Source organism: Engystomops pustulosus, chromosome 1, assembly GCF_040894005.1.
Source record: "Engystomops pustulosus chromosome 1, aEngPut4.maternal, whole genome shotgun sequence".
NCBI classification, from domain to species: domain Eukaryota; kingdom Metazoa; phylum Chordata; class Amphibia; order Anura; family Leptodactylidae; genus Engystomops; species Engystomops pustulosus.
In genome coordinates, this window is record NC_092411.1 from 96,669,592 (window position 1) to 96,813,770 (window position 144,179).

The 144,179-nt window shown below is 41.3% G+C and overlaps 1 protein-coding gene across 1 annotated transcript; it reads right to left on the reverse strand.

The window, feature by feature from the left end:
- Positions 1-17,289: 17,289 nt before the first annotated feature.
- Positions 17,290-84,170, reverse strand: ARHGEF40 (Rho guanine nucleotide exchange factor 40). The gene is made up of 22 exons (XM_072149247.1): positions 83,965-84,170; positions 68,431-68,628; positions 66,632-68,333; positions 57,612-57,791; positions 54,092-54,206; positions 50,760-50,856; positions 50,572-50,664; positions 49,924-50,031; positions 48,320-48,406; positions 47,511-47,638; positions 45,384-45,522; positions 44,086-44,145; positions 43,494-43,693; positions 34,324-34,537; positions 34,053-34,139; positions 30,070-30,294; positions 26,485-26,655; positions 25,377-25,554; positions 20,659-20,775; positions 20,406-20,579; positions 19,513-19,568; positions 17,290-19,419 (listed from the first exon to the last, which is right to left on the reverse strand). Exons 1-22 carry the CDS (start codon positions 83,965-83,967, stop codon positions 19,378-19,380), a joined length of 4,374 nt encoding a protein of 1,457 aa, XP_072005348.1. The 5' UTR covers positions 83,968-84,170; the 3' UTR covers positions 17,290-19,377.
- Positions 84,171-144,179: the final 60,009 nt, after the last annotated feature.

The following is a 144,179-nucleotide window of genomic DNA, read 5'->3' on the forward strand; positions in this document are numbered from 1 at the left end:
TCCATGCACCAGTGTATGATGAAGGCCCCGCCATGCTGGTGCTTCCTCATGTATCTCACGGGTGGCTTGCAATGGTGTACAACTCTAGCCCTGCATGGAGTAGAATTGTGCGGTAACTCCCGAACATTCAGGTCTGAACGTTCACAGGCTATGGCAAGTGTGCTGATGGCTGTGTCCCCCATTAATGTAATTCCCCTCAAAATTACTAGCACCAGTGCTGCACCTTCAAATTTCCCCCAGCCTTTATTTTGCTACAGCCTATAAGTCGACTACTGCACGCAAACCTCCCCCCGCCATGTGGGCGAAAGAAGAGCCAGCGGATACATCATAAGGTTTCACCCCATAAGCCTGGGGTGGGCGGGTTGGGCTCGGCTTTAACATACGCCGGCACACAAGCACTGGTTTTCAAAAAATCTCCCCCATAGTTCACATATATTACACATACAGGTCTCTTGAACTAAGCTTGGAATGGTGTTTGGGGACCATCAAACCATCAAAGACAAGCATGATAAATTAGGGATACTTCCTAATCATTGCACAAGTGCTGAGGGAGAAGGGGGAGGCCGTGGAGTTCACCGAAAGTGCATTGTCCAACGATAATGCACTCTGCCACGATTCAGTAAGATCGTGCACCCGATATCCTGCATGTGTCACTTTCCCTGCTCAGGTCCAACGGAGTTAACCTTCTTCTTGCCGGTGTATTGTCTTGCGACACAATTTGCAAGTTAAATCCTACGCTCAGTCTGAATCAGTCGCATCATCTAGCGCAGAGGTCCCCAACCTTTTTTGCACCAGGGCCCGGCTTTAAGCTAGGCCAGTTTTCCATGGTCCGGTGGGGGTGGGGGCGTGGCTTTGGTCATATGGGGTGGGGTTATGGAGGGGTGGAGCTTAGTGCATACTTATGAGAATGTGATTCAACTTACCATAGGTTCAGAATGAGTGGGAGCACCAGGCTTGTTTCCCTGAATCAGTGGGAGCACTGGGCTTGTTTTACTGCAACAAGACGGTCCCATCTAGGGGTGATGGGAGACAGTGAAACCCGAAGTGTGTTCCTTATGTCCAGTCTACTCCGTAATCTCGTTTTTGCTGTTGTCATGGCAGAAAACCCAGTTTCAGTGTACAGCACCGCTACTAGCACTGCTATATGCACCAGACAGCACTGTATGGGGAGGATACTGGCGAGACCTCTGTGTACAGCGCTGCTAAGTAGCAGCATTGTACATAGAGCGTCAGTGTATACAGCGCTGCTGCTTAGCAGCGCTACACACTGAACACCGGTACCGGGAGCCGCATCACTGAAGCCAGTCTGCTGCCCCAGCATGCCCCACATAACAGCAGTGAAAGTGGGCGTAGACTTACCTCTTCCTGTATCTACCTAAAAGCTAAATCAAATTGAGGTAGCCCTCAGTTCCCATAAAGTTCTCAAATTCAGTAATTTTACAGAAAATCCAGTGAGATTCCTACAAATATATCTACTGAACACTGCATAGTGGACATAGAGGATGTACACTGGAGATAAAAAATTAAAGAACAATAAATGATCACTTGATTCTTTTACATAAATAATGTAATCTCCATTGATCAACAGTCGATGGATTTTTTTGTAAACATGCCACTAGTGTTTAACAAAATTACCAAAGTATTAACATAAAACTTTTGTTTTACATCAAAACATGATGATCATAATTAGAGAACAGCAATGACTGTAGCACAGAGAAATATTATAATTACATTTTTTGGAGGTTACAACAGTCACCAATCAGTAGAAAGTGTTTGCTTTGAATGACTTCAGCACATGTGGCCACAGGACATCACTAGACCCTCACACTTCTCTGGTGGCATTTTGGTCCATTCTTCTTCCAGTCTCTTGCACAGTTCTGTGACAGTGGAAGTTGTGGGTTTCTTGGCCATAACTTTGTCACCAATAATTTTCTGGAGGTTTTTTTTTGGATTTAGATAAGGACCCCGGGCTGGTAATTTCATTATTTCAGTGTTTTCTGTTTCAAAGAACTGCTTTACCCGTTTTGCTGTGTGACAGGAGGCATTGTCCTGAATGAAAATTGCTGACTGAGTGAAGAAAGCAAGGAAGTAATCCATTCCCATTGCAGCCTATTTCAGTGTAATAGATGCCGAGCAAATGCTCCATATACTGCAATACTGTAATATATACTGTAGATAGGAATGATCAGACCCCCAAGAGTTAAAGTACCCTTGGAGTCTAAAAAGTAGGAAAAAAATTATAAAAAATAAAAAATTACCCCCCTTTCCCTAGAACTGTTATAAAAGAAATAAACAAATCAAATTATAAACAGGTATTGTCGCATCCCACAATTCCCGATCTATCAACATATAAAAACGGTTATCCCTGACACTGAATCTTGTAATGGAAAATGGCAGCCAGAGGATTATCTGAAACTACAAGAGGTGTAGATACAGCCCTCACATCCCAGAATAGAGCATCTTCTACTAATTTCTCAAAAATGTGGGTCCTCCAAAGTGTTGCACTTGTATGCAAACATTTTCTTCTCCAGCAAAATGATTTATATTTTTGTTTACTTACACTTTATTTTATTGGTGGTGAGATTATAGATTTGCCGTAAAAGACCTTATTTAAAAATCTCTGCTTGCTGTCAAGTAATAAATACTATAAACATTTTCTACTAAATATCTTAAAGTGGACTTCACATTTCAGAGGGGTAACATGTTACTCCTGAGCCTCAATGTAAAATCTGTTCTAATGTGTATAATGGTTTCTTCTTGCTAGAAGTACAACTGCTCCCCTGTTGTATTTTCTAAATGGAGCAGAACAGTGGATCCTACAACACTGTATGATATATCTACTGATTTCAATGGTAGGGAATAACACAATTGAAATATATTAGAGTTACCGTCAGTGCGAATAAGTGAGAGTATATATTTTAAGAACACAAACCGGATATCTGGCATACATATGGATTTTGTAGAACGGCAATACTTCCTCCTTAAATGATAACAAATGACTCAAAGTCATGAAAATCAAGTGAAGTTAAAGGAGTGACAGAATATAAAAAGCAGTTCTTTTACTTTTTAAAAGATAGAAGACCACACACACACACACACACAGATATATATATAGATCAAGAGAGTAGAAAGTGGGATATTTTTGGCATTCTATTGCCATGTTAGTATCTTTCATCATTATTTGAGCCTATTTTATCACAGTGGCTAATGCTATTAAATCTGTTGCATCTTTGACCTGTCTAGTTGATGGTGTTTATGCCACCTATTAATTGGCTTACTTTTTAGTTTGAAGAAGTTTGGTTTAATTTAGTTTTGATATAGGCCCCACCCTTTCACCTGCTAAGCCACGCCCTCTTAACCTCTTTGGGACATGTCACATAAAGAAAGACAATTATGGAAGTGCATTGTGGAAAATGAAGAGATACTTTATGGTTTGGCTCTAGTACAGTATCATTGTATAACTAACCAGAATAGGCAATTGAAATGATGAATCATTTTACACCCTGCAGAGCCATATCAGACCACAGAAATGTGTGACTATCATACACTTATACAATTCATTGCTAGCCAGGCAACTAATTTAGTTGGATGCCAGATTTACTGATTGGTGTTGTTTTTACACAGTTAGTCACGGTTTTAGACATAAAAATATGACCGTGAGTAAGCATTGAATTCCTAATACAGGCAGTCCCTGGGTTACATACAAGATAGGTTCCATAGGTTTGTTCTTAAGTTGAATTTGTATGTCGAAACTGTATATTTTAGAATTGTAGTTTCAGACAAATTACCGCATATACCCGAGTATAAGCCGAGTTTTTCAGCAAAAAAAATGTGCAGAAAAACCTAACTCGGCTTATACTCGAGTCAAGGAGAAAAAAGTGAACTCACCTTCCGACGCTCCCCGGCATCTAGCGTGGTCCGACATCAGGTCCCGGTTCGTTGCAGCTTGCGGCTGACATCATGGTGCCTGTGAAGGACCGGGAGTCGATGTCGGAGCTGCAATGGATGCCGATTTCCTACAGGCAGGGGCTGGCAGGCTATATACTCAAGGGTGCAGGCAGGCTATATACTTGTGGGGCAGTCAGGCAGGCTATATACTTGATTGGGCAGGCAGGCAGGCTATATACTTGAGAGTGCTGGCAGGCTATATACTCGAGGGGGCTGGCAGGCTATATACTTGAGGGGGCTGGCTATATACTACAGGAGATGGCTGGCTATATACTCCAGGGAGCTGGCAGGCTATATACTGGGGAGGCTGTGACCAATGCATTTCCCACCCTCTGCATATACTTGAGTCAATAGGTGTTTCCAGTTTTTTGTGTCAAAATTAGGGGTTTCGGGTTATACTCAGGTCGTCTTATACTCGAGTATATACAGTAATTTTTTTTTATTAATGAAGGATTATTAATGAAACCTCATTACAGACAACTTACAGCTGAGAACAATCTGAAACTATAGTAAAGCTTCCAGGGAGCTTCACCAGAGGTCACAGGGGGCAGAGTCTGTCTGTAACTAGGGGTCGCCTGTAAGTCGGGTGTCCTTAAGTAAGGGACCGCCTGTACATACATTACAATTTAGGGCACTTTGTTATAAATCCACTATATAGGCTCCGATTGATAATATTTGAGGTCCATTTTCGATTTTGTATGGACTATGTATGGACATTGCTAATTACTATTATGCCTGTGGATGTATTACCAAGAATTGTTGAATTACTAGTAGTTCCCAAATCTTCATATACTGCACATATTTGTCTATTTTATTTTTCATATGCAGATTCAATATCATCTGATCTGAAATAAGCTTCTATTTATCACTTTATGCAAGGGCTCTGTATTAGTTCATTGTTTTTGTATTTTCTGCATTTTTAGATTGATATTAATAAATATACGTGATATTGCCATCTATTGCAGTGCCAGTTTACATTTTTTATTTTATCTTAGTAAATACAGGTGCAAACTCCGCCAGTTCGGACCTAGGACCAGGGTTTTTTTCTAATGTCTCTGCTGGTTTTTCGGAAAAGACTATAGTAAATTTGGCAGATGAGCATTCGTGGCCCTGCCAGACCCCCGGCCAATGTATTGAGTGAGATAGAGAAGCCAATATACTGGCAGAGAGTGGGATAATCTGAACAGTAAACTGTTGGAGAAGGCTTAGTGAATCTCCCCATTATACTTTATAGAAGAACTGTTACTGGAATTGTATCCCTTGCCCCAATAATACTTGCTTGAGAAGGGTTAAAAGTCCTCCCCATATCATTTAAAATTATCTGTTGAGGCACTATACCTTAATTACGTCAGTTTTTGATATGCAAATGAGTACACCTGAATCAACATCTCAAGAGAAGAGTCATGTTTTCTCTAGGCTGCCAGTGAACCATGCCTATTTCTTTTGACTGACAGCTCTGTGTCTCTTCAAATCTTGGACTGAACAGACCACACCCTAGGATGGGCGGGGCAATGAAGCGGTGGGTAAAGCCACTTAAAGCAGTGGGTGGAACCAATGTAGAAAGGTAGAAAAGGTTTAGGGAATGATTTTACTGGTGGCAGGAGGCAGAACAAAGGCACAGTGGAGGAGTGAGCAAGTTTTATTGTGCCTGTTCTTGATGACAGATTTCCCTTAAAGGAAACCTTACCACCTTGAATCTACTTACAGAAGTAGATCCAGGGGCAGATTCCCCAGTGCAGTATGATGCAGATGTTGTGTTTTAAATAGTTGGGTATGGCCGTCTTCATCCCAAAAAACGTTCTTTACTAATATACAAATTTTCTGCAGAGGATGGCTTCACCATAGCCATTGCAAGCTAGCTCCATTGCCTATGGCTATTACCTCCCCAGTAGCCCGTGCAGATACAACCCCTTGTGCGTCTGGGTACAAAGTAGACCATCCCCAGCTATATAAGACACACATTTTGCATCAGCAGAAAGTGTATCAGCCTCCTGAAATATTTACAGACCTGACATTGGTGTGTAGGGAGCAATTGATCTATGGTACGGGTTAGGGCTAGAACAAGGCAAGGCAGTCGAGCTGCAAACCGCATGTAGCTGTGGCTGGATGGTCAAAATTTGGCAGATAATTTTTCAGCCACACAGATTTTTCCCCGTTATGCCCCACACCCTTTTCCAAGGCCATGGTCGCCTTGCTCTGCTACTTGGTAAAGTGGCTAAAAACTATCTAAACCCCTTAATAAAGTGGAAAAAGGCATTTTAGACATTTTTGGTACAAATGACAACAAAAAGTATGTCGAGACAATTTAATTAATCTCCCAGCGTGTGGAGTGAGCCCTAACGCGTTGTGAATGACAGCTGTCACATCCTACCTTGTCTGAATACAGTCTCATCAAAATAAAATGAAGATGTTCAAAGAGAAGACTGCCCTTTCCTCCACACTGTGCAGCCTGATCTAAACAAACAGAAAGCCATTAACATTCTGTTGCTTAACATAACCCCCTCCCCAAATAGGTTTTACATAACACACTGAATAATAACTCAATAATTTAGAAATCAATCTGCTTGGGTGGAGGAGCACAAATTATCCAGCCAGGCTTGTGCCTATTGAAAGGCTGTATGTTATTAACATAGCTAAAATGTGTGACATTGATAACAGAATTCTTTTCTTCTTTATTACTTGTATGGAAGCTCAGTCTATTCCCATGTTACTCTGCCACCACACATTGCAGTTGTTCTGCTCACTTGGTGTATGGGTTACCATAGTTACTGTTTTTGGCACCGATCTTTTTGGCCTTTGCCAAGACATTAAGTATTCATTTTGATATCTATGTATGGGTATCTTAATAGTGTTCCATTTATAGAATTGGTACAGATTATCAGACCTATGCATGTAGGCACTTGGATGCGCTTGTTCTGCTTGATTAGTCATCTGCAAACCATGATTGACTAGCAAAGCATATTCTTACAAAAGATCTACAGCCACATTTGACATAAAGCCTAGATGTTAAGTGCTCCTCTAAGCATCTTCTGTCGTATTTTAGAAAAAGAAGATGTAGGGGGCTGTAGGACCCTTACAATTTGCTAGAAAAAAGTGGCTATGGTAATTTAGCCACTTCTTCTTCGGGACTGAAGTAGATGGGTCACTATGGTCCAGCACATGACTGTGTTGTGAGGTCTATATGTTGTTTTTATGAAACACGTTCAAAGATGTCATGTGTGGTCATTGAAATCCACCAATCACAAAAACAAAGAGACAGCAAAGGAAATCCAATGGGCGATGTCAGAATCCATTGTTATAGATCCCATCAAAATTTCCAGAAAGAAGTTGATGGGATTTGTAGCAAAAGTAAGAGGCTCTTCGATCCCCACCACAATCAATTTTTGACAAGTCTCAATGGCCCCCAACATGTCAGAGGTTTAAAAGCATGCAGGTCCTTGAAGACTCCAGATAACTAATACCTTTAAACATATTATGGTTCCCTTGTGGGTAGACTAGGGCCAATAGTACAAAAAATTATATAGCAGCACAACCCATTAAAACTTTTTATTGACTTAACTTATTGCAGACAATCATCTGACTTATATCCTTACAGAAGGGAAGTGAAATATTATCCAGGTGTACTTTTCTCATTGGTTTTTATTTTCTGATTTTTTAGGAGCTGCCAACTTGCCTGAGCTCTAGTAACTAAATGTAGTTGTATAGTTTACATCAGTCTCAAAGAAATAGTCAAAACTCCCTGAAGTCTATGGAGAATTTCAGGGATGCTCTTGCCAGGTAGGAAGTGTAAATAATATGTCAGTCTGAGATGTAATGTTGGTTTTTTCAACTGGTGTTATCTTCTATTGTATTCCTGTGAAGTTAATTAGGTAACTGCTGCATAGAAGAATGAAACCTGGTGGACAGAGTGGGAATTGCAGGATATAGTACTATTTACTAAAAATAGATTAAGAAATCAAATTTTAAGAAAACCAAAATAGAATTAATTTCAACTACAAATAGGTAATTTTCTAGTGATACCTTCCCTTTAGGAATGGTACTCAGATATAGGGACTCATTTACGGTTCGTATTGCTCACTTTCGCTCACTTATTTTTCAGGATTACATGGCTTGCGCAAGTATTTATGAAGTGTGTGCGCTGAGATTCACTGAGATCCTTTTTTGGCGCAGCTGCGCAGGCTTACATGTTACACAATTTAGGGGGTGTGCCGTCAGACGATCCGACTGATTCAGACTGAGCGCGGGATTTAACATTCAAATTGTGTCGCAAGCCCAAGCACATACATGTAGAACAAAAAAGATGGTGATCTCTGTCGGACCTGAGTGGGGAAGCGACATATGCAGGATATCGGGCTCATCATCTTAGTGAATCGCGGCACAGTGCATTATCGTCGGACAATGCACTTTCGGTGAACTCCTGAGGCCAGGTAAGTAAATGTGCCCCATAATGGTTAATGCAGGGGATATGACAGAGAAGCATATTTCTTTAATAAATATATATTACAAAGTGATGGAATTTGTAATGGAAACCGGGCAGATCCCATAATAGTCAAAAGGGTCAGTCAGGAGTTTCGTAACGTCATTGATGGTTATCCAGTATGACCACCTTTAGAAAAGCAGCCATTTTTGCAGCTTGCTTACCTGAAGCATGTAGGAAAGCAGTTGTTCCTGCCCATCAATATGGGTGAAAGGTCATATACAAACAAATCTGCCAAACAGCGAGAAAGGAGAACATATAAGAGGTTTGACGGTCTTCCCAAGATTATTCACCAATGATCTGCAATGTAATAGCTGGAAGAAAATAATTGTTTTAATGCCCAGTCAATATCCAAACCTCGAAACAATTGATTTATTTATTAAATGAAGGCCGCCACTTGCTGTCGCTGGCTGCCCACAGCAGTGAAGAAGAGTACAGGCCATTGTGTTTTCCTTTTTGTACTCTTCATTTCTTAAATCCATAATTTTTTTAAATTTTTATGTCTACATCATTGTGTGTAAGCTTGTTTTCAGCATAATAAATTGTACTTCCTAGTGCAGTGATGGGCAACCTTTTGAGCTTGGTGTGTCAAAATTCGCCAAAAAAACCAAGCAGAACTCGGGTGGTGTGTCACCTTGACAAAAAAACATAATTTTGTGATATTTATAGTTTAAATAACAAATATGTATACTATTTAACTTCTAGGGTACTTTAACCGTAGGTTGCCTGATTGACCCTACCATGTACTGCCATACTACAGTATGGCAGTATATGGGGATTTTCCCAATCATCTATTACTATGTGCAAATCGCACATTGTAATAGATAGGTTACAATCAGACAGGTGTGGAAATGCTTAGTAACCTGTGAACTTTCTGTCATGAAAGTTCACAGGTTATAGCGAGGGCGCAGGCGCCGCTGTCCACATCTCCTTCATGCCCTCTTGGCATGGAGAAGGTGTGAGGAGCAAAAGAATCGCAATGTCTGGGCTTGTACATCACAAAACTGACACACAAGCCCTGATGACTGCCTTCTATCATACAGTGCACTGACCTTACTTACTATATGATGGGAGTGGTTGTCCTCCCTGGTCCCTGCTGTGGAGATGGTCAGTGTAGAGGTGGCAGCTGCTGGGACATCACACAAGGCAGCAGCAATGTGGCCTCTGACTGTGTTGCCATCTTCCCCCTACCACAACTATCAGGAGCTGCAGAGGAGCCTCCTGGGTGTATGGCCGGGTCACCTCTCCTGCTGTGCCCCATGCTGATACCTGTGCTGACTGGAGACACTAGGCATAGCTCACACATGGGGAGGGGCCGGCCTGGGGGAGGAGGAGGAGGGGGGAGTGCCGGAAGCTCAGTGCAATCTCTCAGCCTCCCGGCTACTGCACCTGGTCATGTAGGATGAAACTTAACTCTCAGGCAGCTGTGTGTCAGTGAAAATGGCTACGTGTGTCAGCACTGACACGCGTGTCATAGGTTAGCCATCACTGTCCTAGTGACATCATTTCACATTCAATGTTGTGTACTGGGAACCTGGAAAAAAAAATTCCAAATGCAATGAAATTGTAGAAAAAAACCACATTTGCCTCATTTTCTGTTTTTACGGCTTTCACTGTGTCGTCCAATTCCTTGGGTCGGTGTGATCACAGGGATACCAAATGTATGTAAGTTTTATAATGTTTTAACAAAATTAAAACCTTTTTGTATGAAAATTAATTTTTCCCTATTGTGATGCCAATAACTTTTTCATACTGCGGCATAATAAGATGCCATTTTTTGCAAAGTGTCAAAAAAGTGGCATTTTGGACATTTGGGCTATATTTTCCATTACGGGGATCACCACAAGGAATAACCATTTATTTTTTATTTTAATTTGTTTATTTTTACGTAGTAGAGAATTTAAACATGTACGTGCACCAAGTGTAGCTTATTCACCTAATAACTCCAATATAGGCTTACTATTTAACAATCTCGATGTTTTATAGGATGAAATAAAATATTGATAAACAATCAATCAAATATTAAAAATGGTTGAGTGCAGGACCCGTTCACTACTACAGGTAAACCTATAACATCTGTCTAAAAGATAAAAGTTATACATATATTATCGGCTAAATGCCACTAATGATAATTAAAAAGTTTATATAGTGAATTTTACCAACTCACAGTTCTCTTTGACACCAATTGGTCGGTGGCAAATACCATATGGGACTTGTAAAAACAGTCACAATCCTTAATCTTATGATTTTACCGTTTATGTAGCTGAGTTGAATAGCGCACCACAAGTACAAATAAGGAGATGAAGTGTACGTCCGAGGCTGTAAGTAAGAGAATATACAATAGAACTCCATTTATCGCTCACAAGTGACTTGAGACAAAATGTAGACCTGAATCCTTTTGTAATAATTGATGGGTTGATGGATTTCAGGTTATAAATATATGAAAATTTTTATCCAATGGTCTGAACTTTACATCGGCTGATCCACACTGTTGGCTAGACGTGTTTCAGAGGCTCCACCTCCTTCCTCAGTAGAAAAATATTTCAGTTATTGTTCTCATTTCTTATATATAGTCTGTTAGGAAATTTGGAAATAGTTATATAAACAGAGGCAATTCACTTCTTTGTACTTGTGGTGCGCGAACATTTGACAATATGCATGAGCTACATAAAGTCATACTAACTACATATGTGGTGAGCTAGGAACGCTCCTGAAACATTCCCCAAGACGTCCGGGGGCCCTGCACTCAACCATTGTTAGTATATGATTGTTTATCAGTAGCTTAGTGGTTAGCATTACAGCCTTGGGGACCTGGGTTTAAGTCTCAGGGTCAACATCTGCAAAGAGTTTGTATGTTCTTCCCGTGTTTGCGGGGGTTTCCCCCGGGTCCTCCGGTTTCCTCCTACACTCCAAAACATACCGGTAGGTTGATTAGATTGGGGACAGGGACTGATTTGGCAGGCTCTATGCAGTGCTGCGTAACCCATTTTTCTATTGTTTATTTGTATATATCGGTTCTATGGAAACGGAGGATGATTTTTCAACTTCTAATTTTTCTTTTTTTTTACTATTCTTTACGCCCCGTGTGGTACTTTAACCCTAGGGGCTCTGATACCATATACTGCAATACTACAGTATTTCGGTACAGGCAGTCCCCTGGTTACATACAGGATAGGTACCATAGGTTTGTTCTTAAGTTGAATTTTTATGTAAGTCGAAACTGTATATTTTATAATTGTAGATCCAGACCAAAAAAAAAATTTGGCCCAGTGACAATTGGAGTTTCAAAATTTTTATCTTTAATTGGACCAAGGATTATCAATAAAACTTCATTATAGACACCTTACAGCTGATGATTGCAGTGTGGGACAATAGTAAAGCATCCAGAGAGCTTCATCAGTGGTCACATTGGGTGGAGGAGTCCGTCTTTAACTCTGGCCGTATCGATGGCTGTGCGGCTACTATTTTCTATGGAGAAGGGCAGGATGAGCAATGCTCCTCCACTCCCCCGCACGGAGGTATGCTTGCTTCGGTATATGTTCGTTTGCATGAGGCCTTATGATGTATATGTATGCCATAATGCATTAAGAGGTTAGACATTCATAGGATCTGATCATTTTCAGTATGTCTTGATACAAAAGCATAGCATTCTATAAGGTGTACATTCTTTTTCTCATGACTGTATATTGTTAGTGTGTTAGTCAACATTAAGTTTTTATATATACAAAAACAGAGTATGTGTAGATGAACTCATATACAGTATACATCCCAATCTCATGTTGCTGAATTATGATGCTTATTGTCGCTGGCCAAAAGTGTCAAATGTATTCAGTCGTACAGTACATTGTTTTGGTATTCATAATGCTGAACTATATTTTCCCTCATGTCTTTGGTTGTGTATTAAAGTAACTCAGCAGTGAAACAGAGATAATTTGGGGAATCAGAAATATTATTGTATTCCAGGCGCAATGATGTAATGCAACCAACTTAAGGTGCAATAAAGCAGGGACTATGGAGTATCAAAAATGTGAAATAACCTTCACACAGTAGACACACATTTAGATAACAGCAGCTTGATATAATAGACACCATGTGAGATGATCACACAGGCTGAGAGCTGGCACTGTGCCAACCAACAGCTGTTAACATATAAAGCCAGCACAAAACGTGCCCATAAGTCTATTTTAACACTATATGGAGTCATTTCTGTCCTAAAATAGCTTATAGTGCTCATCTTGGTGAACACATAAAAATACATGTTTACAACCTTTTGTATTCAATTTTGGTGGCCAAAATGAAAAATATATTGGTCTTTGCAAAATAAGGCTCATGATTTGATTTCCAGCATTGTATCTGCAACTGCATACATCATATAGAACAGCAATGTTGCCCACAAGGTGGCAGTGTGGAGCTAGCCATAGACATTGCATAGTATCATATTGCTATAGTAGCTAAAGAGGACCTGTCACCCATAAAAAGGCACAATGAGCTACTTACACAACAGATATAGCAGTGTTACACTCTAGCTTTATAGGAGCCCTCCTCTAAAGCTAACAGAAACTACCGCACTGTACAATAGGAACGCAGGACTGCGCTGGCGTATTCATGAGGTGACGTCACCGCCAGCCTATGGAATGGGAAGGGCGGTCCAGGGGAGAAGCAGTGCCTCGGACTACCTCCTCATGAATACTTCGGCTGTGAGCTTGGTATCCAATGGTCTGAATTTTATTTAATAAATTAAAAGTCCCCAATCACCACAGTTTCATATAAAATCCAAATAAAGTATATATGAAACACAAAATATTTGGTTACACCATGTCCAAATTAATCTGTACAATAAATCATGCGTGTTCAGATGAACTTTGTAAAAAAAAACTTCCCGTAATATATAATTTTTATCAAATACCCTGAGAAATAATGTTCTAAAAAGTGATCGAAAAAGTTACGAACCCCAATATGACATGTCTCTTTTCGCAAAAAATAAGACCTCAACCAGATCTGTCAGATCTGTCAAAGTTATGCCTCTGAAAAGTTGGCAATATTAAAAAAAAAAAAAAATTAAAGATTTTCTCCATTATTGGTTTTGCTCAGTAAAATTGAGCAAAGATAAGACAAACTATATAAATGATGTATAACTGTAATCATAGTGAACCAGAGAATAAAGATTAAATATTATTTGTATGTTATGAGTAGCAGGCAAAAAAATAAAAGATTTTGTTTGTGGCTACCTTGAAATAGTTAAAGGGAAACTACCACCACGATTCTACCTATAAAGGTAGAATGGGTGGTAGGTGGATGAATGGGCTGTGAGGATAGCCCTTTTTTGGGGTAATCCTCACGTCCCGGCTTTCTTTTAGTAAACTTTAATCCGCGGATATGTAAATTTTTTTAAGCGGCTACTGGGGCGTGGAGTAGCCGGACATGAGGCTACAAGTCGCGGCTACTCCACGCCCCAGTAGCCTCTTTACTCCGCCTACCATTTCATCTTCGTCGCGCAACTCCTCGTAGCTGCGCACCCTCGTCCAAGTAATTTATGGAGTCTTACTATTATTTAGGCCTCTCAAAGTCACTTGAAAGTGGAGTTGTCGCTCACAAAAGTAAGTTCTGGAAATTTTCATGAAAATGAGAAAAATCGCACCTAAAGTTCTAAGCCTCATGACATCGTAGAAAAATGACAGGAGACTTAAAAACAGTGTTATCATAAAGCAGACATCCCAGAATTATTAGTTATCCAGCTTTTTGTGTAGTTTGACTATCTGCCTGGAAAGCAGAACATTTCAAACTTTTAAAATGAAGAATGTTTCCGAACTTTTGCCAAATTTTCCTTTTTTTTCCAGATCGAAATGCAAAACTTATAACTTAAATTTTACAACCAACATGAAGTACAATGTGTCACAAGAAAGCATTGTGAAAAAACACCTGGATATGTTAAAGTAATTTGTTAAAAGTTAATTTGCCTGACAGGTTCTCTTTAAGTGCCACCTGGCAAAACTACGCCAGGTCCAACCTGGCATAGTTTTGCGCAGAAACATTTCTTAAAGCAGGTTTTTAAAAAGTATGCACCGGGCAGGATGTAGTCGCATAATAATCTTAAATTCTTGCAGTGGACAAGAATCTGCGATTATTTCATTGCTTCTATGCCAGAAAACATAGTGTTAATGCAGAGCAAGGCATAAAAAAAGAAGCCTTCTATAGAGCTTATATACACAGGCACTTTTCACGTCCGAATGGTATCAGGGATTTTCACTGCTGACATACTAAGCCATTATTTTCTATGGCCCTTTTCATGGCAAAGGTGCATACATTTAAAAGAAATGCTCAACAACATCTCATATGGTGTTTTGAGTAATCATATTGATTTGGGAAGCTCTGTGCAGCGCTGCGTAAGCTGTGTGCCCTATATAAATAAAGAATTATTATTATTTATTACATAAAATATGCTATGCTAAAGGCATATCTTTATTTTTCCATTGACATAGCTGTATGCGTACTAGACATCTTTTCACAGCTAGCCTGAGCCACAAAAGGTAGAACAGTTCCTATCCCTGCCTATATTACAGTCCACTCGGTCTTTTATAATTGCAATTGGCATGTGCGTGTGGCACTCACCCACTGATGACACACAGGACGTAAACAACCGTACAAAGGACCATTGTGTATGTCCCATATAACGGCACAGTGCATGTAGCACAATTTATAAACTTTTTTTTTTTTATCAGAAGCGTTGTCCGCTTACTGTTCTAAATAATATTTAATAGGGCGTTCCCATTTCAGAAAATAAATCTTATTGTTATCTTATTGTACAATGAATAGTTATCCAATTTCCCACTATACATTAAGCGTCAATTCTTCATGGTTTTGTTCCCACGTGGCATCTACATTGCTTTTTGGAATGCAATACAACAGCTGAGGTGAGGAGATGTGCCATATTGTCATAAAATTTGTGTTTTGTAAAAGCAATGTTATAATGTGCTGTTGTAATGTGCTTCAAAATGCAATGTAAACGCCACATGTGAACACAGCCTTCCAGGGGACAGAAAACTTATCTATGGTCATGTGATGTCACACAGGTGCACGGCTCGTTATATCACACAGCTCTGATGCACCTGTGTGACATCACATGACCAGGGACAGTTTCCTGTCCACTGGAAGGAAACATAAGAGTTTTCTATGTAATAATAGCAAGCAGAGATCTAGATATCCATGAGTAATTGATACAGGAATATAATAAATGTGATGAGGAACATGATAAATAGCACGTACATTTTGTGGGTCAGTACCATTACTGCTAACAGTGCAGGTTTTTTAGGGAGTTAATGTTTTTGTTGGTACCTTGTACATTTTTAGCATCAGTTATTTGTAAAGCATCTTCATGATCATTTACGTTAATTAATGGTAAATTAATGTAATAATAAATCGTTTAGTTAGTTCCTTTTTTTTCTTTTAAAAAATATTTTTAAACATTTTATCATTTATATTACATTCTTTTGCAGTTCAGGGGTACTTTATCATGTGTATAATTCACTAATACAAATGTATTGTAGCATATAATGCCTAAAAGGAGCAGCAATATGAAAACCATTGTTAGGCACCATCAAGTTCCCAAGATTGCCTTGTGGGGGTGTGACTGCTGATGTCAGTATCTCTGCTAAACTGTGAGATACCTGGGTCATTACTGACCATGTCATCTAAGGGGTTACATATGGTTATGTTACAGATATGTTGTAGACGTATATAGGTGAAAAAGGGTTTAAGGACATTTAGATATGAGTGGAGCAGTCCCCCATTTTGAACCCACACTTTGTTCACAGCACTCCCATGCTGGTGGTCTCCAGGCATTCTTGTATTACTTAGACATCTATTCCTCAAATGACTCCCATGTAATAGTACATTTCCATGGCCTGATCAGTTATATACATGAAAATATATATATATATATATATATATATATATATATATATATATATATATATAATGTACCATATATAAAGATGCAATTGTTTTGTGATACAGTAACCTTAATTGTCTGTCACGATTCCTGACCACTTAGTTACATTGGATTGTGGTTGTATGGTGCTCACAAGTAATGCCCATGTAATGTGAAAAATGGGAATTCAATGACAGGCATTCATTTTGAAATTCCTTAAAGTTCATGGGAATAAACTAAAGATAATATGGATTATTTTGATTACCATCATAAGTCGGTCTTTGTCTGGTTTTTTTGGTCTTTTCTGCTGATCAGAAGCATCTTAGCGGTTTTCCCTTATTGATACATGTGGCATTGAGTCTATAGTGAATTTGCTACTTTTGTTTTAAAACAAAAGTCGCAAAAAATCTCCAAAAGTAGAGAACTGCTCTAAGCTAGTTTCTACAGCTGGTGACAGGCAGCTGTACCTTTGCAGCAAAATTTGCCACTTTTTTGCAACTTTTGTTTCAAAGAGTCTCAACTTTCACCTCTGGATTCAGGTGATAACCCAGGGAACACTGCAAAAACTAGACCAACTATCTTAAATCACAAGAGAGAGCCCTTTTAGGACTGCCTTGTAGGACTGCCGAGGTGATAGAATTTGATATGTAACTGGTGGTTGTGCACGGTCCATTTTTTGAATGTGATAAATAATTTGTTATAATTTTATGGATTAAATAAAAGTTATGTTTTAGGCCTGACCGATAAGGCTCTATTCTGTCTTAGGACACTTCTGTAAATAGATGACCAACTATCTTAGGCGCAAAAATGCCATGAAAAGACAGATAAAGGAAAAAGCAAGCAAAACGTTTGACACTTGTGCCCCATTGATTACTTGTAAACGAAATATAAAGCCAATAATACCAAGAACAAAGCCAATAATACTAAGAACAATATGCACAAATAGACATGAATGTTTAATGATAAAAAATGTGCCAAAGACAAAACACAGACAACACACAAAGTAAAAATAAATCTGAAAATGAGCTACACAAAATTAATATTGGTATTATTATAATGATAATATTGGTATTATTCTCTGGATAGCGTGAAATAAATGCATGAAGTGAACAGTTTGAGCTGCATTGTCATCATCTGCAAAAAGTTTCATTGTACCTGTATATATAAAAGAGCAGAAATGATTGCACAATATCATAGCCATGGCAGAAGGACAATTGCTACCACTCCTTTCCAGACACACAAATGTCAGAGACTGCGCCAATCTGATGCGCACAGGCTGTACCATTCTAAGGCATTGTCCGGTAGGGACTGCACCGTCATGTAAAGAATAAAACAGATGAGGGTTAGGAATGTACCATAATAGCATCAAAGAACCAAGAACAATATCTAGTTACAAATAGGTGTACCATGTCAGGCATAACCCAGCAGAGATGAATACATCCCAAGCCCCCCTTAAGTACTGCAGCAAAACTAAAGAGCAATGACTCTACCCTTCCTTTTCTCCAAATCTCATTGTTTCCTGTAGAGAGGATACAATCAATACATCTCTTTATATACGCTTCTGCTGCCGGCTGCCAGGCAGAGTTTATTGATCTCTGCATATCAGGTTAGACCCTTTCTATTGAGCTCAGACACAAAATGTAGGAGGGCAGACAAAAGGCATCCAGAGAGACACAAATACACACACATAAAATACATAGGCATTTATAGGTTTAGGATCCCTCTATATCACATATATGCATGCATATTTGCTATTGCATGATTATTAGAAGAAAACTAACATTGTTGTTTTGTTTTTTTAAAAAGTGCAAGCTCTACGAGAAAGAACATTGATTTCTACCAAAGGCACAATAATGGAGATAAGAAAAGTGCCATTTTTATTAATCACCTTCCATAGAAGCGGAGATAAATCATACAATTCAGGTCTATAAACCTGCTCACCATAAAATGTTAACCCATACGGCATTGATTTTCTTGCTCTAAAAAATGTATTGTCCAGTCTGAAATATTCGAGCCACTCCTAGGTTCCAGCTGTATGGCAGCCATTGTCCAGTTTTCAGTCCAGGTAACTAAAGCAAGTGCATAGATATCTGACTTGTGATTTCTTATATATTTCTTAGTTATAAATGGCTAACATATATTAACCTGGAGATACAATATCATATGTGTCTATGGCTTTTCCTAGCAAGTACCATTTGGGTATAAAACCCATGACTTAAATATGCTATTGCTGTATTTATTCTGTCAAAAATACTCATCCTAAGTATTTGGAGCAGGGAGCAGCTACAGATAAGAGGAATGTAATAATAGCCATGAAGTAAAGCTACCATCCATAGCAGGTTATATTTATAGGACGCTGGCAGTTGTCATGCTATATTAGGTTCATTAGTAATAATTAGCAATAAACATTGGGATTACAGATGTATAAATATATCTGTGGCTGATTAATGTAATAATACTGATATTTATAGATTACATACAGCGGCTTTTTTTTTTTTTTAAAAGGATTATTTTTTGAGGGGCGGAGGGGAGTATTTTTTAATATAAAATACTCAGAATGGCTTTAAAAATAAAAAGTATAACTTATCACACAGATCCCCTAACATTTTTTACCGAGTCCCTGCTAGTTTCTACTGCTTGGTTATATTGACATGACCACTGAGCCAATAAATTCACCGAAAGCCTGAACACATATCCCACTGAAACACCCCTTTGCTTAAGTTATCTTGCTCTATGAATCTCATTACACTGGGCCAGTACTGGGTATCATCCTAATCATTACCCATTCTTTGTATACAGCACTGTATTCTTCCACATGTAGAATGTACAAGCTCCAAAGTAATCATAGCTGGCATATGTGGAAACCAACCAGGATCATTTCACTAATCAGCCTATCAGAATCAGAATTGACTTGTTTGTGATTCAAACATTTTTGGCTTCTTGTGAAAGCAAATGACTATAAAAAGCACCATCATCTGCTGAAGAAGTAAAATACAGTTCCGTGAGGTTACAAAGTATCATGCCTTTACACTGAAGTGGAAGGGAAGACTATTTCAATGGATGCATCCTAAAAAGAAAGGTAAAAAGAGAACAGTAAATCACAGGCACTGAACTCAAACTAAAAAATAAGTATAAATGTAAGTTTTATATGGAATTTTACCTTTGGCTTTTCTCCCTCTGTAATCGGTGAGACTGATTTCAGACACACTGGGCCACCTTAGGGAAACAGAAAAATCCAGCTAAAATCTTGGATCATAATGCATGTTTGCTACCAACACACACAAAAATATGTTTACACAGAACTCTACCTAACACAGTCTGTAGCTTTGTAAGGTCAGAAACTGCTGACAGATTCTCTTCAATGTGTGGAAATTTCTTATTTAACAAATAATTGTCTTTTGATCTGAAGATACTTATGATAAAATTACTATACCTGTCACTAAAGTATACAATAATGTGCTCCCCTTTTGCTTCTAGCTATAACCCACTAAGTCATGGGCTCATTTCTGGCATCAGAATGTTAGCAGTAGATCTTTTAAGTTGTGACATATGGGACATGTTTCACAACACATTCTACAGAATCGTAATGGACAGAAAAAAAGAAGCCACCGCCTCCAAGAAATACAACATTATTTACTGGCTTGATTATTTCCATGATGATCTCCATCCCATGAAAGTTGCACAGACATACACACCTACTGTGGAATCAAACCAGATGGACTAGCCTTGGTTGTCCATGGGCACTAATGGACGTCAGGTTCCATGACCCAGTCACTGCTTCACCTATGGTACTCGGTAGGATTAAATGTTAAAAGTACTAACAAATACATCCCAGGGACACCACTGGAATACTTACCTTCATATTGCAATAACTTGAGTCAGTCATCACAATTTGTTGCTTGTTAAACTCCTTCAGATTCTTAGAAATGTAGATTTTATCTGCTATCAGTATATTATTAATTGATTATTTGCAGCCTAATTTTCACATCTCAACCGGTGGCATTGTCACATGACCTGCATATGTAATTTTTTGTTATTGTTTTGTTATGTTACCTGTGAATCCGTCACCTATTTCTTCACTGATTCTCTCTGGAAGAGAGACACCTCCAGGAGATCGCAGCCTCCGAGGGCTTGGTCCTGAAGTTAGTGCAAGGCTGAGAGATGATGGAGGGGAAGGAGAACTATGTTCACACGAAGAGAAAGGCACAGAAGCACGGGTACGAGAACCTAAGAAAGATTCAATATTTAATATCTTTACAATCTTTATCCTTTGTACTTCTTTTTATGATGTCTTTTCTAGACCTACCTCTTGCTGTCAGGAGAGCGCTCACTGTCCGTTCACTTATTGCATTGAATCCAGCCTTAATATCCAGGAAAGAACGGTGACTTGAACCAATAGTAGATGTGTCTTGGACTCGATGCTCTTGATGAAAAATGAATGGTTTGTCAAACGTTATTCACATAACACTTACAATCCCCTACAACAGTGATGACGAACCTTTTGGAGACTGAGTGCCCAAACTACAACCAAAATCCACTTATTTAACGTGAAGTGTCAACATTGCATTTTAAGCAGTAGCTTATTGCTACCTGTTCTTCAACATCTATCAATCGTATCGGCCCCTGAGGCCACCAATACAGTTGAAAGAAATAGGGCAAATTCAGACTCTTGTTGAAGATTCTCTCCAGGGTCTCTCTGTAGAGGATATTGCACTTCTGCCTGGGTGCCCACAGAAATGACTCCAAGTGCCCCCTTGGTTCGCCACCACTGCCCTACAATAAGCTTAAACAACATACAGCAAAGCTACTTGAAACTAAAAACTACATTAAAAGGACATCTACCACCAGGATGCCCACTCTGGCAGGATCCTCTCTTTTTTTAGCTTCTTCCCTGATTTTTACAAAAAAATGCAAATTAAAACTATGCAAATAAGCCTGACGGGCTCTGGCCTCCATAGGTTTTAATGGAGCCTGGAGCCTCTCGGACTCAATTTGCATGATTTTAAAGTCTTTTTTTCTTAAAAACCAGGGCAGAAGAAGCTTAAAGAAAATCAGATCCTGCCAGAGGGGGCACACACCAGTATGTCAATGTGCCTGGTTTACAATCCTTCATCCTGGTGGTAGATTTCCTTGTAATATACAAATGTTTTTTGTATTTTAAACAGTTAACCTTTTGTTGTAGCTTTCTAGGTAATTAATGCAGATTGCTCTGTATTTCAGAGTTGTTGCAATGTAGTCTAATAAATGAGTTAGCAACTAACAATTTTTCATCTGGAGTTTATTCTTGTGAGAATTTCCGGACGATTAATCACACAGTAATTTATTGTACTGGCAAACAAGCCTTGATAAATTTCCTCCATTATGCCAACTCCACACCAAGTGGGCATGGAGGTCCTTTCCCCTCACAGGTTATAGCACAATTCTATACCAGGAAGGACTGCTCTGCCATTCACCAGATATACTAAGAGGCTGGTATTTTTTGATATATCGAGCACTAGTAAAGGGGTGAGGGGAACATGATAAATTCCCCATATTGCTTCCTGTGGCTTGGCCTATACCCAACCCATTTCAGAAGGTTTTTGCTACAGGATCCACAAAAACTACCTGTGTATTCTCAGGCTAATATAACACTTTTTGGTGCATTTTGCTTTTTTCTATATGAAATTTTTGACTACATTAAATATTGTCTTAATGAATTATACATATACAGGCAGTTGAATTTGTATGTAAGTCGGAACTGTATACTGTATACACTCGAGTATAAGCCGACCCGAGTATAAGCCGAGACCCCCAATTTTACCACCAAAAACTGGGAAATCCTATTGACTGGAGTATAAGCCGAGGGTGGGAAATGCATTGGTCACCGACCCCCCCCCCCCAGTATACAGCCAGCCTGCCCCAAGTAGTATACAGCCAGACCAGCCTACCCCCAGTAGTATACACCCATCCCAGCCTGCCCCGTGTAGTATACACCCATCCCAGCCTGCCCCGTGTAGTATACACCCATCCCAGCCTGCCCCGTGTAGTATACAGCCAGCCCAGCCTGCCCCGTGTAGTATACTGCCAGCCCAGCCATGTCCCCAGTAGTATACAGCCAGCCCAGCCTGCCCCCAGTAGTATACAGGGAACCCAGCATTAAAAAAAAAATAAAAAACCTATATGCTCACCCTCCAGCGGCTCGATGCGCAGCGCTGCTCCCCCGATGTCAGCGCTGGTCCTCTTCTGTCTTCAGACTTCTTCTGTAACATCCTGCAGGGCGCGGTCAACCTCTTCCCGGCTGGCAGGCGTATAGTATGACGCAGCCGCTGCTGATGTCATACTATGCGCATGGCTGCGCCCTGCAGGATGTTATGGAAGACAGAAGAAGTCGGGAGACAGAAGAGGACCCGCGCGGACATCGGGGGAGCAGCACTGTGCATCGGGCCACCGGAGGGTGAGTATATAAGTTTTTTTTATTTTTAAGTGCTGAGCTGGCTGTATTGACTCGTGTATAAGCCGAGTTGAGGATTTTCAGCACATTTTTTGTATTATATTTATAATTGTAACTCCTGACAAATTTTTTGTGGTCTCTGTGACAATTGGATTTTAAAAATGTTGAATTGTTATAACCAGGATTAACAATAAAGCTTAATCACAAACACCTTTGATAATTGTTAAAGCTGTTTATTGTAGCCTAAGGTTAAAGTACAGTAAATTACCAAAATCCAGAGGTCCGTTTGTAACTAGGGGTCGTCTGTAAGTCGGGTGTTCTTAAGTAGGGGACCACCTGTATTATAACTAGATTATTACCCCATTATTAGATTATTGTTAGATCTATTACCTAACTTAACCTTAGTTAACTAAATCTATATTTATGGCAGATTAAATGATGATGATTCCTCACTTTAAAAAGCAGGTAATATGTTCTCTTATTTAGGGGCAGCAACTCATCCATGGTAGTGCCCCACTGTAAGCAATAGAATATAGACACCTTTCATTGTGCCTGTATTGTGAGAAGGGGTAAAAAGGAACAATACAGGCACGATACACAGGCACATATAACATGTCACAATACATTTAGCTTTTAAAGCTTTGGCTTCTGAGAACAATATACAAAATTGAGAAAATCCATGCGCTATCCGCCAGCAGAGGGCGGTGTAACAGCATGCTTCTGAATACACGAAGAGCTATTAGAAATAGGCTGCCATTACAGTTGTTAGTAAATGAATCTAGGGATATGCACAACAATATGTCCTACATTACCATTTATCATAAATCAGGTGCATAACATAGCATATAATGTGAAGGAAAACACGGATTCCTTCATCTAGTTTTAGTTGTTGAGAAAACTATTACATATGAAGAATAAGAATCTCATAGAATTTACTGAAAGTGACCAGCATCTGATAGACCCAATGAGGGTTATATATCATTGGTTTTCCTGGGATTTTTTTAGCTTAAAAAAAAAATCTCAAAGTAGTCACTGAGGTTTTTTGAGACGTTACAGTGCTAAAAAGTCTTACAGGACTATATACACCTCTTCAATAATCTGGCCTAAATAACACTGTGCAAAGTCAGATTCATGATTTAAGACTTTTGCAAAAAGTCTCATAAAAAGTCTCAAACTTACTCCACTTTTTATTCATTTTGAGACTTTTTTGGAACTTATATTAAAGGGACAAAGCCACTTTAAAGAATCTAATGGGCAGCAGAGCTCCAAAAAAGACATAAAACTGTCCCAAGGACCCGCCTAATGATAAATAACCCCCTATGGGTATGTTCAGATGTCATTTCAGTGGAAAATGCTCTGTTTTCACTTATGCATTATAGGGCATGTTTTTGGAGCCAACCTTATTATAACATTTGTTGCTGATCATGTGTCATTCTATCATTCTGTCCAGAATTTGTGTGTGGGCTTCTGATTGAGCCACCAAATTAGGTGTATACATAGCAGCAGCGCGTCGGGTGCGGGTGCATGGAGAGGGCTCATGGGCCTGAAGTTGAAAATGGCAGTTGTACAGGAGGTTTTCATTTTTGTAAATGTATGAAAATATTATAAAAACCTATACAAATTTGGTATCCCCGTGATCGCACCGACCCAAACAGTAAAGTAAACATGTCATTTGGGGCGCACATGGAAAACCGTAAAATCCAAGCCCACCATTTTCACTGCATTTGGATTTTTTCCCCCGCTTCCCAGTGCATATTAAATACTGTCGCTATGAAGTGCAATTTGTTACGCTGAAAACAAGCCCTCACACAGCTCTTTACATGTAAAAATAGAGTTATAGATTTATGAAGGTGAGGAGTGAAAAATGAAAATATAAAAACAAAAAAGGGGCCAGTCGTTAAGGGGCTGAATTGGTGTGAACAGAGCCTAAAGCTAAAATTGGTTGAATCACGAACCAAACAGACACGCTGAGTTCAATTTGGTTCAATCCATGAAATCCTGCATGAACTCAGAAAAAACTTGTTAGTGGGCATTTAATTCAGGCAGTGAATTAGTACCTGCCTTAGTACCTGTTTTCATTAACTTATGGCACTGTTTTGTGCCATCCTTAAGCCAATTCTTCTAGAAATACCAGCTGGATCATACCATTTGGTGGTGGGTGTCCCTTTACAGTTTGTGTAATCATTGCTGCCTCTTCCAGACTGTGCAGGCATACACCCAAGACAACACCAGACATAAGGAAACTTGTGTGTGTCGCATCAGGTAGCAGGCTGCAGAATCTCTATGGGGGCTGAACTGCAGATAAGAACCCCTTTACTTTTAAAAACAGCTGAAGAAGTGCTGCTTTCTTAAAGGGGTTGTCTTGATCATGGTGGTCTTGTCCCCCTAATAAATAGAGCAACAGGTCAAGTATCCACCCTATTGCCTTATTTATTGTCTATGGGGCTACAAGAGATAGTGGAGGACAGCAGAACATGAACACGGAATGTGTTATTCTGATTGTTAAGGTACTGGTAGAGATCTATTAGGTTATTTTTTGCTAACAGGTTGTCTCTCTTTAATGTTACCTTTAATTTAACAATGGATTCAGTTACCTTTATATAGTCCTCCTTGATCCCATAACAGTTTTGTGATCTCATTGGTCCAAGTCTCTTTTACATTTGAAGTCTCTGCTTGAAGAAGTAAGGTCTCACGAGACTTCTGGCGACGGAACCAAAGCTCAATTCGGGTGTCTCCCTCTGTAGCATTCTCTGTGAGACCCATGTCAGCTGTCTGCATTACAAGGCAATAAACCATTTTATAACCGTTATTTTCTATCTTTCCATTTATATATAGCCCATTACAATATTGTAAAATAAGTATTAAGTAGTTAGGATGTAATATTCAATCATTTGTTAAATTGTGTTTCATAACTTTGATAAAAAAAATTTTTAATTAAAAATTGTGTTTGGAAAACATTGTTAGACTCCATAGCATTATTTTGTACCTCATAAACTGATTGACAAACTAGTTTAGTGCAAACTCTGACAGAATTCAGTCGCGGACAGATTAAATCTCCCCCATTGTTTTTGTGATTCTCAGTGCTGTGCCAGACCACTGTGGCTGCAAACACACTGGCCCACATTTATTAACACATTTTCTGTCTGACTTTGCACTGAAAAGAACATGCAAACTGCTTGCACATGTAATTAGAAAGTGTCTGCGCCAGTTCTGCGCCAGCACAATGTCTGAAAAATGTGCACCTAAAGGGTCGTGTTACTTCTTAGTGAAAGTTTATGCCACATTTATTACTGACGTGTGCCATAATTATGCAGCATAAACAAACTGCACCAAAAAAGATGGTGCATACTTCCAGAGCAGTGCATTAATAAAGACCGTGCACCAGTTTTGATGAATATGGCGCACTCTGCACACTCCACATACAAATTGCACATAGTGCAGTTTGCTTTAGACTTGCATTAGACTTGATTATTTCGTTCAGAGACATTGCCAATTTTTTTGAGACATGAAGCAATAATGGGCTCATTATGCGGAACAAGAACTGGTTGGCTCTATTAACATCAAGAGCATGATAACTGACTCATTACAAAGTACAGGTACATCACAGACATATAATTTGTTGGCAGTCCTTAAGGTGTTAATATTGTCAAATACCTAAGCTGTTCAGCTGTTTATTTTTTCCTTTATCCTCCGATACCCTACCTTAAAAGCTTGTTTGAATCCATATGTCTCCAGACCTCCCTCTGCAGTCTTCAATTTACTGAGAAGCAGAAGTTTCTGGAATAGGAATACATGTCTAAAAGACTTCTTTCTTCCAGATAACACAGTAAATACATCCTTGAGAAGCAGGCGACCATGTTCCTTCTCATCCACCTACGAATAAACATAACAAACCTAAATATAAAATCACGATTCCCTATTTGGCACAAATCTTCCACTAGACCAGCGTTAGCACAAAAACTAAATATATGTGACCCCCAAGAAGATTGGTTAAGTAGTGCATTAAATAAGGATAGGTCAAAGACAGTATTGACGACATGGTATGTAACATCAGGCTTTATAACGGATAGAAGAACACACGACATCAAAGGCCATAAATAATCTTTCTGTCTTTTGTTAAAACTAGTGGTTGTGGTTTTCCCGATGGAAGTTTAAGTCACGTTTTAATCTTAGAAAATGTACAGTTAATTGAAGTGGGTTTTTAATACCCAAGCTGTTTTTGATACTGATCAGATATCACCATGGTAAATAATCAGGCTTAGATTGTTGGGGGTTCCACACTTGGACCTTGTACCAATATGCTTTTCCAGGCGGACTCAGGTATAAAAACCTTAACACTATGCAGAGGATTCAGCTGAAAGCAGTATATCAGTGATGCTGAACACTAGTGCCATTCAGGTCTGCAGTACCCAAAATTGCACTAGGATTTTAAAAATAACTTTATTATTTCTCTTCATGATGTGGTCTCAGAGAAATTCGCATTTTAATCCATATGCTAAGGAAGACCAAGGTTGTGTCAGACACATGGAGCACTGCTATGATTGTACATATTAGCTGATTACCCTCTCCATATATATACAAATATACAGGAGAATTTTTTGTGAGATGGGGCAACACTATAAGAAGAGGGAAGCCATCTGCATGGGAAGAGAAGCGCTCTGGGTGTTGAGGACATGATTAAAATACAGATTAAAATGGAAATGCCATAATGGATAGAAGTGTTATGTATCTATAGTAGAAATCACAGTGCATTTCTCTACATGCAGATTAGAACATTTAAAGACTCCCTTAAAATTATCTAAATGGTTTTCCCGCTAAAATATATGAAAAATGTGACTTATTCTACTCCTGCAAAAATACATCCAGTTTGGGTAAAGGTAAAAAAAAAGTTAAAATAGAGGGACACAAAAGTATTTGGAAGTGCCATTTTTATTTACCCTGTTATTTTTCCCTTGACCTTGATAATTATTAGCATCCTGCTGAAAATTGTCTGATCACAGGGGTCTGACGACCACCAGTCTCCCTTAAAGGCGTATTCCAGGAAACAGCATAATTCACATACAAATGAGTCAGTAAAATTTAAGCTAATATGTAATAAGTTGTTATCTAAAATGGTGCTCCTCTTAGCAGAAAAATGCTGTGGACATACAATATAATGAAAAATTTAAATGCTACCAGCCCTTTAATAAGTCTGTTAATTTCCTTCACGCAGAGAAGACACAGGACAGAAGGTGGCCGTTGGTCACATGTCCACAGCACATGTCCTGCACCTGCCTGGGCAGGTCATGTGATCTTCACCCTTTTTGGCTGTAGTCGGTTGGTTGCAGTGCATCCAGTAAGACTAGTGTTTTGGTTATGTGCAGTGATGGCAGTTACACACATCATTACTATGGTAACTGAGCAGGACAGTCTGTTACATCATCACTGGGAGCAGAGCATAAGAGGGAGGAGGAATTACTGAGGACTAAAGGATCAAAGGAGTTTCCAGTGGCGGCCATCTTGGTTATAACTTCACCTACTTTAGAGAGGCCATAACATTTTGTGAATCATAAAATCAAACTATTTAAGCTTTATTTTATAAATAATGACATTGAGTTTTGTTATATCCATTTACTTATAGCATCATGGGTTTTTGTATCAGACGTTCATATTCCCGGAATACCCCTTTAACCCCTTATATTTTTGCTGTTATCTGCAAAATTACTTTAGTTAGAATTTTGAAACTCCAGGTATTCCTCAAGTATGTCATTGTTGATAATATCCAGTTGTTCATATAATTTTTTTTCATAGGCATTATGGTGTAACAATGCTTGTTTGGTGAAAACTACATCTACATGAATTGGGGGCCTTTTAGGCCCCCGCTGTTTTTATCATGTTATCAGAAGTGTTTGTGTCTCAAGTTACTTTATTTGTACTCAGTAATGCTGGTGGAGGGGCCGGGTGTGGATAATAACGTGAGGATGTCATGTAATTTTTGGAGGGAGTAATAAGGCCATGACATGACCTCAGGTCCTCTGAACACAGTAATGAGCTGTGTATAGAGTATGCACTGAATTTACAGTATACACTGACAGTGTACACTGAATACACAGTATACACAGAAGGATCTGGGGTCTGAAATAGTCAAAACTCTTGATGTTCTAATATTCAATTCAGGTAGAAACATCACCATGGACAATTATTTCACCAATGTTGAACTAGGCAATTCTTTGCTTGCAAAAGCTATTACACTTGTTGGTACTGTAATGCCTCACATGATAGAGTGAAGCGACTTAAAATGCTTGCCAAAGCAAACTAAAGAAGCAATGAAACAGTGTGGCGGACAGTTTCAGATTATTCCAGAGCCAGGAGAAAGAAAACAAAAGCGTTGTTTCATATGTCCAAGAAACATAGAGAGGAAAACTGAGCGATATTGTTCCACTTGTAAGGAAACTGTTTGCAAAGAACACTCTTCTGAAAAAATAACATGTCAGAATTGTTTTGAAGACTAATATAATAGAAAAGAAAGTTAGAATAAAAATGTAGCTGCAGTGGGTTGCTATACATTTCTATGCATTTTTGTGTATTTTCATGTCTTTGCGTGAAATTTGGGATAAAAAAAGATTTTTTGGTATTTTCTGTGAAAAATTATAATTAAAATGTTGTCCATTATTCATATTTTAATGAGCAATTTTGAAATAAACTTGTGAAAGTTATTTAAGTGTGTTTTTCTACATTATGTGCATAGGGGCCTAAAAAGCCCCCATTACGTTAATATGTATATTTTTAACGTCATGCATTCTAGGGTTAACTGAACTCTTGAATACAGGGAAGCTATTGGTTCTTCATGGAAGCAATACTGGAAGTTTCATATCAATCAATGGAGTGCCAGAACTATGCAATACAGGAGAGCAAAGAGGGACTTGCTGTTCCTTAATCTTGCTTTTATTGCAACTTAACAATATTATATAAAAGAGTAACTAGTAGTTAATCTGAAAATCTTATTAGTCAAAAGATAAAAAACAAGCACTATAGTCAATTGCAATTATTAAAGCTACATCAAAACCAAGCCTTTGTAAATAAATACACAAATTAAGAAATTAGGTTTATGTTATTGAAGCAACATCAATACCTAGTTATTCTGTTATTCACCAAGTAGGAAACATCAATACCTAGTTAGTAACAACCTCAAGGTATATTACAGCCTTGGTGCTGAGCATCGGCCACCTTTTCTAGGAGGGCTGTTGACTAAAATGGAATATCCAACATGTTCAAATGCACTGTACATCAGATTTACAAGGTTGGTACCTCAAATCCACGAATGGCTTCAGCAGCTAGCAGATTTTTTCCATGGAGTACCAGGGAGCCAATCAGTTCCCGAGCAGCATGTAAAGACTGTCGTTCTTGTTCTGCATCCTGATCACACTCCTGCATCATATCTCCAAGAAATCGCTGATACTGGTCTAATTGCTCTAGTGGTCTCTGCAGAATACCCCATGACTCCTCCTCTTCCTTCTGGTCCCTCTTCTTTCCCTAATAAAAAAATATTTCCAACTAAACTTAGGGTATCTAACAAAATATATTGGGCAATCACTGATTTAAACCATGTCAATACAGACACTATAAATGCTTAAGAATACCAAACAATAAACTGAATACAGTTTAGCAATTTCTTCCTTGTGCAACTACTTATAACTCGTCTTCAAGGTTGAACCAATGTTTGTGTTTACCTGTGATAAATGCTCGATATTGCAATAAAATTGTAATTGTAGTTAAAATGGTAGTGGCAGTGTTCCAAAGTTTCATGTGGATTTCATGCTGTAAACATTTAGATTGGTAATCACATTTTTCACTGCTGAAAGTGAATGTACCCGTATTTGAGATGGAAATAAGTTGAATTGAGACAAGATATATATATATACCATTTGGCCAGACAGGGAAGTAGGCAGTTACCTAGCCTTCACCACTATAGTTGGCTAGCTAGTGTTTGTGATTCTTTTATCAATTTGATTGTGGTCAGATGGGGTGACAAAGCTAATAAACAAGGTTGGTGAACCAGTAGCTGACACACAGACCGCCGAATCATTCCAATGTGTTACGCAACCTACATTATTTATTTTGGTGTTATAAACCATACCTCTACCCTGGGGCAAACACTGGTAGCCTGAACAATCCCGAAATTTTGGCTAAATCATAAAGAGTGATTTTTAATGCTCTCTTTCAGGCTACAAGTAAGTTTTGGGTAGTCGTTGGATGTTATTCCATTTGACAGAAACATTAGGTAGATTTTTAAAAAAGTTTTGAACTTGTATAGGTAAAACTCATTCTTCTTTTTTAAGCAAAAATTGTAAACATGCCACTTTGTCCACTTTTGTCGTGGAAACCTGCATTATGCGTTATTCATACTATACAATTATGTCACCACAATTTTCACATATACAGCTTAGTGGCAGGATCCCATGGAGCCCTAGTAACTACCTGACAGCCGTCTTTGAGCAAATAATTGTTCCCGTCAGATTCCCATATATTGAACATATAATTTTACCTGGTCTCCAAGGATCTCTATAGCGAGTCGGGGTGGGTGTGGCCTCGCTGGTCTGAATCCAGCAGCTCCTCCCCATGCTTTCTCTGCATGCAGGAGTAATGTCACGTGACCAGGTTGATATCATCACAGGACCTTTAGCATGCTTAACATTAGCAAGTTGTACACCAAGCATATATCTCATGAAATCACAGCATAATATATCACATGAAATCACAGCAGCATGGAGAGGAGTAGAAGAAGTCCATGCAGGAATGCTGTGATTTTTATGTGGTCAGATATGCGCAGTTTGCTAATGTTAAGAGGCTAAAGGACATGTGATGATTTCTCCCTGGTCACATGACATTAGGCCACTGAACTCGCTTTATAGATTCCTAGATACCAGGCAAATTTATATCTCTTATTTTAGGGGGATCTGAGGGAAACTATTTTTAGGAACCTGCCAATAGCTGTATTTGTGAAAAATGTGGTGACAGGTTCCCTTTAAGTAATAGAAAACTTCTTTAAATAATAGTAAGAGGTGTGGATGATATTTTGGGGCGTTTATCTTTATTTTTTGCTGAAATACAGCAGAGCACACCATATCTGAGATCAGAGTAGTTGAGGAGAGTTTAACCAAATCAGACTACCAATGTTTTTACTACATATTCTGCCGGTCCCTATTCCCCTCATCCTCTGAGAGGTCTTTCTGTCCCAGGATGGAGGCCAAGATTTTAAACATTGGTTCCCTTTCTGAATCTTAGTAATGAAGAAAAAGTTTAAGAAGTTTTTCAATAATAGTGAGGAGCTGGACAGAGCCTTTTAATAGTCGTGCACAAAAGCAGATTTTCTGCCTTTAACAAGCACACGACTAATGATGTATGAAGCTCATAATTGTGATGTTAACATTATTGTTGGGTCCGGTTCTACTCCATTTCTGGCTGGAGGTTAGGTCCCTCATTGGGGATGTATTTAATGTGCAAGTCCCTTTGGACCCAGAAATGTATCTTTTAAATCTATATCCTAGCTCCTTTTGGGCTCCGAGTGCCAGGTTGTTCCTACACATAATAACAGTGGAGAAATGTTTAATATCTCTACATTGGAGGCGCTCTGTCCCGCCATCATTATTAGATTTATATGCGCGTCTCAGAGATCTTAGGTCCATGGAACCACCGTGCTTTGTTATACTACAGATAGATTTGAAAAGACCTGGACTCAATGGGATGCCTATAATGCTAGATTTTTCCTGAAACATCACTATTAAACCAGGCTAATTCTGGTGGTATCTAGGCCTCCGTGTCAAAAGTATTCATTGTATGTGACTTTTTTTACTTTTTCAATTTTTTTGTCTTTTCTGGTTTAATATGTAATAATTATGAATCTTGATGTTTATCATCCGCTTGTATCTCGAAATCTGTGTTTTGAAAAATTTAAAACAGAGTGGAATTAAACAAACATTCTTGTTGGCTGCACAGACCTTTTTTACATAGAAATATGTGTTGCTGCCAACCAATACATCACAAATATCCACAAAAAATATGTGATAAACCCTCAAACAAGTGTTTGCTAGTGTGGTGCCATTTTTGGACAATTACACATGGGGTGCAATTTAACATAGGACAATTTAACTACCAGCAAAGTTAAAGGGAACCTGTCCCCAGGGACCTCATTTTCACTAAAGACAGGTTACAAAAGCCCATTACAGCTGCAATCTGTCTTTCTGGCGTCTCTAAGTATTTGCATTACAATATAATTGTGTTATAATTTACCTTGCATCCTGACAAAATCCTCTGTGTAGTCCTAGGGGTTTGGCTTTGGCTCCGATGCATTTCAAAAAACAAAATGTGACTTGTCTGTGCTGCAGACAGCTCAGCTCTTGGCCCCCACCTTTGTGCTCCTGTACAGCTCTTCCCTCCCCCACTGATGTCCGACTCTGTGTAGGAGAAGAATGGAGGAGCTGTACAGGAGCACAAAGGTGGGGAGAGCTGAGGAGTGAGTAACGAAGACAAGTCACATGTTGTTTTTTAAAATGCATCCAAACCAAAGCCAAACTACTGGGAATACACAGAGGATTTTGTCGGGGTGAAAGGTAAAGTTATAACACAGAATTATATTGTAATGCAAATGCTTAGAAAATGCAGATAGGCATTTTTGCACTACAGGTGTGATGGGCTTCTGCTACCTGTCTTTAGTGAAAATGCGGTCTCTGGTGACAGGTTCCCTTTAAGCTAAATTTCAAAATCAATACCAAGTTATTGTAATATACTGAAATATAGCTCTCCGCATTTCAGAATCTGTGCTCCATCTGTAAATGGGGTCTGCTGGGGAGTCCCATGACACTCTCGTCCAGCGCTGTCCGCGTTCATGATTCCCCGTGTAGATGTTATATTATACTTCACGGCAGCTCAGGGATAGTAAGTGCTTCTGACCCTGTAGTGAGTAACCCACCCGTGTCTGGAGAGGAGCACATGCCGGCATCTGCAGCCATATGTAGTGAATGTGCAGGATTCATGAGTCAGTGTAAATGCCAGTATGTCCATCTTTGCAACACAATCTGAATATGCGCTGCCGTGAAGTATAATATAGCGTCTACAGGGGGAATCATGAACGTGCACAGCGCCAGACAAGTGAGTGTCATCTGACTCCCCAGCATGCGCCATTTACAGATGGAGCACTGATTCTGAAATGCAAAGAGCTATATTTCAGTGGGATACAGAACCTATAATGGTAAGAATAAAATTAAGAAAAAGTAAATTTCCTTGCCACTTACCTTTAGACTCCCACTTGGAGATGGAAGGAACAGCTCTACTTTTTGTTTGTTTTTCACATACAAAGAATATAAACGTAACTGATCTGCCTAAAGCGTAACAGAATAGAAGAAATAACAGGTATAAGAGACATCTTGATAATGGTGAATTTATGTATTCTTTTCACATTGAATAGATAAATGATAGCAGGAATGTATCAAACACAGACAAATTGTGTAACTCAGAGCAGCTGCCAGGATGAAACAGACAAGGGTCAGCAGGGCTTGGACTCACATGCTGCAGGAAGCTGTCAGCGACAGTCAGCGGATGAGACACACAATTTTGGAGGTCTCTCAGGAAATGAGTGTGGAAATTAAGAAGTTGCTCCAAGCTCCCTCTCAGTGCCAGGCCAGCCGGACACGACCCTCTAACTTCCAGGGATCGCCGCAAAGACTGCACGTAACTTCGCTCATTGCACAGGAGATCTAATAGTAAACGCTGAGGAGACCTATAATCAACAACAAATATGAAATCCCTAACATGGATCTGTGTGCAGAAGTGTAATGACAACAACTAGGACTTACAATATCGCAATTCATGGTAAAATGTTTAATGTGAAGAACAAAAATACATGAGAACTCCAACCTCTGAAAAAATGTTAATCCTTACATAACATAAAATAATATAATATCATGCCATTCTTTTTAGCACAGTTGTGGCATAATTGTTCTGATGCATCCCATATACCACACATTTCTGAACAACAGATTTGTAGATATAGAGGTTCTCATAGAATATGTATAATGCATCTGCTACCACCTTTTACACCACTAAACTACCAGCATTCTTAGGTTGGGTATGAAATATTCTTTCTAGAATTCCTTTTTATGTGAAATCTCAGCCATTTACCTATTTATAAATAGCCTCCGAAATTATATGCAAATGTGCTGAGAATAGTCACTTTTGCCTGAGATGAGTCGCTTTTAGCAGCTGGAGGCAGAAACACAATCCTGATGCTATTTAAAAGATGAGATTCTTGATATGATATCAAATCTAGGTGCTATACAGCCCAAGGTATTCCTGCCTCATCTCTGACAATAAGTGACTATTCTCAGCTTATTTGAATAGGACTTTGGAGAAGATTTCTTTTAGGTAAACAGAGGAGTTTAAACATAAAAGAGGGAATTCTAGAAATATTTATTTAGTTGTGGAAAAGCTTTTAACAGAGTGGGAACTAGAAAATCTCAATGACTCAATGCGTTTGAAAGAATTGGAATTGAGGACATCCTACAGAACAGCCTGCAGTTTTATTTGTCATGGATTTCTTCTAGATTTTGTGATCTGAAAGGTGAAATCCACAATAAGGTCTATAGTAAAATACAAACATGAATTTCCCCCATTTAAGCACAAACATAGCTCTTACTGATAGAAGCAGACATATGTATTTATATATAAAGCAACTCATTTCCAATGTGGAAACACAATGCCTGATTTTATCTTTACGGAACAAAGACATATTCGTCTTTGAGCAATGGCTGACTGCCAAGACACAGTTTATAGTGATAGCTGGAAATTTCTGTATATTTTCTCAATGTGTGATAGAAGGATGTGGCTGAAAATTATATAATCTGACTCATATCTTTAACTATGCAGTGTACATGGACCAGACATGAAGAAAAAGAGCATTTGAGAACTATTGAAAGCTGGTTTATAGGACATATGGGCTGTAGTTTCTAATCAAACATTAGATAGAAATGTGCTACATTAATGACAGAATTTGAGGATAATATCAAGTTGAAGATATTTTTTGGAATAGGATAGATCTTTTATAGTTGATTGGTGGGAATGCAACATATAGAAGCAATGGGGATCAACTAAGTCTAAGAGTGCGGTATAGTTGGAGCTGGAAGCACACAACTCCAACCACAACAGCTGATTGTTAGGGGTGCAAGGTCGTAAGTTCACACCCCCACCAATCCCTTTTTACTGACCTATTCTAGTGATGGGTCATTACTAGGTTTCAGCCTTATAGACATCTATAAGCGCTTGTCGACATGCACCGTTTTATTATGGTAGGAATATGGCCCTGGCTGATGAGCGGAGCTGACGCTTTAAACAGTGGGTACCACTACTAGAGATAACTCTGATCAAGGTTCTTACTCCTTTTACATTGCAGTCAAAGATGGATATATTCTTCAGCCCCTTGTAAATTTGCACATTTAAGAGGTAAATAATTTTTTTTCACCATTGGGCCCAGGTTGTGTAAAAATAAAGAAGTTATATTTACTGTATATACTCGAGTATAAGCCGACCCGAGTATAAGCCGAGACCCCTAATTTTACCACCGAAAACTGGGAAAACCTATTGACTCGAGTATAAGCCGAGGGTGTAGTATACAGCCAGCCCCCATGTAGTATACAGCCAACCAGCCCCCATGTAGTATACAGCCTGCCCCCAGTAGTATACAGCTTGCCCCCCAGTACTATACAGCCTGCCCCCCTGTAGTATACAGCCTGCCCCCAATAGTATACAGCTTGTCCCCTTGCAGTATACAGCCTGCCCCCAGTAGTATACAGCTTGCCCCCAGTAGTATACAGCTTGCCCCCGGTAGTATACAGCTTGCCCCCGGTAGTATACAGCTTGCCCCCAGTAGTATACAGCTTGCCCCCAGTAGTATACAGCTTGCCCTCCGTAGTATACAGCCTGCACCCAGTAGTATACAGCCTGCCCCCAATAGTATACAGCTTGTCCCCTTGCAGTATACAGCCTGCCCCCAGTAGTATACAGCTTGCCCCCAGTAGTATACAGCTTGCCCTCCGTAGTATACAGCCTGCACCCAGTAGTATACAGCTTGTCCCCTTGCAGTATACAGCCTGCCCCCAGTAGTATACAGCTTGCCCCCAGTAGTATACAGCTTGCTCCCAGTAGTATACAGCCTGCCCCCAGTAGTATACAGCCTGCCCCCAGTAGTACACAGCACAGCCCCCAGTAGTATACAGCACAGCCCCCAGTAGTATACAGCTTGTCCCCAGTAGTATACAGCCTGCCCTCAGTAGTATACAGCAGCCCCTATTAGTATACAGATAAATAAATAAACTTAATTCTCACCCTCCGTTGTCCCGATGTTCGTCGCGGCTCCCGGCGGCTTTCGATCCCCATCGCGGCTCCCGGCGGCTTCTTCACTCTTCACTGGCCAGGAGATCGCGCTGGCCGTCGCACACTGTGATGCCGCGCTGTCGCCGCTGATGACGTCATCACAGTGTGCGACGGCCAGCGCAATCTCCCGGCCAGTGAAGAAGCCGCCGGGAGCCGCGACAGGGATCGGGAGCCGCGAGGAACATCGGGGACACCGGAGGGTGAGTATTAATTTATTTATTTTTATCATTGACTCGTGTATAAGCCGAGGCAAGGTTTTTCAGCACATTTTTTGTGCTGAAAAACTCGGCTTATACACGAGTATATACCTTTTTCCCTCACCTCCAGTCCAGCGCAGCTCCTCGTGTTAGCACCAGTTCCTTTTGTTATATAGAGGCTTAGCAGTGACGTTGTGTTGACTGTGCGCTCCTGCTATAGACTGTATTGATGTTACGCCACCGTTGAGCCTCTATAAACCAACAGAGGCTGCGCACCAGTTTTCTGGCAGACTTTGCACAGGTATTAAACCCCTTAGTGACCACCCATATGGATGTCGCCATCGTTCACACAAAAAATAATAAATAAAAAAACACAACATGTTAGGTATCACCACAGCCAAAATTCCTAATCTATTAAAATATAGAAATTGGTATTCCAGGGGGGGAACCCCATAATGGAAAAATGCGCTCAAATGTCCAAATCACCACTTTTTTGCCCTTTAGCACAGTCCCCAAAATGGTAGCAATAAAAACTTCAGCTTGTCCTGGAAATAATGACACATTAGCCAACTCCGTACTCCTAAGTATGAAAAGGCTTTAATTTTTGGTAAAATCTATTAACATCTTATAAAACCTATATAAATTTGGTATCCCTGTGATCCTGCCAAACCAAAGAATATATTAGAGATGCCATTTGGAATGTACAGTGATAGACGTAAAAACAGAGCCCACAAGAAAATGGCGCAAATGCGGGTTCTTGGCAATATTACTGCATTTTGATTTATATCTCCACTTCCCAGTACAAGGGAATATAAAAACAGGAAGTAAAATGGAAAAAGCCCACCAGTGGCAAGGGGTTAAAATGCCCCCTATGCCACATGATGAAAAGTTTACAAATTCTCTGGGATAAATCTTTGTGGTACCTGAGGCCACGTTCACATGTGGCATTTCGGTTGCGTTTGGAAACTCAATATAAATGCTCCACTTACATATTTTTGTAACATTGTGTTTCCAACACGTTAACTGAATGCAAAGGAAAAGCAATCTTACCTCAACATGTGATTGCAGGTTGAGCTTTTGGATTATCTTTCAAAACGCAATCAAAATGTCAAGTGTGAACGCGGCCCCAGGGGCCCTACAAAGACGTCATGGCACCTGAAAACTATTCTGCCCTACAAAGCTCAATGGCCCCTTCCGCGCCCGCCATGTGCCCTGACAGTGGGTTACATCCACATATTGGGTGTCCTCTTTCATCGGAAGAAACTGCACAATATATTCCTAGATGCATTTTCTACTTTTATTCAGTTAATGTGGGTAAATTTTGCAGCTAAATGAATGTATTAATGATAAATATTCCAAATCGAACCTTCATTTTGTTTGAATTTCTGTAAAATACATAAAGGGTTAACAAGCTTCCTACCCGCTGTTTTAAATACTTTGAGGGGTGAAGTTAATAGAAAGGGTGATACGTGGTGAGTTTCCCTTAACAGAAATTCCAAAACCCCTATAGAAATTAATTGGTCCATAAAATAATTGATTCTAAAATTTTCTTAAAAATTTTAGAGAATGCAACAAACTCAAAAACGCTCTATCCGGTTATAACTTTAGAAGGCTTTAACCTACTAAAGTGACACATGCTGGTTTTGAAAAATTGGCCTTGGTCATTAAGGCGCAAATGAACTTGGTCACTAAGGGGTTAAGAAGTGTCTTATACACATTTATGTCGCACGTTACCATTTTGTTGCGCAGCTGCATTTGGCATCATGCAAGACAAATTAGGGGGCGTTCTGGAGCTAAGTCTGACAGTACGCCAGATTTATCATGCAAAGTCAGACAAAAGTGTGTTGCAAACCCTATGTTAAAGGTGCACCACAAAAAAGATAAAGAACTCTGTTCTGCCATTGCAGGGAGCACCAGATTCAAGATTCTGGCGCCCATTCTTCAAGAATCTTACGCACCCTGAATTGTACACAGGCAACCTCACTTTTAGTGCAGTTTGCACTCGTCTTAGTAAATGTGCACCAATGAGAAGTATAACCTCTTTATTATTTTACACCAGTTGGGCCAGTAGTGAAAACATTGACAAACCCTAAATTTTTTGCCCACTTTCAGAAAATAATTAATATTGTTTGTGTACTGAAAAGTTATACAATTTGCCAATAACCCTACGGTATCAATTACTCATGGTTATCTATATCTCTGCTTGCTGACCTTCTATAGAAATGTTCTATGTTTACTTCCAGTGGATAGAAATATATCATTGGTCTTATAATGGACAGGCAGGTGCACGAGCCGTTAGAAAACATTAAGGAATTGATACAGAAAGTATATTGGAAAATTGTATATCAAGTATAAGCCAACCTGAGTATAAGCCTAATTATAACACAAAAACTGGGAAAACCTATTGACTCGAGTATAAGCCTAGGGTGGAAATGCATTGGTCACAGCCTCCAGCTAGTATAAAGCTGACCAGTCCCCTTCCCCCAGTATATAGCTAGCAGCCCTATGTAAAACAGTAAACAGCATCTACACCAGACACTGACTGGTGGCAGCTCTGACACTAGAATGTGTACAAACTCATAGTAAATTACACCAATATTTACACTGTGATTCTGCATAGGCAGCAGCTTGTCAATCACTATAAGGAGGGTGGGGATGGCAGAAGAAGGAATACTGCCCCAATTAATACACTGTACTCATAAACTATGTGTTTTGTTTCTCCAAGTGGAAGAGTATTTCTGTTCTGTTATAAGTTATATAAGACAGAATTTTTCCGTAGGATGGTATATTGTGGAAACCACATCTGCTTCATATCCTTATGAAACAGGTCAAATAATAAAGGGTACACAATTATACAATGAATTTTTAATTTGCAGAATTAAATTCAAAAGTCAAGGTAAATACAACAATGGGAGTTACTAGATTGGCTGCACATGGACCCTACAGGCATAGTCAGGGCCGGCGCTATGGGTAGGCAAAGGTGGCAATTGCCCAGGGCCCCCAGGGAGAAAGGGGAGAATCTCTTCTTTCAAATGAATCTTGAATTTTGTTTCTAGGTGCTCTGGATCCAGAGATATTCAGGTTTAAAGTGAGAATATCAGGTGTCATTTTTATATATAAATATCTCCGTTTTCCTACATTTTAGAAACACAAATTTAGATTCATATAAAAGAGGAGACTCTCTTCTTTCATATGAACAAAGAAGTGAGGTTCTATGAGTCACAGAACCAGAGATACAGCCCCCTGAAGTGTCTCCCCCATCTCCAGATTCTTAGCCATCAGGCTGCAGGGAGCATTTGCTGCACACAGGAGCTGCTGCACCTCACAGATAATGGAAATATTCACTTTATATGTTACTACATTTTGAGAAGGGATAATATCAACTAATATTCATGTTTTTAACCCTTCTCTATGCAAATCTAAGAACACACTTTGGGCCACATGTATCAATCGTTTTTTTCTGTTGTTTTTGCGCCTTTTCATTCAGGCGCACCGTTTTTGTGCGATTTTTGCGACTAAATGCCAAACTAGCTGCGCAGCAAAAATAACCTCATTTATCCTAGCAATCCAGATGTTTTGAAGAGCCTAATGATAAGCTGGCGTTAACTGAGAAGAAAGCACTAAGCCCCTTTGCAGAACAGCTCATTTCTAGCAGCAAAGCTCATCCAGACACTAGAACAGATCATACAGACATGAGATACTCTGCAGACAGGAGCTGCAGACTCTAATTACAGGTCATCACCTCCTATTTACAAAACATTCTGCAGAATCCTGAGCTCACAGCAAGAGAGAAGAGAACGTTACAGAATGTTGCACATAGTACTGACAGGTGTCCCCCATGTAATTCTGCACAGTATCTGAGGGGAATACTGTGCAGAATTACAGGGGTGCAGCAGGAGACCAGCACTGGGGGATCCCCTCCAGGAGAAGCCCCTGCTGAGGAGGTCACTGGGTGCTGGGTGTCACACACCTGGGTGCTGCTGTGAGTGTTATTCTCATTCTGGGCTGTGGGAGAAGCAGAGAGGAGCTTGTAGCAGGATGACATGTAAGTGCCTGAATCTAACATTGCGCCTAAACTGCGCCAAAATTGCGCCTAAACTGTGTTAAAGTAAAGTGATTAATAAGAGGCAGAAAATATACTTATCACAGATGGTTGTAGCTTGTGATAATTCTGGAAAACAGTGCGCCAGAATTTAGGCGCAACTACTACTCTTAGGCGCACAAAAGTGATAAATGTGGCCCTTTCTCTCTTATTCCCTTTTATTTTGTGATGATAGTTCTTTTTTGTTGGGAAAATTGACTGATACGATGAACATTCAATCCTCTTCGCTTAATGTGACTACACTGCGACCAGAACATGTCCATAAAGTTATATGTAACACCAAAAACACACACATGTCCTGGAATAAAGTTTTTATTTCCCACCATCCTCCATTACTTACACCGATGTTATGACGTTCTCACTTTCATTCTTATGAAGCGCGGAGGGTTCTGTTATTGTGCGGCTTATACGTTGGCGCACATCTAAAAGTGACTTTTATTATCTCATTAGAGAGGTTTGTGGATATATAGTTATTTATTTGGGTTACCATTGTCTAAGGAACAGACAATGATGCATCTGTGTAAATTTTCTGCAGTTCCCTTTGCTGCATATTTTGGTGAATACTGTATATTGGTGTGGGGTCTGTATGATCTCCTCACATCTTACTGTTTTAGGAAAGTAGATTTTCTTTATATAAGTATCTGGATTTGTACATATTTTACAGGAAATTTTGAATGTTAATTGCCAAATGCATCGCCTGGTTGTCTGCTTTCAAAATTATATAGGTTTTATGGCGCCTTTACTTTTTATTCTGTTTTATTGCTATATTTTGCAGGTTGTGACTGTCTTAAAATGTCTAGCTGAAAAGCAGATATCTAGTTATTACAGTTTTAGTGATATTATGTGGATTTATTCATGTGAACATATCAATAGGGCACATTTGTGAACTCTACAAATGTCCATGTTTGGATCAAATTTTTTGCCATCAAAGTCAAATTTTAAGTATTTTTAATAAAATGTTTCAATTTGAATCAAAATTGCATGAAGGCGCCTATGTCTATAAAATCTTTGATGCAATTTTGAAAATGGGGCAAGTGTCTGCTTTCAGAAAATATCGGTCCCTCTCCCCAATGGGCCTCACAGTCTAATCAACCTACCAGTAATTTTTTGGAGTGTGGGAGGAAACCGGAGGACCCGGAGGAAACCCACGCAGACACAGAGAGAACATACAAAATCTTTGCAGATGTTGACTAGCGCTGCAAGGCTGTAGTGCTAATCACGGAGCCACCATGCTGCCCATAAATCTCCCTATCATTTATCTATCTCCTATAAAATTCTCCCATATTACAGTTTGTTTTACCATACTAAAGGGAGCCTCTTACTGACTGTGACTGGTCATAAAATAGTTTTATTTTGGGGCCCCACTTTTAGTTTTGCCCAGGGCCCCACTTTGTCTAGAACCGGCCCTGGGCATAGTGGCCCACAACTCCCTCAAAGAACCGTCCATTAGAGGTAATGAACTACACTCCCATTCACTTCTCACATTTATTGGTTCAGTATACTGACACAATACTGAGGTATGTTTAGGACTATGTTATCATCAAAAAGTTGGCAATTAATATAAATAACCCAAAGACCCGTATCTTGTTGCCCTATATTGTTGGTGTCACCCCCTGTTAAAGTGGCATATTAACCCTCCCCCAACATATTGCAGTTCTCTGTCTATATACAACTCTGTAGTAAGAAGGCTGAGAAAGAAAGTTTATCATCATATTTAGTTAGTATGCTTTCAACTTGTAGGGGGAGTTACTTACAAACGCTACAATGCAACAGCCTGTTACACAGTGTAACAGCCTGTGAAGCTTCAGCATGATGTTGCTCTGGTAATGCCCCACAAAACCCTTCTGGCTCATTTGAGTAATTTTAAAAGTTGATTTTAGCAGTAAGGAGGCCATGGATAACAAAAGAAGATTACCATAGTAGCAGTGCCTGCGTCTATGAGTGTTTTTCATGCTTGAGTTTGATGGTAGATTTCCTTAAAGTATCAAATCAAATAACATTTTTCTTACCTCTTTCCCTCTGGTCTGGGAACTCCTCCCCATGGTGCATCTGGACCTCTTCCATCACCTCTGCTTAGAACGTGACCACGTGGTGGGCTGCAAGTACGGTCCGCAAGTTCTCGACTACTGACTTCTAGACCACGGATTCTAACACCACCCTCTAGTCTGCGATTATCTGTGTCTATAACTGTTCCATCAGATCTTCGTGTCTGCAGAAAGGAAAATGTCTGCAGTCATTGATGTGGTGTCACTTTTTGCAAAGTTTGCATTATATTATGTGCTATTATTAACAGAGAAAAAGATGCGGGCTGCTACGCTATGTGAACTAATCCTAACAGATGCGTAATGAAAACTGCAATAAATTTTATGGGAAATACCTTATGCCCACCTTCTGTTTTTGTTCTGTTAACGCAAACCACATGTGTAGTGGGCTTTACATAAGTAGATATAAATACAGAAAAACTGGATCTACCATATATGACTAACATTAGACCAAGGAGGCTAGAGAGAGTATACCTGAGCTCCTTCATAGAATATTGTCACATTAACTGCAGCATATAAAACAATTATGTTAGGGCAGTTTAACGTGGTATTTACTTACATCTCGGGGGTCTCTGCAGGTGTCTGTTCCATGGCCATGAGTGTCAAGGCTTTGAGAATCCTACAAGTATAAGGAACCTAAAAATCTCAGTATCAAAAGCAAATTACTAATCATGTCAGTGGTATAATATGGAGTAGCCATAAATTTGTAGGTAAAACATATTTATATATTTTTGATACTGATGACCTGTCCTCAGAATAGGTCAAATGAGTGCATGGGTACTGCAGCTTCGCTCTCGTTCAATCAACAGCTGTTACATAGTGGAATAAGCCATATTCTTCCAGGTTTTTCCTCTAGCTTCTTAACCAGGAATGGCTTAAAGGGAACTTGTCACCAGGAGACCCATTTTTAGCACTCTCCCAGTCCCCACAGAGCATAGTACATACACTGCCAAAGTGTTTTTGTATAAAAAATAGGTTTTACAGAAAAAAAGATATGTTATATTGTACCTTTCATTAGCATCTGCTGTGTGACTAGGCAGTTGCCAATTGGGAGGGGCTGGAAAGGAGCAGTTTCCCCCCACCCTTGGGAAACATGTGACCTTTTCAAATATATGAATAACTCCCCTCACTCGGGATTGGCTGTAGAGGAGCAGGCGGCGTCGCTAAGCCAAGTGATGGGTGTTTTCATATATTTGAAAAGGTCACATGGAGAAGCTGTTCCCCAAGGGTGGGGGGGAACTGCTCCTTTCCAGCTCCTCCCAAAAGGCAACTGCCTAGTCACACAGCAGATGCTAATGAAAGGTACAATATAACATATCTTTTTTTCTGTAAAAACTATTTTTAATACAAAAACACTTCGGCAGTGTATGTACTATGCTACTGGAGGAGTGCGAAAAATGGGTCTCCTAATGACAGGTTCCCTTTAAATGGATGATCAGTGTGGGGTCCATGTGTCAGACAACGACCAATCTGATACCAATGACCTACAGGTCATCAGTAGAGATGAGACGACCTGAACTTTAACGTCGGGTCTAGGTGCATATTCCCCACAACCCAGTCATATATGGCCAGATTGGCTGCATGGCAGCCAATCTGGCAATATGTCCAGGTAACAGGGGATGCATCCAATCCAAACTTAAAATTTGGGTCTACTCATCTCTGGTCATAGATATTTACAAAAAATTAGTTAGACTACAGCTAACAGTATAGTTTCTAGCCTTAGGAAAGCAAACTTTAAAAATGCTTCTCTATGATTATATGTTATGATACTTTAGATCTATGTAAACTTTTTTCAACTTTTCTATTTTAGTGGAAAAACAAAAGTATCAAAGATATTGGAATTAACATTGATTATACCTCAAGATTTCTGTTTCGATACTCAAGTGTTGGCAATTTTGACTCCAGTTCTTGAAGTTTTTGATTTGACAACTGAACTAGACGATGAAGTGCTTCATCAACCCTCTCATACATGTCAAAAGTGACTGCATCATAAAGTCTGTCAAACACAAGAAGAGAAAAAGTTCATGTATTATATTTATCCAAATTTTATATGACACAGGGTTCAAACACTCTATGGGGCCTAAAAACTAGTATAATAACTAATCAAACTTGTAAAACTTTAATTTTCAAATAGAATTAAAAATTATAAAACATGTTTGGCATCCCTAGGTTTCCAAATGTATCAAAATTTCAAATAATAATTTATGTAATCTTTTGCTGTTATTACAGTATATTCGTAACTGTATATACAGTATACAGTTATTACAGTATATTCGAATTTTGTAATGTTAAATGTTTAAGATCAAAATCGAATAAGAATGATTGAATAAAAAAATTTAAATAATTATTCTGTGAGATCCCACTTCTTTAGAATTTTTTGCCCAACTTCCAAGTACATTGTACAGAGCATTAAATGGTGCCCCTAGGACAGGGGTTGGGAACCGTTAAACATTTACAATTGTACGTTGTAGCCATAGTCGTGAGAGCCATACAATATGCACATGCCCTTCAGTAGATGGGTACCACAGCACATGCCTCTCAGTAGATAGGTAGTCACATAATATGCCCCCCAGTACATAGGTAGCCACAGCACATTTCCCCCAATACGCAGGTAGCCACAGCACATGCCCCCGAGTAGATAGGTAGTCACAACACATGACCCCAGTACATAGGTTGTCTCAGCACATACCCCACCAGTATATAGGTAGTCACAGTAAAAAAAAAAAAAGAATACTCACCTACCTGCACTCTCTGCAGAGGAGGAGTGAACACCAGATGCCGGGCCATCCACTATTCTCTATGACCCAGTCAACATAGCCCCGGCACCTGGGTCATAGAGAGTGTGGAGCCTACATCCAGTGATCAGCACTGTGTCTTTGAAGCACTAAGTTCTGATTACTATTTATTAAAGAACCTATAACTTCCAAGCCAGACCCAATATTTGGGTGGAGCTCAGTACAATTTAACATTCACATTGCTGCAAATTCTGGTTAACATGCACTTTCTGGTGAATAAGCACATGTGGGGTATGCATAAACTCAAAATAAGAAAAAAAACTCCTGACATTCCTGATACAATGGGGCACATTTACTTAGCCAATCCGTACTCTCCGACGATGATGCCCTGTGCCATGCTCCCCGCTTAGGTCTGCCAGAGTTCACCTTCTCCTTCCCGGTGCATGTAAGTGCTTGGCTTGCCACACAAATTTAAATGTTAAATCCTGCGCTCAGTCCGAATCCGTTGGATCGTCCGGCGGCCCGTTACCCTGATTTGTGTCGCGTGAAAGCCAGTGTGATTGCGACACAATCCCCGGCGTGATCCTCAAAAAGTCGGGAAACCCCACGAAAATGCACCCTTAGTCTTGGTTTTGACAGGATGGGAACATTATACTTTGTGTGTTATGTAATTTTTAACACATTTATGGATCACAACCAAACTTTGCATGCCTTTTGTTGTAGCATTTTTGGGAGTCTCAATTCTTGTAGAATCTGCCTACTTTGACTTATATCATCCCTATTTGTGTCTGCTTTAAAAAAAATATAAAGGCATTAGCTGTGCCTTTACTTTTTAATGTGTTTAATAGCTATATTTATAAGTTTTGGCCATCTTAAAATTTCTATATGAAAAGAAGATTTTGGGTTATTTCCTATTTTGTGATTTTATGATGATTTATTCATGATAACATATGACTATGAGGTATCTATGAACTCTACACATGTTCATCTATTACATTTAGCAGGGTCCCATTTTTCACATTTTTATGCATTTTTGAACTTTGGATCATAATTGCATGAAGGTATACATGTCTACAAACTCTGTCATGCAATTATAAAAGTGGGACAAGTGTATGTGGTTTTCTGGTGTTTAGTATAATTCATAATGCTGTAATTTCAGATTTATTTGTACATTGACCGATGATGACAAAAAATTTCCAGAAACGCCTGGCAGGCGAAGGGTTAAAAAACCCCCAAGCTATAGCAGTACCTCAGGTAAGATGACTTTTGGAGTCTTGCTACGAGAGTGCCTCCATCTCTTTGCAGTCTTTGGAGTTTCTCATCTGTCAGAGTTTTCTTCATTGAATCTCGATGATGAGAAATTAACCACTGAATATCCTAGAACAAAAGAAATGCTCATAACATGAATGAACCCGTGAAGAAAATGCAGCATGATTAACATAAAATATCGATTTTTCCATAGGCTTTACACAGTTAGAAAACGGGACACATGGTACAATAATGTTACACATGCAAGTACTTTTTTTTTCAAAAGCGATCCCATATTTAAGACCACTGATACATACATATTTACAGTTACAAAGAAATAAGCTATAGAGAAGTGGAAAAAGTATGAAATGCATTTCTTTAACTGTATGCAATCTGAATGATGAGATTATTATTTTGATATGACACAATATTTCTAGGTACTATAGATCTGAAGACGGGGGAGTCTGAAGCGACACTCCCCCTGCAGCCTCTAAACTTGATTATGGAAAAATATGACTCCTCCCTGCTCTTTTTTTATAAGACTTTGGAGAAGATTTTTACTATAGGTAAACAGGCGAAATTTCACATATAAGAGGGAATTCTATGAAGGACATTTTATACCGTATCTGCGTGGGCAAGAAGTTTAATAGGGGAATATCTGCTGCAGCCCCTTTAAGGATTATGTCTATATGTTTACCATTACAACAAGTGTCTGCTTTGATTTATGAATATAACATAAGGTTTTTTTTTTTTTTTAAAACAAGGTCTACCAATTGTTTTCATGTTGTCCAAAAAATCAGAATGTCTTACCTCAGAACTATCAGCTTCTACTTCTTGTGTGACTTTGTCCAGCGAGTCCAGCACATCACAGCACAAGGAGTGGAGTCGCCAAAGAGACTACAAGATGTAAAAAGGTATGGATATTTACAGAATTTTGTTATGTTTGAATAGCCTTCCAAAGTCTCTCATATCATGTATTATATCAAAGTGTTTAATTAATTAACATGAATTAATATTCATCTTAAAGGGAATCTGTCACCAGGATTCTCAGCATTCTAAACCATTTCAGTAGTTTTTATAAGTTTAATTCACATTACCTGGCTCCCGCCAGCAGGGTGTGGGGAGTCCCAGGGATACTTACTCATAGATCCAGTCACCATGACTATCGTAACCCTCTTATATTTGTTAATCATGGTTTCCATCCTTCTGAAATAAGCTTTCAACATTATGCTGAGAGGCTTTGGGGGGCGTTTCCAGAGCCCCTCAGTGATGTCTTTTCACTGGTTGTTACAATAAGCAGAGCAGGTCTCCCCTCCCCCTACTCTCACATCTTCCCCCTGCCAGTAATCTGGAAGGAAGTGCAGGGGGAGGGAAGACCTGCTCTGCTCTTTGTAACAATCAGTAAAACGACTACACTGAGGGGCTCTGGAAACACCCTCAGAGCAACACAGGCTTATTAGCATAAAAGTTGAAAGTTAGAAGGAAGGAGGCCATGGATAACAAATATTGTTATGGTGCCTGGATCTTTGAGTAAGTGCCTCTGGTTTATCATGATGAATTTTAATGGTGGATTTCCTTTAAGACTATGTCACATAATCTTAAATAGATAAGGCCTAACTTTTGTTTGGGAGAAAACCCCTTTAACTTATGCTATAGGGTAGCGCACTGGAGAGGAGGAGGGATGAGCGCTGCTCACCCCTCCCCTCTCCATAGTGATGTATGCTGTACGGCCGTACGTACAAGGAAAGATAGAACATGTTCTATCTTTTCCCATTGCACGGCATGGTATCGTATGGTGCCACACATGTGGCTAGAGAAAGGCTGCAGAAAGGAATACTGCATTATATAAAAATAATGAGGTTACTAATAAACATGGCAGAAAGGCTCACTTTCTCCCAAAATGCACTTTAGTGGTCTGAATATAAATTAGAAGTTGTTTTAGACAGTCTTACCATCTTTAACATCTCTTTCTGTTGTTTTTAGGCAATATCTAAATGCCTACAGGATGTATAGTAATTGTCATGCTCCATATAGCCATGAAGTAAATCATACTTAAGAGAAACAATATGTAAAAGTTCTTTTGTTAGTGTCATGGTACAAGATGGAATCTTTTTTTTACTTAGAATGTGCACAGTGTTTTCATTTGAGAGAGACATCTGAGAGATAGAAATACCCTGACTTGCCAGATGTGACTGTTTGGTTAAGTTTTGTCTCTGTATTCTCTTACAAAACATCTGTTTTTCACTAAGTCTTTCATAAATCAGGATCTATCCGGGGCATGCGTGCTTTACAGTCATGTGATGCATGTTTAATATCTGTGCTGGTAATGACAGTTTCATATACAGCCATTTTAGATTGTTGATGATGCGTGGATCACAATGAGCTTATAACACACACATAGCTTTTCATCTTACCCGCTGGCTCCGCACACACTCATTGTGTACATATGGCCTTTCTCCCCCAAGACTCTCTGGCAGCTCTTGTACTTCAACATACTTTGTCAGCTCTGACATTTCTACAACCTAAAAGACACAAAGAGAAGTATGATAAAAATCAACAAAGAGCAGACACAGAGACAATTCATTTTCATTTCTGCGGTATTTTCTGCGATATTTGCCTGCTCTGAATAAATTCCTCTGTCCAAAATGTCTGAGTCAGACCAAATGTTGACATATAAATGAAAGTGCAGATTTTCCACCCTAGGAGAAAGTTTCCTTATTCACATTTAAGCTAGGGCTACATGGTCCAGGAAAATGTTCTGGGTGATGGAAACACTGGTGAAAAATCATAGGTGTGTCCTTGTCAAATAAATCCCATCAATGCCACGCTTTGTGCGGGGATATAAAAAGGCTGTATAATATGTATACAGACTTTTTAACAGCGTTTTACAAATATTCCGATTCTACATGAAAATTGGGAGTAACAGTGCAGTGCAGTGCAGTGCAAAAGCTCATTTTACATGCTGTGTATCCAGGCGCTCCCTCTATTTTACACTATTTTTTGCATCATTTCTATCTGTTATTTCATTATCTCTTTTTACAGTAATACAGTGATTTCCTCACCTGTGCATCTTCAAAAAGATCCCTCTGTACTGAAGAAGCGTTTTCTGTATCACATACAATTAAAGTGCACTTAATACAAGCATGGATGGAGTCCTGTCAAATGAATCAACATTTAGCTATACTATTACCAAATAAAACTACCACCAATGTACTAGAGATGTACTGTCGTTTTCCTGGTTGTCCTTTACCTTGGTTTCATAGAACACTTTAAGGAAACTCTCAGTATTACAATTGTAATTTCGCAGATCCATAATTAGGGTCATACCTAAGTCACGTAGATTTGACCTGAAATGGAAATCCAACATTTCAAGGTTAATCTTACCATTATCCACAATAGGTGCCCAAAACACCAAGTCTCCTACTAATCACTTTAATTGGCATGCTATTGATGGGCATGCACAGCAAGCAGTTTTTGTACCTCTACCCCACATCCTGCTGCAGAAATAATCAAGAAAAGCACCACATTCACTTCACAGTGGCTGACAACATTAGAACTTTGGTTATATAATGAGAAGCATAAAGGGCCTATGTGCCTATTTGTTGTGAAATTTACCTTGCAAAAGGCCAAAGGTGGGACAAGATCTATCTACAAATATAGAATATCTTATAAATATGCAATAAATATCTATATAATATATATAAATAGTATTCAAACCCCTTTACATTTTTCACTCTTTTTAGCAATTGGCTGCAATGAAACAATCAAAATAAGTTCTTTTTTATGCTCATTAATGTACGCTTTGCATCCCATCTTGGCAGAAAAAAAACAGAAATGTAGACATTTTTGCTACTTTATTAAACAAGAAAAGCTAAAATATCGCACTGTGATAAGTATGCTGTCCATTTGCTTCTGATCCTCCTTGAGATGGTTCTACTTCAATAGAGTCCATCTCTGTTTAATTAAACTGAAAGGCACATACCTGTCTATATAAGACCTTACAGCTCACTCTGCATGTCAGAGAACATGAAAACCATGAGGTCTAAGGGACTGCCCAAGGAGCTCAGAGACAGAATTGTGGCAAGGCACAGATCTGGCCAAGGTTACAAAAAACTTTCTTCAGCACTCCTATGAGCACAGTGGCCTCCATAATCTTTAAATGGAAGAATGGTGGGACAACCACAAATCTTCTTTGACCATCCAGCCACACTAAGCAAGGTGAGAGGTAAAGAGGTAAAGGGAACCTGTCACCATGGACCTCATTTTCACCAAAGAAAGGTTGTAGAAGCCCATCACACCTGCAGTGCAAATATGTCTTTCTGCTTTTTCCAAGCATTTGCATTACAATATAATTGTGTGTTATAACTTACCTTGCACCCTAACAGAATCCTCTGTGTAGTCACAGGAGTTGGGCATTGGTTTGGACGCATTTCAAAAACCAACACGTGACTTGTCTGTACTGCAGGCTGTCTCCTTCTTTGTGCCCCTGTACACCTCCTCCACTGATGTCAGCTCACCGGGCTGTGACCTCTGTAAAGGAGCAGGAGGGAGGAGCTGTACAGGAGCACAAAGGTGTGGGCCAAAAACTCAGGAGTGAGTTACACAGACAAGTTACATGTTGTTTTTTAAAATGCATCCAAACCAAACCCCAACACCTGTGACTACACAGAGAAGTGCAAGGTAAGTTATAACACACAATTATATTGTAATGCAAATGCATATAAAAGGCAGAGAGGCATTTTTGCACGGCTGTTGTGATGGGCTACTGCAACCTGTCTTTAGTGAAAATTAAGTCTTTGGTGACAGGTTCCCTTTAATTGCCTTAAGGGCACACTAGACAAACGGTACACACAATAGATTATATATATATATATATACAGTTAAACAGAGTGATATAACGGTAGTACTACAAGTATCAGCAGTTCAGTAAGTTAACTTGTGTGTGGGCCTAATGGGGATGGATAGTCCACACTTTAAGATCTTCCCTGTGCTTGGTGATGGTAAGATTTTCCCCAGGTGAAAGACAACTTCCTCAGGGGTGTTCTGATTATATTAGGTGCAGACACACCCCTGTCCACCCACAGGAGGGCTCATAGGACTCCACAACCTGGTATTAAGTCCAGAATATTGGAGAAGTCACAGCTTCTCAAGGGGAAGTCATAGGGTCAGGGTTCTGGCATCATTGGATCCAAGTGAATCCCTGGATTGCATTGATATTTATATTTTTGGACCTAAGGGTGCTAGAGCCTTGGAAATTGGGGCACTGTGATCCCTTTATGATACAGAATCCACAATCTATTTGCCCTTGGGCTGAGATGGACCATCACTCCATAACTGTCTCAAACCAACGTATTAGTCTGATATTTTCTATGACTCATTGGGGGACATGAATCATTATTTCTGCTGGGCAAATTGTCTCATTTTTGCGACTTTTCCCTGGAGTGTGACTAAAAAGTGTTTAAAAATCCAGGACCCAGCCTCAAATCCCAAATTAAGTCAATGTGGATTTGAGACATTTACAACAAAAAGTCTCAAAAAGGAGCCAAACTTTGCGCCTGCTAGGAAAGGAAAAACTGAAAATGTATCACAAGGAGAAAGACAGGATCATACATAAGTCGCAAAAAAGAGCTACCAAATGTCTCAAAAATGCACCACAGAGAGACAAAACTATGATACATGTCCCCCATTCTCTCTTGTTTGAAAATGAGGGGAAAATCTGCTCAAGTCTTTTGGAGACTCTGTGGCTGCAAAAGGTGTTAGTTAATAGCTACACCCTACAGAGCCAGAGTTCCTCTGCAGCCTCTGTACTGTTAGATAACACCCTAGCTAGCTCCATTAGGCTAATTAAGATGAGGCTGTGGGGAGGTAAAGGATATGGATGACTTAATGAACACCGTGTTCATCACAATGACTGTGTGATATTTCAGTTTTTTACTGTCATGATAGGTTGCAGAGTGTACATTAATGAGCAAAAAAAATGTACGTTTTTGATTTTATCAATTAGCTTAAATGAAACATAGAGTGAAAAATGTAAAGGAAAAATGTAAAGATGACTGAATACTTTCTGTACCCACTGTATAATGTAAAACAATAAATTTTTTCAATTAAATGATGCTCAGTGCCTAACCAGGCCTTTATCACACTTTTATTTACCCCCATACATAAGAAATGGCTCTTAAAGAAAGTGTTTGGGATGGTGAAACGTCCTCTTTCAAGGTGTTATCTAAAAATTTGGGTGGCAGACATGTTTACAGGGTCATGGAAGCTGCATCAGGCGGAACATGGTGACGGGTGAGTGTGCCAGGCCGCCAGAGCAGTGCATATGTGTACCTCTAAACAAACAGGGGCACGGCTCCAATGGACCACAGCGCAAGACACCTGGGACGGCGGAGCAGTTGAGTGCACATTTATTTTTTAAAAGAGCCCTCCTCAGCCCAACACCTAAATTTTTTTTTACAGTCGGACAACCCCTTTAATAATGAGGCTAACCTGTGCCGTAAATGGCAAGCACCATTTTTAATACATAAATATGCATGGAGAACAGATGTATCCCTTACAATCTACTTAGTGCATAATCTTTACCTGAGCAGAGAGAACAAATATAATGTTGCTTCCTGAATATTTTTCGAAGTGTATTCTGCTACAACTTTACATGGAGAAACTATTAACAGTGCTCTCTTTTCTTTGTCTTGCGCACCTAAAAAATATATACAATAATAAGAATCTCCCTTCTAATGTAAGAAAAAGGAAATGATAAAACAGTTTTCCAGGTACTAGAAGTATCATCAATATTTTATAATTCGGTATACTGTATTTCGATATAAAAGTGGTATATTATAGTGCCAGTTACTAGTTCTGAAATTACAAACCTAAAAGCTATAAATAAACTTCATAAAACTGTCTGGTCACAGCAGATATTGGTAGATTATCACTAGGATTTGCCACCAATGTCCAGTTGGTAGAGATTCACGACCGCTTTGAATCCTGAGAGTGGCAGCAACACAAGCGACAGCACAATTTGAACCTTTTGGAGGACATTTATCATACCTCCCCGGCGCCACTGGACATCAAGAGGCTCCAGGACATATTTCTACGCCAGGGTATACCTACCGTTTAGCTTGAACAGTTAATTGTAACTCGCCCATTGCCTATTCCACTACCTGGCATGGAGAAGGCATGAAAGGTGAAAATAATCACATTTGTTGACGGCTTGCTAGCAATTTCGATTATTTCAGGACTTGTTCTCCCGAAAACTGGCATACAAGTCCTGACAAATCGATTGTCTTTCTGTGTCAGACAAGGCAGAGTGTGGCTGACAGTAATAATAATTTATATAGCGCCTACAGATTACACATTGCTGCACAAAGCATAACAAATTGTTAAATGGTAGCAATGTGGGTCAAAGATCTGGTGAGACAGCTCATGTGCGGCACCGTACCGCTCTGTAGCCCGGGAAAGATAGGACATGTCCTATCTTTTCCCGTGTTACAGCGCCGTGCCCCATATGTTCCTATGGATAGAGCGGGGGTGAGCTGCGCTCACCTCCTCCTTTCCCCGCGCGCCTACACGTGCTATACTGCGGCGGGCAACGGCAGTGTGCATGTAGCCTAAGAATTGAAAGTTAAACAATAAACATAGGGTATTCATTGTTTTTAAAACTAGGCTTTTTTATATATATATGTATTCATATATTCCTTGATCAACATATTCCTTATGCATTGTATTATAGATTAATCTTGTCTTGTAAGCAATTAAAATATTAATAACCTGGTGCTTGAAAAACATGTTCTGGTATGTGTGTGGGCTGATGGAACGACCATAAATATGTATTTTAGTAAGATATATATATAGCTAATTACCTGTTCAGAGAAATGTATTTTAAGATTAACAGTGAACTTAGTCATTCATATTCATTCAGTATGTGGGTGATAATATCATGCCATGTTCCAGACTTTATTATAGTAATGCTAGTTTTGTATTATTGCTCTGTAGATCAACAGTAATCATACAATTCAACCAGTTTCTGTAGAAGCGATGTAGCATTTTACAGGAAGTCTACCATCAAAATCAAGCATGATAAACCACTTACTTACTTACAGATTCATAAATCAACATATAAAATTATGCTAATGAGCCCAAAGGGCACCTGTGAGTGTTACCAGAGACCCTTTGTGGTGTATAAAAATGTCCGGCAAGTGTCCTTGGATTATCCATAGCTATATTTTGATGGTAGATTTACTTTAGGATCCCTTAATGGGTTGAGATTCTAGAACTGCAATCTTTCAGAAAACAAAGTCTGGCTACATACACATTTATACGGTCATCATATAAGGCAGGAAAGTTCCCAGCATATATGCTGAATGTATCCATAGATGCAGTATATACTGGCAAACAGAGGCACCCTTTTTGCGGAAACACCCTGAACATCAGCAGCAGCCAATCACTGACTGGTGGCAATGCTCATTCCTCCTCCCTCTTTCTGGAATAGGTGGTGGAACTATATGAGGTATTCCACTGTATAAACAGTTGGGAATCTACCTAATGTATGACAACATGATGGAAAGGTAGCCAAACTGTTAATAATTGCAATGACTGAAATCTAATGTTTTTTATTACAGCAAGTGATAATAGTAAATTTCACTAAGAAAACCAGTTTCTCTTTATTAGGTTCTTTTATTTCTTCCTAAGGTTCAAATACCTTAGTCAAGAAATACAATAAAAAAAAGAAAGAAATTGCCCCCTTTCCCTAGAACCCCGCGTTCCAAAATTCTAAATCTATCAGAAAAATGCACCAAATATCTGAATTGCCCATTTTTGGCACATAAAAATGTAATAAACAGTGATCAAAATATCAAACAATCCCCAAAATGGTAGAAATGAAAGGGTCAGCCTCCAAAATCACCTTATACAGTACCAGACACCTAAGTATGAAAAAGTTATTGGCGTCTGAAAATGGCCAACTGAAGACATTTTCTCTGTACAAAAGGTAATTAATTAATTTTAAAACCTATATAAATGTGCTATCTCTGTGATCATACCAACCCAAAGAATAAAAGAGGTGTCATTTGGCTTAGTGAAAGCCGTAAAAACAAAGCGCACAAGAATATGGCACAAATTAGTTTTTTCCATCAATTTGAATGCATTTGGAAATTCTTTTCCCATAACACGGCATGACATTTAAAATACTGTCACTAGTACTGTCCTCATACAGCTCTGCACATGGAAAAATAAAAAAGCTATGGATTTTTAAAGGTTTGGAGCAAAAACAAATGGAAAATGGAAAAAGTCCATTGGCAGCAAGGGGTTAAATAAAGATAAAAGGAAGGGAGGGAGAAAGGACACAGGGACATATATCTTAAAGGGAACCTACCACCACAAATCTACCTATAAAGGTAGATCGGGTGGTAGGTGGATCAATGGGACGTGAGGATAGCCCTTTTAAGGGCTAATCCTCACGTCCCCACACTTTTTTGTTAACTTTTATTAAACTTGTATGCAAATTTACTGGGGGCGTGGAGTAGCCGCCTCTGAGGTTACATGAGGCGCCTACTCCACGCCCCGGTAGCCTCTTTTCCCCTCCGGTAGCTGCGCGCCCTCGTCCGGCGATACTGCCGTCTGCGCATGCGCAGAAGAGCAGGCCCGCGCCTGTTTCTGAGCAGTGACCGCGCAGGTGCGGGCCTGCTCTTCTGCGCATGCGCAGACGGCAGGATCGCCGGACGAGGGCGCGCAGCTACGCGGAGATGGTGAGTAGGAGGGGAAAAGAGGCTACCGGGGCGTGGAGTAGCCGCCTCGTGTAACCTCAGATGCGGCTACTCCACGCCCCAGTAGCCGCATAAGTAAATTTGCATACAAGTTTAATAAAAGTTAACAAAAAAGTCTGGGGACGTGAGGATTAGCCCTTAAAAGGGCTATCCTCACTCCCATTGATCCACCTACCACCCGATCTACCTTTATAGGTAGATTTGTGGTGGTAGGTTCCCTTTAAATAAAGCATATTATAAAGATTACTATTATCATCTGCACTATTGAGTTATACATTTTGATCAATGCTTAGTTACTCTTCAAATGAGAAAGGGAAAACAGTATTAATAACTTTTCTCACCAGGAAAGCAGAAGACTCCAGATTCCAGTATGTCCCAATCAACATTTCGATGGAGGTGTTTGAAATCTAAAATAGGAGATGACTGCAGAAGAAGCTTCTGAGAAACAGATAAATCTAGTTCTGTCTTTGATGCAGCAGATTGTTCTTCAGGTTCAATGGCACATGGAGAAACATCTTGTTCTAATATACAAAAAAAGATGTCAACAATAAATGTAAAGAAATGCCCTTTAAGCCCTTCTATCCATAATAACATGTAAGTTACTCAACAACTTGGACTTAGACTAAAGGTCTTGTTTCATAAGCAAGAAACGTTGGCCATTATCCCATTAATACTATTTTCTTTTTATTTTGACTGGTGGATTGGAAAATGCCTGAGGAAGAACAGTCTGCCATTCCAAACAAATGTTACTAATGTGTAAGTGAAATGTATGTCGAGTTCTTCATTTTTCTAATAATGGTAGTACTGTTTATTTAATGGATACATTGAAATGTTGTCTGCTACAAGTTTTTTATGTAGCATCAAAATTCATAAATTTTAGACACTTTTCTAGTTTTCAATTTAGACTTAGCTGGAGCAGATGCTGTTAAAAAAAAAGTGTAGGACAAAATTTGGAATTGAAGTACAATAATTAATAGGTTAACATAGACTACACAGTCTGAAGATGCCTGGAGTCAGCCGCTGTAATAAATGTGGTTCACCTCTAGTCTAAGTGGCCTAAATTTATACCATCTAAATATTGAACAGAACTAGCAAACTTAGCTTATTATTTATGAAAATAACTTATTTTTGTGTTACAGAATTCTAATTCCTTAAACATTTCCTTCCATGAATATGTTGTAGGACTGTTTTTATCTGATTGTCACTTTCACTATGAACATGTAACGTATGTTTTTTTAACTTGAACAGGCAATCCTCTTTTAGGTCTGTGTCAGCCATGATAACACAGCCTGCCCAGTATGTAGCCAGCAAGCCCCCTGTAGTATACATCCAGCCAGCCCACAGTAGTATACAGCCTGCCAGCCCTCAGTAGTATACAGCCTGCCAGCCCCCTGTAGTATATAGCCAGCCAGCCCCCATGTATTATACAGCCAGTTCCCTGTAGTATACAGCCAGCCCCCTGTTGTATACAGCCAGCCAGACCCCTGTTGCATACAGCCAGCCAGCCCCCAGTAGTATACAGCCAGCCAGCCCCCAGCAGTATACAGACTGCCAGCCCCCAGCAGTATAAGCCAGCCAGCCCCCAGTAGTATACAGCCTGCCAGTCCTCTGTAGTATATAGCCAGCCCCCATGTAGTATACAGCCAGCCAGCCCCCAGTAGTATACAGCCTGCCAGCCCCCTGTAATATATAGCCTGCCAGCCCTCTGTAGTATACAGCCAGCCCACAGTAGTAAATAGCCTGCCAGCTATTAACAGACATCACAGAGTACGCCGGCCGGGCCGAGCGCTCAGAGATGATGCGGTCCTGGCGCCGCAAAGAGGCGCTGCAGACGGAGCTGCCGCGGACATGAAGATGGAAGATGCCGTGGCCGTCGGAATGGAGAGTACTGAGGTTTTTTAATATCTCCGAGTATAAGCCGAGTGGGGAATTTTCAGCACAAAAATTGGCTTATACTCGAGTATATACGGTATATGTTGAGGTATAGAAGTAGTACTAATTACGCATGTTAACAGAAAACCAAACACTTTGACTATTAGCTTTCTAAATCATACCCCCTTATACACATTTAGAATGAGTTTAGCTTTAGATGCTCTTAAACAGAGGGGATGATGAACTACAGCCCCCTTTAAACCACCACTGGTTACTCACCTAAAAGATACTCATCCTTTTACCCCTAACAATCAGAGAAGATCTACAGAAGTTATGACTGATTTATCTGATGTGTATGGTCACCTTAAAGTGTAACTGTAAAGTTTGTAAAGTTTTTTCATAGCTGTAATAGCTGAAACTAACGTTTTTACAATACTCTATATATTCATGCAGCCATTTCTCTGCTAATCATCTGCTTTCAGCCCATCTTAGCCCTGTATTCTGGTTGCCAAGTAGAATCAGTGAAACAGGAGATGCAGGCTACAGACTGCAGGGTCAACAAAGGGTAAGGGGGTGGAGCTCCATCTCTCTACAAGTCTATAGTCGGGTCAATGAGGAGACAGGATGAAAACTATTTATTTCTGTGTGTGCTCTGTCTCCTCTGCTCTTTGTATTCTCCCTCTCCCCAGATGTCCTGGGATGAGAGAAAAATGATGGTATCTGCTGAACAATATGGCTGACACATATTTTTTATCAAGTAGTGTGTAGTGAGAGGCAGGGCCGGCTCCAGGTTTCAGTAGGCCCCTGGGTGACAGAGCTTCAGTGGGCCCCTTTGTAGTGAACTCACATGGCGGCATTAAGAATTCAGAAACTAAAACAGTCTCCTGTTCCCTGAGATATTTTGTAGTTTATCATCACAAACAGCCCCCTCATGGTTATTTTATACACAGCCCCCTCATGGTTATTTTATATACAGCCCCCTCATGGTTATTTTATACACAGCCCCCTCATGGTTATTTTATACACAGCCCCCCTCATGGTTATTTTATACACAGCCCCCTCATGGTTATTTTATACACAGCCCCCTCATGGTTATTTTAAATAAGCTCCCCTATGGATTCATTAGATAGAGCCTCCCTTGCCCCCATGGATTCCTTATCTACAGCCGTATGTGGGCCCCCGCAAGCAGCTCTGGGCCCCGGCATCTGCCCAGGTGTGCCCAGTGCTGGCGCCAGCCCTGGTGAGAGGAAAGCTCAGCATTATGGGAAGCGAAGGAAGCCGCTCTGGCCTTATTGCCCTCAGTTGATGTCACAACCAGGAAGTGCCTGCCCACTTGAGAAAAAGCTGAAGATGATTTTACAAAAACAGCTGACAGATATACCAGGTTGGATCCCAGGCTAGGATGATGTAGGTAGTTGAAATTGTTGTTAAATGCTCTACCCAGCTGTGATAAAACTTTTAAAGGAAATCAACCATCAAAATCAAACATGATACACCAAAGTCACTTACTCATAGATCCAGGCGCCATTCGTGTGGTAAACTTCTTGTATTTTTTAACCATGGCCTCCTTCCTTCTAAAATCAACTTTTAAAAGTATGCTTATCAGTCTAAAGGACTTATGAGGGTGTTACCAGAGCCCCTAGTGCTTCTTTACAGGCTGTTAGTCTCCCCCTCCCCCTCTGCTCCTGCTTTAGACTTTTCCCTCCCCCTGCCTTATGTAATCTCACTCACTGTAATCAAGTTTAAGTACACTGTGGGAGGGGTGAAGTGCTCCTTGCACACTGTAACAGCTTGTGAATCTGCATTATGTTGGGGCTCTGATAACACCACCAGGAGCCCTTAAGGCTCATTGGCATAATTCAAAATGTTGATTTTAGAAGCAAGAAGGCCATGGTTAATAAATATAAGAAGGTTACCATTGCCATGATGCCTGAATCTATGTATACGTGCCATAGGTTTATCATTCTTGATTCTGATGGTAGATTTTAAGTTGAGATATGAACATAGTTCATTGAAAAAGTTCATGTTAAATCATCCAAAACACAACATGAACTGCTGGATTCTGTCGAACGTCACTTGTACTTTATACAGGCGGTCCCCTACTTAAGGACACCCGACTTACAGACAACCCATAGTTACAGACAGACCCCTCTGACCTCTGGTGAAGCTTTCTGAATTCTTTACTATAGTGCCAGACTGCAATGATCAGCAGTAAGGTGTCTGTAATGAAGCTTTATTGATAATCCTTGGTCCCATTACAGCAAAAAATGTTTAAACTCCAATTGTCACTGCCAAAATTTTTTTTGTCTGGATCTACAATTATAAAATATACAGTTTCGACTTACATGCAAATTCAACTTAAGAACAAACCTCCGGACCCTATCTTGTACGTAACCCGGGGACTGCCTGTATTACATTAAATATTCTGACAGTTACTCCATCAATAAAGCTGCACCATTCGGCAGTAAGTTGAAATGCTGGGGAGCCCCCTGAACATAAAGTTCCCTATTTATATAAACACTAGAAGTAAGCTGATTTTTATTTCAGATATACTATATGTGTAAGCTGCGTTCAAAATGATACACCTATCTGCCTGTATTTCCACTGTTCACTTGACCTACAGTTCCAAGTTTTCATCTGTAGAGGAATATGAATAGAAAAATTTTCCCTCACCGCATATCCATTTTAAATCTGATGATGATTTCAAAATAGTGTTCAGTCATCTCCAGTATATAGAATCGACAGCTGCAGCAAGCCATGCTCCAGCAACAGGAGGAAGAGTCCTGAACCATGTTTAAGCTGATGATGGAAAAGTTTTCTGGCATTATGGCAGCACAGCAAGCAACGACTACTGAGGGGTCCCATACTGGTTTGAAAGGGTACCCGGTTGTCCAGCATTCCGCACGGGCTGCAGTGCAGAAGGCCTTACAGAAGATGACGGCGACCGACGACGTGGAGGCGTATCTCACTGTGTTCGAGCAGGTAGCTGAGCGAGAGGAGTTACCAGCTGAGCAGCGGGCAGATGTCCTGGCACCGTTCCTGACAGGCGAACCGCAGAAGGCCTACTGCGACCTGTGTGAAACAGAGGCCCGTGAGTACCCCCAGCTAAAGGCGGAGATTCTGGCTTGTCTTGGGGTCACCATACAAGTTCGTTCCAGCCGGGTCCACCAGTAGGCATACTCAGAAAAACTACCCCCGCGCTCCCAAATGCATGACCTGATCCATCTTGTCCGGAAGTGGCTACAACCAGAGGACTGCACCCCAGCACAACCGTGGTGCGGGGAACTTTGGTTGATCCTGGACTATACAGTGGGCGTAAAGTGGGTGTGTTATGTATACATGGGAACACTCGCGAATATCCCACTGCCGTCATCAACCTACATACACCTAGTGGTACTATCACCCATGAAGTGGGGGTGGTGGGGACAGTGTTTCATGAGGCTATTATCGGCAGAGACTTACCGGTGTTTTGGGACCTCTGGAGACGAAGACCCACCTCAGGTGCTATTACAGATAATGGACATCGGATATGTCCGGCCTTGGCCCCTGACCCCTTTGAGGCCAATATACCCCCACCAGCAGTAGGGGTGACCCCAGGTGATGAATTCTCTCCCCTAGAGGTCCTAGCTGGTGAGGTCGAGGGTCATGAGGAGGTGGCCGACAAGCCGGACCTTGAGATTTCCCGTGAAAATTTTGGGGCTGCACAGCTACAGGACCCTACCTTATTTAAAGCACAGGAGAATGTTAAAGTGATAAATGGGGTACTCCAAATACCAGGGGCTAACAAAATATACCCCCGAATGGTGATTGTTGGGGAACTGTTGTACAGGGTTGACCAGATACGGGGTGAGGAGGTTGAGCAACTTGTAGTACCCCAATCTCACCGTAGGCTGGTGCTAGATTTGGCACATATACATGTGCTGGGAAGGCACTTAGGTGCTGAGAAGACCCGAGAGAGGATCCTGCAGAGATTTTTCTGGCCCAGGGTGTGGGAGGAGGTAAACCGGTATTGTAGCTCCTGCCCTGAGTGTAAACTTACTGCCTCGGTGTCCCACTTCAGGAGTCCTCTGGTCCCGTTACCAATCATAGAGGTGCCGTTTGAACGGATTGCAATGGATTTGGTTGGCCCCATAGTCAAATCCACAAGGGGGCACCAGTACATCCTGGTTATCCTGGACTACGCTACGCGGTATCCAGAGGCGATTAGGTTAAGGAATACCTCCTCCAAAAACTTTGCTAGGGAGCTGTTCCAGGTATTCTCCCGCACAGGCCTCCCCAAGGAAATCTTGACTGACCAGGGTACCCCATTCATGTCTAGCGTAATGTGTAAATTACTGCAGGTTAAACATCTCCGCACCTCTGTATATCATCCTCAGACAGATGGCCTGGTCGAGAGGTTTAAAAAGACCTCGAAGGGGATGCTACAGAGGGTGGTCAGCAAAGATGGAAAGGACTGGGATTGTTTGTTGCCTTATCTGATGTTTGCCATACGTGAAGTTCCCCAGTCCTCCACAGGTTTCTCACCCTTTGAGCTGTTATATGGCTGTCCCCATGTGGGCTTTTGGATGTAGCTAAGGAGACCTGGGAACAGGAAAGGACCCCCCCACCGTAGTGTGATTGAACATGTCTCCCTTATGCAGGACCGCATAGCGGCAGTAATGCCCCTTGTAAAGGAGCACATGACAAGGGCACAAGAGGCCCAGTCTAGGGTCTACAATAAATCAGCCAGACTCAGGACCTTTAACCCAGGCGACAGAGTGTTAGTACTTGTGGCCACCGTTGAGAGTAAGTTCTTGGCGAAATGGCAAGGTCCATATTGGGTCATGGAGAAAGTGGGGGAGGTTAACTACAAGGTATATCAGCCGGGGAGGAGGAAACCCAAACAGATATACTATGTGAACCTCCTAAAGCCATGGAGGGAAAGAGAGTCCCTGATAGACGTGGGAGTAGAAGAAGCATCTGTCCTCAAGAAGGTGACACCGGAGGTAGGTGTACCCGATGCCAAGAAGCCTGAAGTACGGATCTCGGAGTCCCTCTCCAGGGCCCAGATTCAGGAAGCGAAGGAGTTTGTGCTCCGAATCGTTGATGTGTTCTCTAAGCTACCGGGTCGTACTTCAGTCATCAAGCATGACATCATAACCGAACCCCACATCTGGGTACATCTAAAACCCTACCGGGTCCCTGAAGCGCACCGGCAAGCAATATCCGAAAAAGTCAGGCAGATGTTAGACCTAGGGGTTATCGAGGAGTCTAAAAGTGACTGGTCGAGTCCTATTGTATTGATTCCCAAGCCTGATGGTTCCCTACTGTTCTGCAATGATTTTAGGAAGTTGAACGAGGTATCTAAATTTGATTCTTACCCTATGCCCAGAGTTGACGAGTTGATAGAATGGCTGGGACAGGCTAGGTTCTTCTCCACCCTTGACCTGATGAAAGGGTATTGGCAGGTACCCCTCACAGACAAGGCTTAAGAGAAGACAGCTTTTGTTACTCCTGATGGGCTATTTCAGTATGTTTTACTTCCCTGGGCTATGGCGGGAGCCCCATGGGCTATATGGGGCTCCCACCACGTTCCAGAGGTTAATGGGTCTCGTGCTAAAACCTCACCGTAGATATGCCTCGGCCTACCTGGAAGACATCATAGTCTATAGTAACGATTGGGAGAGTCATCTAGCCAAGGTACAAGCAGTGATAGACTCCCTCAGGGCAGCAGAGTTGACGGCAAACCCCCAAAAATGTGCACTTGGCCTGGAAGAGGCCCGTTACCTGGGGTACCGTATTGGGCAAGGTGTCATCAAACCCCAAGTAAACAAAGTGGAGGCGATACAGCAGTGGCCACGACCTGTACGCAAGAAGCAAGTGAGGGCTTTCCTAGGCATAGTGGGCTATTATCGCCGATTTATTCCCGATTTTGTGACAATAGCGGCATCCCTGACTGACTTAACCAAGGATAAAGGGTCGGTGATGGTAAAGTGGAGTGAAGAGGCTGAGGGGGCGTTTCAGCGACTTAAAACGGCTTTGTGTGAGGGACCAGTACTGATCACCCCTAACTTCACCAAGACCTTTATCACGTTAGTAACCGATCACTCTCCCCTCCCCTCACCTGGATGAGTCAGGCTAAAGAGAGGAATGCCAGGGTCACAAGGTGGTTCCTAAAGTTACAGAATTTCAAATTCACAGTAGAACACAGAGCAGGGAAACTACATGGGAATGCTGATGCCATGTCTCCTACCCACTGTCTGATGGCCAAAGGTGTTCGCCCCCACAGGGTCAAACAGAGGGGGAGGGTATGTGAGACACTGAAGGGGTTAACTGTGGATGGGCGGTATGTTTCCCCTAGGTTTTCATACTATCCAAGGCCTTAATGCTGAGGATGTGTTGTCCAGCACCTAGGATACAGGTGGAGGTAGCAGCCTAATCAGGCTGCATAAAGCTGCTGAGCGGGGCTAAGAGCGTTGTCTCTCTGAAAGGAGGCTGGAGAGCGCACAGCCCTGACCGCTGTGCCTGGAGCAGCGACATCTTTTATGTTTTAGTGGTGAGTTAGAGAAACTCTGTTTAGTTAGCACCCAGACGGGTAGGATATTGTTTGTTTTGATGCCTGAATGTGAATGCGGTTTTATTTTGTTCCTGCTGCTGCAATAAACACAGGTAAGACCTGTTTAGGACTGTACCTTGGTACCACTGTCTTGAACTGCATCACAAAACCCCGCTACCTCAGACTCTACTGGGCCAAATCTTCCACAATACATAAATCACATACACACATACATACCATAACATATAGACCCATGCAGCATACACACATCACACACCAATAAAGCATACACGCTATACCCCAGACGCCACGGCCCCCTCACTCTGTGGGCCCCATAGTGGCTGCTACCACTGTAGTTACACCCCTGGTCAACTCAGCCCAACACTGACTTGAGCAACACTGAGCGTGCTAGGCCAGAGTCTATTCTTGTTATTGCATTTTGGTCATAAAGAAACTAAATCTCATTTCTTAAATTTCAGCAATTCAAAGGGAAACTTTGAATGATATATGTGCATATGATTCATTTTACAGATTTTTATTTTGCTGTTATTGCTAGTCTGTTTAGACTTGAAATTCTAATTTCCAAAGATTCTTTTATCCAACATCCAACCAGCCAGCTATTTAATTCCTTATTTTACTATGTGGACTCGAAGACAAGCAGAAAAACCTCTTTTTTGGCCGTCACTTAACTTTCCTTGAGGGAAATAGTTGACTAGAATTTGAACTATTTTAACTGTGAGGGTAACAAAACAACTTTAACCATTTCAAAAAATAAATAATCTTAAACTGCATGAAGTTGCAAAAAGTCAGTGGTGCTTTAGCTTCCTGAATTTTGCAAGCTTTAACTATAACCTGAAAGGCACCAATTTTATTACAAGTATAACTTTGTTATTGGAAACGGCATGTTCACTTCAAATAAAACTAAAATTTAAACTGAAAGTCAAGATACTGTACCTGGCTCAGCAGACAATCTTCGTTCATTTGTCTCCTGACAAATTAGGTTGACATCCACTTCATCTTTGGAGGTGGCAAGAATTTTATTTTCATCATTGTCACTAGATTTCGTCTGTTCAACCTTATGAACAACTTTCTTTATATCTGTTCTTATAGCCCCTTTACCCCTCTTGTTCCTCTTTTTTCTTCGCCCTCTTCCTGTCTTGTGAGACAATTCAGTGACGTCATCCCAAGCAGGATGCTTTGCTTTTTCTTGGTCCTCTTTTGGTTCAATACATGGAAGCTGAATGTCCGCCACTCCTCCAACAAATGACATTTCCTGACCATCTGCCCAGGTTCTGCCTGTTCTGGTCACTGATGATCCACCTGAAGGACACATTTCACTAAGGGTATCTGTTGGTTGTGCAACCTCTTTAAGTGCTTGTTTTGAGTTGTCCAGTTGGCAGTCAGTTTGACATTCACCTACATAGGAGATGTTATCACATTTTTCATTTTTATATGCATCTGAGCTATCTCCAGATGATTTTTTCTGGTAGTCTGTGGTACTATCACTGGTTAGGAGCACATTCTCTGCTTCTTTAGCAATATTAGAATTTAAACTGCATTCATTTGTTAAATTTGATAAATTGTCAACTTCCTTAGAACTACTATGAACAGTTCTCTCGACTTCCCAAGGTATTTCCCTCTGTTCCGCTTCAAAGTCCTTTCTTACCTCACATTCAGAAGATCTGCAAAGCTGTCTGTCTGAAAATATATCCACCTCATGTCTCTGAAGAAGATCCAAACCTTTTCTCCATTCAGCCAACACATCACTTTCAGCACAATATTTTGATGTATCAACATCCCAGTAACTCTTAACTTCTGAAGATTTGGTTTGCTCGCCAGAGCCTCCTGTGCAAGATATATCTTCCCATACCTCTTCAGACCTACCTTTTAAAGTGCTCAAAGAACCTACCTTTCCTGGCTTCCTTTGGTGAAGCCATGCTTGGGGAGCTTTCTTTTTACCTTTCCTGCTTGGAGCAGTCTTTGCTCTCGACAACCATGTATCCTTACTGTCATCTCTACTAAGTAGCCCAGTATTAGGGGGACTTAGTTCTACATATTCCCCTTCTACAGAGTCTGCAGCATAGCCTGAGAGAGAATCTAGCAAGGGGGGTGAAATAGCACCAACTCTCCAGCTTTGAATTTCCTCTTGATTATTTGACGGTGATAAATGAGGATTGACTTTGGGATCAATCACCTCTCCAATGGTGATTCCTCCATCACCAGGACTTCGGAACTCCAGAGGTGACATTAGGGGACCTGGAGGGCATCTCCTTCCAACAATAAAGCCATCCTTATGGATGAATCGAGGATAGATTACTTCTGACCATGATAGTCGAAGGACCTTTTCCTCTACCGCTGCTAAACAATTCTCAAGGCGAACTGAGCTGCGATCTTTATTAATGCTGTTAAGCCATTCTGCAGAGAAAAGGAATGAATGAGAGGATTCAGGTACCACAATTTCTTGTACACCACTGCCATCCTGAGAAAGGCACTTGAGCACAAGCCGAGGAGAACATTCCAAATATGGTACCACTTGTAAGTAAAAATCTCCAGGCTTCAAAAAGTGCCAAGGAAGAGATGACAACTGAATAAGGATCTTCTCACCAAGACAGAGAGGCCAGCCTTCATGAAAAAATAGGAATCCACTGTATTGGGACTATAGAAAAAAAAGAAATGAATATTAAAAATGCATAAAGACGAGACACAAGACAATACAAGACGATACAAGACATTATTGTGCTACAGACACTTACACAAGCCTGGTGCTGTACATTCTGTAGGATTCTCTTGGCTGGAATGAGAAATTCCAAAGTATATCTCAGAGGGTCTTCACGGTAAGTCTTCTCTAGCACAGAAAACACTTGTGTCAGGAGCGTTGGTGCAGTCACCTCAAAAGGAGGGTAGAGGGATGATAGTGTGCTCTGTAGGCAATCCTCCACAGACTGAGGGGTCTAAAAGACAATATATATATATATAGAATGTTATTGTGTTTAGCTTGTAAGTATAGTTTTAAAAGAATTAGTAAAATGCACAATATTATGTTTCTGTTCACAAAAGCATTGTAGATTGCTTAGTAAGTCTTTATATATCTTCTGGAGGACACTGGACGCCTGTGTTAGAGAGGCAGAGAAAGTGAAACCCCCGCCACATGGGCAAAGATTGCAATGTGTCACTGGGGCTTCTTTATAATGGCTTCTGCGCCAGAACACTGGTGTCACACGTCAACAGTCGTTGGCTGTGCTTATTATTACATGAAGCGCTGCGTAGCCATCATATTCCTGAAGCTCTTTACAGATTACAGCTAATTAAAGTGATAACAGTCACATTACAACTCACAAGCTGCTTTATTCGTGAGATTGCAAGCAAGCCATCATATCTGGAATTCTGCAGTCATCATGTTACAGACACGACAACAAAGTTATCAATATTCTGTGTAGCCAAGGCGTGTTGAAAAACTACTTCTAAATTATATTCTACCAATGATTTTATTTCTTAGGCTGGGGACACAAGTAGTAATAAAATATGCTACCTTGCAGCAATTCAAATCTTCAGCATAAATTTATATGTCAAGAATTTTGTTACATCAATGATGGTGGGGGATATGTTTTCATCACTATTTCAATGGCAGATAAGTTGCTGTGATTATTCTCCATGTGTCCTTGGCCTAAAAGTGGCTCTGATCCTGCAGGAAAATCTCTGGACGTATGTGTTGGAAATACCAGCAATATTTAAATATGTTGCAACAAAGCCAATGCTGTTTCACAACAAAGACTTTCTATAACCCAAGCCAAGAGAAGATTAAACTATACGTCAATTGTGACTGCTATAATTGTACTTATTGTACAATATTTTACATTTATCCATTGTTCTTTCATTTGTTTACTGTAGATCATTGGGCCTCATTTTACACATTTATCCTCATTTTAAAGCACATTTGATGTAAATCTACTATTTTAAACACTTTTTACATTGTATTCTATAAATCATAGCATGTGTGTCTGTATAGTAAATGATTTTTCACATTCCTTATAGCACAGATATATTTTCACTGTTTGTGCATTTTTTAAATCATTTTGCAAGAAAATTACTGACAACTACAAATGTTTTGGAAGAAGTCATATGGTATAACCCATACCCAGAAGTAATCGAATATACATAATTACTATATTATTTCCTTATCACTTCCATATGAGAAAGTCAATTGGGCCTCTTACATGGAAAAATACACAACAGAAAGCTTATAACGTAGCCTGAACTGTCCCCACCTAAGAACTGCAAAGAACCCAGCAGCCTTTAAACTTGCTAAAATTATTGTCATCAGTCTTTGTAAATTAATATTTTAAAAGGGAATATCCGCTAACAGTATTTTTATTTTTAAATTTGCATGTTAAAAAAATAGGAAATCATGAAGTTTTACCTCTTTCGAGGTTGTCAGAACTTTATTTAGATGACCATTGTGGGGACATACATCTGTCCGCAAAAGTCCCCATAGACGTCTATGGGCCCGGGTGCAATACTGTACCGCGCATTCGCCGAAAAAAGACACTATGACGCGTCAGTGTCGACACCCAGTGACATCATAGCTATGAAACGTAGAAGATCTAATTTTTAACCTACTCAATGAAGGATATTCCTCCCATCCAAAACAACTAATGAAGGGCATATAAATTTGATGAATAATAAATCCAATGATTATAAACTTAAAAGCATGTTACCTAAACCCTCTCTCACTGAAATTGCTCTCCCTAACCATTATACTCCCACATCCCCTGACTCTAAAATCAGCCCTATTTCCATAGAAGGAGCTATGGATCTTAAACCATTCCCTTCATGGAACACCAATATAGATAATTCACAAAAAAACTATTTGTCTAAAATGTGGTCCTAGATTAGTCTTTATTAACTCTGCATAGTCCAAACACCCCCTCTTATAAACCAGAGGAGGATCAACATTTCCAATTGCACAAGCCAAATCCTGCATTGTAACTAGTGAATTAGTTCAGATTTATGCACCACTTTCAGTGCAGGAACGGCCATCATCCAATGATCCCCTTTCTTTTTTATGGTTACCAAATCAGGTAAAGCAGACTCCAACATACCAACTGAGCAAGGAGACAATCAGGGAGAATCTTTTCAGCCCCTCCAGCTAATTAACATAATTTTAAGAATCTATTTTAGAAGGAAGGAGGCCATGGATAACAAATATAAGAAGATTACCACAGTCACAGTGTCTGGATCTATGAGTGTTAGTCCCTGGTTTATCATGATGGATTTTGAAGGTAGATTTTCTTAAAAGAGGCAATCTGGACAATCCTATTGGAACTAGACTGTGATTTTTCTTTTGCATCTTCTATTCCAATTGTACACACAACTCAGTATGATATCCTGTATGTTCTACACTCTTGTATCTACGGAGTTTAATACTATGCACCATTCTAATATTGGGAAGAATAAGCACAACTTCACTTACAAAGAGAAAAATGCTTCAAAAAAATTTGGCTTTGAATGACAATCTTGTGATTAAAGCAGCAGATAAGGGGGGTATTGTCATTGCAATAGAGAAGTCGCTTTGTCTTTTATCTAATTTGGAATTCTATTATAAATTAGACACCAAATCCACTAAGCTGTAAAAAGATGCATTATATGATTTGTTAGATAGAGGTTATAAAAAGAGTAGTATTAACCCCTTAAGGACGCAGCCATTTTGCAGGTTAAGGCTCAGCCCGATTTTTTTGGATTCTGACCTGCGTCGCTTTATATGGTTATAACTTTTGAACACTGTTACTTATCAAAACGATTCTGAGATTGTTTTTTCCCCACATGTTGTACTTCATTTTAGTGGTAAATTTTGGCTGATAAGTTTTGCGTTTATTTACAAAAAAAAAGAAAATATGATAAATTTTTAGAAAAATTTGCCATTTTCGAAATTCAAAATCATTGCGTTTCCAGGCAGATAGATTTACCACCTAAATAAGTTGCTGAATAACATTTCCCATTTGTCTACTTTACATTTTCATAATTTTTGATATGTCTGGATAATTTATTTTGATGTCACGCGGCTTACAAATAGAATATCGCTTTTCCGGATTTTCAGAATTGACTATTTTGGGGATAAATACAGTTTGGAATGAAATTTTACATATTTAGCATCAAAACCCCCGTATATAACCAACCCATTTTCAAATCTGCACCCCTCAAGCTATCAGAAACCGCTTTTACGAAGATTGTTAACCCCTTGAGATCTTCATAGTAATTGAATCAAAATGGAGGTGAAATTTAGAATGGTCAAATTGTTCCCTTATACGTTCATTTAGCACTAAAATTTACACATTTCCAAAATATAAAAAGAGAAAACCCACCATACAATTTGTTCTGCAATTTCTCCTGAGTGCAGAGACCCCCCACATGTGGCCGTTACTTGTTTTATGGGCGCACAGCGAGACGCAGAAGGGAAGGAGCGCCCTGCAGCTGCCAGGATTTTAGTTTCCTCATTGGCCCCTTTTGAAGGCTATAAAATTTTCGCTTTTGCGTTATTGGGGCCATGTGACGGCATTTTTTTTGCGCGATGAGATGCTTTTTCCATTGTTACCATTTTGGGGTTGGTATCACCTATTGTTGAAAATTTAGGAACTTTTTTTGAGGGCAGGAGTAGAAAAGCATCAATTCTGTACTGGATTTTTTACTCTTTTTTTTTTTGGTGTTCACCGTATAGACTAATAATCATGTTATCTTTATTCTATGGGTTGATACGATTACGGGGATACCAGACTTGAATATATTTTCTTACGTTTTACTAAATTTGTCAAACAAAACCCTAATGTGGGGAAAAATCTATCATTTATGTATTGCCGTCTTCCAAGTGGCATAACATTGTTACTTTTTTGGCTACGGAGCTGGTTGATGGTTTTTTTTTTTGCGGGACATGTTGTACTTTGCACCAGTATCATGTCGGAGTACACATGGTTTTTTGATCGCATTTTATAGCATTTTTTGTGGGATTGAATAGCAAAAAATCATAATTTTTGGAAGGTTTATACCAGTTTTTTTTTACGGCGTTTATCGTGGGGGTTCAATAATGATTTACTTTTATTCTACGGGTTGTTACGGACGCGGTGATACTATATATGTGGGGTTTGTGTTATGATTTAGACTTTTTTTTAGTTATATGTCTCTTTATATGTTTTGGGGGTTTTGGGCATTTTTAGTGATTTATTACTTTATTTTTTTATTGAATAACATTTTTTTTTTTACTTTTTCACTTTTATACCATGGGACATGAAGAAGCAATCTTCTGATTGCTTGTTCATGATAATATTCTGCAATACTCATGTATTGCAGAGTATTATCAGTGTCAGCCTATACACTTGCATAGGCTGGCACTGTGCCAGTAAGATGACGTCACAGACGCCATCTTACTGGCAATTCTTGCAGGTAACTCTGGGGTCCAGATCGGACCCCAGAGTTACTATAGCAACGATCGGCGCACCCCGAAAACGGTTCGGGGGGGGGGCGATCATGGGGGAAAGACCCCCCAGACACATGTTAGATGCCGCGGTCGCGCTGACCGTGGCATTTAACGGGTTAAGCACCCGCGATCGGAGACAACTCCGATCGCGGGTGTTACACTGGGGTGCCGGCTATCAGTCACAGCCGGCACCCCGTCTTTCCCGATGCCGGTTCGGCTCAGATCTTGAGCCAAACCGGCATCAGCTCAGCGTCCGATATATCGGACGCTGAGCGCTAAGTCACTGAGCTCAGCGTCCGATATATCGGACGCTGAGCGGGAAGAGGTTAATAAAGATGTACTTATTTTTTTTAAATAGAAGAACCAGTATATGCACTCTTTTACTATTTACCAAAGGTCCATAAAAATGCAGACAATCCACCTGGCAGACCGATAATATTGGTAATAGACTCTTTAACATCAAATCTTTTGCATTATGGTGGATGGGGAATTCTGAGAGCTTTGTATAACATATGCCTATAAACATCAATTAGTTGAAGCAAAGTTGTAAAACAGTGAGGCAAACTGCTATGTCAATAACTGCTTTACTAGAGACAACGTTCATATAAGGCTCAGTTCACACTACCATTCAGATTTCTGATTCTAGCTTCCGCTTTAAAAAGTAAGAAACTGAAATTGAACAATCCGTTATAAATTCCAGTCAATGCAATTTTTAATGTCATCTGCTGTCATCTGTTTTACAGTCATCCAATTTTTTTTCAGCTTTTTTGGACGGGAAAAATTATGGAGTTTGAAGTACTTTTTTTCTGTTAATAAAGAAAAATCATTCCTAATGGATGATGCCTAACTCACCATAACAGATGACATTAAAGGGGTATTCTCGTCTAGGCATTCATATTCAGTTTCACTAATCTTCCATATATAAACATTTCTTCAATTGGATGTTATTAAAAATAACGTTTCTGTGTGAAGATAATTTCTCATAAATGTAGCCATGTTGTGCCTTAGAAACGAGATCAGCTTCCTCGGTTACGACCACCCCGCACTCTGGCAGCAGTGGCCAGACATGCGCTATAGAGCCCTGCCTGACCTCCTGGACTCAGTGATCATTACCACAGGACGGCTGTGGGTCTTGCAGTAACTCCTGGACATTTCATATACAAAACATTTTTGTTTATTTGTGCAATCTCTCAGGCAGAGGTGGCCGTATCCGAGGAAGCTATCTCGTTTCTAAGGGACAGAATGACTACATTTATGAGAAATTATCTTCACACAGGAACATTTTTTTTAATAATATTTAATTGAAGAAATGGTTATATATGGCAGATTTATCAAACTGAATGTGAATGCCCAGATGAGAATACCCCTTTAAGTTATTCTTTCCATTGAAGTCAATGGGGACGGATAGAAAGTTTCTACAGTTTTTTTAGATGAAGAAATAGACATATCGATAGACAAAAATAGTTAATATGTAGATAGTACAATAGATAAAGGATAGATTATAGATAAATGTGAGGTAAAGAGGTAAAGAGAGAAAGATAGGTAGGCAGATAGAAATTCGAGATCAATAGGTTGGTAGATAGATAGGATAGAAAAGGGAGATCGATAGGTAGGTGGGAATAAGGGGGAGATTTATCATTAGTACTCTGTATCTTATTGCCATACAATTTTTTTGCAGTTTTTTTAAAAGAAAAAACAACGCAACTCTAAAGTCACACAATGGTGGAAATAATACACCACAGAGTGTGCAACTCCACATTTATCAACTGAGAATTTTCAAAAGAACGCAAATTTAATTGCAAAACTACACCACACAGGAGGTAGTCTATGTGGGTTCATTGCTACTACAGGGGGAAGTTTTTGCTCAATTTTATGTTTGAGGTATCTGAGAATTTCCTGTGCAAAAACATCGGAAAAAGGCAGAAATTGAGCAGATGTTAAACATACGTGCGACTGGTGCAGTCTATTCGCATAGAGTACACTCAGCTCTAAGGCATTTAATAAGGCACATACACTGGAGTATAAATCCTACTGGTGGAAACCTGCCAGACTAAAACATAGACAACTGCTCAAAATCCTGCCTAATGATAAATCTCCCCCAAGATATCCATAGATGAAATCTATGAGTGATAGATAGACAGATAGATAGATAGATAGATAGATAGATAGATACCCCATGGGGACAGGGAACAATTTGACATGCTTTGTGCAGCGCTGCGTAATCTTTGTGCGCTATATAAATAAAGAATTATTATTAATATTATTATAGATAGATAGATATAGCAGTTTGTTTGAGTAGGTAAATCGCGGTGGCGGATTCCCTCTGAGGATTTTTTTTTACAAATTCCATATGAATCTTTTTTTGTTTTTTGTTTAATTAAAGCTTTGAACAATTCCAAAAAGTCATGTTTGAACTTAGCCTAGTCTAAGAAGTGCTTATTAGTCTGCATATGCAGGGTTGTGTAACAATGAGGTCTTGTGATTGAGTTTAGTTTATGCAGAAACCTCAGTATTCTGTGTAACTGGATCTTGAAAAAGCTGTAAGACTTGTGAGTGAGGCCATGGTAACTGCACTTTGTATATGAAGACAAAGTTGAAGAAGGATCATACTGAGCTTGCCGTTACATTGGTGTCTCAATCTCTCCCTGCTGGCCCAGCTGTTTCCTGTTATATCGCCGCCAAAAAAATATCTAGCTTTTGTCCAAGTTATAGCAAACTACTGAACGGAACTGAAGTGAAGGTAAAAAACAAAAATGCTTCAAGCCAAAACAGACGCTGATCCATACTAGACATTACATAAGGTTATAGATCAGTAAATAAGCAAAACTTGGGGCAACAGAAGCAGTATATTTATAGCTTTGTATTCTCTGTTACACCATGTTCTTACTACAAGTTGAGCCAAATTACACCTTGAACATGCTACATAAATGCTTTACATCTACATCTCTGTTCGCCACAATGTAGAAAAATATTGACCCCTATCTTTACCCCGTGTACGGAGCGATATGGTGCTGCACCGTATTGCTCTGTGCGCCCATTTCCGGCCTATGGGAGACATATGTACAGCCACAAGCATCCCCTTATATAAATATATACAGGCAGCCCCCGGGTTACATACAAGATAGGGTCTGTAGGTTTGTTCTTAAGTTGAATTTGTATGTAAGTCAGAACTGTATATTTTATAATGGTAGATCCAGACAAAAAATTTTTTTGCCCCAGTGACAATTGGAGTTTGTGCTGTAATTGGACCAAGGATTATCAATAAAGCTTCATTACAGACACTTTACAGCTGATCATTGCAGCCTGGGACTATAGTAAAGCATCCAGAGAGCTTTACCAGAGGTCAGTGGGCAGAGGGGTCCGTCTGTAACTATGGGTCGTCTGTAAGTCGGGGAACACCTGTATATTCGTGTGAATATAGCCTTACAGAGGTTGTTTCACATTATTGTTATCCCCCATGCACATCAATTACAACCCAACTAGGGTTCTTGTTCCCGCTAAGGGTGCTGTCACACGTCGCGTTTACCGCATGCGTTTAAAAACGCATTGCAATAGCTGGAGAGTGATTTGCCTAATTAAACAGCTGCTAACACCTGTGTTTACAAAACGCAACCGTTAACGCATTGTTAACGCATGCGTTAACATCGCGGTTAACGCATGCGGTTGTTAACGCATGCGTTAACATCGCGGTTAACGCATGCGTTTTGTAAACACAAGTGTTAAGAGGTGTTTAATTAGGCAAATCACTCTCCAGCTATTCCAATGCGTTTTTTAACGCATGCGGTAAACGCGACGTGTGACCGCACCCTAATAAATGAAAAGACCGGTCTATCATGCATGTTGAAGCTCCTATGTCTACAGACATCAAAGAGAATAACACATGAATTCCAGTTCAGCCTAGTCAAGTGGCTGGATCCAGGTCCTGCAGCTAATTTCCATTTTTCTGAATAGGATCTGAGCTGCAGTTCCTGGAAACATCCACTGCAGTGGACCCAGCTCTGCTCTGGGCAATTCTTCCTGTTCAGGACCTTGGAGCGAAGCTACAATTATATGTTGAATTTTCCACATTCTTTCCACTGTATTGGTGTGCTCTGATACGGGTGAAAGCTGTGATAGAGCAGGGACCAATAAATTACTGTTTAAAGAGCCACCAAAAAAGTTGCAAGCTCATAGTTGCGCCATTTTTGCACCATGTTCTGACACAATTATGGACATGCGACATTTTTGGAGCAAAAACACGCAAATCAGTTCTAATAAATCCAACCCTTATGAATCTGCCTTTAAAGGGAACCTGTCATCAGGAGGCCTTTGTCTGGCTCCCCCATGTCCCCATAGAGAATAGTGTACATATTCCCAAAGAGTTGTTATAGTAAAACTGGCTTTTTCCTACAGATATGTTAGATCAATGTTTACCTTTCCTTAAGCAGAGCTGTGTGTCTAGTCCCATGGGAGTGGCCAGTGAGGAGTGGGGCAGACATGTAGGACAACCTGATGGGGGGGGAGGAGCTATGGGGGAAATGGGAGGTCAGGGACACAGCAACACATACAGAAAGGTAAACTTTGATGTAACTTATCTTTTTCTCAGGAAAAGACAGTTTTACTATAAAAACTCTTTGGCAATGCGCACATGATTGTCTATGGGGAAAGGGGGAAGCCAGAAAAAGGGCTCCTTATGAAAGGTTCCCTTTAAAGTAAATCTACCACCAAAAATGATAAACCAGGGGCACATGCTCATAGATCTGGGCAACGTGGCTTTGGTAAACGTCTTATATTTGTGCCCAGAGCTGCAGCTTCACAGGCTGTTAGACTGTCTCCCCTTCGGCATTCCCCCTCCCTCTGCCTGATGTAATCTCACTGCAGCACAGGAAGTTTCAGCAAACCGTGGGAGGAGGAAGTGTTCCTTGCACACCCAGCAGCCTTTCAGGCTCATTAGCATAAATGTAAAAGATAATTTTCGCAGGAAGGAGGCCATCGAAGATCACCACAGTAGCGATGCCCATATCTATGAGTAAGTATCCCTGGTTCATCTACCCTCAATTTTGACTTATGATTGTGTTTAAGGCCTTAGTGTATGCGCACAAGGGTGTATTGTATAGTCTTATGAATTGGCCAGTTATTGAAGCAAGGAGAAGTGCAGATGAATAATGACCATGATCGTTATGCCCTCGCTCACATCAATTCCATCCCTGCAGGGCTTTGGGAAGCCGTGGCTGTTAGGGTGCGTCCACACATTCAGTTTTTCAGATGCAGTTTTTGAAGCCAAAAGCAGGTGCTAATAGTAATGGGTTGAGACAAATAATTGAAAGGTGCTGCTCCTCCTCCTTTTACTCCATTCCTGGTTTGTACATCAAAAGCTGCATCTGAAAAACTGAACATGTGGTCGCACCCTTATAGTTCAAAAAAGCATCTGCCCAAGCCCTGCACCAATACAGGAAGTCATACCGGATGGTGTTATTTGGAACTATGGCAGCCATGGCCCCCTATCAGCCCTCTGTACTGCCCTGTGCCTGTGTATTAGCTATAGCATGCGCCCGATCAGGCACTGGTTATAGAACAATTTCTCTCCAGATTGGACTTGGCGTAAAAGTGTCCACCAGCACAGATTTATCAGGAGGCCTTGTGTGAAGGAGATCCATATGTAATGGATGTCGGAATAATGTAAATTACGTATGTATGTACATATAATTATATGGATATTCAGTATTAAGGGTTACGTGTACTGCATGTGAAAAATATTATATCTGTATGTAATGGATACATATGTATTTATAGCATGTGTGTGCGGTGGGTATATGTAATGTGTGGAATGTCTCTTAAATTCTAGAAAATTCTAAGATGAAAAAAATGCTCTACATTTCCCCTCCCACCCCCAATAAAAATGGCCATCTGTATTATTGTCTACGAGGCACAAAGAGATAGTAGTAATGATGATTGTCACGATTAGGGGCGAAGGGGGCCCATTTGGATTTTTGCTCCAGGCCCAGTGGACTATAGTTACATGACTGCATGTGAGTGCAACTTTATGTAGTGCAAGGGGAGAACTTCTTGCAAACCCATGATGAACAGGTGGGATCATTTATCATAGTAAAGGTATTATTATAAAGCTGCAGGATTGTTTCAGTAGTAGCCAAAAGCTGTGGGAAACACCTGTCAGAACAACAGAACATACATAGCAAGTCTGTATCATGTCAGATTGATATATAAGACAACCAAAGTGGTATTTTATGAAAGGTTTGTCTTTTACACTATAATAAAGCCAGCCCTGTCAGCAATCTATGGCTCCCTCCAGATGGTGAAGAAAGACGTTATGTTGGATTTCAACATTTTATCCTCACATAAAAAAAAAAAAACATGTATGCGATAAGCAAAGCAAAATGTCCTAGATTCTCATGAAATTTGCTGTAAAAACATGATTTATGACATGTAGTGTTGCAGACAATGTGGTGTGGCTTAGGAGGAAAGTGGTGTAATTGTACATCCCAAGTGTTTCAGTGTAAATGCATATGCGATCGGGACAAAACTAAACTCAAATAGTCTTTGCAGGATGGTTAACTTGTATAAATAGTTTTTTAAGAAGTATTTCTTTTCGGTGGGTTAATTTCAATGGCAGGTTCTCTTTTCATGTCCTAGTGTGCTGGCATCATCTAGAAAATCAACTTTGAAGTGAGATGTAAACTGGTTGTATAAAGTCAAGGAGGCGAAGAGTATAACACTGAAGTTAAGGTGGGGGGCTCGGAATGCTTCCTCCTCTGTGATTGACATCATAGATCAGACTTCAGTAGATCTGGTTAGTGATGTCTCAGAATGCATACCCATCAATCACAGTGAAGTAGGCTTTCTGAGGAAGAGAGAGCTTGCCTTCAGTGTTAAAATTTCCACCTCCTTGACTTTACAACCAGATTACAAATCACTTCAAAGTTGATTTTCGGAATAAGACCACAATATCGGGTCATGAAAGAAACATGATCTGGAAAGTGTTCAGCTGCTTGAATACATACTGGTAGAAGTTAATTAGGTCAATTTCTGCTGACAGGTTCCCTTTCATTGTAGCCCAGGTCCAGCCTGGCATAAAAATTGTGCTATAACCTGTGACAGGAACGTGGCCCCTGTCTCAACCCCTGTCTAGAAGCAAGGAGAAATGCTGGAACCTACAACTGGAGCTGGGTAAGTACACCTTATTTTTTCCTTGTATTCCTGGAAAGTTTGGATTAAAGCGTAGCTCCAGTGTTATATTGATTGTTACCAAATTATCATATGTGATTAGCCTTTTTATAATAAACAGAACAATGTATTTTCATTCCAGAGTTATGGCATTTTCTGTTCTTAAGCTGCTTTTCAAAAATCTTTCTCAGCAGCAATGAAATGGGCATAGACTAACCTCTTCCGGTATCTGCCCTGAAGCAAATGCATGCTGCCCACAGTTCACATGATACCTTGAGTTCTCTCTTTAAGTAATTTAGCTGTAAATCCAGTAAGTAAATCCACTGAACTGTGAATCGTGTACATACAGGATGTATATGGTTACTAGCCTGTAAACTCTCATTACTCGGAGGACCATGGAGCATGTAGTAAGCAGTGGAATCTAGTAATGAAACAATTACATGAAGTATATAGTCTGAGCTGTTAGAGCGCTAAGACTAAAATAGCTTCTCTGATGTGCAGAAAGTGCTGGGTCTAGCGTCTTTGCAAACTAGAGTGTTTGCAAATCTGACTTCCTGCTAACTTTAAGGTGTATTTTTTACCATAAATCACAAGATTCTGTTATTTATTTCTCATTAGAAATGCCCATAAATACAGAAGATGATTAAAGGACATCTACGATCAGTTTTACTGATGGTAGACGTGTCCTACTAAGAAGTTCCTGAGGAACCAGGATTCTCAGGACTTCTTTTATTATAACTCTCTCTGTCTCTCTCTCTCTGTCTCTCTCTCTATATATACAAAATAGAGTTATAATAATAATAATAATAATTCTTTATTTATATAGCGCCTACAGATTACGCAGCACTGCACAAAACATGCCGAATTGGTGCCTGTTCCCATAGGGCTCACAATCTAATCAACCTAACATTATGTTTTGGATTGTGGGAGGAAACGGGAGTACCCAGAGGTAACCCACGCAAACACAGAGAAAACATACAAAACTCTTTGCAGATGTTGGCCTAGGTGGGACTTGAACCCAGGACTCCAGCGCTGCAAGGCACAAGTGCTACTCACTCAGCGACCGTGCTGCCCTATTTATAAAGAAATTGCTAATTAGTCTGGGTGCATAGAGCATGTGACAGGCGGGAGAGAATAAATTAACAATAAATTGCTGCAATCGCAGAATATAGAGTTATAATAAAAGAAGTCCTGAGTAGCATAGTTCCTCAGAAACTTCTTAGTAGGACATGTCTACTATCAGTAATGTCCATTAAGATAATAACACATTGGGAAACTGCCAAAGGAACATATACCACAAGGATGAAGGATTGCAAACCAAGCACACTGATATACTCGTGTGTACTCTCTCTGGCAGGATACACTCTTCTTTTAGCTTCCTATGCCCTTGTTTTTACAAAAAAAGTTTGAAAAATGAGCCTAAGGGGCTCAAGGCTTCATTGACAAGCTCATTTGTATAATTTTAAAAACCTTTTTTTCGTAAAAGCAAGGTCCTAAAAAGCAAAAAGAAGAGAGGATCCTGTCAGAGGGGGCACACACCAGTATATCAATGTGCTTGGTTTACAATCCTTCACCTGGTGATAGATGTCCTTTAAAGAGAACCCGTCATGCAAAATAACCCCCCTTAACTAAATATATTTTCATAAACTGCCATTAGAAAGTATTGCCTCTATCACTTCATTGTCCCTCTACATGCCTGTAAACTTAAGCAATGAGGTCCTAAAGCTGTATGCAAATGACCTGTGAAATGTCCAATAAGTCATAAGCATATTCAAGCTGTCCAGCTTATTCATGAGTGGGAGGCACAGCCACACCCCCAGTGCTTGACTGACAGCTGTTCCATGTAATAACTGCTCCATGTGCTTGCTGGTGGCCACGCCCCCTGCAGCCTGTGTGTGTATATAGGAGAGATTTGCAGGTTTTGTTTTGTTCAAGATTAAGTTCATATCTGTGCTGTTATTACAGTGATAGAAAAAAATACATAACCAGACCAGAAGGCTGACACACACTGCACTATTTTGTCTAACATTTTTGAGAAATTTGCAAAGAAGGCTCTATAAGGCAGGATTTGTGGATGTGATAAGTGCTGTGCCACAGACTAATCACTATGCTGGGTATTAAATTCTGTATATAATGATCACAGACAGATCACGGAAAAATGTGTCCGGTCTTAGAGGCATCTGATTCAGATTTTAACAGCGCCTTAAAGGGGTTTTCCCAAGTATAGTTTTCCAGATGCTGTATTTGATGTCCAAATTAGGACCGGCGTGAAAAAAAGGAGGAGGAGGAGCACCTACAGACCTGCTTTTGGCTTCAACAACTGCATCTGAAAAACTGAACGTGAGAATGCAGTCTAAACCCGGGTGAGTTTAGTCTGAGAAACTCCATCAGCACCCTTGCAGGGTTTCCTGTCTGAACCTAGAAACACTGAACTGAAAGGAAATCTATGATTTGATTTCATGCATTATGAACCAAACATACTTTGAGAATACTGTAGCTACACTGATTCAGAATAATAATTTGCTTAATCCAAGTACTGAGTGGTTTTGTTGAAAAAACAATTCTAATATTCAGCACCTTGGTAAAGCTGGGTTGCTTCAGCCTGCTGTTGATAAACAATTTGGCAAGCTGTGTGTAATCTATGTGCGCTATATAGAGGAATTATTATTATCAAACACATTACACATAGTTTTTGAACAATCTAGACAGGACTAATCCATCTGAGCTGGATGACTCATACACTAAAGCTGGTAGATGGTGCAGCGATTGATTACTTCCGCCTGTCAGGAAAACACATAGATTAGATTATTCTCTGGTTCAGGACATAACTAATGTGAGAGAAAAAGCACTAAGCCCAGGCAAAGGAGCGAGAGAGCTTAATAAACATAATTTTATAATTGTTTTTTCAGCAAAACCACTCAGCTCAGGGATTAAACAAGATATGTTTATGTATCAGTGCAGCTACAGCATTCTCAAGGCATGTTTGCTCCACAATGCATTAAATGGTAGATTTTCTAGAACTCTGCATGTCCGTCTGGTTCAGTGATTCGAGGTTCTGTCCAGGGAAATCCGCGCTCAGAGGTTGGGACACAAAGGAAAACTTTATAATAAAGCCTTGCTCATGCTCCAATGCTAACATTGGTAAGGAAAGCAAAGAAACTGCAAGAAAATCGTCTTGTGTGAACACTGCACAGTGTCTACAGATGGGAAAGTTGTGTGTCAGTATCCATGGCTGTGTGTGTCCTTTCTCAGTCATAACACCAGCTGCAAATCATTAAATGTGTGAGCTCATTTCTTCCTGCAGAGAGGGAGAAGGATGAGAGAGGACAGAGGAGTAATGTGAGGGAGACGGAGCTCAGGGCAGGATGAAAGGGAAGCCGAGCAGTCTACAAGTAACAGACCGCTGCAGGGGAGACGCCAGCAGGAAGGCCAATAGTTATCAATGAGAAGTGAGACAGACGGAGGAGCCGGACCTGAACTACACAACTACCTCCCCTCAGACAGTCCTGCTAGACGGGCGCACAATTCCCTACAGGAAGTGCATGGAGCAGATTTGTGCAAATTGAAAACAGATTTAGGAACGGAGCGAGAGAGAAACAAAGCGATAGAAAGGAGGAAGCGGGCAGACATACAGAGGACTGCAGGGCAGTGCCACCCTCACCATGTCTCGCTGCGGCTGTCACATATCTATGCGGGAGCCTCCTGTCTCCTGGTGCCTCACGCTGGAGTCTCTCCGTAGCATCTCCTCCTGCCGTCTTCCCTCTCTCTGCTCACACTGGGGGACCTGTTAGGGGGTGAGCACAGCGCCCCCCTCTTCCAGCCTCACCGCCCCTCTGCCTCTCTGATTTGTTCTCCCAGCTTTTATAATACCTTTCACTCTTAGAGCTGTCTCTAATCTTTCCTACATCTATGCCAACTTGTGCTCAGCCGTCTCTTTAGACTGACTGCTTATAGTTTTGCTGTCTCTTTCTCTCCACACACTATTGCAGGGCCGTCTCTTCTCTTTATATTTCATAGCTCCGCTTCTCCTCATGTTGTTATCCTTACACCTCATAGCTGTGCTGTCTCTTATTGTCACACATTACTGCATTTCTGTTTTTTCCTCACAGATTTTTGTTGTGTCCCTCTCCCCTCACATTATGGCAATGCTGTCTCTTTCTCCTTATTATCAGTGCTGTCGTTTTCTGCTCTCACATTATAGAATGAAAGTTGTCTATTTTCCCTCACACATTGTTCTGTAGTTGTGCTTTCTCTTCCACATTATAGCCTAAGGCTGCGTTCACACGTAGCATTTTGCTTGCGTTAATGCATGTGTTTTGAAACGCGTTAGAGCTCTCAACATTGCGTTAACAAAATACATGTGTTAATGCATTGTTAATACATGCGTTTTGTAAACAAATGACAGCAATGTAATTAGGCTAATCTCCTCAGCTGCTCTAATGCGTTTGATGGAACATGTAAATGAAGCCTCAGGGTCATGTCTGACAATAGCGTTTGGATTTAGTTTTGAAACAGAATTAAAACGCATTGGGACGGCCACAGCCAATCGCACATGCGTTTGTATGCCTATCGCATATGCGTTTGTATGTACACTCATGCGATCAGCACCCAGTGTCTGGGCCGTCCCTGTTATTTCTGATTCTGTTCCAAAATGGAATCAAAACGCTATCGGGTGCCAGTACCCTTACTCTTCACAAACAGCTCTTTCTTTTCATAGGGTAAAACAGTCTCTTTCTGCTCACACATCATCGCCTTACTGCCTCTCTTCTCTCATACTTTATCTGTATTGTCTCATTTTTCAATAAAAGATTATAACTGTACATTATAAGCATCTCTATACACTTTCCTTCCAAGTGTGATTATACCTACTGTTCTCCACAGGGTCAGCTCCGGTTTTCAGTAGGCCCCTGGGAGGCAGAGCCTCATTAGGCCCCTCATGTGGCAGCAATAAAAATTCTGAAACTAAAACCGTCCCCTATTCCCTAAAATATTACCTAGTTTATAATCCCAAACAGCCCCCTTATGGTTATTTTATATAAGCCCCCTCTCACGCTGTGGATTCATTATATACAGCTTTATGTGGGTCCCCCAGCAGCTCTTGGCCCTGGCACTTTCCAAGGTATGCCCAGTGCTGGCGCCAGCCCTGGTTCTCCATCTATTCTTTGGCATGACTGTGTAGCTGCAATGTTAGGCTACATGCACGTGAACATGAATTCTAGACGTGTGCTAGCCATTGTTATGGGCTCATACAGAAGGCTGTGGATTACTCGGCCCTGTGCATGAACCAACTACACAAACCACAATAGATAGAGCATGCCCCATTCCTTTCGAGTTTGCATTGTTTGCACTCGTTGGGAGCAGGTAGCCTTAGACCAGTTGTACACTGGTGAGTTTATAGCGTGTAGCACCCCCCCTGTCCTATGTACCGTTTTGAATAAAGAAGATTCTCTTGTTTGGGTGAGTGCCGCCATTTTTTGCCTTTTCCTACTTGAGTTCTACATTTAGATTGGCCCTACTCCTGTGTCTTGTTCTGCTAGGGGAAACTGCAGATTTAAAGGGAACTTGCCAACTGAAATTGACATACTAAACCGCTACCAGTATGTTGCCAAACAGTGGAACCCCTTCCAGATTGTGTTTCTTTCATGACCCAGTCTGGGGGGTCTCATCCAGGAAATCAATAAAGTGAGATGCAAGTTGGTTGTATAAAGTCAAGGAGGCAGAGATTTTAACACTGAAGTCAAGTTTCTTCCCCCTGAAAGACCCCTTCACTGCAATTGATGGTCCTGTATCCAGAGACATCACTAACCAGATCTCCTGAAGTCTGATGCATAATGTCAATCACAGAGGAGGAGGCGTTCAGAGCTCCCCACCTTGACTTTAGTGTTATACTCTCCGCCTCCTTGACTATATACAACCAATTTACAGCTCACTTCAAAGTTGATTTTCTGGATAATGCCACCACACTGGGCCATGAAAAAAACATAAACTAGAAGGTAACATGGTAGCACAAGCCTCACTCCTTAACTTGCTGAAATAAAGACACAGAAACCAAAGATACGGATGAATAAGGCTGTGTTATTTATTAAGAGATACGTTATTCTTTTTTAATAGTAATGATAATTAAATAATAAAACTATAAACTCATTTAACAACAATAACTCAGACAATAACGCAAGCAATAGCTTGGTGACCAAATTCCCTTAGTAAATACCAGCGACATAAAAAATTATCCTAGGGTGGGAGTGTAGGACACTGGCAATCCTCTTCACTGCTTGACCATAGCGTTCCAGTCCTCTTCTTTAGACATGAAGTGCAGCTGAGACCTTTTTTAAATACAGTCATGGTCAAAAGTTTTGAGAATGATACAAATGTTAATGTTTACAAAGTCTATACTGCTTCAGGTTTTATAATGGCAATTTGCATATACTCCAGAATATTATAAAGCGTGATCAACTTAACAGCAATTAATTGCAAAATCAATATTTGCCTAGAAAATGCACTTTTTCCCCCAAAACACATTTCAACTTCATTGCAGGCCTGCCTTAAAAGGAGCAGCTAATATCATTTCAGTGATTGCTCCAGTAACACAGGTGTGGGTGTTGATGAGGACAGGGCTGGAGATCTATCTGTTATGATTAAGTAAGAATCCCACCACTGGACACTTTAAAAGAAGGCTGGTGCTTGGCATCATTGTTTCTCTTCTGTTAACCATGGTTATCTTTAAGGAAACATGTGCAGTCATCATTGCACTGCACAAAACTGGTCTAACAGGGAAGAGTATCACAGCTAGAAAGATTGCACCTCAGTCAACAATCTATCGTATCATCAAGGAATTCAAGGAGAGAGGTTCCATTGTTGCCAAAAAGGCTCCAGGGCGCCCAAGAAGGACCAGCAAGCGCCAGGACCGTCTCTTAAAAGTGTTTCAGCTTTGGGATCGGGCTACCAGCAGTGCAGAGCTTGCTCAGGAATGGCAGCAGACTGCACACACTGTGAGGTGGAGACTCTTGGAGCAAGGCCTGGTGTCAAGGAGGGTAGCAAAGAAGCCACTTCTCTCCAGAAAAAACATCAGGGACAGACTGATGTTCTGCAAAAGGTACAGGGAGTGGACTGCTGAGGACTGGGGTAATGTCATTTTCTCTGATGAATCCCCTTTCCGATTGTTTGGAACATTTGGAAAACAGCTTGTTCGGAGAAGACAAGGTGAGCGATACCACTAGTCTTGTCTCGTGCCAACTGTAAAGCATCCTCCAGCCATTCATGTGTGAGGTTTCTTCTCAGCCAAGGGAATCGGCTCTCACAGTCTTGCCTAAAAACACATCCATGAATAAAGAATGGTACCAGAATGTCCACCAAGAGCAACTTCTCCTAACCGTCCAAGAGCAGTTTGGTGATCAACAATGCCTTTTCCAGCATGATGGAGCACCTTGCCATAAAGAAAAGGTGACAACTAAATGGCTCAGGGAACAAAACATAGAGATTTTGGGTCCATGGCCTGGAAACTCCCCAGATCTTAATCCCATTGAGAACTTGTGGTCAATCACCAAGAACAAATTGTGACAAAATGCAAGCATTGGTTGTGCAAGAATGGACTGCTATCAGTCAGGATTTAGTCCAGAAGTTGATTGCGAGCTGCCAGGGAGAATTGCAGAGGTCCTGAAGAAGAAGGGTCAACACTGCAAATATTGACTTGCTGCAGTAACTCATTCTAACTGTCAATAAAAGCTTTTGTTACTCATAATATGATTGCACTTGTATTTCTGTATGTGATAAAAACAGATCATGTGAAAATATAATATTTGTGTCATTCTCAAAACTTTTGGCCATGACGGTAGATTAAGGCTGCTCCTGCCAAAACACATCTGCCAATCAAAACTGAGCCACCAAAAATTTTCCCCGGATACAGAAGTTTCTGGAGGCACAAAAAACACCACTTCACCTGATTACAGGTAACCTTACACCTGGGTTTGACAACAGACTGCAGACAGCTGGCACATACCAAATAAAAGGGCAGACAAATAGCACAAATGACAATTAAGACAAACCACATTTTGAAGCAAATTTTTAATACTAAACAGGGGGCTGTGCAACCATGTGTCCCCCAAATAAATGCTGGAGCGCCCTTCCAATATGCTGGTAGTGGTTTATTAGGACAATTGTTGATGACAGGTTCCCTTTAAGTTTGCTGTTCTCGGGCAGCAAACAACGAATCTGTGGTCAGTGTATCATGTGTATGTCATCCATCTGTATATATGCAAAAAAACAGAAGTCTGGCTAATGAGGTCACTAGTTTGGCCCAACCCATTGTGTTAAATAGCCACTGAACATGGACAGCACACAGATGACACTTGCATGGCATCTAAATTTTGTGCATGGGTCCAATGACATTGATGCCACACGTGGCGCTTTGAACGCGTTTTTGGACCGTTTTTAAGCAGTCCCTCTAAAACGATGCGTTTTTTGAAAACACATGTGTTTTTGACCAGTTTGAAATAAGATAATTGGTCAGACCTGTCAAAAACTCGTTTTTTGACGGACTGCTTAAAAACGGGCCAAAAACGCATTCAAAACGCCACATGTGGCATCACCCTCAATAAAACCCACTAGCACTTGTCCGAAAACAACAGCCTTAGTGTTTATCTGCTGCTTGTTTTCCCCATTAGATATAGGATAGTATTAATGCAGAACAAGAATCAGAATCATAGACTTTCATTTATGCTTTTGATCCATTTCCCATTTCTGTATTTTTTCCACTGGGTCTACTTCATTTCCTTTACACCTTTCTACATTGTAACTGCAGTTCTTTACACTAAACTTTCCCTTTTCCTTGTTTCCACTCTGCCCAGGCTCTTGCTTATATTCCTAGCTATTTCCTTTATTGTCCTGTTACTTCATGTTTTAATTAAAATTCTTCCCCTCTTCCTAGTAAGCATTTGTGTCAGAGACAAATATGCAAGGAAATGTTTGAGAATTTCTCAGAGTTGAAAGTAACAATTGTTCCTTTGTCTCAGTGCCTGAGGTCACACATAGTTAGTAGTAAGGCACCAGTCCTGGTTATCAGTAGTTTATTCTGTGTTGAGTGATATTGATCAATCATTGTCTTTTAGGATATTTTTGCTTCTTCCTCACAATCCAAATACTGTATTGAATTTATGTACTGTACATGTATATTTAAACTGTGTATTCTTATTATATTTTTCAGTTGATACAAACATAATGTGTGTAAATATAAATAAAAAAGCATTTCCCACAGTACTAATTTCCTAACAATAACTTACCTCCATCTACATTTCAGGAGGGAGGCATTTAGGATCTTCCATTACAATACAAGAATTCCAAATGGCCTCAACTATAAACATGAATTTTTATTTCATTATTAAAGCATAAAACATAATTGGGAAATACTAAACATAACATTGAATGTAATATATAACTTTACCCTTCACCGTATACAAGTTGGTATATTATATTATAATATATTATTTAGTATCGTAGTTACATGATAGGAAGGCAGCCCGTGTTTCACTACAAAGTTTGAGACAGGGAATGCTGAAACATGTAGTTTGCATGCGTTGCTGTTTGTTTTTTCTTACTATGAATGTGGAATGGTGTTTTCAACGCTGCACATGCACAAACTTACTTTGATATGAAGTTTCTGAATCGTTACGTCTGTGTTTACAACTAGGTCTCATATCGGTATATAAAAACGAGGACAGACTAAATTGTATTCTTTGTATAGTAACAACTGCATACTGCAAGAGAAAGGTTTCTGTATATGAAATTGTCTATTTATGTACATATGTATGTGTATAGGTATCTACATTTATTTAAATATATTTTATTGCTTTTTTTGAACATTAGAGTTAAATGGGGTGGATTTTGTGAATGATTGTTCCCGGAAAAACACATTACATGTCATCAGATAGACACCATATCAACCCCCCACTAACACATGCTGTTCATGCCATGACTGAGTGCTTAGTACACTTGAAACGCGTAGGCTTGATACCCCAATTTGTCAGTATGATGATGTCATGAATACATTGTTTTTACCGTGAAATTGTTAACTTACAAAACAATGGAATAAAGATTGGACGAAAACCACACCAAGTGCCAGAGTGATACACTTCCTTTTTATCTTCTGATGTCAAAGCCCGGACACATTCCTTGAGCACGTTGTCAATCATACCTGAGGTGAGCTGTTGAAATTTTTTAAAGTATATTTGTTATCCCTGGCCTCCTCTCCTTTATTTATTATCCATGGGCTACTGTCTCACCCTGCTCCCTCAGCACATTAGGGAGTGCTAACTGTACAGGGGAAGGGTGAGACCATGTAAAAGCCTTTAAAGCCAGATCACATAGGGGCTAGGGAAGCCCTTCGGCGTCATTAGCATACTTTTAAAAGTTGAAGAAAGGAGGTCATGGATAACAAATATAGAAACATCACCTGGATCTTTGTGTAAGTGCCCCTAGTTTATTATGCTTGATGTTGATGGTAGATTTCCTTTAAAGAATGACAACATTGCTTTGTTGGAGTCTTTACAAAATCTCATGACAGCTTAAACCAAAGGTTACTATTCTCTTCTCATTCTTCTAAATCTTAGGATGGAAATCCGCAATCCTATGAAGCTGGAGCTCATGGCAGCACAAGCAGCACACACACAAGCTGCCCTGAGTTGGGGATGGGGGAGTAAAGAAAGAACATTCGATAAAGCAGCCCTCCACCCAATCCCTTCATCCTCATATCAAAGTTTGCATTGTTAAAAGAAACTTGGTAGGGGTGGTCTGTCTTATTAAATCCCACATAATATATAGTATCTCACTTCCATTTACCTTCCCATTTTTTCATAGTACAATTTCTTATATATAAAAATCTTTTCATAGTCTTTCATTTTTTTGACCAAAGTTATACAGATAATAATTAAGTGAACAATCCTGTGTTGTCCGCTTAGTGGCATTAAAGGGGTGTTCCCAATCCAGCAACTTAATGTTATTGTTCGTATGATAAAAAGTTATACAATTTTCCAATATATTTTCTGTATTACTTCCTCATGGTTTTCTAGATCTCTGCTTGCTGTCATTCTAGAGAAAGCTTCTATGTTTTCTTCCAGTAGATAGAAATCTGACAATGGTCACACAGGTGCACGGCTCGTTGGTATAACACAGCCCTGATTACTCTCTGTGATACTAAAGAGCCGTGCACCTTTGTGACCATGGACAGAGTTCTATCCACTACAAATAAACACTCAAGTTTTATATAGAATGACAACAAGCAGAGATGTAGAAAACCATTAGGAATTGATAGTCTCTTTGATCCTCCTACCCAGACATCTGCAGCTTCCTTCCGGACGAGTGCGCTCATCTCCTTGTAGCCGCGCGTTGAAGATGTCTGGGTAGGAGAATTAAAGAGGCTGCTGGGGTGTGTAGTAGCCACGACATGTTGCCTCAGCTCCGACTACTCCACTCCCCAGTAGCCTCTTTAGAAAATTTGCATATTACCCTGATTAAAGAATAGCAAAGATAGAGGGGAGTAAAGAATTGCCCTAAAAAGGGCTATCCTTACATACATTAGATGTATGTATCTTCCTTAATATGTAGATCCGTAGTGGTAGGTTTCCTCCAAGAATGTTTTTCTCACTATCTAAAATGAAATCAGAATAATCCTTTCCTATTTAACAGGATTACCAGAATTATTTATATTTGCTAAATGCCAAAATAACGAGAGAGAGAATTTGAAGTCATTTTTATTACTTCCTGTGAAGTCATACATTTCATTCGAATTTACTACCCTTTCACCACCTCACGTGTATGGAGATTAACATATCTGTATTCTATTCTGTAGGGGCTGCTACACAGATGTAGCCCCTACGGTTGTGGAGATATTAGCCCCAGTATCTGACCATTATAATCTGTGTTTGGTCAAAGAGGAGGAGCTGGGGCGGGGGCTGGAGTCATGTGCTATGCTAAACTTCTTTCATAAAGTCCAATCATTGGCAGGCAATTTTCACCTAAAGGCTATGTTCACACACATTCTGCTAGTATTCTGTTGACATTGCGTTTTCAGGATAGAGCCCCACAGGATAGGGCCTAACTTGCTGATTGGTTTTCACAGATCATGAAAATAAGAGGTCCAATGGGGTCACACGTACCTCCGTTGGACCCCTCGTTGCTTTACCTGAGAGTAATGGAGCAAATGGTTGCACATGACTGTTCTGCTCCATTAATCTCTATGGAGCTGATGGAGATCACCGAGCACAATGCGGCAATTTCCGTAAGCTCCATGGAGATTAATGGAGCAGAACGGTCATGCGCGGCTGTCTGCTCCATTACTCTGAGGAAGAGGCAAGGGGTCTGACGGAGGTACTTGTCATCCTATCGGACCCCTTGTTTTCTATAGGTGTCTCATCACTATCCTGTGGATAGGGCCTAACTTGTGTTGATGGGAAAACCCCTTTAAAAGGCTATAATGACTGGGGCCCTTTTAGCAAATTTTATACTTAAAGGCCTAAGAGCCATAACTTCTCTTTTTGTGCAGTAATAAAATGTTTGTTTTTTTGTGACACATACGGCTAGTTAAAAAGTTTATAAAATGTCATTCAACATTTTTTGTAATATTTAGATTTTTGGGGGTTATAGTTAGAAAAACTGGGGGAAAAGGTTTTATTTTATAATTTATAGTATATATTTTTTTAACTCAAACTGATTATTTTAAATTCAATCCCTTGTGTGTGAAGGTCATTTTGATATACAATATGTATAGTCGTGGGCAAATGGGTCAACTATGGCAATGTTTTTTTATAGTGTAAAGAGGGAAAGTTAAAAGGAAATATTAATGTTTATTTAAAATGGTAATCTGACACTACTTGACTCATTTTATGTGAAAATTAGGTGAGAAGAGTCACATTTGGCTGACTTTGGAGGAGATTTTTTTTAGGTAAATGGCTGAGATTTAACATAAAACAGGGAATTCTAGAAAGGACATTTCATACCCAACCTGAAGGGACTAGCAGTTTACTGGGGTAAAACTTGGTGGCATGTCTTCTTTCATTTTGGCCAAAACCCATAATGCAAGACCATATAAGATGCTAATTTAGAAGGCAGTAACTTCTATAAGAACTTCCTTAAGGAACAAAAAGTAAAGAAGACAGACTCTTTAACAAGGCTGGAAACCTTTTACCATGTGATGTGCACCTAAAGGGCTTTTCCCACAAAGCTAGTTAGGCCGTATGCCTAACTTCCTGATCGGTGTGGGGGTCTCAGTGACGGGACCTTCATGGATAATGAGAGTGGGGTCCGATGTACCCCCATTGCACCTCTTGTCATCTCCACGAGATAAAAAGAGCAGCCAGTCACGATGTGCAGGCTGCCCTGTTCATCTCTATGGAGCTGATGGAGATTGCAGAGCACCATACTCAGGAATCTCTGATACATTTCTTGCATTTGCTTTTATTATAAATTGTTGTGATAATTTTAAGATTTTTTCAGCAATGAAATGCATACCTACAAATGTTTAAAATGCATTAAGAGGGATAGAATTTCCATAACATGCCTCATAAATGTCTCGAGGAGTCACAGTGGCCTCTACATAGTACATTGTCCCTCCTCCTACGGCCTACACACACTGGGGCACATTTACTTACCCGGTCCAGTTGCGATCCCGCGGAGCGTTGTCCGACGCTGATTCGGCTCTGCTGGGATTCACTAAGGTCTGTGTGCCCCATATCCACAAGGTGTCGCTGCTGCGCCGAGGTCTGCCGGAGTTCACCTTCTTCGTCCCGGTGCATTTAAGTGCTGATCTTGCGACACAAATTCTTTATTAAATTCCACGGTTTTTCCAAATCCGTCGGGATGTCCGATGGCCACGCCCCCCGATTTCTGTTATGTGAATGCTGGTGCCGATCGCCTGTGCCAAAATCCCGGGGAAATTTGGCGCAAATCGGAAACCGTCGGGAAACCCGATCAAAGTGCGCAATTCGGACCCTTAGTAAATGACCCCCACTGTGTATTGCTTCCTTACTGTTATGCCTACACTGTGCAATGCACCTTTCCTTTGGCCATCACTAATATTATTTAGCGCCTTTATTTGTATTATTAATACTTTATTTTTTTAGCCCCACACTGTATAAGGCCTTTATGTGGCCCACCAATACCCCTTTTATATTATTATTATTATTATAATGATAGCTGCGGCTAGTCAGGAGCGGTTTCCCCCACCCTCAAGAAAACCCACCTTTATGCATTGATTTAAAATTTAAAAAACCCTCCTATATCCCTTATATCTCCTCCCCCCGTTGCTTCCCACCTCAGGGCGTCATACATGTCTGCCCCACTCCTCACTGGCCACTCCCATGGGACTAGGCACACAGCTCTGCATACAGAAAGATAAACTTTGATCTAACCTATCTAGCTTATCTTTGCCAATGTGTACACTATTGGGAACATGGGGGAGCCAGAAAAAGGCTCCTACAGACCGGTTCCCTTTAAATGATCTTTCCAGGCTAGAAATTGTTTTGTATTTGAAAACATTACCCTTAAAGGGGTATTCCCATTTCAGCAAAGTAATGTTATTGTTTTTATGATAAGTTATATAATTTTCCAATGTACCTTCTGTATCGATTCCTCACAGTTTTTTAGATCTCTGCTTGCTGTCTTTCAGTAAGCTTCTAAATTTACTTCCAGTAAACAGAAATCTGACCATGGTCACACAGGCGCAAAGGGAGAGTAAACAACAAAGCTTCCTATAGATAGACAGCAGGCAGAGATCTAGAAAACTGTGAGGAATTGATACAGAAAGTATATTGGAAAGTTGTACAACTTTTAATAATATAAATAATAACATTAATTTGCTGTAATGGGAATATCCCTTAAATCATTGCTATCCAGGCATAGTGTTATATGGCATGACACTGAGGCTCTGAACATAGCATATGGAAACTGAGGAGAAAGAGCTAAAGTTTTTATTTCTCATTCTACATAACAATATATGAAAAAACAAGAACAGTTTTTTGCAAGTCTAGAAACTGCTTTAGTAGGTATTGTGATTTATGTTGTGAATTACCTGTCTCTTTTATGCAACATGTAATGGGATTCCAGACAGCAGTCTTATAAACAAAACCAGCTATAAAATCAAGTGATGTAAAGCAGTCATTTCCTGTGCCTCTAGAAGTCATAAATCCAAACCAGTATGTATTCAGTATGGGATAGATTAAGAAACAATATAGCACATAAACCGCATTGTCATTTCCAAGAAAAGAACTGTGGACAGCGTTGGTGATATATTTATACCTAAATAATTTATATGAGAAGAAATATATCACTAATGATAGTGTCAGAGGTGCACATAGAAGAGAAACAATCAAGCACATTGGGGTCCTTACTATTACTTACTAACATCAAATGCTATATTCCAAAACATTTAAAATAGGAGCCATACAGAAATAGTGGTACATAACCAACACTTTTCGACCTTTGTGGCAATATTGAGACCACAATGGTCAACAACTTCCATGTGCCATAACTGGAGAAATTTTTTGTCACTGTGTGATGGCTTATTTTTGAGATAAATACCTGTAGTTTTTATTTGTACTCACAAATTACGTTTTTTGATTGTGATTAATATTATTTTTTGTGAGATTGATGATTTAAAAAATTGTATTTTGTTTTTCCTTTATTTTTTGTGATAAGGCATAAATACTACTAAAGTTTTTTAGTCTGGGTTGGTATGAGTGTGGAAGTACAAAATGTGAGTGATTTTATGTCTTTTTTCAAAGGGGTGGGCCATTTCTTTGGCATTTTATTTGACTTTTCTTTAGACCTTATTGTTTTTTCTTTTTTACATAAAACTTAATTTTTTAACTTTTTTTGTCCTGCTGACATTTGTCCATTTGATCTCTTGTATAATACACTGCATTATTATGTAGTATAGTGCAGGTGAAAGTAAAAGACAAGCAGCCTCTTAAGCTCCTTAGACTGTGTGGTCCATGTTTGATCGCAGGGGTTAAACAACCAGGATCTGAGCCCAGGTGCTAGTGCCAAGGCTGGGCAGCAGCAGCTGTGGCAGAACGTGATGTCCTGCTATCGTCTTCTAGGCACTGTAGAAGGGCCTTATATCAGAAAAAGTGACTACAATGACCACCCTAACAACCTGCTATGGCGGACAATAAAGGGGTTGTCCCAAATTTGGAGGTTATCCCAAATCCACAGGATAGGGGACAACAGCTGGAATCCCACCTATCATGAAAACGAGAGCCCCCAGAAATGAGAAGAATGGGATCCTGTTCTCACTAATGGGTGGAATGGCAGGTCATGAATGCACCCTGCCACTTAATTAATTTCTATGACAGTGGCTGAGAATTGCTGTGTCTGTTTATGGAGTGAAATTCCAAAAAGTAGCACAGTATGGGTGGCTAATAAAAGATACAAGTAATGCCCGTGTGAGTCTTGCCCAAGAAACATGCACCTTTTTCTAGACTGAACCTCAAATCACTGAACTGAACTGTGGTTCAGTTCAGTAATTTCACGTTGGGTCTGGTACATCCAGCAAGGGCATTGACCAAACTTGCTCATGAGCGACAGGCTTACATATGGCTTGATATGTCAATTTTATGGGGCACATTTACTTACCTGTCCGGCGGAGTTGACCCGAAATCCATTATTCGACTGGAATGCACTGTGCCGCGATTCACTAAGATCGTGCGCCCGATATCCTGCATGTGGTCCGTCAGATTTCACCATCTTCCTGGTGCTGGTAAGTGCTTGATCTTGCAACACAATTTTAAAGTTAAAACCCGCACTCAGTCCGAATCAGTCAGATAGTCTGACGGCACATCCGCTGATTTCTGTTGCATGCTGTGCCAAAATCCGATCACGTGCGACACAATTCCCTGTTAAATACCTGTCCCAGCGGCGCAAATCTCCAAAACACTGGGAAGTCCGACGGAAATGCCCCTATATCTTTTGTCATGTGGCCACTTGTAATCATGAAGCTTTTTACTCTGTAATAATCCAAAGAATGTGAAAAAGTTGCATACATTAAAGAGAACCCGTCATGCAAAATAACCCCCCTAAACTAAATATATTTTCATAAACTGCCATTAGAGAGCATTGCCTCTATCCCTTCATTGTCCCTCTACATGCCTGTAAACCTAAGCAATGAGGTCCTAAAGCTGTATGCAAATGACCTGTGAAATGTCCAATGAAGCATTAGCATATTCAAGCTGTCCACTCTATTCATGAGTGGGAGGCACAGCCACACCCCCAGTGCTTGACTGACAGCCTGTATAATGATGTGAGGCTGTATAATGATGTGCTTCCTGGTGCTGGTGGCCACGCCCCCTGCAGCCTGTGTGTGTTTAGGAGAGATACAGCAGCTCCAGGCAGCCATGTTACAGCAGAACATGTCAGATTCATGTGTAGCTGATGTCTGTGTCTCTCACCTGTATATTAGGAGGATGCAGCATGTCAGCAGATGACATACACACACTAGCCATGCTTTACTATACATTACACACAGACATGAGGAGAGGGGAGGGGTAACAGGAGTGACATCACTGGCTCTGACCATGTGACCAGCCTCATTTACATGATAAAAAATAGATGATTTTACAATGAATAATGTATGAAATAACTAGCTAAAGGCTGGGATGGGATCCTTGTGAGCTGCTCCAACAGGTAGTAGTGACAGGACAAGTGGCAGAGACCTGATGACAGGTGTCCTTTAAGAATAGAGAAAGCTTACATATCACATTGCGTTCAGATTTCCAAGTAGAATTAGCCTTAATAGGTTGCTGTCTATGTATTTATCCTTGTTTATGAGTTCCATGTCATGGAATGAGATTCTATTGTAAGGGTTTTCTATCATGTAAATTGACATTAATTGCATAAATTTTATCTGAAACTTGGATTTTCATACTCTTTCACTGCTAAGTTGTGTGTAATAAAGGGTTTTCTAGATGTGAATGAAATTTCTTCAAAGCCAACATATTGAGTAAGAATGTAGAGAGTAGCTTCCTGCGTCACTGCTAAATGAATTTCTTTGTATGTGAGAATGGGGTAATTGTGCTAGCACTAACGGGTGTGGGTGGAAAGGAGGAGTCCCCGTCCTACACACCCCCCTTAACCACTTCACCTCTGGCACAAATTTCTGCTATGTGCTATATGCCTGACACATTACTTTAAAAGTCAGTGTGCTATCACTACTTTTGTTACATGTAATTCTGCTTTTTGTTTTCTATCCCCTTACTGCAGGTCTTTTGTTTTTAATATTTCTTTCATATTATCAATTGAGGGGAGGGTCTATAATGCACCTATATGTTAATTTGTTTTTATAAATCAATGAGCTTTACTTGTGAAGCGGTTCCATACAAGAATAGTAAAATATGGTATTAGTTAGATTAGGCAACTATCACTACAATTTCAAGCCCAGTTTACCATGTAGTATACCATGAAGTATTCCACCTAAAAATGTAAACATTAAACTAGGAATTCTTATGAATGTTTGGAGGCTTAAAGGGAACCTGTCACCAGGGACCTCAATTTCTCTAAAGACAGGTTACAGAAGCCCTTCACACCAGCAGTGCAAATCTGCCTGTCTGCCTTTTCTAAGCATTTGCATTACAATGTAATTGTGTGTTATAACTTACCTTGCATCCTGACAAAATCCTGGGATAGTCACAGGGGTTGGACTTTGGTTTGGATGCATTTCAAAAAACATGTGTCTTGTCTGTGTTATCCACTCCTCAGAGCTTGGCCCCCACCTTTGTGCTCCTGTCTAGCTCCACCTCCTGCTTCTTCTCAGAGGTCACAGCCTGGTCAGCCTGACATCAGTGGGGGAGGGACAAGCTGTACAGGAGCACAAACATGGAGACAGCCTGCAGCTCAGACAGGTCACATGTTATAACACACAATTATATTGTAATGCAAATGCTTAGAAAATGCAGAAAAGCATATTTGCACTACTGGTGTCATGGGCTTTTACAATCTGTCTTTAGTGAAAAATGAGGTCCCTGGTGACAGGTTCCCTTTAAGAAGTGAAATAGGGTTTGTAGTACCTTTTCATTAACTTGTAGTTGTTATTATTATAGCTAATAATAATAAAGTTATTAATTATTATATTCCAGAAAAACACTCAGACACAGCATGCAGGTTTCTTCTTACAAAGGCTAGTTTGGCGCTTTTTTAGGATTTTCTTTTGTGTTGCTGTTATAAAAGCACAACAATGGAAACATGTAATCCCTGGTTCTTTCAGTGATAGGCAGCCCAAAATATCCTGTTGGTGTTTCATTTGTCAATTTACCCACGAGAAATCAGATTTGTTTGACTCATCATGATATTGCCAACCCACAAAGATTTTATCTGTTGTCTTTGCATAGGATAGATCATTTATTTTCAATTCATAGTGGGCTTACATTTGAACCCAGCACAGCTAATTCAGCTCTGTTTTCTGTTAATGCCAAGAAGTTCAGCATAGATCTTAAAGAGTAACTGTAAAGGTTTTTTATTTTTCAAAAATCAATAGCTCTTGGGATGTAAAACAACTTTGCCTGTTATCTTTATTACCTCTATGCAGCAGTTTCCTTGGTATAGCCCTCACATTACCTCATTGCTGTAATGGCTGCCTCCTCTCCATGTGCTGATAATCCGAATCCGTATGTTTTTTACACTAAGTTTATGGCCAGTTTCCTGGGAGGGGAGGATCTGCTGCTCCCTGCTCACAGGGGAAGAAGTCATGTTTCAGTGAAAGTAGCAGATAAGTGAATGCAGCATAGCTGCAGGGGCGCACCTGCCACGAGGCGAGTTGAGAATCTCGCCTCAGGCAGCGCGCCACCTGCTGGACGAGGGGGCGGCGTTGTGCACCCAAAGTGCAGCCTCACCTGTCCGCTCCGGGCTCCCACCCCGCATACCCTCTAGCTCCCTCTCCCTCCGCCCCCCATCTCCTCCGCTCCCTAACCCCCCCTCTCCTTCACTCCCTAACCTCCCCTCTGCTACCTACCCCCGCTCCGATTCGCCCCCTCTGCTCTAGGTGGGAGCGGAGAATGCTTACATTGTATGCTGTATGCATATTATACTACATGGCGATATGCTGTATGCATTTTATACTACATGGGGGGGCGCAGTATGCATTTTATACTGCATGGCGATATGCTCTATGGATTTTATACTACATGGTGATATGCTGTATGTATTTTATACTCCTTGGGGGGACGCTGTATGTATTTTATACTACATGGGGGGACGCTGTATGTATTTTATACTACATGGGGGGACGCTGTATGTATTTTATACTATATGGGGGGGACGCTGTATGCATTATATACTACATGGCGGCACACTGTATGCATTTTATACTACATGGCGGCACGCTGTATGCATTTAACACTACATGGTGGTATACTGTATGTATTTTATACTACATGGCGCCTCTCTGTATGCATTTTTTAATACATGGTGGTATGCTGTATGCATTTTATACTACATAACGGCAACTGTATACATTTTATGCTACATGGCGGCACACTGAGTTACTTATGCTTTCTACCACTTATTACATGTATCCTGCTTCTCCATGTGATGGAAGCTGCCAGACTAGTCACCATATACATCCTGTATGTACTGTACATGTCCCCTGCTCCTCCATGTGATGGAAGCTGCCAGGCTAGTCATCATATACGTCCTGTATATGCACTGTGCAGTGTCCAGTGGATTTACACGTGGGAAACTAAATGGATTTAATACTAAATTACTTTGAGAGAGAACACAAGGCATCATTGGATCTGTGGGCAAGCTAGCTGGCCTCAGTCTGAGGGCATAGACTGGCAGATATCGCCAGTCTTCACCGCCCACTTCACTTCTAGTGAGAAAGATTTTTGTCAAACACTTTCAGAACAGAAATTGCCATAACTTAGAAAAGGGGGAGCAGCACAAAGTAGGCATCATTCTGTTTGTTTTCCATGGTGGAATCACATATATCGTATTTTTCGGATGATAAGGCGCACCCAAAGAGAGCCTGCTCCACCACCAGCTCTGGTAAAGCGACTCTCCACAGCAGTGACCCGGCGACTGTAAGCACCCCGAGTGCATTCCTACGTGAGCGACACTCCGAATAGCCACGGACCTTATTCGGCACCATCCTCCCCAAGCAGCAGCAAGGACAGAGGTGAGCGGTCACACAGGGAGATGACACCAGGTTAGAAGGGGGTCCGTGCACGCGGCAGATGAAGAAGTTGGTTCATGCTATGGGGCCTGTTGTTCGCGCCCCGTGTGGTCTGGAGTTCCTGCTGGAGATTTGCTGTGAAGGGGCCGTCTCCGGTAGCGGGGACCTAGGAAAGTATGGTCCGCTGCCTTCCTCTGCCTTGCCTCCTCCAGTCACTGCCGAGTCCCACTCTGGAACTGCCGGCCATGCAGGGTCGCAGTCGTGGCTTTGGTCTCTTCCTGCTACTGCCATGCTCCGATGCTCGGAGGGGCACGATGTTGTTATCGTGGTGCCAGGGCAGCGAAGTGGGGTATTGTGCCCGTCTACAGTGTGTGCAGGTTGTTGGCAGGATATTGCTCGCGTGGGCCGGAGCTTGCCGTTTCATATATAAGGCACACCGGACTACAAGGCGCACTTTGGATTTCTAAGAAAATCTTAGGTTTTTATGTGTGCCATATAGTCCGAAAAATATGATAATAATTTGGTAAAATCACATTAGCTTTCTAGTTACGCTGTAAAGTAGTGATTGTGATCTCAGTTGCAGTTCCTAATACCAGCTGCTTAAAAAAGAATGATGCTGGACTTCTGGCTCCAATCAGGCATCCATCCGCTAGAATGAATTGTTTAGAAAAGGCCAGATGGTGCAAAATCAACTCATCTTCAGGAGCCCAAAATTTCTCATTTACGTCTTCTTGATCAGAGCCGAGAATATAAGAAGTGATGTAGACTTAACAATTGCAGAAGTAGCTCACTAGTAGGGGGAAGCTGGCTCAGGTAAATAACAGCACACAGATAGGAAACATCAGCCAGTCAAACCCAATTCAGGGCAGTTGCAATGCCTTACACCAACTGTAACAGAGAACAAATCTGGACTTCAGACTCCATTCTCTGTATGTTAGGAACAGGTCATGGATTGGAGTTTGAGTTTCCTATGAGTAGCTCATTAATAGGTTGACAGTGGAAAACACCTTAAAGGAAATCTACCATAAAAAATTCAAGCATGTTAAAACAGGGACACTTACCTAGGCTCTGTGACCGTAATCTTATTATATTTGTTATCCATGCCATCCTTCCATGTACAATCAACTTTTACATTTATACTAATGAGCTTAAAGGGTTGTCACAGGCTGTTAGACCGTGTAGGAGTAAAATCCTTGGAGTGTGGGAGGAAACCAGAGTACCCGTAGGAAACCCACGCAAACACAGAGAGACCATACAAACTCTTTGCAGATGTTGACCTGGGTGGGATTCAAACCCAGGACCCCAGTGCTGCAAGGCAGAAGTGCTACCCACTCAGCCACTGTATCATAAGGTCCTGGCAGGGCGATTAATCAAGGACAGATAAAACCACATGACCCTTCATTTGTCTGCTCTGGCGCCTCAATTATTATCTGCTCTGGAGTCTCTAGTATATGTCTTATTTGGGGTATCCATAATTTACATTCAAGATGTGAGACACTTTACAGCTTACCCACTTCTCAAAGTCTTACAGCCATGCCCATGCAAGGATGATTGCTGACTGGACTCCAGAGTATCCACCGATAATCCAAAAAGAAATGAAGGTCATCCAGCACTGTGTTAAAAGTTTCCTAACTTTAGTATTCAAACATTGAAATCTTTCCCAATTAGATAAGCGCGTTGTAGCTGACTCGTTTCAAGTCTTCACATGGCCCTTAGTCGTAGCATACTCTGCTATGCACACAAACTAATCGTGGGATAGAATGATGTTCCTATGATCAATCGACTAAGGGCCATGTGAAGGCTAGAAATGCGTCAGCTATAATGTGCTTATCTATTTTGAAAATATTTTAATATGTGAAGAATAAATTTGGAGACTTAACACGGTGCTGGATCTTCCTCATTTCTTTTTGTATCCACAATTTTTATTGTCTTCTCTTTCCCTTATTATTATTGTGTGTTTTGGGATCTCCATAATTATTATTTGTCAGCTCTGGGGTCTGTTATTGATTGTCTGGTTTGGGGTCTGTATTAGTTATTGTCTGAATGTAGTATTTGGTTTCTGGAACTGCATTTTTTGCTGTGCTTTGGTAGCTAGTACTTCTAGGATGCTGGTTACTAGTGTGTCCCCTTGAAATGGACAATGCTACCCTCAGACCAATAAAAGGTTGTGCACCCCTGGGCTAAGGGATGCTAGCTGTTTAAAAGGTACTGTTCAGTTCAGTTCAGTTCAGTGTAGGATGCAGATGTAACAATATAATTTATATTAATTGTGTGTCACATGCCCCACATATCACCAGACCAACAGCTGTCACGGCAGCTCCGGCGACCCACGACTCGGGTCACAGTTCGCACCTGTGATCCTCTATGTGTCCCGGTCCCCAGTCACGGCTCTCACCGCACCACGATGCAGCGCTGGCTCCGGCAGGCCGGTGTGCGCGGCCCCGGTAATTGGCGCTGCCCGGCTTCCAATTCTGATAAATTTTCAGCCCCTTCCTGTCTTCCGTTGGCAAAGCTTGTACCCTTGCCTCGTGCCTGTTTGTTGATTTCCCTTTGTGACCCCGGTTCCGTGTTTTACTCCAATCCCGTTCCACCTGCCTTGACCTGTTGCTACGTCCCCGACTCCGATCCCGTGATGCCTGTCCTGATCTCCTGCCTGTCCCCGACTACGATTCAACTTAACGTCTGTGTACCTCGTCTTGGCTGCCACCGCGGACAGAGTCGCACCTGTGGAATGACCTGGTGGTACCACGCTGCAACAAGTCTAACCCGCTTTGCTGTGGACTCTGGTCAAAACCGGGTGCCACATAGATTCTGGTCCCAGATGTCGGCTTACGTCATCGTCCGCGGTGGTTCAGTGGGTCCACTACCCCTGGAGCCTGACAGCAGCATTAGTACCATCAGAAAAGCACCAGTTCACATCTCTGTTATTACATCATTAAGCGATGTGGAGACTACACAGAAATTAGGTATAATGGGAAGAACTGTTCTGTATGTTCAACCATTCCTGGTTTTCACTCACAATGACTGAAAAAAATGATGAAATAACAAACTTGTGACCTGACCCATTCATTTAGGTTTGGTGTTTGTTTGTTGGTTTCACTGTCTGTACTTGATGTTTTAACTATGTGAGTGAAGTATTGTATGACAGAAATGATACAGTAGCAGCCAGTGTTCTTCTGCAGAATGAAGCTGTACCTTACTTATCATTCATGCTGTCTGAGACGCTAACAGTGTCTCTGGCACCACCTTGTGGTCAAGCCGTGTAACTGACTACCTGATGTTAAAAATAAAATAGGGAAAGTATTTTACATCTTATACAATTTTAGGCTGGATCCACACAGGACATACTTACGTTAGATAATCCGCTTTGGGGATGGCTAAACCATGGGGATACAGAGGCAGCAGAGTTGATATCATGGAAACAAGTCTTATTCCATAGGTCTCAGTTTTTGAAATTGAGAAACAGCGACAGAAGCACCACAGACATTTTTTATTGTCATAGACATCCCTAACTATACCCCTTCCCACACCATATAATATCTACCTTATTGACCCCCACACTGTATAATGCCTTCTTCTTATAATATGCCCCCTACTCATAATATCTACATCTATAATATGTGAGGCCCCCTTATAATCCCCTTTTGCATACCTCCCAACTTTTGGCTGGCAGAAAGAGGGCCAAAAGCCCCTACCACTTTTTATAAACCACGCCCATTGCCCCACCCACAAGCATAGTGTAATATCGACCTTAATGGCCCCCACATAGTATAATGCCCCCTTCGGCAATGTACCTCGGCAACAAATAAAACCACACTTTAATTTTATTCTCTCATTTGGTTTTCCACTTTTTTTTTATCTCCCTCCTGTCCACCAGCCTCCTCCTGTGGCCTCCTGTCTTCCAGCCTCCTCCTGTAGTCTCCTGTCCTCCTGCCCTCCAGCATCCTCTACCTGTGGCTTCCTGTCCTCCAGCCTCCTCCTGTGGCCTCCTGTCCTCCAACATCCTCTACCTGTGGCCACCTGTCCTCCAGCCTCCTCCTGTGTCCTCCAGCATCCTCTACCTGTGGCCTCCTGTACTCCATTCTCCTCTGCCTGTGGCCTCCTGTCCTCCAACCTCCTCCTGTCCACCAGCCTCCTCTTCCCTTGGCCTTCTGTCCTCCATCATCCTCTTCCTGTGGCCTCCTGTCATCCAGCCTCCTCCTGTAGCCCCCTGTCTTCCAGCCTCCTCCTGTAGCCTCCTGTCCTCCAGACTTCACCTGCTGTCTCCTGTCCTCCAGCCTCCTCCTGTCCTCCAGCCTCTTCCTGTAGTCCCCTGCCCTCCAGCCTCCTCCTGTAGCCTCCTGTCCTCCAGCCTCCTCCTGTCCTCCAGCCTTCACCTGTTCTCCAGCCCCCTCCTGTAATCTCCTGTCCTCCATCCTCCTCCTGTAGCCTCCTGTCCTCCATCCTCCTCCTGTAGCCTCCTGTCCTCCAGCCTCCTCCTGTAGCCCCCTGCCCTCCATCCTCCTCCTGTAGTCTTCTGTCCTCCATCCTCCTCCTGTAGCCTCCTGTCCTCCAGCCTGCACCTGTAGCCTCCAGTTTTCAAGTCTTTACCTGTAGCCTCCTGTTCTCCAGCCTTTACCTGTCCTCCAGCCTCCTCCTGTAATCTCCTGTCCTCCAGCCTCCATTGTCCATTTGCGAATAACAATTAATGCTCACCTGTTAATCCAGGATTCCACTCAACACTCAGTGTGTCATGAAGTACACCTCCCACTTATGATGTCATTATCACATGATATGTGCTATTACCTTTAACAAAGATTATCGATGACAAAGGACATTGCTACGTCCAAAACACATTGGTCATTATGATTATCATTATCACATGATATGTGCTATTACCTTTAACAAAGATTATCGATGACAAAGGACATTGCTACGTCCAAAACACATTGGAAATAAGTCTTTCATATTTGATGAAATAAATAAGATTTTATTGAGACTGAAGCCTGTTCCTGAAATTGCTGGATCGTGGTGTTTCTGCAATTGTTACACTGTCTCCCTACAACCTCGGCGCCTTCTTGGCACACCCCTTCTCTTTGCTTGATGTTGATGGTGGATTTTCTTTAAAATGCACATACTAACGATTCTGAGACATCTCTCCTTTCACAATATCTTTGCGATGGTGCCACCACCGCGTTGGTAGATTACTGATGCTAGGTTTTCTTTAACAACCTTTGACAGAAATGCATTTCCTGGCTGTTTAACCCTTTAGGCACTGTGGTCAAACATGACCATGGAATCTACATGGCTTCTTCTTCTTTATTTACAAATAAAAAAATCCCCTTAATCCCCCATATAATACAAAATTTCCACATATATTAACAAAAAGTGAAAAATTACCAAACAATCCACACTTATAAGCTATTGATGTCTTCCCTAGCAACCCATACAATCAAATCAAATTATTATTAAACCTGTACGATGAACACCGTAATAAAAGATATAAAAACACACCAAAAATTAGGATTTTAGTGATATAAAAGGAGTATTTACCTTACAATAATTACAATAAAAAGTATAACTTATCCTGCAAAAAATAGGCCCTAATACAGCTCAATCAACAAAAAAGTCTAAATATTACGCATCTTAGAAGCCTATTGATTTTTCTCTCCAAATGCGTTTTTTTTTCTGCAAAGTTATTTACACAGTGGGGCAGATTTACTTACCCGGTCCATTCGCGATCCAGCGGCGCGTTCTCTGCGGTGGATTCGGGTCCGGCCGGGATTCACTAAGGTATTTCCTCCGCCGTCCACCAGGTGGCGCTGCTGCGCTGAAGTTCCCCGGAGGCGCGCTGGAATGCCCTGAAATTCACCGCCAATACCTAGTGAAGGTAAGTGTAATTTTCGCAACACATTTTTTGTTTTAAATGCGGCAGTTTTTCCGAATTTGCCGGGTTTTCGTTCGGCCACGCCCCCCGATTTCCGTCACGTGCATGCCGGCGCCGATGCGCCAAAATCCAATCGCGTGCGCCAAAATCCCGGGGTTATTCAGGGGAAATCGGCGCAAATCGGAAATATTCGGGTAACACGTCAGGAAAACGCGAATCGGGCCCTTAGTAAATGACCCCCAATGTATACTGTATTCCTTGAGGGGTTTATTTTCCAAAATGGGGTCACATTGTTGGGGTTTTTTTCTTGTTCTGGTATGCTATAGGCTCAGCAAATGCTACATAGCACATGAAATTTGTTTTAGTAAAATTTGCCCTCCAAAAGCGTGATGGTGCTCCTTCCCTTCTGCGCTCTGTTATGGGCACATTACATCGGCATGTGGGGTCATAATTAAGAGAAACTGCACAATAACATCTGAGATGTGTGTTTTCTGTTTATCCTAAATGAACATGTAAATATTAGGTCTAAATTAACATTTTATTGTTAAAATTTTAAAATTCCTTATAGAACCTCCATTTTGTTTTATTTCATGTTCGATGCTTTTAGGTTTAACAAGCTTAACAAGAGAAAACAGGAGAAAGCATACAGACTACAGAAGTCAAAGCTAATACCAAGAATCAGGTATAGATTATATAAGCACAATAAAACAGCTGTATGTTACACTGACAATGCAGGCTACTTCAGCATTACATTCGTATATGGTAAAAAACAGATTCTTCAAAAAAGGGACAGAGCAGAGCTGAAACCAAGTGTTAGAATGTAACAATAAAACAGTAAAAAGCAGAAGACAGGATCAGTGGAGGAAAAACTTTTAATACAATTTATAAAAAGTAGGTGTCAGACACAATGGGGGATATTTATCATACGCCAGCGCTGTGCTCAGCACTGTGACAGCAGATGAGCCCTAGGCCGTGCTCCACCAGCGGGTACCAAAGGGATCCAGCTACCTGCAAGCAATAAAAACGCTAGGCCTTAGTGGGGGATGTTGCACAGCCAATAGGTAAGATCAAAAAGGTTCTTACTTTTGCTCATTAATGTTCACTCTGCACCCCATTTTGACAGAGAAGAAAATGTAGATATTTGTGATAATTTATTAAAGAAGAAAAACGGAAACATCACATGACGCAATATGTTTTTTTTGCCACATATATGTCACATGTTACCTTTTTGTGTTGTGGGTGCACTATTGCTCATGCCACACAAATTCCTGAACTGAAAGGGGGGCTCTAGTGCTCAGACAGACCGTGCACCACTTTTTTTTTTTTAAATCAGATCAGATCTTTGATTTTCCAATTTATATAAACAATACAAACATTATTGGAAAAAAAACATACCACCCTCCCCAGTCCACCCTTCCCACCAACGGGTTTCCGGCCTGTTGTAGCGCTCCAAACACCTACAACAGTGGTGGCGAACCTATGGCACGGGTGCCAGAGGTGGCACTCAGAGCCCTTTCTGTGGGCACTCAGACCATCACTCCAGGACAAAGTTCACCAAATAAAGTGACACTTCATTGACTGTTTGGAACTGGGGGAAAAGTGAGAAGGTGTTGACAGAACTGCAATATCTTTAGAGGTTCTCATTCTGGACTCACCATTCTTCCTCTACAGAGAGACCCTGGAAAGAAGCTACAATGAGAGTCTGAATTTGCCCTCCTTCTTTCAACTGTATTGGTTGCCTCAGGTGGCAGATACGATTGAAAGATGTGGAAGAACAGGTAGCAATAAGTTACTGCTTAAAATGCCATGTTGGCACTTCATGGTACTTCAAGTAGATTTTGGTTGTAGTTTGGGCACTCTGTCTCCAAAAGGTTCGCCATCACTGACCTATAATCTTAGGATCCGTCTTGTCCGCCAATTCCTGACTTATAGAACTATATTAGCTATGCCCCAGCCCTTCAGCTCCCTTTCCAATCATACCCTGTCATTCATACCCCAACACTCATGCCCCCAATCTAATCCTTCCTCTCAGTAATCCTTGCAATGCCAATCCAGTTGTGTCCAACCACGCACTCCATAGCTTCCTGTTAGCGTTTCCCCTATTTTGGAACACTGCACGATCATTTACTAGCAGATGAGGAACTCTGACTCGGTAGGCGACACTGCTTGTATCCAGCAGGCTGAAATCGTCTTTCGCAATAGGAGACGGCTAACAGCTATTTTACCCCTCTTAGTCAGTTGCACCTCATCCATGCATCCCAACATACAGAGCAGTATATTTCTAGGCAGTTGAGTAGAAAAAACCTTATCCAGGTGGTCCAAGATTCAGAGTTCAGGTCCACAGCACATGGGCCATAGCTGCAGGAGCCTCCCCACACTTTGGGCAGGTATCATCTGGTCAGACTCCTTTATCGTGCAAGAATTTTGGCGTCCGATACACTCAATGTAGGATATAAAATTAGGACAGCCTTCCAGACTCGCTAATAGACATACCGTAGTTGGGATCATCTCCAGTATACCCTCTCATTGATCGTCCATAATGGCACCTGTGTCTTCCCCACTTCTGCCTAGCCCTAAAGGTAGCATTCACACAAACCTGTGATTTCTCCAGTCCCATATTTCCATGCCATATGAGACCGTAAATACGCAGCGTTTTTCATCCGTATGCAGCACATTTTTAACCCGTATTTATACATCCGTCTAGACTTTTAGGGGCATACAGGGCATAAGAAAATAAGAAAACAAGCTCTATATTTTTATGCAACCAGTATGTATTACAGTGTTAATAAAGGCAATATAAATGGCTGGATGTATTGTCCATTGAGATGAATGTGGCCGTTTGTAACCCGTAAAAAAACAGGTAGCAAACAGGCATTTTCATACAGTCATGTGAATGCAGCCTAAGGGGTGACCGTCCAAGAATTTATCTAGTAAGAGTCGTCACATCAACAAAATCAGTCCTGGTAGATGAGGCGCATTGGCTACACATCTAATAAGTGGGTCTGTTTTTGTGCCTCAAATACGTGGCACACTTGCAAGCATCTGTAGAAGCAACTGTGAGGCAGCGATAGCTCCTCCTGCAGCCACTGAAATGATTTTGCCATTATGCCATGTCGAGGCATTATGTAGTGCATGTAGGAGCTGGGGCATCACCACCATTTTACAAGATTTAGGCGGCCTATTACAGTCAAGGGAACCTTACACCAAGCTACTATCTAAGCTCTAATTTTAGTTTAGGAGTAGCTTCCAGATGAGTTCCTCAAAGTTTCACACACGGAGAGACCTCTATCAATTGGCTCTTGGCTACCAATTCCGCCAAGGCACTGTCCACTGCCATCAAGGCCGATTTGTGCCAGTTAGTAGTTAACCCTAATAGGGATCATAATTCCTCCAATAGACACATTACTGCTGCCAGAGAGGGTCCAGTGTCTCCCAGAAACAGTAGCATGTAATCTGCATATAATGCTACTTTGTTATGTAATTGGCCATATTGGATCCTCTCAATATCAGGAGACAAGCTGACCATAGACACTTATGGCTCTATAGCAATGGAGAACAGCATGGGTGACAGGGGGCAGCCCTGTCGGGAACCCTTGGTAAGGGGTTACCACTTGGATAGCTCTCCATTCACCCCTATTCTCACCCGCGGGGCAGAGTACAGCACCTTGACCCAGGAGATGAAGCCTGGGCCAAAGCCCATTGTCTCCATGACCTTCTAGAGGTAGGACCACTCAATGGTATCAAATGCCTTGTTGGCATTTGATACCACTCTCTGGCTAGCATTATTCGCAGGGATCTGTAAACTGAGTTGTAATATCCGGATGGAAGTTGATTTCTGGGGCATAAAGCCTGTTTGATCTGAATGAATAATGGAGGAAATGGCACGCACCAATCAATTAGACAGGGCCTTCGCTAATATCTTCACATCAGTGGACAGTAAAGAAATAGGCCTATATGACTCTGGCATCTGGGGGTTCTTCCCTTCCTTATGTAGTACGTCTTCTTGCATCAACCGAGCTAGGTTCCCCTTATCAAAAACTCCTCAAAAACCTCTAGTAACTTAGGTAATAGAATTCCCCCAAATTTCTTATATAGCTCCGTTGGAATCCCATCTACCCCTGGGGCCTTGTCATATTATAGATTTATAAGAGTATACAATTATGTGCACCTATATGTGAGTGTTTTGTATGAATGGTGTGTGTAAATGTATGTAGCATGTGTATGATAGGTGTGCGATGTATATATGCATATGTGTATATGTCTGTAGCATATATATGATATATGTGTTTTCTCGAGTATAATGTGTCAGCTGGTTGGGAATGGTGGTGAGGGGCCCATATCCTAAATTTGCACCACCCAACTGGAGTCTTGTATTGCCACTGTGTTGGGAGGCATGCCTATTTAAATTACACACAAAAAAACTACATCTTAAATAAATCTGCGCTGTGGGTTTACAAGCCACAAAATGTACATTTTCAAAATTCCATACAAAGGGGAAAGTATAAATAAATGAATGAGAATATTTTCATTACATCTACCCCAACCAAATACCGTAATTCTCCTGACACACTATGTTCATCACTGCTCACAATCAATTCTGCCAACTGGGCAGTATAGGTACCCAATTTATTTAGTACCCGATGTGTCCAGAAAAGGAAGATCATGTTTTAAAATAACAGTGATTAAGTTGTACTGGCATCTTTCATGCATGTGCAAATGGGATGATGATGACATAGCAACACCCCTGCCAACGTATAAGCAAGGGAGTAATTGTGAACAAGGCCCTCTGCCTGTCAGTATCCATCTGGTGAGTCTGTGCAACTCACCCAAGGGAGAATGCAGGGAGATCTCAGGTAAAAGCTGCTGTAGATTCTGCCTGAACAGGCAACAGTTAAGTGGATGTAAGTTATTGACCAATAATGTTGCTGCATTGTGAACTGGAGTGTGATTGGAGAGGTGCTACCACCTGACCAGGAGAATAAAATTGCTGGGAAGGGAGGAGCACAAGGTCTTAGTCCAGTTCTAGCTCGTCTTAGCACATGCTCTCAGCTGGACTGAGTGAAAAGAGAGCCAGTGTTTAGTACACCTTCAGTGCTGACACTTAACCTAATCCCAGAACCAGAGTCAGAAAAACCAATCCAGAGCTGCAGCTTTCACAATTTGGACACAGCTCCATCACAGCCTGCATCAACTACCAGGCTGGTGCACTATTCCTAAGGACTCCATGACCACTCCAGGAATCTGAATTTGCTGTGAGACCATTTTGGCCCGTTGCCTGCTGTTGTTCAATAAAGAACCATCAGTTATTTTGCACAACGTTGCCTCCGTCTGATCCCTGGACATGGTTGTCACCACTGCGGGCTCCCCATCCATTACTCAGGGACTCATCCTACAGACACATAGGGGTTGTCCCAGGGAGAACCAGTACATCAGCCTCTCATTTCATATTTCTTGAACACACCACCTGCTGGAGACCTGCCAGGCTGTAGGACAGCCCTCCACTCACCATACCAAGCACAGTGACATCAGCGCGCTCTAGGCCGCAACCGCCAGCCTCTCTGGTATTCTGGGCCCCTGTTGTCTCCAGGCCCCAAGAAAAGGCTAGGCCCCGGTGGGTGATGTTGCCAAAATTTTTGAGTGGCCACAGTAGCCAGTATAGACACAGTGTACCCACAGTAGGCAATATAGTCACATGGCCACCACAATATCACCACAAGTAGCCAATATATTAAAAGCACTACAACAGTAGCCCATAGTAACACAGTAGTCAATATAGTAACAGTTTATAAAAAAACTTGTTTTTATATTTTGATAGATTGGGAATTTTAGGACGTGGGGAAAGCTATGATTTTAGTTTTTAGTTATTCTTATATGTGTAATGGGAAAATGGGGGGATTTACATTTTTTTATTAATAATTTTTTAAACTTTTTACTAATTTTTTTATTATTTCATGCTGAACACTTATACAATATACTGCAATACACCTTTTTGTGCCTCTGGCAGACAGTAGTACAGAGTGCCTCAATACGTGAACCCTTTTCATATACCACTTAACCACCGACCAATGATATATCAAACATTATCCTTCATACCTTCATTCTTTATTTCTCTTATTTTGCTACTCAAAGTAATGCATTGGGGGTGCAGTGTGTGAGTGTAAGGAAATTATTTATGTTAAATGACCACTTGATCTATCAGAATAAGCCGTAATTTTGAAAGGGGCCCCTCTCTGTTATATATTTCCATGGCTGAAGATCCACATAAACACAAAAACACTACTATTAATCTTAGCATTCCTTTAACACATGTAAAAACTCAATTTACTTTATCAGACTTTATTTCCAAATTTCTGTTGGTAATCGACTGGCTGAAGGTTGTCTCTGAGCTGAAGCCTGGATGTTAAATGATGTTAAAGGTTCCAAAATTTGCAACATGTTGTTCAGATTCCGCAAAGAAAAGTAGCAGAATAATGAATATTTGTAGGACTTCATCCTCATGTGGATTTGATAACATATGCCAAATTTATACTTCTGCTGCAAAGACTTGAAAAAATACATGTCAGCTTTTCCTATTCAAAGCAAGAACGTACCTCCTGCTATGGGCCAGAGTGGGCTCTCACTATTTCTCTATTGGGTTTGACAGGTACACCTCCCTATGGAATAATCCATCCCTTTCTCAACTCTCCTCAGTGCCTAACTGGAGAGCCAGAGGTGTGTGCTATATGGGAAATGTCTGCGAGGACAGTCTCCTTCGCTCGTTCTAACAGCTGAAAGAATCATATGACCTGCCAAAGTCCTTCAATCTATTGTACCTTCAGCCAAGGCACACCATAAATATCAGTTCCCAGACAATCCTTTCCCCATCCCTCTAGTCCCATCCAGGTGAACATCTGCAAAGAGCTTGCATGGAATTCCTCTGGGTCCTCTGGTTTCCTCCCACACTCCAAAACATACTGGTAGGTTGATTAGATTGGGAGCCCCATTGGGGACAGAGACTAATGTGGCAAGCTCTGTGCAGTGCTGCATAATCTCTGTGCGCTATGTAAATAAAAGAAATTATTATTCTCCTTTAGACCCCTGGTAAAGCCCTTATTTCCCATCTATACTGTGAACTTTTATCTACTTACATTAAACAAACATCTCGGCAAGGGCACACTGGGAGAGTGAGCTTGGCAAACTGATGAGATCGTACTTTCTATGCCTAAAATGGTTGCCTTAAGCTGGGAGACAGAATGTCTCAGATATTCATACACCACCGGGGTGCCAGATAACTGCCAGAGTAAGTAAATTTCACCCTGGCTTACCAGACCTGTGCCCTAAGTGCTCTGCAAGCTCTGACACTTTCCTACGGATACTGTGGTTATGCCCTGTGGTTAAGGGGTACTGGAAGCAAGTCCATAAATTCCTGTTTGAAAGGAGGGGGTAATGGTTCCTGAGGACCGGAAGTTATGCCTACACTCAGTGGACCTGGAACTGTTCTATTCCACCATGGATGGTTATTTCCTTATTGAAGTCCAGTGCCGTGCCAGATTCTGGATGTCTACCCATCCCCCCACCCTCCATGATTGGATTAAGTCAGTTAATGCTGCTCTTCCCCTTAAGAAGTGGATATTTATCCACAAGAAAAAGGAAAATAAATTCCATACTATCTGGGACAAATGGCTTGAATCGCCATTTACTGCTGTCCCTAAAATTTCTACTTTTGAGTTTATTGTTGGTTTAAAGAAAATATATAATATATATATATATTTTATATATATTTTACTAGTATTAGAACAACAGAAATTCTATTAAAAAAATCTTCCCATTCACTTTTTTTTCAGTCTTTGTTTCTCTGCATGTCTTTGTCGATACTTGCTAGCCTGTTTCTGTCTCTGTTTCTCTGACTGTCTCTGTCTTTCTCTTTGTCTTCTTTTCTCTCTTTCCCTCTCCATGCTTCTCTCTCTTTCCTTCTGTCTTTCATTTTCTCGTTTCTTTTCACGCTCCCTTAGCTTTTGACGTTCCTTTTCACGATCTCGATTGTTCTGAGCACTGAATGAGGCACCTGCAACGGCTGCAGACATGATAACATCTCCATCCACCCTTGGAACAACTTCCTCATTTGGCTCTTTTTCAGGACTTTTCTGGTACTAGTAAGAGAACAAAAAACCATACATATATAAATATTTCCTTTTTCAAGATCTACATTTTTGCAATGATTTCAAGACCTTGTGAAATGTTCCTAGCTTTAGGAAATGCAGTAGGAATGGTGAATGTAAGAACTATGTAGAAGCAAAATACCATGCGTTCACAGAAAAAATGCTTTAGAATACAGCATAAGTATTAACGAAAATATTTAAAATGTTTTGCACCAGACCACAGCAAATAGGGGCCAATAACAAAAATACCTTCCAGTGGCTCTAGAATTATCAATTATCAAATTTCAAGTGCAGTAAGTTAAATACGATGCTATAGGGGGCGCACTAGTGCCAGCATCTGATAGCCCCGCCGTGCATCCGTCGCTGTCGGATACATCAAGAGGCTATGGCTGTACATTAGAAGACGACAAGAGGTGTATGGAGTGGGCTCACAGGCCGAATCTTCTTCATACAGCCCTGGGTTTTTGCAGGCATAGTGCAACACACACCTGTAGCTAACACCTACGAAACTGGGTCATCTATAATCAAGATGCTGAGAATTACGGTGACGTGAATAACCTTCCTTAACTGAATTCTTCGCTAAGTGGCTTTGGCTAGCACAGTGTTCCTACCTTCTTGAAGTGTCTCTGGCTGGCACTGTGTGGCTCTAGCTAGCACTGTGCCCAAAAAGTCACCCCTCTCCTGGCACTGTACCTGTGCAATGGTTGTCTCTTTTTCTGTTTGGGAGTCATTATGCGGGTACAGTCTGGGGACAGGGCAAACTTAGGACAAGGGAGGTGCCACGCCGTGGTATGATAGGACAGGTAGTCTCCTGGCTTCATTATAACTCTTGAACGGTGTCTCGGTTCCTAAGACCATTGGAAATATGTTTTCCAATGGTCTTAGGCTATCCCTGTGAAAGGATTGTTCAACCAACAAATGAGGTTGCAACATATAGGTTGAGAACTGCTGCTTCACAGTAATCAGCTCACAGCTCAGCCTCCCTAACTGTATGCTTATGGTATTTAGAATATACTTAAGCAGGATGATCAGTGTTCTCTAGCAGAGATGATTCGGTCTTTAAGGAGAAATCTAAAAATCAAAATGGGGCCATTGCACTGCAAAATGTAACTGCTATATTTATAAAACAAGTGCAAAGTTTAATACAAATTGGATATGGGTGAACGTAAGGAAAGTAATGTTTCCTAAGGACAGTCACTTTAGGGGACATTATGCCCAGAATACCCAATCTTCAATTCTTGTGCAGCTGAATATGACCTATTGTTCCCTGTAAGCAGGTATTTCAGCAGGTGGGGGCTGTTATATGATCCATTGCCACAAGATGTAGGATATTCAATAAAACTGTTCCCACATACTTGAACGCTACTTGATCTTACATATCTCCAGAAGCATTTACATCCATGTACATCAATAACATTGACAAAAAGCTATTTTTTATAACAATTGTTAAATGTCCTGGTTAGTCTTTTAATAACTTCTGTATTTGTTAACACAAACAGAAGCATGTGTACATAATGTATATTTCCCAGTAATGGCTATACATCTCTATACACCTACAAGGCAGTCTTAATTGGCAAAACTCTCCGTAGGGAAAACTCTTATTTCCTGACCCTACATAATGTAGATGCATGTAAATGCTATATATGCCTTCAGAATATTTTCAGGGGAACATTTGGGATAAGGTGCTCAGATTGCATACATCACTTCTCTAGGTGAAATTCTTGAGAAAATCAGATTCAGAATTAAAAGGGTATTCCCACTTTGGTAAATTTATGTTATTGTTTGTATAATGAAAAATTATAGAATTTTCCACTTTTCTTTCTGTATCAATTCCTCACGGTTTTCTAGATCTCTGCTTGCTGTCATACTGTAGAAATGAGCTGTGGGTTATAACTAGCCGTGAAAGAAAGTTAATGTAACACTTACCTCATCCTCTGAGTCAGTCTCAGGACGCAAACAACTGCAACCACTCATCCTCAAATTGTAATACGTGGAAAAATTTCAACCAAATGAATGTTGCATCAGTACACGTCTCTGCTGTTCAGGGGAGTGAACCTCAGCCACGGTAGATGGGTGTGGGAGATTTGCTAACCCTGTTGTAGACTAGGCAATAATTGATGACGACTCCTTGTGAAATGATGGGCCAGTTCTAGTAGACAAAATGAACAGTGATATGTTTTACATGTGCTTTTCTTGGCAATCTCTATCAGGAATGCTGAGATGTATACATGTATAAGTATTCCAAGGAGCAGCTTCCTAGAATACCAACAGAAAGAGGACAAGTGCAGAATGCCCCTAGTGGTCAAGAACAACCCCCAAATGAAAATCTTGAACAAAATTGCAGCATCTCCAATTCTCCATTCTTCATAAGGACAACCAACTAAAGGACATATTCCCAGACCTACCCCTCCTTGCCCTCTCACCACCAACTCGATTGGCACTTTTCCCTGCAACAACAAAAAGTGCAAGACTTGTGTCTATGTTCTATCAAGCACAATCCACATCCCCAAAAAATAATGCAAAATAATATATACATTTGGTAGACTCTACAAAACTACAAAGCAGGATGAATTCTCACAGACACGCCATAAATGAGAAGACGGATATACCGTATATACAGGCGTATAAGACGACTTTTGAAGACAGAAAAATCTTCTGTCTTCTCTGGGGTCGTCTTATACACCGGTAATCCCGCCCGCCGTGTATTCACGGCGGCGGTCGGGTCCCGGTGCATGGAGAGGGTTCATGGGCTGAGCCCTCTCCATAGCCGGTAAGTCTTTGCTGCATATTGCAGCAAAGGCTTACCGGTAACACCCGCGATCGGTGCTAGCACCGATCGCGGGTGTTTTCACAGCGATGGCTGCCGGCAGCCTCAAAAAGACATCGGGGCGCATACTAACCCTCCGTTGGCCCCGATGTCTGCGCGGCTCGTCTTCAGTCTTCCGCGCCGTCTTCTTTCTTCTGCTGGGCGCTGCCATGTTTTTCCCAGCAGCGGCGCGTCATATTAGGCGCCTGCCGGGGAAGATCAATGGCGGCGCCCATCAGAAGAAAGAAGACGGCGCAGAACACTGAAGACGAGCCGCACGGACATCGGGGGAGCAGCGCAGCACATCGGGGCCACCGGAGGGTGAGTATATAAGTTTATTTTTTTTTTTAATGCTGGGCTGGGCTGTATACTACTGGGGGCTGTGCTGTATACTACTGGGGGCCGTGCTGTATACTACTTGGGGCTGTGCTGTATACTACTGGGGGGCTGTGCTGTATACTACTGGGGGCAGTGCTGTATACTACTGGGGGCAGTGCTGTATACTACTGGGGGCTGTGCTGTGTACTACTGGGGGCAGTGCTGTATACTACTGGGGGCAGTGCTGTATACTACTGGGGGCAGTGCTGTAATGGTAATGTTGTTGTTGTATGCCTTATGTTTATGAGCGACAGTTTTCTTGCTATATACCTGCATGTCATAAGAATTTAAATTTAAAAAAGGACCATGTTAAATTCAAATGTTTTTTTTTTTAATTTGTTTGTTTAATGTGTTTTGTATGCGTTGGAAAAGGGGCAGTCTTATACGGCGAATATATCTTAAACTCTATATTTTAAACAGGAAAGTAGGGGGGTCGTCTTATACACCAGGTCGTCTTATACGCCGGAATATATGGTACCTTTGGGTAAACACTTTTCTAGACCAGGCCACAGTGAGAAAGATTTATAGGTATATACTTTAAGAAACTTCCAGTCACCGACCCCCAGTGTAAGCTGCGGGTTTCAACCTGTACAGGGCAAATGCATAAAAACCCACAAGTTTTCTACCACTAAAACAACAGATTTCCTCAGAAAACATTCTGATACAAAAACAACCCGAATGTCAAAGCTAAGGGTCCCACTGTACAATCCGACTCTAATTCATCCCACAACAGTGCTACTATACCCTCAATATCCAATTACTGCTTACATTACCAGAAATGTGCAACCTTCACAGGGGAAATGGTAATGACTTTTCGTTCCCATATATCTCCAAGAGGAATAACAGAGGATTGTCACAATGCAAAAATATAGGGATAAAATACTCCAGAATAGATGTTATCATTTAGTCATTTGTTTTAGGCAGGAGCTCTCCTGGATGACATACATGATTATACGTGAGGCCAATAGAGCTGAACAAGTGAGAAGACCATCTACTAGGTTAGAGACAACAGGGATCAAAGGAAGGTACACAAGATGATAATATAAGAGGAGTATAATGGAAAGTTATAGTGCAGGCTAGCCTCTCCAATCCGGTTACAAAGCCTACATTTCCACTTGAAGAATTGTAATAAGCAGAGAAGAAGATAAAAGACAAGCATTTGGTAGACTCACAGTTTAGGAGTTGCAGGTATGATATCCAAAATGTAAGTGAAGCTCCAGCCCTATATCCTGTACTCTTCATTTCCTCAAATATCATTTCCTTGCATTACAATAACCGGCTTCTCTCCAAGTTTCCAGTCATGTCAGGACAGGAGCAGTGTGACTGTGTCTTTTGTATGGGTGTGTGTGTAGTTTAGAAACATCGAGACGACAGAAACTTTTGAGATTTCATAAGACTGAACATATTCTATCAATGTTGGCATTTTCAAAGCGCTGCATAATTGAAGAAGGACACTCCCAGTGCAATAAATCCTCCCTTCCAGCTCATCTTACCATGTCCAAACAGATACATTTCTATTCACTGTGCATTGAAGAATCGTAAGACATTTAACAATCATTTATTTGTCATGAAATGAATAATCTGAAGCTCTGATTCTACCACTGAATATATTTAATATATATTTAATTTGTACTGGATTCCTCTGGATGATACGAAATCAGAACTTTGGGATTTACTAATGTTTTATTCAAAGTTGAGTCCAATAAAAAAGTAAAATACAAGGACTAACTGGTGATCTACTAATCTTACAAAACCAGTATTTTTTAAAGCACAGGACTCCTGATGCTTCTTGTCTATCATACAGTAGTAAAATGACTTTTCATCGTACCCTGTGGTGCTGCACTTCAAGAGTTGTTGCTACAGGTTTGTTAAAAAGGTAAGTTTTTATGTAGACATATCAATATTTTATCTTCAATAAAACTGTTTATAAAGGTGGATATCAGTGAACTTGGCCGCTCTAGATCATCCCAATAGTTTTTTAATCTGTTTTTTGAGCGGTACTCCTGTTTTTTGAGCTGTGGCTATATTCACACAACAAAGAAGCTTCTCAGCCGTCAGATATGTCAAAATGTCATCTTTTCTTCATGGCCGAGTTGCTTCGGTGTTTTGTCTTATACTGATTCTCATAAATTATAGCCAATGCGTGATCAATGAAAAATGGCTTAGGCTAGTTCACGCTCTTCTTTTTAATAGACACACACTTGGCTAAGAAAATTTAGCATGTGAATGGATCCAATAAAAAGTATTGCATTTTAAGTAGTGAATTGTATGTGTTATTCATTTTAAAAAAAAACAACAGTGGTGGCTAGACTGGCACCCCTTCTGTGAGGTTTGGTGCTCAGGTGCATCTGCCCGCAGATGCTACAAAGAATATATCAATCCATAGAAGCAGGAACTACGGTATTTATTGATGAAGGGCCGCACAGGACCTGCTGTTCTGAAAATGCATATTTTGCTCAGTTTGTTTGAAAATGCAATGAGACCAGCCTGAAGTTTTGGAACCTTAAAGTTTTGCTTGTTTTATAAAATAAGATGGTTAACCATGGTGTGTTGGAGTTTTTATTTGAATAAAATTTGAAGTTTTGTAAAAAAAAAAGTTCGAGTTTTGTTATTTGAATTGCACCTTAGTAATGTGGCTGTCTAATAGATTACCAAGGCTAGGGTTTAGTGTTAGTCCATATAAAATAAAAAATAAGATGTTTTGGAGTTAAGCTTCTGTAACAGAAAGTGCACAGTGCTTCCTGACTCCACAACCATCCACTTTTTATCTAAATGGTCAGGGTTTTGGATCCCCACCAATATAATATTGATGGTCTCTTCAAAGAATCATCGATTTTAAAAGGCCCCCAGAGACCTGACATTGCCTTAAATTTATTTACAGAGTATTATATTTGCAGTGATATTGTATAACTGATAGTAAATAGGCAGCAAAACATTTAGTCAAATTTATATTTGTTGTGTGTATAGATAATCCACACCAGCAGCAGGGATCTGGTGTTCTCCCTCAGTCTCTGTTTTTAGAGCTCCAACAAGGAAGCTAAAGCCCATCATTGCTCTAGAAACAGCAACTAGTGGAGACTAATCATCGATGGGGTGCAAATCTTAGAGTCTCCTAACTCTGAAATGTGAAAAATAATAAATAGAATTCTATTGGCTCTCATATAAGCTTGGTTCTGTTACCATATATTTACAGTAATCTTGGTTCTGTTACTGTACCTATACAGGAGGTTTGGCCCATACACTTTCAGAAGTGTATGGGCAGAGATATTAGCTTGATGGTACCAATTGAGGGCATATGCAATGGGGGGGAGCAGGGGGGGCTAAGCAGGGCCAGCATTAGGGGGAGGCAAACTGGATATTTGCCCAGGATCCCCCATCCTAAAGGGCCCCCTGCATATGGAACGTTGTGTGCAGAGGATGTATTGCTCCTTTAACAACCCATGGTTTAATGCCCCGGTGAAGATACATAGCATCTATCACTTGTCTATATATCTACCATCTATGCGTCTAGTTATCCATCTCATATAATTTGTCTATTTCCAATCTATATATCTGACTATCTATCTGTTTGTCTATCTATATATCTTCTATTTACCTATCTACCTCCTATCTATTATATCTAACTCCTACTTACCGTATTTTCCGGACTATAAGGCGCACATAAAAGCCTTGGATTTCCTTAGAAATCCAAAGTGCGCCTTATAGTCCGGTGCGCCCTATGTATGGCGCAGGGCAGCGGACCCTACTTACATAGGTCCCCGCTACCGGAGACAGCAGATCTCCGCCACGCCCCCGACCCGCGCCTTATATATGGAATTATTACATATATAAGGCGCATCGGACTAATGCGCCTTATATTCCGGTGCGCCTAATGGCCCGGAAAATACGGTAACTATCTATCCATCAATCAATCTTTAATCTCTCTTTAATCATCTGTCTAGTTACCTAAATATAATCTACTTTATGTTTATGTATATAGAAATCTGTATCATCTTTCATATTTATCTTTTATCATCTATCTCATATCAAATTCTCCTACAGCCCCATATTACAGATTGCCTTGCCATACTACTGTTTGTAAAGTACAAAGTGTTATTATTGTGCAGGGTGACAGGGAGCCTCTTACTGAATGTGACTGTTCATAAAATTGTTTTATTTTGGGGCTCCATTTTTAGTTTTTTCCAGGCCCCACCATGGGCCAGATGAATCACTGTTCTGCGCTTAAAGGAAACCTACCACTTAAAAGTCGGAAGTTTTTCACACAGATACAGGGTGAGCTGGTGCCGGAACATATTTTCATTAGCAGAATAAAGCCAGTATAAAAGATTTAAATGTTAATATAACTTATATCTCGGAGCACCGCACTAGGGCACGGCGCATCATGCACGCGCCCGTGCATGCGTCGGATTCTGAAGTGCTGGAGAGCCGGTGACATTACCGAGCTCTCTAGCACACTCGCACCTGCGCAATTTAGCATGGCCATGGCAGTGTGATCATCCTGCTACACAGGGACATGTCTCTGTACTATCTGCAAAATCCTACAAACTTCTCTTCTCTACTGCTACACAGGACACATCGCCATGACAGCCTCGGGTCTTGGACCTGAGGCTGTCTTGTTTTAACCCATTCATTACAATGTGCCAGTTGCACATTGTAATGAATGAGGAGGAAAATCCCCCTATACTGCCATACTGTATACTGTAGAATGGCAGTATAAGATAGGATCGATCAGACAACCTAGAGTTAAAGTACCGTAGGTAGTCTGAAAAATAGTAAAAGTAAAAATAAAAAAAGATTTTAAAAAATTGATAACAAAAGAACCTAAAAAACAGCAGGCCCACACCTGTGCAGCTCTGGCTTTGCGCAGACGGCAGGTTCGTCGGGTGAGGGCGCGCAAGTACGAGGAGCTGCGTGCTGAAGATTGTGGGTAGGAGGAGTAAGGAGGCTACTGGGGCGTGGAGTAGATGCGCCGTGTAGCCTCAGCTGCAGCTACTCCACGCCCCAGTAGCAGCATAACAAAATTTACATATAGGGATAATAAAAGTTACAAAAAAAGTGATCCACCTACCACCTGATCTATGTTTATAGGTAGATTCATGGTGGTAGGATCCCTTTAAGGAGGGAAATACCACTTGAGCAGTGATATCTTCTGTTTGTCAGATGAAAGCTGCATCAATGATTCTTTTACCAGCACCATTGGTAAACCGTTTATAATGGTGGAAGGAACCACATAAATGAAGTATTACAAATATTACTTAGCATGATATACAGACAGTTCAACAAAGTGGTTGCCTGTTCCTTAAATCATAATTTGGCTTATGAACAGGGGTCATCCTGTTTACAGCACATTTTTAATCAAAAAATAAAAATAATTTTTTATAAATGCTGTAATGATCTTTCCTATATCTTATATAGCGCTTTAATAACCTTTATACGGAGCGTTGGCACACAGCAGATCCTTGTATTCATATTTATCATTGGACAGCTGACTCACATCAACTGTGCTCTGAGACAGAAAACACGCTTGCATCGAATTGTTGATTTAAGCGAATTATAGACTGTTGTATTTTTTAAATTTAGATTTTTTTACCAAACCAATCTGAACTGGATCTGGAAAGGCTGTTGATGTGGAGAACATATAAAAAAATATGAGAACATGAGAAAGCTGTGACTTGTGACTATTATTCAGGCACAGTATGGTAGTATTGTCTGTGTGGCATTATAGCGGGATTCCTCTCCATCTCCTTCTTTTCCAGGTGCCTTAGTCTATTGATTAGTTGTTCTGTATACAGTGGAACAATGCCACCCATGCCTGGGAACAAGAGACTAGCTTAAGTACTGCAAAAGACAAAAGAGAAATTACTTATTCATATTGAAATCCTTGCAGTGCCTGGTCAAAGCGCATTCATCCAGAGCATATGTTACATGTCACTTTATATAGCCCTACTTTCAATTTCCTTCCATTATTTCTCTCTATTTTGTTACCTATACGCTTCTTCATTTTAAGATTTGATAGAAATGCTTTATTTCAATATCAGTGTGTTAAGTCTCAGGCACAATTCCCAGTCCCTAGGGATCAGTACTGCACAGAAAGCCTTATTTGGAATCATCCACTTTTGATAATAAAGGGCCAATAAGTGATTAATATAACTGGTGAATAAAAAAGGTGCCATCTGCCATTTGAAAGCTTACATTTAAAGAATATTCCGGTAAGCAAGTATTCTATTGCCACCTGCTGGCTGAAACTATGAAATATTAGTGAGAACCACGTCAAGGCTTGTTTAAATCAAATTTAAACTACACATACAGGTGGTCCCCTACTTAAGAACACCTGACTTACAGACGACCCCAAGTTACACACGGCCCTCTGGATATTGGTAATTTACTGTACTTTAGTCCTAGGCCACAGTGATCCCCTGTAACAATTACAAAAGTTGTCTGTAACTAAGCTTTATTGTTAATCCTGGTTCTTATGACAACCCAACATTTTTAAAATCTAGTTGTCTTCTCCTCAATACCGGTGCTGGTCTTCTTTAATTTCTCTCATTGTAATGAATGAGGAGGAAAATCCCCATAGACAGCCATACTGTAGTATGGCAGTATATGGTAGGATCGATCATACATCCTAGGGTTGAAGTCTGAAAAATAGTACAAATAAAAATCAAAAAAAGTTTTTAAAAAATTATAATACAAAAACATACAAATTCAAATCACCCCCTTTCCCTAGAACTGATATAAATATAAATAAACAATAAAAATTCCAAATTTTTGGCATCCAAAAATGCCAACTCTATCAAAATAAAAATGGTTTTTCACTGTGTTTAACCCCGTAACTGAAAATAGCTCCCAAAGTCGAAAATGATACTTTTTTGCCATTTTGAAAAATCAATAAAATTCTATAAAAAGTGATCACAAAGTCGTACAATCCTAAATTGATAGCATTAAAAGGATCGTCAAAAGTCGCACAAAATGACACCATCCACAGCTCCGTACACCGAAGGGTGAAAAATTTATTAGTGCCAGAAGATGGCAAAATAAAAAAAAACTTTTTTACAGGAGTTTTTAATTTTTGTAAATGTATGAAAACATTATAAAACCTATACAAATATGGTATCCCTGTGATCGTACCGACTCAAAGAATAAAGAAGACATGTCGTTTGGCCCCCAGATGAAGGCTCAATACGAGCCGAAACACGGGCGGCAGTCATCCCCGGACATGGTGCACAATCATCCCCAATACTGGTAAGGACTGTTGGTTAGATGTCAAATCGTTTTCATGTTTCACCATTGTTTCCATGCTACTCTCAGGTGTCTACCCTACATATACCAGCCCTTCTAATTATTCTCATACAATTTCACATGTGTCCGGGAATGACTGTCTTTTTTCTCTGCTGTATATTTCCATAACTTTTAATTGTGTTTATGTGTTTAATTCTACATAAATAAAGATTGTCATTTTTTACACTTACTCTTGATATTGTCTCACTCTTTTCTCCTCATCTTGAGGGGTACCATAGGCTTTGCATGTCATTTGGGGCGCACAGTGAAAGCCAAGAAATCCAAGCCCACAAAAAAACGGTGCAAACACAGTTTTTAACCATTTTCACTGCATTTTGATTTTTTCCGCTTTCCAGTACACGGCATGGAATATTCAATACCATCACTATGATGTGCAATTTGTTACGCAGAAAACAAGCTGTCACACGGCTGTCTACGTGGAAATATAAAAAAGTTATAGATTTTTGAAGTTGGGGAGTAAAAAATGGAAATGAAAAAACAAAAGAGGGCCAATTAGCACCTTTTTTTTAGTTAGCCAATAAAAGGTATCATCAACTAAAGACTCTCATCCCTCATATATCATATTCCATGTAATGTATTGGGAATTTGTAAGAAAGAACACAGTTTTAGGTGTGATCACGGAACTACCAAATTGATATTTTAATTAATTTGTTTTAATACCTATACAAAAATGAAAATATTTAGAGAAAATAATTATTTGCACCCTTATATTTATAACAACTGTAACTTTTTTAAACTTGGTGTATGAAGCTGTTTAAGGAACAAGCTGACATTTGCAATGACCATTTTGGGAACTATACAACCTTTTGTCTAATTAAATGTTTAAATTTTTTTAATACAAAGACAGAAAAGGAACAAATAAAATGTTGAGAAGACATTTGCTTGGCAAAACATAATGGGGCACATTTACTTAACCTGTCCCTGCGTGATCCGGACTGTCCAATGAGCATGAACTCTGCCGCGATTCATGAAGATAGTGCACCTGATTTCCTGCATGTGTCACTTCCCCGATCAGGTCTGCCAGAGTTCACCTTCTTCTTCCTGGTGCATGTAAGTGCTTGGCTTGCAAATTGAAATGTTAAATCCAAATCCGTCGAATCGTCCGACGGCCCGCCCCCCAATTTGTGTCGCGTGATTGCAACACAAAAAGATTGCGTACGACACAATCCCCACTGCGATCCCCAAAAAGTCGGGAAAACGTACGAAAATCCGGCCGCAGGACCTCTAGTAAATCAGCTCCAATATTTTAAAAACTCCAAAAATAATAGGACACAGTATATAAGTCCAAATTTTTGATAATGTTAGGGTTATGGAAAAGCCAGGTGAAAAATAGTGAGAGGGGTAAAGAGAGGTAGCGGAAAGAAGATCTGAGGGTATTGCTGATATGGGGACTGGAGGGGTGGGCAAGAAACGGTACTAATCCTTCAGTGATCCAGCAGATAAAAAATGTCTGCCAAGGGAGCCAAGTACTGGAGAACTGGGGCTGATTCTCTAGGGATTGGGCAAAAAGCAAGAACTCATCCTCTTAGTTAGGGCTACTTCCACAAACCATTCTTTGAGAGACCATGGAGTGGTAGATCTCTATCATACGCTTCAGCTCTCTCTCTCTATTTCCTCCTCTCCATCTGACAGCACAATGAATCTGTTAGCTGTTACTATAACATCTTCCTGTGTAACAGCCCACTAGGTATGGTCTTAATGAAATAAAACTGCTCCCAAAAGATTCCATTGGTCCCATAGAGCCTGATCACCACTGTGAGGCAATTGACGCCATCTACTGTCCATAAGTAATGATGCAGCTGTAATGTTTAATCTGCCTGGAAGGAGGGTTTACTTGTTAACCGATTAACTTGATTGGCCATCCAGTTCTGTCCTGAGGTTCCTAATTCGTTGGATGCCTGGAACTCCACCAAGAGTGGAAGTTTATTAATACTCCCTCTAGCTGGCTGGAGTCTAGGAGAACCATGTGACAAGACACAAGCCCTGCAGCTCTGATTTCCTATACAGAGCTTGCCCTAAACTTGCTGCCAAAGCAGCTCCTATCTTCTCCAGCCACAAGTTCCTGAATCAGGGCTGTTAGCATTTTACTATTAGACTGCATCTAACCAGCTACCTCGGACCTGGCAGATAGGACCATTACCTCAACCTGTTACCACTGCTGCTTTGAAGCCTTGGAATAAAGTGATTGGGGGAAGTCATTGGGGGTTAATTTACTAAGGGTCCGCATACCGCATTTTCGTCGAGTTTCCTGAAGATATCCGATATGCGCCGCATTTAGAAAGGGTTTTTGCCGCACGTGATCGGATTTTGGTTCATCTGCGCTGTCAGATGATCCTATGGATTCAGACAACACGCAGGATTTAACATCAAAAATTGTGTCGCAAGACATGCACTTACAAGCATCTGAAAGAAGAAGGTGAACTCAGTGGGAAAGCCACACATGCAGTATCTTGGGCGCACAATGTTGGTGAATGGCGCCGGACTTCATCTTTGACGGACCATCCGGATCAGGGATCACGACAGGGACGGGTAAGTAAATGTGCCCCTATGAGTTGAATGTTCTTCCTCTTGTCTCCACGTGTGATCCCTGGCTGCCGCTAACATCACAGGCCTCCCCTCTACCCAGGGCCGCAACTGCCATGAGGCGGGATGAAAACCCAGCCTCAGACAGCAGATTGAAGCACCTTTCGGGGAGCGGCGTTCGGACGATCACCCCCTCACCTCATCTTGCCGCTGGCAATACTGCCACTGTGTCCCGGGCGGTGTTGCCGGCGGTTGCACAGCAATAAATTGCTACGGTCAGTGGGCAATATGGCATTACAAGGGTGGTAAAGGCAGTCCATTACCACCCTTGAAATGCCATATTAGCCCTGTCCAATGCAGAAAGCCACATGAAAGAAATATTCTCCTCATATTCCTGCAAGGCAAGGTGAAAGTGTTAATACAGGAAATTTTCTAGTTTGGTAGTTCTTAAAGGGGTTTTCCCACCATTCAAGGATAGGGCCTAACTTTCTGATTGGTGGGGATCTCAGTGATGAGAACCCTACAGATCACGAGAAAAGAGGATCTAACAGGGTCCCAGGTACCCCAGTCGGACCACTCTTTGCTCCCAAAGATGATTGGAGCAGATGGAAACACATGTCCATTCTGCTCCATTCACATCTATGGAGCTGACAGAGATTGCCGAGTGCAGCACTCCATAGAGATCCATCAGCTTCTTAGAGATGAATGGAGCAGAACGGTCTATTCAGCTCTGGGAGCAACAAGGGGTCCAACGGGTACATTGGACTCCCGTTCTCGTGATCTGGTCAGGTCTCATCACTGAGACCCCCACAGATCAGTGGATAGGGCCTAACTTGATTGGTGGGAAAACCAATTTAAGGCTACATTTACACTAATGGGCACACGCCGCTGCAAGGGAAAGGCGGAGGGGGTGAACCCAGCTCGCCGCGCCCCACTCCATAGAGACACATGGCGTACAGTGCCATAAAAAGTGGTAAGATAGGACATGTCCTATCTTTTTCCAGGTACTGCTCCATGCGCTCATTGCCAGCTTATGGGGGGGGGGCGTATATATGGCGTCCATATATAAGTCCCCCAACAATCGTGTGAATGTAGCCTAGGGGTTTAAATGCATGTGTTAGAACCCATGCGCCTAAAACACATGTGTTTTGCATGTTATGGTGAGTTTGGTTGCTTTAACCCCTTAATCACCGCCGTATCGGCTTTTTACGGCGGTCATTAAGAGTACTTCTTCTGACGCGTACGCCTTTCTACGGCGGCGCGTCAGAAGAAGATTTCGGGACACCGGGTCTCGCTGGTGCCGGTGTTGGGCTATGATATCACAGCCCAGATCCGGCACTAACACCCAGGATCGGAAAAACTCAGATCCCGGGTGTTTAACCCCTTACACATGTAAGCGTGTCCCGTGTGGATCGGACCCCCCCGATGTGCTTACCGGGGGATCCGATCCCTCCTGCCGCTGCCCCGGGTCCCGACGAGTGACCCGAGGATGCAGGCTTCTCTCCGCGCCGGGTTCTGCCTTCCTGGGTGTATTGCAGTGTAAAGGCTTGAATAAGCGATCGGATTAATCTGTACAATAAATCTAAATCAATATTGAACCTGCTCGGTGAACTACGTAAAAAAAAAACTCGAAAAACTTCCCATAATATACAATTTTTCATCAAACACCATCACAAAAAATGTTCTAAAAAGTGATCAAAAAAAGTTACGTTCCCTAATATGATACGACTGAAAAGAACAACTGTTTTCGCAAAAAATAAGCCCTCAACCAGATCTGACAACAGAAAAATACAGAAGTTATGGCCCTGAAAAGTTGTCAATAGTAAAAACAATGCGATTTTCTCCAATATTGGTTTTGCTCAGGAAAATTTAGCAAAAATAAGAAAAACTATATAAATGAGGTAACACCGCAATCGTAGTGAACCAGAGAATAAAGATAAAATATTATTTTTACGTTATGGTGAGCGGGGGAAAAAAAATGCTAACAATCCAAAATTAAAATTGGTGATTTTGTTTGTGTCCCCCTTGAAATCGTTAATAATAAGCTTTAGACTCCCAAAATAAATTATCTATACATTATATCTCATCCCATAAAAAATAAGCCCTCATATGTTCGCATTACCAAAAAAAATTAAAATTTATAGGTCGTACAATGTGACAATACAAATCTGCTGTGAATGGCGCCTCCATTCATTCTATACTCGGCCGTGCGCCCGTACAGCAGTTTACCACCACATATGGGGTATCAGTACACTCGGGAGGAATTGGGCATCAAGCGTTGCAGTGCGTTTCATCATTTAATTTATTCTGAAAATGTCAGTTTTGGCCTAAATGAATGTATTTTCCAAAAAAATTCTATAGTTTCTAAATCGCAAGTCCATATTTTTTAACCCATGTGAAACACTTAAAGGGTTAATAGACTTAATAGAAGTTGTTTTACATACGTTGAGGGGTGAACTTTCTATAGTGGGGTAATTTATGGGGTTTTACTATTATTTAGGCCTCTCAAAGTCACTTGAAAGCTGAGTTTTCCCTCAAAATGTGAGTTTTGGCAATTTTCATGAAAATAAGAAAAATCGCACCTAAAGTTCTGCACCTCATAACATCCTAGAAAAATGAGGAGGCATAAAATATCATCCCAACATAAAGCAGATATTCTGTAAATGTTAATTATCAAACTTTTTGGGTAGTTTTACATCTTGTCTGGAAACCAGAACATTTCAAACTTGGAAAATGAAGAATTTTTACAAACTTTTGGCAAATTTTCACTTTTTTTCAGAACGAAACGCAAAACTTATCACTTAAATTTTATAACTAACATGAAGTACAATGTGTCACGAGAAAACATTCTCAAAATCACCCGGATATGTTCCGAAGTTATAACCAATTATCGTGAGACATGTCAGATTTGAAAAATCGAGTCTAGTCATTGAGCTGAAAACTAGTGTCGGTGATAAGGGGTTAAAGATGTTCCTGGAACCTATGGATTAAATAAAAAGTGGATTTTATTACATCTAATAAAATGGTAAAAAAGTAGTCTGGGGGAATTTTTATTTAAATAAAAATTTTTATTTTATATTTTGTGTGTTTTATTTATTGTTACCACTATGCAGCCTTTAGTAATATTCGCTATCTTATAGACTATTACTAAGGCTTGGACTTAGAATTGACCACTAACCCCCAAACAATTACCCCGGCACACACCGCCACCAGGGGTGTCAAGAGGAGCCGGGTACCCACAGGAACAAACCATTTACACTGATGGTCTGGCCCTGAGGAGGCAGCAGGCTGGTTTTGCTAGGCCAGGAAGGGCCAATAACATTGACTCATCCTGCTCTGGTGCTGCTGCTGGTTGAACCTGGCTAGAGAAGGTAAAATAGGGGCCCCTACGCGTTTTTTTTCCAAATTATTTTTTTATTTAACAAGCAAATAACATCAGTTCCCCCCATATGTTCCTTCTCCAGCCAGATACAACCAGCAGCAGCAGCCTAGCAGTACCAGGGCAGGATGAGCCACTGTTATTAGCCCTTCTTGGTCTAGCAAAACCAGCTACCGTCTCAGGGCCAGACCATCAGAGTATATGGTCTGTTCCTGCGGTTACCCGGCTCTTCCCAACACCCCTGGTGGTGGTGGGTGTTGGGATAATTGTTTGGGGATTAGTGGTCACCAGTAACCTTTAGTTATGGTCGCCGTCTATACAATAGCGAATATTACTACGTTTTTAATGTTGTAAAAATAAATAAAACACACAAATGGAAAAATATTTTATTGAAATAAAAACTTCCCCAGACCTCTGACCATTTTATTAGATCTTATAAAATCCTCTTCTTGAAAAATAATCCAATAGGGTCCCGAAACCTGTGAAAAAAATAGAAAACATTAATGTGTATAATAAAAATGAGTTATAATGCTACTTATTTGTCCTCTAATACTTACAATGCTTCCTTCCTGCATGGAAACTTATGGTGTCTCTGCTCCCTTGGCTGCTTTTCTATTTACATGCGCCAATAGGGGACATCTACCAGATTTTACTGATGGTAGACTGTCCAAACTTACACTCCACTGTCGAGACTACTGCAGGAAATTCACAGAAAGCCAGGAAGAATTACCGAGGAACTCCTCTATTTTTAACCATTTCAAAGCTGGTGAGACTGTTCTGTGGATCAAATACGGATTGATTTGCATATTGGAGTAGAGTACTAACTTCTTTTTGGTTTTGTTTGCATTTTGTGGCCGATTTGGAGTGGGCCTTGTTAGTTGCTCATCTGTGTTTATTTCCCTTAGTCTGAACATCAAGCTTCTAGATTTGTCCAAACTTACATGTTCGCTGTTTACTAATTAACTAGTCACTAGTTAATTTAATTGTGGATGACCTATTTATACCTATTGGGTGTCATTTACTAAGGGCCCGATTCGCGTTTTCCTGATGTGTTACTCAAATATTTCCGATTTGCGCCGATTGTACCTGAATTGCCCCGGGATTTTGGCGCACGCGATCGGATTGTGGCGCATCGGCGCTGGCATGCACGCGACGGAAATCGGGGGGGGGGGGGCGTGGCCGAACAAAAACCCGACGTATTTGGAAAAACCGCCGCATTTAAAAACCGAAAATGTGTCGCTTGGGAAGCGCTTACCTTCACCTGGTCCAGCTCAGTGTATTCCGGCGCGTTCAGATGATTTTCAGCGCAGCAGCGCCACCTGGTGGACGGCGGAGGAACTACCTTCATAAATCCTGTCCGGACCCGAATCCTGTTCAGAGAACGCGCCGCTGGATCGCGAATGGGCCGGGTAAGTAAATCTGCCCCATTATGTGTGTGTGTGTGTGGGGGGGGAGACATTTCAATTTTCGTCTCAGACAGCAAAAAGGCTAGAATCGGCCCTGCCTCTACCCTCTAGCCGGGGATCCCCACATCACGCATACACTGGGAGTGCCTGAGGGAAAACCTGCCCCCCCCCCCCCTCCATCCTCTAGCTGGCTTTGCCTGGCATGGAAGAGGCTAGTTCTTCTGGACTATGCTACAGTGACACTGACTAGAGCTAGGTTGCGCTACAGTTAGCCAATCAAGCACCAGGGGAATCCAGCTGCCCCAACACCGTTAGGTTGGGCCCCAGTTAGAGGACATTGCACATGTCTCTTCACTCTAATTTTTGTGGGTTTTTGGACGGTGGTCGTACTCTCAGTTTTGTGGGTGTTCTTATCTTTCGTCTTTTTTTTCCCAGTGGTGGGTGCTGGGGAAGGGGAAGAGGCAGGCACTGGCTTCTCTACAGGCTATTCCAATACCTTCATGCCCCTTTCAGTGTTACCTATCTCTGAGTGGTACGGTGCAGTAGTACTCATTCTGGGTTCTCTGGAACTGAGTATACTCACATTGACAATTGCACCTTCTCCTCCTGCACCTCATCTGGGAAATCTCCCCTCCATGGCGGGGGGGGGGGGGGGTTGGGGTTGGGGGGAGGACCAACTTTACCATGCTCATATGGAGAGGTCCCTGCACAGCCTGAATTTTACCATGGTGCAGAAACTTGCCACATAAATACATCTCCCACACCTGAGCGTAGCCTAGGCAGACAACATTTCTCCTCTTGAATGCCTGGCAACTATAAATTGTGTTAGAGGAGAAGAATGGGGACACTCAACTCCAAGCATTTCCTGACCCCATGTCCTGCTATAGGGGTTGTGTGGGTAGTGGACTGTCTGTACTATGGAGCTGCTGGCCTCTGGGACCTTGGGGCTCTGCTGCGGCGGGTGTGACTAAAGCAGGAGATTGTCACTTACCCTCCACAACATCAATATCAGTGCTCTCTGTGTCACCAGCTTCCATAGATATCACCAGCTCAGATAACCCCTGCACATGTAGCTACAGTGTTACATTCAGAAGTGAGTCCAGAATCCTACAGTAGTGGATGTCCCTGAGGACATGTGGTGACTGCAGGGGCGTGGAGACTGAATATGATGATGATTCATTGGACCAGTTTCAGGTAATTTGCATACAGCTTTAGTACCTGATTGCTTGAGTTTACAGGCATGTAGAGGGACAATGAAGGGATAGAGGCAATGCTTCCTAATGGCAGTTTATGAAAATATATTTCCCTCACAGGTTCTATTTATTGTTCACTCTGCACCCATCTTGCAGAGAGGAAATGGTTAAATGTAGATATTTTTGCTAATTTATTAAACAAGAAAAATCTAAATATCTCATGATAATAATTATTCAGACCCTTTGTTGTGACATTTTGCTGTGACACTTATTTAACCCCTTAAGGACGCAGGGTTTTTCGGCTCATTTCTCGCTCTCCAACTTCAAAAATCCATAACTTTTAAATTTTTACATGTACAGACCTGTGTGAGGGCTTATTTTGTGCGTAACAAATTTTAATTTCCCGTAATGTAATTTATTTTAACATGCCGTGTACTGCGAAGCTGAAAAATAATTCCAAATATGGAAAAATTGAAAAAAAAACGCACGTGTGTCACGTTCTTGTGGGCTCAGTTTTTACGACTTTCACTCTTCGCTCCAAATAACACGTCAGCTTTATTCTTTGGTTCGGTGCGATCGCGGTGATACCAAATTTATCCAGGTTTTATTGAGTTTTAATACATTTTCAAAAATTAAACGAATGTGTACAAAAAAGAAAAAAATGTTTTTGCCATCTTCTGACGCGAATAACTTTTTCATACTTTGGCGCACGGAGATGTGTGAGGGGTCTTCTTTTGCGAAATGAGGTGACGTTTTCATTGCTACCCCTTTGAGGACTGTGCGACATTTTGATCATTTTTTATTTCATTTTTTATGTTATGTAAAAAGGTGTAAAAGTCGCATTTTGGACACTTGGGCGCCATTTCCCGCCTCGGAGGTCACCGCCGCCCGTAACCGTTTTTATATTTTGATAGATCGGGCATTTTGGGACGCGGCGATACCTAATATGTTTGTGATTTTTACTGTTTATTATGTTTTATATCCGTTCTAGGGAAAGGGAGGTGATTTGAACTTTTAATATTTTATTAATTTTTTTAATTTTTTAAACTTTTTTTAAATTTTTTTTTTCACTATTTTTTAGACCATCTAGGGTACATTAACCCTAGATAGTCAGATCGCTCCTACCATATACTGCAATACTTCTGTATTGTAATATATGGCATTTTTGCAGCACATTCATTACAATGAGCCACTGGCTCATTGTAACGAATCTGCAGATGCCAGATAGTCTCGGGTCAAACGAAGACCCGAGGCTACCATGGCAACCGATCGTCTTTTAAACGCCGCCGGCGGCATTGAAAGGGTTAATAGCAGCGATTGGTGCAAGCACCGACCGCGGTTATTAGCGGTGGGGGTTTGCTTCAATATGCAACAACCCCCACCTCTGTATGAAGAGGACTCAGCCCGTGAGCCCTCTTCATACATCCCTTATACCTCTGCGCCATAGAGCTACGGCGCAGAGCGTTAAGGGGTTAACTGACATGCTGTCCATTTCCATCTGAACCTCCTTGTGAAGGTTCTCCTCCTTCAGCTGTTTTAAATTAAACTGATTGGACTTGATTAGGAAAGGTGCACACCTGAATATATAAAACCTTACACTGCATGTCAGAGCACATGAGAATCATGAGGTCTAAGGAACTGCCCAAGGAGCTCAGAGACAGAATTGTGGCAAGGCACAGATATGGCCAAGGTTACAAAAGAATTTTTGCAGCACTCAAGGTTCCTAAGTGCAGAGTGGCCTCCATAAACCCAACTCTTCCTCAACCTGGCCGTCCAGACTAAGCTATCGTGGGAAGTGAGCCTTAGTGAGAGAGGTTAAAAACCCCAAGATAACTGTAGCTGAGCTCCAGAGGTGCAGTAGAGAGATGGGAGAAAGTTTCATAAAATCAATTATCCCGGCAGCCTCCACCAACCGAGGCTTTCTGGCAGAGTGTGCCGACGGAAGCCTCTCCTCAGTGCATGACATATGAAAGCCTGCATAAAGTTTGCAAAAAAACACATGATAGACTATGAGAAATAGGATTCTCTGGTCTGATGAAGAATTAACTTATTGCAACAGTAAAACAGTGGTGGCAGCATCAGCTGCAAGGACAGGATGACTGGTTGCAATGAAAGGATATCTACCATCAGATTACCTGATGGCAGATGACTATTATAAATCTCCCCATCCGGTTCCAATGTGTCCCAAGCTTCATTACTTATATCTTTGCATGGCCGCATTTCTGTAAAAAAATGAGTTCATAAGATCTGCAGAGCACCATCAGGCTTCACCGTGCCAGCCGGGTTCTGAGAGCTGGTGATTGCGGCTGGCACTGATTGCGGCTGGTTAGAATGCGGCTGCCACTGCCCCCTGGGGTAAATTTTATTACAGTGGACTGATGGTGCTCTGCAGACCACCACAGGCTAATTTGCATTTCTCAAAAACTTATATTTTACAGAAATGCAGCCATGCAAAGATATAAGAAATGAAGCTTGGGAAGGTAATCTCTTGGTAGGATCCCCAAATCCAGGTGTGAAAAACTTATTGCATCATTCCCAAGAAGACTCATGGATATACTAGATCAAATGGTGCTTTTACTCAATACTGAGCAGAGTTACTGAATACTTATGACCTTGGGATACTTCAGTTTTTCTTGTTTAATACTTGTTGTGTACATTAGTGAGCAAAAAAAAAAAAATGTAATGGGGTCTCAATACTTTCCGTACCCACTGTATGTATGTTTGTGTATACATATTGTGGGGAATTGCTCTGGTAGTTGACAGGTAGCAGTGCAGGAAGCAGTGACACACGCAGGTTTAAAAGTCCAACTTAAGTGTTTATTCACACTTGCAAAACAGAACACAAATTCAGCCTTGGCTTAGGCACATGCAAAAACATTATAACAGTAATTCCTGCCCGGCTAGGCGCTGTCTAATACACTTGACAGACCCTAGCTATCCGGGTACCAGGCTGCCTGGCACACGCTCTTGGCCAGCAGCAAGACAGGAGACCCTCAGTTACCTTTGCTGTGAGAATGCAATCTCACTTTCAGCTCTCCAGGTAGGGCCTCTCCTACTGCTTCTGGCCTGCAGACTAAATCAGACCCTAACGAGGCCTGTGACCTGCACCTGTGGGCTATACAAAAGCCCAGGACCGAAGCCCGGGTGGAGTAGGAGTCCCACTACCAGCCTACCCCTACTCCATAATAAGCAGGCCCAGTACGGACATTACAAATGTGTCTGTGTTAGCTAGGCCAACACAGACAAAACAGACTATTCCTGCTTATCATGTCTGCATTAACCCTTGGGTTACTGCAGACAAACCCAGGGCTTTTACCACATGTATTTCATCTGCCTGTAGGACAGATAGCGGTTTTCCCACACAATACCTCTTACTTTCTCACATACCCTCCCCCTCAGTTCAGACCCACCGGGGCGAACTCCTGACATTAAGCAATGCGTTCGGGACAAGGCATCCGCATTGCCCTGTAGCTTCCCGGCTCTGTGCTCCACCGTAAAGCTGAAATTTTGGAGGGACAAGAACCACCTAGTGACCCTGGCATTCTTCTCCTTAGTTCTACTCATCCACGTGAGAGGAGAGTGGTCAGTTATTAGACGGAACCGTCGTTCCAGCAAGTAGTACCGTAGGGACTCTAATGCCCACTTTATCGCCAGACATTCCTTCTCTACGATACTGTAATTTTTTTCAGCTGGCGTGAGCTTCCTGCTCAGGTAAGTAATGGGGTGTTCCTCGCCATTCACCTCCTGAGACAGGACAGCTCCCAGTCCTACATCTGACGCATCCGTCTGCACAATAAACTCTCTCTTGAAGTTTGGCGCAATGAGGACGGGAGATCCACACAACGCAGACTTCAAGGCCTGAAAAGCACCTTCTGCTTGTTCATTCCACCGCACCATGACAGGCCTTTTACCCTTCAGCAGGTCTGTCAGGGGAGCGGACATGGTGGCAAAGTTTGGTATAAACCGTCTGTAGTACCCTACAATGCCCAGGAATGCCCTGACTTGCTTTGTGCTCACTGGTTGAGGCCAACCCTGTATAGCGTCAATCTTGTTGACCTGAGGTTTAATTATACCTCGACCAATCACATACCCCAAATAGTGTGTCTCCTCCATTCCCAGCGCACACTTCTTGGGGTTTGCAGTCAGGCCCGCTGCCCTTAGCGAGTTCACTACGGCCTGTACCTTGGCCAAGTGACTCGCCCAGTCTTGGCTGTAGATGATAATGTCATCTAGATAGGCTGAGGCGTATCTCCTATGTGGCTTTAACACTATGTCCATTAACCGTTGAAAGGTAGCGGGGGCCCCATGAAGCCCAAATGGTAACACAACAGTGAAAAAGGCCCTCAGGGGTAACAAAGGCTGTCTTTTCTTTAGCCCTATCTGTCAGGGGTACCTGCCAATATCCTTTAGTTAGATCAAGGGTGGTGAAGTACCGAGCACCCCCTAGTCTCTCAATAAGCTCGTCCACCCGGGGCATGGGGTAGGCATCAAACTTAGACACCTCATTCAATTTTCTAAAATCGTTGCAAAATCGCAACGTCCCATCCGGTTTGGGAATTAGAACAATTGGACTGGCCCACTCACTTTTGGACTCCTCAATTACCCCTAGCTTCAGCATCTTCTGAACCTCCTCTGATATGGCTTGTCTACGAGCTTCAGGGACTCTGTACGGCCTTAATCTTACCCTTACCCCTGGCTCAGTGACAATGTCATGTTTAATTACAGATGTGTAGCCTGGCAACTCTGAGAACACATCTGTATTTCTTGCTACAAACTCTCGAGCCTCTCGCTGTTGCTCTTTGGTTAGGGTATCGGCTATTCGCACTTCTGCCTCCGGCACAGGCTTACCTGCAGCCTGTGAGGGTATCGCAGGAGGTGGACTAGCCAGAACCATCTCTGTATGCAGACTCTCTCTGTCTTTCCAGGCCTTTAACAGATTAACATGATAAGTCTGCTCGGGTTTTCTCCGTCCGGGCTGACGTATCCTGTAGTTCACCTCTCCTATTTTCTCTATAACCTCATACGGTCCTTGCCATTTAGCGAGAAACTTACTTTCTACAGTGGGGACTAGCACCAACACACGATCACCGGGATTAAAGGTCCTTACTTTTGCTGACCTGTTATAAACCCGGCTTTGAGTTCTTTGTGCCTCCTCCATATGCTCCTTGACAATGGGCATGACGGCCGCCACCCTGTCCTGCATATCTGAGATATGGTCTATTACACTTTTGTGGGGGGTGGGCTCTTGTTCCCATGTCTCTTTGGCTATGTCCAGGAGACCCCTGGGATGTCTGCCATATACTAACTCAAACGGCGAGAATCCAGTAGAGGCTTGTGGAACCTCTCGGATGGCGAACATTAAATATGGCAACAGTACATCCCAGTCCTTCCCATCCTTGTTTACCACCTTTTTTAGCATACTCTTTAAAGTTTTGTTAAACCGTTCTACCAATCCATCCGTCTGAGGATGGTACACAGAGGTGCGTAACTGTTTAATATTAAAGAGCCGACATAGCTCCTTGGTGACTTTTGACATAAAAGGAGTCCCCTGATCTGTGAGGATCTCCTTGGGAAGTCCCACCCGGCAGAACATGGCAAACAATTCTTTAACAATTAGTTTCGCAGAGGTGTGCCGTAGTGGGATGGCCTCAGGATATCGGGTAGCATAGTCCATGACTACCAGGATATGCTGATGCCCCCGAGCAGATTTAACCAAAGGACCGACCAAATCCATGGCGACCCTTTCAAAGGGTACCTCAATAATGGGCAGAGGTACCAACGGACTTCGAAAGTGTACCATGGGAGCATGCAATTGACAATCAGGGCAAGTTTCACAATACCTTTTTACCCTATCGTACACTCCGGGCCAATAAAAACGCTGCAAGATGCGTTCCAGAGTTTTTGTGGTACCTAAGTGCCCTCCCATCACATGCTTATGTGCAAGGTCTAACACCATCTGACGATATGGCTGAGGTACCATTAACTGCTCCCGGGTTTCACCGTGGACCTTATCAATGCGGTACAATAACTCCTGATTTACCACCACTCGAGGGAACAACTTATCCGCACCTGGGTGCTGAGGTACACCATTAATCTCTACCACATTTTCTCTGGCGCGGACCAGAGTGGGGTCCTGGAGTTGTGCAGTACCAAAGTTGTCACGGGATACCTCCAAATCCGACAACTGCGGTCCTGTCACTACCTCCTCAGTTTCGCCTGCCATAACATCTAGGGGAAACATTACACTTCCATCTTCTGTGGCGGTCACCCCTACGGCAGGAACTCCAGAGTCTGGGTCATCAGGCTCGGCTTCAGAGATCTGACCAGACAACACAGGAGAACAACCCCCCAACTCTTGGTTTCCCCGCCATAGAGTCCAGAACATGGGGAAGTCCCGTCCCAAGATAAGGTCATGGGGCAAGTTCTTGACAACCGCTGCCTCATGTAGTGTCTCTCCACAAGAGGTCTGGAAGTTAATAACTGTGGTGGGGTAGTCCTTTACGTCCCCATGGATGCACAGGACTCCAATTGTGCGCCCTGTGACTGCCTTGGGGTCTGTGAGGGACCCATTAATCAAGGTCACCCGACTGCCTGAGTCCAGCAGGGCCAACGCTGGATGCCCTGCCACAGTCACCCGGCACAGGTGGCGCTCATCAGCAGAGTCGGGGCTAGTAGCTGTGTAGACAGGGGCAGCATAGAGAGAAACCCTTCTGGCGGAACTGCAGTCCATGGGCTCTGAGGAATTGGGGCAATGGGCTGCAATATGACCTGGCTCATGGCAGGTCCAACAGGTGGGAGCCTCCCCCCTCCTCCTCCCCTGGGGTACTTCCCGGACATTGGGCGTTGTCCTGCCCCGGGAATTTGTGGGTGACAAGACCTTCCGTGCCTTAAGGCCTGTCTTGGTATAAGGGGCTTTCTTTGTTAGGGCCTGAGTGGCACAAAACCTCTCCACCAACCCCACCAGCGCATCGGCATCAGACGGGTCCCCGCGTCCCACCCATTGTTGGATCTCACCCGGCAAGGCCCTCAGGAAACGGTCCAAAACAACCTTCTCGACCATCTGGGCTGGGGTTGATGTCTCAGGCTGAAGCCACTTGCGGACCAAGTGAACAAGTTGGTGCATCTGCCCCCTCGGTGGTAGCGCCTCCTGGTATCTCCAGCTATTCACTCTTTGAGCGCGTATATGCTGATCAACTCCTAGTCGGGCCAAGATCTCTGCCTTTACCTTGGAGTAGTCCCGGGCATACTCCTCGCTCAGGTCGTAGTATGCCTGCTGGGGATCAGCGACGAGGAAGGGGGCCAACACCTCTGCCCAGTGCTGCTGTGGCAACCTCTCTCGGGTGGCCACCCTCTCAAAGCCTGTCAGATAGGCCTCCACATCATCCTCGGCGGTCATCTTGGTCATAGCTTTGCGGACCTCTTTCCTGGCGTCCTTCACCGTCATTGCTGGGACAGTCCTTTGCTGAGCAGCGGTCAGGGCTGTTACCTGCTGGAGCAGCAATCTGTTTGTCTCTTGCTGCTGCACGTTGGACTGGACAAGCTGCTTGATTAACTCCTCCATGGCTGTGGCTTGCAGCTTCAGTGCTGTCAACTTCCAGGACATGCACTAGTGTATACTTCACTGCACTTTGCCCGCTCCAATCCACCATATGTGGGGAATTGCTCTGGTAGTTGACAGGTAGCAGTGCAGGAAGCAGTGACACACGCAGGTTTAAAAGTCCAACTTAAGTGTTTATTCACACTTGCAAAACAGAACACAAATTCAGCCTTGGCTTAGGCACATGCAAAAAACATTATAACAGTAATTCCTGCCCGGCTAGGCGCTGTCTAATACACTTGACAGACCCTAGCTATCCGGGTACCAGGCTGCCTGGCACACGCTCTTGGCCAGCAGCAAGACAGGAGACCCTCAGTTACCTTTGCTGTGAGAATGCAATCTCACTTTCAGCTCTCCAGGTAGGGCCTCTCCTACTGCTTCTGGCCTGCAGACTAAATCAGACCCTAACGAGGCCTGTGACCTGCACCTGTGGGCTATACAAAAGCCCAGGACCGAAGCCCGGGTGGAGTAGGAGTCCCACTACCAGCCTACCCCTACTCCATAATAAGCAGGCCCAGTACGGACATTACAAATGTGTCTGTGTTAGCTAGGCCAACACAGACAAAACAGACTATTCCTGCTTATCATGTCTGCATTAACCCTTGGGTTACTGCAGACAAACCCAGGGCTTTTACCACATGTATTTCATCTGCCTGTAGGACAGATAGCGGTTTTCCCACACAATACCTCTTACTTTCTCACAATATATACACTCACCGGCCACTTTATTAGGTACACCATGCTAGTAACGGGTTGGACCCCCTTTTGCCTTCAGAACTGCCTCAATTCTTCGTGGCATAGATTCAACAAGGTGCTGGAAGCATTCCTCAGAGATTTTGGTCCATATTGACATGATGGCATCACACAGTTGCCGCAGATTTGTCGGCTGCACATCCAATATTGCGAATCTCCCGTTCCACCACATCACAAAGATGCTCTATTGGATTGAGATCTGGTGACTGTGGAGGCCATTTGAGTACAGTGAACTCATTGTCATGTTCAAGAAACCAGTCTGAGATGATTCCAGCTTTATGACATGGCGCATTATCCTGCTGAAAGTAGCCATCAGATGTTAGGTACATTGTGGTCATAAAGGGATGGACATGGTCAGCAACAATACTCAGGTAGGCTGTGGCGTTGCAACGATGCTCAATTGGTACCAAGGGGCCCAAAGAGTGCCAAGAAAATATTCCCCACACCATGACACCACCACCACCAGCCTGAACCGTTGATACAAGGCAGGATGGATCCATGCTTTCATTTTGTTGACGTCAAATTCTGACCCTACCATCCGAATGTCGCAGCAAAAAAAGAGACTCATCAGACCAGGCAACGTTTTTCCAACCTTCTACTTTCCAATTTCGATGAGCTTGTGCAAATTGTAGCCTCAGTTTCCTGTTCTTCTGCTGTAGCCTATCTGCCCCAAAGTTCAACGTACTGTGCATTCATAGATGCTCTTCTGCCTACCTTGGTTGTAACGGGTGGCGATTTGAGTCACTGTTGCCTTTCTATCAGCTCGAACCAGTCTGCCCATTCTCCTCTGACCTCTGGCATCAACAAGGCATTTCCGCCCACAGAACTGCCGCTCACTGGATGGTTTTTATTTTTCGGACCATTCTCTGTAAACCCTAGAGATGGTTGTGCGTGAAAATCCCAGTAGATCAGCAGTTTCTGAAATACTCAGACCAGCCCTTCTGGCACCAACAACCATGCCACGTTCAAAGGCACTCAAATCACCATTCTTCCCCATACTGATGCTCGGTTTGAACTGCAGGAGATTGTCTTGACCATGTCTACATGCCTAAATGCACTGAGTTGCCGCCATGTGATTGGCTGATTAGAAATTAAGTGTTAATGAGCAGTTGGGCAGGTGTACCTAATAAAGTGGCCGGTGAGTGTATATATAATATATATATATATATATATATATATATACACACACACACACACACACTGGATTAAAATTAGAGAACACTGTATGATTATCTCCATTGATCCATTGCCACTAGAACTGTGGTTTTCAAAATTTTGAAAGTATATCAACATAAAACTTTTATTTTGAAAAAGAAAATGGAATGATCAAAATAAGACAACAGCAATAACTATAGCACAGAGAAAGATTATAATGGCATTTTCTGGAGGT

Excerpts from the sequence above, each read along its gene's own strand:
- ARHGEF40 (XM_072149247.1), bottom strand. Across the intron at positions 43,694-44,085 it reads CCTGCAGAGACCCCCGAGAT|ACACGAAGATCTGATGGAAC; the intron begins GTAAGTAAATAC and ends TCCTTTCTGCAG. Across the intron at positions 26,656-30,069 it reads AAGCCATTCGTGGATTTGAG|GTGGATGAGAAGGAACATGG; the intron begins GTACCAACCTTG and ends GTTTATTCGTAG.